The following is a 132,170-nucleotide window of genomic DNA, read 5'->3' as shown; positions in this document are numbered from 1 at the left end:
CCTACTGGCTAGTGGCGGCGTCTGTTGCGGTACTTTTCTGTCACACGGGAATGCAGGTGTATGGTGGTGTGAGGACTCCATAAGGTGGAGTAGTCTCAAAGGATGAGAATATATACAACAGGCGAAAGCAATCACGTGATCTCAGGAAGCTCCTGTGGATGTCCACGTACCCCCCCCCCCCTACCAACATTTTCTTTTGTAGGGCAAGTTTTGCGGGTTTACGGCCGCCTACGCGCTTGGGGGAGGCTTCGACGTTTCCGAGATGTCGTTTTCTTGTAAGACTCTGGAGAGAGATCAGTCAACGAAGGTCGGGAGTTGGTGAGGGGGGAGCGGGGCGGGGACCTACACTTGGGACATGGTAAATGCAGTTCACTTGCGGCTGCTAGAGTTAACACCTAATAGAATGGCAGATAAAGCAATAAATGGATTAGCAAAAAAAAGTAAAGAGCTATGCTATATAATGTAGTTAACGGGTTTTTAACCACTCCCTAGATTATAACCGATTTAAACATTAAAACTTGCTAAATTGCTAATTTAGTAGTAAATAATTAGTAAAAACTATTATAAGTTATTATATTGTTAGTAAAAGTTTTAAAGCTATAAATATATATAATAAAGATTATCTCAATCTTGGACCTTACCAAAGTTTTACCGTAGCGCTAAACCGCTTTAGGCAGGGTATTTAGTAAAATGTCTAGTACACGCTCTAGATTTTTATAGTATCTAGTAGGGTAAATAACCCTATATATACCTTTTTTAAGCTATATTATAGTAATAATTACTATCTTTCTAACTAAATTAGGTTAATGATAATTATATACCCCCTAATTATATATAGTCAACAATAATCGTACACCCCCCAAATGATACGCATACGCCCCCTAACCAATATACATACACCCCCGTCTAAACAGGCTTAGATCCTGCCTGTTCAGGTTAGAACATCACGTGAATTTGACTTGTTTGCATCTGCATTAACGCACAACCGACGCGCCACCGACGCGCGCCTATACCCAAAACGTCACCTTGCATTTGCCCTACCATTCCCCACACTAACCATGGCTCTTAACCCACCCCCGTTAAAGCTGTACGACTCTGCAAAGCTTGCACTTAATAATATTCATGAGTTCGTTAAAGGGCAAGGCTATACGGTGTTAGTTTTCCGTTTAAAAACTGACAAGCAGGTGCTACCAACTGTGCGCAAAATGTGGCTTCAGTGTGCTAAAGGAAATGACTACACTAAGACTACTAGGAAGCGGCTAACTAGCTCTCGCATAACTAGCTGCCCCTTTACCCTTACACTTACTCGTATAGTAATTAGGTGGCGGGTAAAGGTATAAAATCCTACCCATAACCACTAGGAGTTTGCCTATACTAGAGCTCTACCGCATTACTAACAACGTACTAAGGAGATAAAGAAGACGATTGCTGATATATTAGCTAGTAGTATTAACCTAGGCAAAATACTTATAAATCTACTCAAGAAGGATATTATAATTAGCATCTAAGATATTTATAACGAATAGCAAGTAAATAAAAAGGAGCTGCTTAGTAGGCTTTCCTCTATATAAGCATTATTTAAGGCTCTTAACGAACACGGAGGCAACAATCCTAAATTAAAATACTACTTCGCGTATAAGGAAGACGATTGCGATTACGTTAAATACTTATTCTTTACTCACCTAGAGTCTCTTAAGTATTTCTAAAATAATCCTAATGTTCTATTAATTAGCTGCACCTATAAAACAAATAAATTTAAGATGCCTTTTCTATATGCCGTAGGAGTCAGCAATATAGGGCAGAACTTTAAGCTTGCTTATTGCTTCCTATTAGGTAAAACAGAAGCTAATTATAACTTCGCAATTTAATAGATCTATCTTCTCTACTCCTAATATAATGTTACTCTTAAGGTTATAATTACTAATAAGGAATTAGCTCTTAAGAACGCACTGCGTACATACTTCCCTTTAGTGCCTTAACTCCTCTACCTATGGCACGTCGCTAAGAACGTCCTTACGTATATATAGGATAACTGGGTAGTAAGTATTACGGGACACCCCCGTGACACCTTACACACATCTACCTATTTCCACTAACTTAGCAATTAAAGGCTAACCGCGAAATAGCAATCTAACGGCAATCTAATGGCAATCTAACGGCAATCTATAGCATTCTGCTATATTCTGCCAAGTTCTACCAAATTCTGCCAAGTTCTGCCAGGACTATAACCTAAACCCTATTCTGCCTATGCACGTATTAACTAAGCAACTAAGTCAATAATATATGCCCTTTCTTCCCATTCTTCTACCTTCTTTCCTTATATAACGTCTTAACCTCCTTATACAGTTTATATATATAGCTTAATAATATCTACCTTGCTATATATTATCGTCGCTTATACTTACTCCGTAACACTACGTTATATTAACCACCTATACTACTATTAACATACAGAACAAACCTAAAGCCCCTATAACGGCCGCTGGCATTATATCCGCACTCTAAGAACAATTAGTAGGGATACAGAAGTCTTTTATAGACGCCCTTAAATAGAACTAAGCTACTTTAAATTAACAACAAGCCGAATAAGAAGCACGATACTAGTAATTAATTAAGGACCTCTAAGAAGAAGTCCGCGCCCTTAAGATGCCTACGCTAGGACCTTAAGACTAAATACTATCTCTAGAGATAAATACGCGGAATGCGAGCCCTAAACCCGTAGTAACCACTTACCCTAAGCTAACTACTATACTAAAACAATCCAAACGACTACTAGACCCCCTAGTATTTACTAGTAAACAATAAGAGCTCCGATTATTTCTAAGCTAGCTTAAAAATAAGTTAACTAGTAACGCTAACTATTACCTAACTAAAGCTAACTAACTCTATTACGCCCTAAGTTAACTAGGAGGAGATATAGCTAACCTTATTAAACCGCTTTAGCTAAACTTAGTGCAAAGCCTAGTTATACTTCTTAAAGCTATATATAGTAACCTAAACCGCTAAGCTACTACTTAAAGAAAGATAAACTATATGACTTAAGAAACGGAAAGTTTCCTAATATACTTCTCCAAATTTAACTATTACGTAAAGGAAATAGGCTGGAACGACTCCGCACTAATTAACAGCCTTATTAAATTACTAAGCCCTAAACTAAAAACCTCCCTAATAGGCGTAGACCTACCAGGAGCCCTTAATGCCTGCGTAAATATTATTAATAAACGATATAATGATATACTACGCCTAATACTAAAGCCCACTCTATAATACAATACGGTAACCCTATAAACGTCTACTAAGTCATTATCTTAGCCTAAGCACCCCGACACTATGGATATTGACACTAGGACCCTAGGGTACGCCCTACTAGGGTCCTTTAAACGAAAACGACGCATTAAGCTAGGCCTCTGCTTTAAATATAGAAGTAGCTCCTACCTTTCTAACTACTACTCCGTCCCTATACCTAAATATAAATTACGAACGGCTAATACCAGCAGCCGTTTACCGCATTAATCTTCCGGTTACTATCCCCAATCTCTACCTAGTTTTAGCCCTGTATTTAGCAAGCACCATTTACAAAAACGAAGCTATAGCCGACGTCCTATAAGAACCCCACCCTAATCGCCTCTAAAAGGAAGGTCCTAGAGCTAAGTTGCTCTCCAGGATAGCTCTGCTATAGGATCTCATTAAACGTATTTAACGTCACGAACTCTAACTCTTAGGACCGTAGCATAACTATTAACTGCCGTCTTTAGTAGAATAGTTAATAGGCTAACGCTTAAATCCTAATTAATATAGGAGCTAGCGGCATAGGATTTATTAATAAGATCTTTATGTAAAATAATAGTTTTACCTTAACCCCCCTTAACCGGCATATTAACGTATTTGGATTTAATGGCAAACACACCGTCTTAGGCCGTATTACCCACGTAGTATTCCTAAAACTCCAATACCTAAACCACGAAGAATTAATTAAACTTTTCGTTACTACCCTAGGTTACTTAGTGATTCTTAGACAACCTTAGATAAAGCTATATAAAGTAACTATTAATTAAGACAACCTTAAGCTTCTATTTACCGCCTCCCGTTGCAAGCAGAAGTGTCTTATAACTTACTACTTAGACCTAGAACTGAAATCTAAAAAATCCACCATAATCTACTAGTCTAAAATTTCTATAACTGTTTATCCCGTACCCGAGGAATCTACCAGATTCCACCAACCTAGGAATTCTACTAAATTCCACCAACGATCTAAAAACTCCACTAAATTCTATAAGTTATTACTAAGCACTATACCGCCCTAAGCTAAGCAAAAGCTTAAGCTCTATATACAAAAATACTAAAAGGACTAGTATTCCACTATAAAAAGGATTCTTAAAGAACCCAAACCCAAATCTAATACTAATTCCGTACCTAATACCGAACCTAAACCTAAATAAGAAACTATGGATAATCTAAGCAAGCCCAGTACCCTAGATATCCGTATAATTAGAGCTACCCCGCTAGCGCAACTTGCTAAGAAACCCAAGTATACGATCTTCGCTGTTACGATAGCCGATATTAAGAAGGCCTTAGCACTAAAGAAGTATACTAACCCTGCTACAAAGGTACTAATAGTGTATTATTATCGCCTAGATGTATTCTTATAAAGGGAAGCCGATAAGCTACTAGAACACCAATTATACAACCATAAGATTATACTTAAAGAAGGAAAGCAGCCTAGATTTAGACCCTTATACGGAATATCCTAAAATAAACTTTAAGTGCTATAAAAGTATTTAGACAAGAACCTAAGCAAAGGATTTATTAGAGCAAGCTCGTCGCTTATAGCCGTACTAGTGATCTTCGTTAAGAAACCTAGTGGCGGCCTATACTTCTATATAGACTACTAAGCTCTTAACGCCGTTACTGTTAAGAACTAATATCCAATCCCGTTAATATAAGAGACGCTAAACTAACTAAGTAAGGCTCGTTACTACACGAAGCTTAATATTATCTCTACATTTAACCGTCTCCGTATTATAAAAGGGGACAAATAGCTTACTGCATTTTATACCCGATATGGACTATTTAAGTACTTAGTAATACCCTTCGGCCTTATAAACGCTCCGAGCTCGTTTCAATATTATATAAATAATACCCTACGCCCCTACCTAGATATCTTCTATACTGCTTATATTAATAACATTCTAATATATAGTAATAACCTGACTAAATATCGGAAATACGTTAACCTTGTCCTATAAGCCCTACACGGAGCTAGTCTATAATTGGATATAAATAAATGCGAGTTTTATAAAACGGAAGTCCTATACCTTAGACTCCTTATTTCTATAAACGGTATATAAATGGACCTAAAGAAAATTAAAGTAATTGTAAACTGGTAAGAACCTAAGAACGTTAAGGACGTAAGAGCCTTTATAGAATTCGCTAATTTCTACCAACGGTTTATTAATAACTTCTCCGCCCTAGCTTTACCCCTTATAGCTCTAACCTAAAAGGATAAAGTCTTTATCTTTAATAAGGAATATAAAAAGGCCTTTGCCTATCTAAAGGTTATATTTACTACTACGCCTATACTTTAATACTTTAACCCAAACCAAATAAGTGTTATAGAAGCCGACTTATCTAACTACATCACTAGAGGCATCCTGTCTTAATATAATAAGGATGGAGTATTATACCCCGTAGTATACTTCTTAAAACAACTAAGCCTAGCTAAATGCAACTATAAGATCTACGATAAGAAATTATTAGCTATTATTAGATGTTTTAAATAATAGCAACCTAAACTAGAAGGCGCTAGATTTTTAATTAAGGTCCTTAGCGACCATAAGAACCTATAATACTTTATAACTATAAAACAGCTAAGTTATTATTAGGCCCGCTAGTTAGAATATCTATCTTATTTCTAATTCTCAATTATATACCGCCTAGGCGTCTAAGGTTAGAAGCCTAATGCCTTAACCCAACGCTTGTAAGACGCGCTAGCCCTAAAAAAAGCGCGCTTTTACTAAAATCAGACCCTACTTCGCCCTAAACTATTTAACCCTCCTACTAAAGATCTTACGGTATACGTCCTTAAAATAACTAATTAATTAATTAAATAGATTATAGTTAATAAATACCTAAATAACGAGTTTATTTAAGAGACGCTTAAGCTAATATAAGATGGCATTAAACGCTCTAAAAAGATTTCTCTAAGTAAATGCAAAGTTTGCGGAAACCGCTTATATTACCGGAACCGTCTAGTTATCCCTAATTATAATAAGCTTAAGCTTAAACTCCTTAAACATATATACGATCTACCTGTCGCCGGCCACCTAGGCTAAAAAAAGACCCTAAAACTACTCTAACGGGAGTATTATTGGCCGAATATATATAATATAACACAAAGGTACGTCTCTAGCTGCTATACCTGCCGATAAGCTAAGGCCTCGCATAAGACGTATAACGGCCTTTTAAAGCCACTACCTGTTCCAGACCAAAGATAGAAGGATATCTTAATTAACTTTGTTATTAACCTTTCTAAGAGTAGAGGCTATATAAACATTATAGTAGTTATAGACCAACTATCTAAAATAAGATACTTAATCGCCTGCCCCAATATATTAACGCCCGCCGTTACCTAACTATTCTTAGATTACGTATAGAAACTCCACGGACTCCCCGAAACAATTATCTCCAATAAAAACAGCTAGTTTATTTTAGCATTCTAGAAAGAACTAACTACTTAACTCCGTATTAAAGCACTATTATCTACCGCGTATTACCTAGAAACGGATGGCTAAATAGAATATATAAATGCTATAATAGAACAGTATATTCGGATATATATATTGTATTTATAGGATAACTGGATTAACTGGCTCGTATTTACCAAGTTTACTACAAATAATTCCGTCTTAGAAACTACGAAAGTTTCCCTATTCCTAGCCAATTACGGCTAGCACCTATAAATGGGTTTTAAACCCTTTAGTAATATTCCTTGCCCCGCTTATTACGCCTTATAAGTTATAGAAGTAAATAAATTTATAGAGAAGATAGAGGAATTATAATAGTTCCTTACTAATAAGATAATATAGGCTTAATCTATCTATAAAGCCGCAGCAAATAAGAAACAAACCCTAGCACCAGCCTACTAAATTAGTAATTTTGTCTGGCTAAATATAAGAAATCTAAACATAAAATAACCTACTAAGAAACTTAATTGGAAGAACGCTGGCCCTTATAAGGTTAAAAAGGTTATCTCTTCTTATGTCTACCGACTAAAGCTCCCTAATACGGTTAAAATCCACCCTATATTCTATACGTTAGTCCTCCGCCCTACTACCCCTATATTAGACGCCCTACCTAGATAGATATAAGAACCTCCCCCACTAGTTAAAGTAGATGGTGAGAACGAGTACCTTGTTAAAAGAATTAATAATATTAAGTATAATAAACAGAAACGCTAATATATATATCTTATAAAATAGAGAGGCTTTACTAAGTCCTTATAGGAACCTATTGACTCTATAGGACTTATATAAGCCGTAGAAGACTTTTATAAACTCTACCCAGAACTACTACAGCCCTATCTCGCAGAAGCTCAAGTTTAAAGGGGGGGTACTGTTACGGGATACCCCCGTAATACCTTATATACGTCTACCTATTTCCACCAACTTAGTAATTAGAGACTAACCGTAAAATGGCAATTTAACGGCAATCTAATGGTAATCTAACGGCAATTTACGGCATTCTGCTATATTCTACTAAGTTCCACCAAATTCTGTTAAGTTCTACTAGGACCACGACCTGAACCTTATTCTGCCTATATATGTGTTAACTAAGCAACTAAGTCAACAATATATGCCCTTTCTTCCCATTCTCCTACCTTCTTTCCTTACGTAACGTCTTGACCTCCTTATACAGTTTATATATATAGCTTAATAATATCTACCTTGCTATATATTATCGTCGCTTATACTTACTCCGTGATAGTAAGAGCAGATTAATTAGATAAGGAAAACGAGAAGGTATAGGAGCACCGTGATAACTTTATAAAGCGCTAGGTTAATTACTACAGCTAAAAGTCCTTAGAGAAGTTTACTATAGCCTAGCATTAACTTATAGAGGACTACTATAATTAAGAGCGGCTTACTAACTACTTATATAACGAGTAGTGGCCATATAGGAGGGCGTTTGTAACTTGCTATACTGACATTTAGATACACTTCGGAAATTGGTAAGTAAAAAGTTGCACTATATAAAATATCCGCGTAAGTTAATACGCCTTTAAAATACCGTAACGCCTTATAATATCTTTAAGCCCCTTTTAGAGCCTTAAGATCTATGCATTTAAAAGCGCCTCCGCTATTTATATTACTAAAATTTATTATGGTTAAAGCTTACCGTAGTTGCGCTAATGGGCGCAGATAAAGCTACTATTTCTTTATTTTCTTAGCTAACTTCTTCTAGTATTATATCGCAACTTAAGGGCGCCTATACTAGATTAAAAGCCTTCCTTTAGGTATCTACTGGTGACTTATTTAATATAGTTAGGAACATTAAAAACCTTATTAAGAATGAGATAAATAACTATATAATGACCCTAATAAAGCACCAAGACCGCCCACTATATAACGTTTGCAAGCCGGAGTTTAATGATATCCTATACAAAGTAACGCCTCAGTGCCTTCGCTACTTTAAGGCCTAACTAAAGCTTATAAAGTCTTCTAATTACTAGCCAATCTATAGCGGTGCCTAGACTACAGTGTATGGCCTTCTATACTGCTATATACTCTACTAGCAGCTATATAGAAGCGCCACCTCTATATTTAAGATTTAGCTTACCAAAATTAATAAATACTGGTGGTTTAATCGCCCTTAATTAGATCCTCCTCCTGGCCCACCTATTAATCCTTTACTCCGTATTTAAGAGCCTATAATTATTAAGCGCCGCTATAGCCGCCTGGCTAGCTCTATAAATATAAATCGCGTTAATATCTTAACTTGTTATAAGCTATTAGCATTTAAACAAAATACTAGATATATTAGGCGCGGGCGTAGGCGAGGGCGCGGGCGTGCCCGCGGAGGCAGTTCGTAGGCGTTAAGCAGAGGTAGCAGCACCTAAATTAGCTTACGCGGTGCCTTATAGGCCACTACGCAATCTAATTAATTAACTTAGGAGTAGCTGGGTAGTATTATAGGTTGTGAGAATAGTAGTGAGGATAGTGGTAGAAGTTAAGATACTACTATAGATAACTTGTCTTGTGTTGGCGGTAGTATCTAATAGGCTTTTAGGGGTCTTAGGGCTTTAGCCTTTTAGGAGGATTTTACTAAGGGGTCCTTTAGTGCATTCTAAATTTAACTTAAAGTCTACTAGTTATATTATAGTTTAAATTAAGACTTAATTGTGGTGTTGCAGTTATAAAAGTTATATTTTAACACTTTAATTTTCGTGATGTAGATGTAAATAAGTCAAATTTATATAATGTTTTAACCTAAACAGGTAGGATCTAAGCCTGTTTAGATGGGGGTGTATGCATATTAGTTAGGGGGTGTATACGTATCATTTAGGGGGTGTACGATTATTGTTAACCATTTTATATACGTAAGAGTTACCCGTATAAGGGATAGTATTTAATTAAGGATATTAATAGTACGCCGTTTTGCGATTAAACTTTAGGAAATAAATTAAAGAAGTTCTACTAATAATAGATATTTAAAGTCCGCTAGGAAGACTAGCTTAATTAATTAGGCAGAACAATACTATAAGAAATAATAGTAGAGCTAGAGCCTAAGGAGGATATATAAAATCTATATGTATTATAACGCCGCGTAGTTTAAAAAGTGTCTATTTTAGAAAGATCGTTTAATAGAATTAAGTATAAAATATTTAACTAGGAGATAGTTAAGTTCTAAAGTAGGGGAGGGGATATAGATAACAGTCGTGCAATCTATTTATTTGCCGTATTTTCTAAAGCTCCTTCTATTACGCGTTCTTATTTGCTTTTTTTAGTTAGGAATCTAATATATATTAATAGTATAGTAAGGGTAGAAGAATATTTGCTTATAACTATCTAGTATTATTTACTGCAAAGATATTAGCTCCGCTTACCGCCTTTACTAAGTTAATAGCGATTTTCTATACTAGGCATAGAAAATTATAATTAGTCTATTTAATAATTAGAGCTAGTAAAACTCTACACCGCTACCTAGATTTAGTAAACTATTTAGATTAGGAAACCCTATTTAGAACTTTACTTTTTTACCCTTAATAAACCTTAGAGATAGTTATAATTAGCTAAAGCATAAACTAAGTAGAATTAAAAATAATGGTACGCTTATTATGTTTTTATCTAGTAAACCGCTAGTCCTTTATAAAGGAGCTAAGTAATAGATTAGTAATATCCTAGCGGAAGTTAGAGGCTTCGCGGTTAATTAGCGTTAAGTAGTACTTATTTAAATCTATAATAAGATTTTGCTCTTATAAGAAAACTATATAAATGCTACTAGTATAGTAGTTAATTTTATTAACTAAGATAACGGACTATAAGCATCTCTAGAAAAGAACGCATTTATATTAATCTTTAAAGATATCTCTAACGTTAGTAAAATAGCTAAAGATTAGAGAAACTAATGTAATAAAGCTAAAGAAACTATCTAAAAGGCCTAGGGATAAGATATTCTTAACGGACTGCTAAAATACGCAGTCTCCTATAACTTCCTCTCTGCTATTTAAAAGCTCGCAATCTACCTACTTCCTAAAGTTATAGTAAGAGTTAATAAAGCTCTAATTAATAGGCTCGAATATCTAGGACGTGGTATTAAGAATACTACTTAACTATAGCTAATTAATTTTACGCTCGCGTCTAAAATATTAAGAAGGATAATATTAGACTAGGTAGTAAATAAGTATAGTTTAAGAAGATACTTAACTAGCTTCCTTATTCTAAATAAGGACTTACTGCTAAGAAGTAGAAGACTAACTACTATAGGACTAGAGGTCACTAATATTAGAATTAAATAAGCTGGAAAGAGCTTAGCTCTTACACTATAAATATATTTATAGTATACTTCTAACGTAATAAATTCCTTAGCCTTTTAGCCATTAATACCTATTTAAGGAGAGGCGTTAGTATTATACTAAGCCCGTCCCAATAAGGATTACCTATATTAGTTAACTCGCCTTTATTATCTATAAATAAGAGTATTCTTATAGCTAGAACGCCTATTAGCTTGCCCTCACGGCTGCTAGTATTTTTATTAGAAAGGAATCTAAGAAGAGGGCCAATAATTACTTACCTAAAAGTAGGAGGGCTAGAAGTAGAATTAATATTTAATAAAAATATTATTAAGCCGGAAGATAATATAGAGTATATTAAGGAGGCTATAGATACTACAGCGGTGCTCTATATAAAATAAGGATATAACTATAAGGATAATATACCTGCTTATTTTAAGGCGTCCCTAAACTAAACTAACTAAGGTAATAAAGCTCTTGCGTAGTTAGTATAAGACAGCTAGTTTAAATCCGGAGATATATAAGGTCTGCTAGATGCATATATAAGTAATAGAAGAATATATAGGTTTAGCGATAAAGGGCCTAAATTACGCTGCACTATGTTATAGACTCCGCTTAATATACTATACTTATAACTACCTTAGTATTATAAAGACAGACCCTATTACGTACTCCTAGTTTAGAAAGACTTATAGACCTCTAGTTCTATTTAACTCCTTAAGACCGTATAAGTTTATTTATAACTTAGCGTTAAAGTTTTCCTATAATAGAGAGACTTTACTTAATTAGATAATAATACTAAACAACTAAGAAGTATAATAGTAAAAAAAATCCGAGGTTTTAAACGTGTTTGGATAGTAGTAAGACTTTAGTATTTTAGTAATAATTAATAAGGAAATGTATATATACCGTTATTATTAGCGTCTAATTAATAGGCGACTAAATTATGGCTAGTTAAGAATAATGGTTTATAGTCCCTACCAGTAGCTAATAAGGTAGGATCCTTAGTACTACTGTTTCTATTACGCCCTTAGACCTAATAGCGGGTAGCGACTTATCTCCTACCCTTACTATATAAAGTTCGCCATTAAGGGAGACTCTATAGCTTTTTGCTATATTAATATTAATATTCCTTCTCTCCTAGAAAGTGGATATGGTGCTAATATAATCTAAGGAAGCGTTTCTCTAGATAATAAGACTAAGGATAACTATATAATTATTCTACCTAGTATATATTACCACTTAGAATTATAGTAGGAAGATCTTAAGGCGTAAGGATTAACTAAGGGTAATAGATTTGTTTATAAGATCTTAGACCAAAACTAGACCACTAAAGATGTAGAAAAGTATATAACTAACTAGATGGCTTAGCTATATAAGAAAGGGGACGTGCGTATAACTATGCCTTACCTTTCTTATAGGGTAAAGGACCTTTAATTAGGACCTGGCGAATAATACTACTATAGTTTATTAGCATTTAGGACGACTATAATAACCTTAAAGTTATAAAAGGGAGAACCTAGGTAGAACTAGTAGAAGCTTACTAGGACTTAAAAGTACCGCCCTGTACGCCATCTGGATATACCAATCTTTATAGCGCAATTTTATACCGCTTCACTACTGTAGTTAAGCTTATAGCTGCCAGTGCCTTATCTAACGCCCTTTTAGCTAGATAACAGTATAATTCTTTAGCAGTAATTTAAGATTATAACTTTTTTCTTAGTAGTAATGGGAGCGAAGTTAAGAAATAGATGCATTTCTACCGTCTTAGGGCTGTTAAAAACTGTAAGGATGCGTTTTAGCTTATGTATACAACCGAAATAGAGCGCTTTAATAGCCGCTTATACTTCTACTGCGTTAATAATAGAATTAATCCTTTAACTATTGCAGTAGACCTAAGTAGAGTGCCCCCTATTGTTATAGAAGGATAGAGCTATATAGAGCTGCCTAAAGAACTATAGGATAGAACTAAGTAAATGGAAGGACGCGAAAGAGCTACGTTATCTAAGAGCCGCCAGTCTAATCCCTCTTATACTACCCCGCTAGGCGGATATAAATGGTCTTATTTAACTTAAATAGAGTCTCCTTATTACTATCTTGGGTTTATAGTAAGGGTAAAGAACGTATACGGTTACCTACTACACCTTTATTTTAAAGATAGGGAGTTTTAGAGTTTTAGAAGTCGTTAGGGGACAATAACTTAGGTAGGGGAGGTATATAGTGGGGTAAATTGGCCTACTAGATTTAATATTTAGATTAGGTATAGTCTAGGGAGTGTATAGGCCTTCTGTGGATATATAGATTGGTTTATAGCCCTAGAGTCTTTAATAACTTAGATAAGGTTAGGGGACGTATAGTTTCCTACACAATACACTCTTTTCTTCTCTCCTTACTAACTGCTTTCCTACTAATTTCCACTAACTGATTCCGACCGACCGATAGACCTAATAGCACTGTGACTTCCTATCTAAGAGGAACCGCGTACACTACTACAATATAAAAGATACATTTTAATAGTTTAGTGTATAGGCTCTAAGCGCGAAGTTATTGCAGTACCTGCTTAATATGCTTAACGTATTTATCCTTATCAGTTAAGTAAATAAGAATGTTATTTAAGTAAACTATATAAATGGTATCTACTAGGGTCTTTAGAGCTTTTTTAATATAGCTCTAAAAAGTTATAGGAGCGTTAGTAAAACTAAAGGGCATTACTAGGTACTTAAAGTGGCTATAGCGTGTCCTAAATACGGTCTTCTATTTATCTCTCTTTTTAATGCAAATCCTATAGTACGCATTATAAAGATCTAGCTTTATAAATATCTTCGCGTAGCTAAGCCTATTAAAGAGTTTATTAGCCAGTAGAAGGGAGTACTAATTCTTGATTATAATCTTGTTTAGACGTCTATAGTTAATATATAGCCGTATTATACCTTCTGCTTTTGGTATAAAGAGAATAGGCGCTTTAGTAGGCGACTTACTAGGCCTAATCCAGCCCTTTTTAAGAGCACTTTCTAGGTACTCGTGTAAGATCTATAACTCTTTTTATAAGAGGTTATATATGGGCATCTATAGTAGCGTTTTACCTTTTTCTAAGTCGATTATATAGTTATACTTAGAGTTCTATAGTAGTATACTTGCTAGCTTATTAGAGAAAATATTAATCTCCTCTTTGTATATATCTAATAGGCTAGGGTCTATAGAGGTTAAGGCGACTATTATATAGTAGTGTGCTTCAAGGAGCTAGTAAAAAAAAGGGTGCGGCCAATATGCGTTTTGTAAGTATGCTTATACTAAGAGTATATATAGCTTTACTATAGTATACTTAATAGTTTTAGGGTTTTAATTACCTCCCCCCTAAGTTAAGGTAATCTATACTAGCACTAGAGGGTCTCTATAGGTACTTACTGCCAGTAATAATAGGTCCTCTATTATATTTATAACCGGTATCTCTATATTTAGAGGGTCTATATAAGTACTTACTGCTAGTAATAATAGGTTCTCTATTGTGTTTATAACTGGCATAAAGAAGAAATCTTTTTTTTATATCCGTTGTATTATACTACGTACAATACTGCGCATGCAGCCTCTAGGCTATGGCGCTATAGTCCTATATACATAAATCCCTTAGGGCAGCTTAACATGTACTAGTAACTATGTCCTAGTAGTTTATATGCCCCTAAACTAGGGGTTTATAGTTCCTTAGTAAAATACTAAGTTATAAGCAACTACTAGGTAATGAGAAAACGGTAGAAAGCTATAAGAAATAAGAAATCCTAACGCCTATCCCTATCCTTTTGTAAATTAATTCTGTCCTTTTGCTTACTAATATCTCTTTACTAGGAGCCTAGTAGGAGTTACCTCCTTCTATAGATCCTGCTGTTATTAGCCACTTTCTAGTGGCTATCCCTGTCCTACTTAGAAATAGGAAAAGCGCCTCTCTTTCTTTTAGTGTACAAAATAGCTTCTTTAGAGAGAGAGAAGAGCTTAGTTTCTTTTGCATTTCTCTTCTTTCTTCTCTATATAGGTTGCAGTCTAGTAGTAGGTGCCTAGGGGTTTGTAGTGCTCTGCATTCCCTAAAGTATCTACCGTCTTCATCTTCCCCCCCTATTACTTTAGAGAAGGATTTAAAATAGCCTTTTCCTAGCTTTAGCTGGAAGAAAGCTGATTGTAGCCTTTTAGGATATTTATCCTTAGGGGCTTTAAGAGAAAAGGAATAGCTTCCTTTACAGATCCTAGTATAGTGTTTTCCCTTATTCTTATTCTGCTGCCAATTGTTTTTTCACTATTCTAGTATCTTTTCTCTTGCTGCTCTCCCTATATAGGCTAGGGAGGTATAAGAAGATTATAGTTTTCTTCTAGAAAGGCCATTTTTAGCTAGCTTATCTGCTATTTCGTTCCCATAGATTCCTAGATGGCTAGGAACCCAGTAAAAGTTAATAGAGATCCCCTTACTAGCTAAATAGGAACAGTTTTGCGTAATTTTAAAGACTAGTTCTTGCCCCCCTGTAAGAGATTTAAGCTGTAATCTTTTAATTGCTGCTTGGCTATCTATAAAGATATAAACTTGTTTCTCTTCTAGCCTTTGTTGTTTTAGGTGCTCTAGGGCCCTATAGACTGCATAAAGCTCTGCGTCCATAATTTCCATATAGGGTCCTAGATTCCAGTTTGTTGCATATTTAATCCTATTTCTCTCCCCTATTTTGCAAGAAGAAATCTTCTAGCTATAGCGAATAAACTATTTTACTAGCCTTAATATCTGCTAGGAAAGTATTAAGGGTACCTATTTAGAGGCGCCTATAGTCTAAAGTACCCTAGATAAATTATCTAGAATAGAAGCTAATTAATAAATCTACTTCCGCGGGCCAATCCTATGTAAAAACTATATTATAGCTATTAAATAAGCCACCCTAAAAGGTCTGGGGGCCGATAGTATAAGGGGTACCCTAGGAGTTGCTAGTGGTAACCGTTAAATTATAAGCATCCTAGATTATTATCTAGTTACTATTAAGGAAACGTGTAATAGGCTTATATAAACATAGCACGTAGCGTATAGGTAGGTTAAACCTATAGACGACGTCTTAATTAATAAGGTTAATTTAGTACTTATTATTATATAAGTAATATAGGCGGACTTTACCCTAGCGCGTATTTATTGTAATATGTACTATAATACGTTTCTTCTTTCCCTTTATATTAGGCCCTAGTTATAGTTAAAAGAGATACGCTATTAGGGCTTTAGGTTTTCTAAAAACCGGCCTAGTATTACGGACGCTTTAAGTACAATATTACGACTACTAGGAGAGGAGTCGGAAGCAGCTAGTTAGTTAATAGAAGCACGGTCTAAGATGGAGCCGATAGAACTATATAACGAGGAATAGTAACTAAAGGTTATATAATGTACTACGTATTAAACGAGAGGGATAGGAGGGATTTATATACCTTACGTATAACACGTATATTATATATAAGGAGGATTTCTTAGGAGTATAGTTGTGTATTTAAAGGACTATAATCCCTACCTAGATAGTTCTTCTCTTTATAGTAAATCTTAGAATATAATTAAAGTTAATCTATTAAGTAACTACTCTACTAGTTATATTTACGTTGTTAACTATTCTATACCTATATACCCAGCCCATTAGTAAGTCTACTATAGTATTTCCTATAAGGCTTCGTTATATATTTACTACTAAGGTTATAGTAAAATAAGTTAAATAATATACTACTAAAAGTAGTAGCTATAACGCCGTTAACGGTAGCGACTATATTGGGATTAGATAACGACACTAGTATAGTAGATACTAACTCTTAGCTAGTTACCATTAGATAGCTATAGGAAATAGTTAATTAATTAATAGACAACAATAGGATATTTAAAGAAAGAATTAATGGAATTAGAGTAGTTAAGGTTAAGTTACCCTTAAATAAGCGATTCTTAGGGGAGAAGTTAAAGCTTAAGGGATTCCTTACGTAGATACATTTTAAGGTTACGCAAGAAGGAGTAAAGCTAGGAATGTTTATAGACCAAATTACCTACGTAGGGTTATTCTTAACAGGAAGAGCACTTAAGTAGTTTAAACTTTACCATATAGAGGTATAGGAGTATAAAATAACGACTATTAACTAGGAGGTATAATATATATTCTTAGGTTAGAACGGGTTTACGGAATAATTAATATAAATATTTAAAGACCTAGAGGCAACCACTATAGTAGAGAGAAAGCTTTAAAACCTAGTATAGAGAACTTTAGTAATCGAGTATATAATATAGTTTTAAATATTAGCAATATAGGTTAAATAAAATAATAAAGCGCTTATAGTATAGTATAAATAAGGACTTAAAGTAAAAGTCTAGGATATAATTATCCTAATAAAAGATGCGAATACTCTTAGGGAATTAACTAATTAAGTAATTAAGATCGATAATAGGATATACTAAAGAGAGTAGACTAAAAAGGTTTAGGATAGAGTTCTATAGTTATATAAGGCGTAGGGCACGTAATAATAAAGTTAAAATTAGAAACTATAATATAGCATAGAGCTAATATACCTAAGTAGTATTAAAGAAAATAAGAAATAGAATAAAAGACTATAGAAACCTAGAGGATAAGGATTAAGTAATTAAAGGTCTAAGGAGCAGAGGCTAAACTAGGGATTTTAGCAGCAGAAGACGTTTAGGTAGACTCTATAGTAAGAAAAATAGTTTAAAGAGGGAGCTTATATAAATTGCGGAAAATAGGGTTATACGTTAAAGACTATAAAAGTAGGTAGAGTTACTATATAGTAAAAGGAACGAGACTAGTAACGATATATATATATAGAGGGATAATAATATACTATAAGGAATAAAAGAATGTTTAATTAAGAGTTTTGCATTTTGTTATAATAATATATACTAAATTTATAAGGACGCTAAGTATAGCGTAAGCTATTAGCTATAGGAGCTAAAATTAGTAAAGTTTAAAGGAACTAATAAACTATCTCGTAGATTAGATATTAAGGACGATAAATTTAATATAGGCGAAATATTTAGCAATAATAAGATAATAAGGGCAGCTTACTAGAAGCATATAAACCTTAAAGATATTATAAAAGAGGTAGAGGATAATTCCATTATAGAATAGGGAATATTAGTAGGGATTAAGACCCCACTAGATACGATATCTATCACTTTATAAAATATAAGAGAAGTAGGACGACGAACTACTTTGGTACTTAATAAAGGTAAAAGGCCACAGGCTTAAGATTCTTAAGAAGAGATAAGAGACGCTTAAGATTCCTAAGATAGGATAAGATAAGCTTAAGGACCTATAATAGACGATAACCGATAAAGCAGAGTAATAGCTTAGTTTAGTAATATATAAATAAGCTTAAGACGAAGTTTCCTAAAGGTATAAGATTCTTAAGACGAAATAAGTAAAATTTAAGACTTTTAAGATAAGATAAGAACACTAAAGCCTGGTTAGACTAAGGCTAGAGCTAAGCTTAAGATAGAAGCAAGCTTAGGGTTAAGAATTCTATAGGACTAAGACTTTAATATATAAATAAGGACTATTAAGAAATATAATACTAAGATTAAAAAGTAGGAGGACTTTAAGGATTTATTTATAAGGTAAAGAATAAAAGAAACTATAGAGGAATTTAGATAAAGAATCCTTATATAGTAAGAACATAAATTAGACCAGAAAACTAGTATATTAGGTTATACTAGGGACAGAGCACCTATATAAAGAATTACTAATAGGTTTAGGGCAGGTACGCTAAGAGCTAAGTAGCTTACTAAACTAGAAGACGAAGAGGATCTAGGGATCCCTACTAGGTTTAAAGAACGATATATAAAGGGCTATTATAATATAGTAATAAAAAGATACTTCCTTACGAATAAGCCGTATATACTCTAGTAGCTATACTAAAAGTAGTATAGGCAACGATATAATAATAAGTGGGAAGATTTCTATATATAGTTAGATAAGTAAGTTATCTAGGACTACCCTATTATAGAAAAGGCTATAAGTTATATTAAGGGAGCCTTAATTATAATATTAAAGGATCTAGAGGAACAATTAGAGGACTAGAGAAGTAAGAAGTAAATCTTAATACCTATAAATAAAGTTATAACGTTTAGATTAATATAATAAAGGTTTAAACTTAAAGATAAAGATAAGTTAAGAGTTAACCTAAAGTACCTAGTATATTATATGCTATTATAGATTGCATATATAGATAATATATGCAAAATGCATAAGAATCTAAAAAAAAAGAATTAGAAGTACCCTATAAGGATATATTAGGCGCTAGAAGAGCGATAATATAGGAATACTAAATATATGTATAGATAGCATCTAATAGAAGTTTAGGAGTTAGGAGACTTAATACTCTAATTAAAAAGATTCCTTATAGAAGAATACTTAGACGGATAATAGTGGTAGAAGTGCCTAAAGAATATATATCTATAGTATATAGAGGATAAAAAGCGAACTAGATATTAGCTAAAGAGCGAGCTAAGTAAAACAGGATTAAGTAGCTAATAGTTAGGAAAAGTGGAGGCCTATAAAACTAGAGAGAGCTAGTAGTAGAGCCTTAGACCCTTAAAGGAATTTAAGGATAACACCTAAATTTATAAGTTAATTAGTAAGATTAATAGTTTAAAGCACTAGTAGATAATAGAGCAATAAGGAACTATATTTTACTAGCAGTAGTTTAAAAAAAAATAGGCTTACCTTATAGATAGAAGGAGCAACCTTACCTATTAGTTATAATTTTAGGAGATTTAATAACCTATAAAGGAGGGATTATTAATCTTAAAATAGGACCTATTTAGATAACTATTAAAGGAAGATAAATTAAAATGTCTTTTAATATCCTACTATTAGGACAGGATAAGGTAGTATTAGAAATACCTTAGTTATAGAAATATAATCTAAGGATTAATTAGATTATAGGTTAGGTTAATATTAGAAATACTTAATAACGTAAAATATAATAATAGACTAAGTTAGTATAGTACTAAGTTAGAGTAATATATAAGGAGACTAAGCAAGGCTTAAGTTATATACTAAAAAAATACTATAAATGTAGTAAGAAATTAGAGAACCTAGAAAGTAAAAAGCTAGTAGATTATATAGTATAGGACTATAAGATAGAGTTAGAACTAGAAATAAGTCTAAGGTTCTTTCTAACCTATAAGCTTACTTAAAAGGAGTTAAGAGCACTTAAGGAGTTTATCTAAGAAAACTTATAAAAGGGATATATTAGACTATCGCAGTTATTAGTAAGATATCTAATATTATTTATACTAAAGAAAAACGGAAAACTTAGGTTATGCATTAACTATAGGTAGTTAAATAGCATTACTTAGAAGGATAGATACCCTTTACCCTTAATTAGCGAAATTTAGGACCGGATAAGTAATACGTAAATCTTTATAAAGATAGATCTAAGATAAGCGTACTATTAAATTAGGATTAAGGAAGGTAATAAATAAAAGGCAGCCTTTAGGTTAAAGGAAGGACTATATAAACTATTAGTTATATAATTCTAATTAATAAATACACTAGTAATATTTTAGAAACGAATTAATAATATATTAGGAGAACACCTTAATAATATTATTATCTACTTAATAACTAAGGAATAATATAGGGAATACGTTAAATAGGTTTTAAAGAGACTATAAAAAAATAGATGCTAGTAGCAATTAAGAAATACAAGTTCTTTATAAGGAAGACTAATTTTATTAGATTTATTATTAAACTAGGTTATATTAGTATAGACCTAAAGAAAATTAAAGCTATAGTAAGTTAGTAAGAACTAGAGAACATAATATAGTTAAGGTTATTTTTAGGGTTTTATAACTACTATAGAAGGTTTATAGCATAATAGTTAAAGAATATTAAACCGTTTACTAGGCTTATAAAGAAAGAGAAACTATAGGTATAAGGAAATAAGTAAAAGAAGCTGTTTAAAGAACCCAAGGAATTATTTACTTAGGAACTAATCTTTAAAATCTATTAACTAGGACTAGACACGGTTATAGAAATAGATATATTAAACTTTATACTAAGAGTATATTTACTATAGAAGTATAGAAATATATAGTATTTAGTAGTATATTATAGCTAGAAGATAATACTACTAAAGTTAAACTATAATATCTATAACAAGGAGTTATTAGGTATAGTTATAGCACTTAAAGAATAAAGAGCATTCTTATAAGGCGTAGAGAAACTATTTATAATTAAGATAGATTATAAGAACCTAATAGGGTTCCTAATAATAAAAGAACTTAATTATAAATAGGTTAGATAGGCAGAGATACTTGCAGAATACTATTTTAAGATTTAGTATATTAAGGGAACTAAGAATATAAGAGTAGACGCGCTAAGTAGAAAATCTAAACTATAGAATAATAAGAAACTATTAGGAGCAATACTACACAGAGATAATAACGGATTAATTAGGTATAATTACCCTAAACTAGCAGTAACTTAAGAGGATAAAGAACTAGAAAGAGTCTATAAGATACTAAAGAACTTTTAGGCATAAAGAATTCTAAAAGTATAACTAAAAGATCTATAGGTGGATATATATAAAAACTAAGAAGTAAAGTATATCCTAAAGAGTATAGCAGAGTATTTTATAGAAGACTTCTATAAGAGAATAACTTAAGGACATAACGGAGTAATAGGCTTAGTNTTAAGACTNTAAGAAGANTACATTATTAANNGAATCTNGANTATNANNANAAAAGTAATAAANNAGTNTCTANATTACTAAAGGAATAAACTAATAAGGTATAAGCTATATAGAGGGCTATAACCTATTAAAATACTAAAGTTAAAAGATCCTATTACCAGACAAGAATATAACATAATTTTAGTAATAGTAGATAAGTTAACTAAATAGGGCTACTTTATAGTATATATAGAAGAAATCTTAGCTAAAGATATTGCTAGAATCTATATTAAGGAAGTATTTATAAAATATAGAGCATTAAGTAAAATTATATCGGATAGAGATCTAAGATTTATAGCAGCATTTTAGGAGGTATTCTTAGCGGAATAAGGAGTTAGAGTAGTAATTTTTACTATATATTATCCGCAGACGGATAAATAGATAGAAAGATTAAATTAGATACTAAAATAGTATTTAAGATATTATATTAATCACGCATAAAACAATTAGATATTACTATTACTAATTATATAGTTTATATATAATATAACACTATAAGAAGGAATAGGCATATTACTATTTAAGGCAAATTACGGATATAAGCTAAGAATATTATTATTACTATAATAAGTAAAAAAAGAATAAAGATATTAATAAATCTTTATATAGACCTTAAGGAATTAATATAAAAGGTATAAGAGAGAATAAAAAAGTACTATAACGCTAAGAGATCTAGGGAACTAGATCTTAAGGAAGGGGATAAAGTATAGCTACTATATAAAATTTTTAAGAGTTAATAATTAAGTAAGAAGTTAGACTATATTAAACTAGAATATAACGGAACCTTATAGTAAGTACTACAATAGGCTCGTTAATAGGCTAGGTGTGTAGGTAATGTAAATTAAAGTTAACAACGTAATAATAACTGGTGGAGTAGTTGCCTAATAGATTAACTCTAATTATATTCTAAGAATTACTATAAAGAAGAGAACTATCTAGGTAGGGACTATGGTCCTTTAAATACACAACTATACTCTTAAGAAATCCCCTTTATATGTAAGATATGTGTTATATATATTATATATACGTTCCCTTTATATACTGCGTATACTATATATAACGTTATATAACCTTAATTACTATTCCTTATTATATAGCTCTATTAGCTCTATTTTAGACTATATTTAAATTAACTAACTAGCTTCTTCTAACTCCTCTCCTAGTAGTTATAATATTATACTTAAAGCGTCCGTAATACTATCTCCCTCCTTTTTATCTTTATCCTTAAAGATTCTAAATATCTCTAAGTTGTTTACTAAAGGTATAATATCTATCTAATTAATTTGGTTAATATTATTACTTATTATACCTAAAGCTCTTTCTTCTTTATAGGCGCAACGTCGTGCTCGTACTATTACTGCAATATTATCTCTTAGTGAGATTATACTATCTCCGTGTTCTCGCTGTTTAAAAAAGGGGTTAGTTTATATTATATTGGCAAATCCGTTTTCGCGATAACCGTTCTCTTATTTAGAGTGCACTAAAGCGAATATTTATTTGTCTTATAATGTTTGCTTTATCTCTAATACTAAATATATATAACCTATTACTTTTAATAATCGTCTAGTTCCCTAATTAATTTATCTTAGGGTTTTATATTTAATTTACTGCTACGTAGCTAGATAGTAAACTGTCTTAAGCCCTTATTAAATTGGAACGTTCTTATAATATAAAGTAGAAGGCTCTTAAAGCCTATATTGCGGCGTCCGCTTAGTTACTCTATTTTAAAAAGGTTTATAAGAAGATCTGTTTTAAGGAGTAGAAACTTATAAAATAGGGTTTATAGGAACTTAGTAATAAAAGAACGGATTTTCCTTTGGCCGAGAAGGAAATAGATTTAAGTAGTTTAGCAACTGCTCTTCTTAGGTCCCCCTTAGGTGGCTCGTTTTTTAGTAATCCTTTTTTATTAATACTGCCTAACCTAATCTCTTCTAATACTCTTATACCTTTCTTATAGCGTTTTTTAAATTCTCTAGTAGCTTCTAGGTAGTTTTATTATAGCCTATTTACTTAACCTTATACTATATTTTGTTATTAATATCCTTATAGCTAATAATCTTTAAAACTTACTATTTATTCTCTTCCTATCCTTTATATATATCTGCTTTATAAACTAGTGGCTTAATATTCCTATATATTAGCTTTAGCATTATAACGTGCTATATAGGGTAAATTTTTATTTTAGCTGGTAGGTTTAACTTAAACGTAACTGGTAAAATCCTTTATATAATTTCGAAAGGTCCTAATCTAACATAGTTTAACTTCTTGCTTAGTTGTCGACTCTTAAAATTTTTATATAGTAGCTATACTTTATCTCCCTCCTTAAGATCTAGTCCCTTAGATCTCTTAATATTATAGTACTTTTTTATTCTCTTTTATACTTTCTTTACTAATTCTATAAGGTTTATATAAAGATTTATTAACGTCTTTATCCTTTCTTTAGCTATGCTACTTATTTTCTTTACTTACTATAGTAATAATAATGTTCTTAGCTTATATCTATAATTTGCCTTAAATAGTAATATATCTATTCCTTCTTATAGTGTTATATTATATATAAACTATATAACTAGTAATAATAATACCTAATTATTCTGCGCGTAATTAATATAGTACCTTAGATACTGTTTTAGTGTCTAATTTAATCTTTCCATTTAACCGTCCGTCTACGGATAATATACGGCAGAAGTTACTACTCTAATTCCTTATTCCGCTAAGAATACCTCTTAAAATACTGCTATAAATTTTAGGTCTCTATCTAATATAATCTTACTTAGTACTCTATATTTTATAAATACTTCCTTAATATAGATTCTAGTAATATCTTCTGCTAATATTTCTTCTATATATGCTATAAAGTATCCCTACTTTATAAGCTTATCTACTATTACTAAGATTATATTATAATCTTGTCCGGTAATAGGGTCTCTTAACTTTAGTAACTTAATAATAAAGTCCTATAATATAACCTCCTATAGTCTCTCTAGTATTTTAATAGGTTGTAGCCCTCTATATAGCTTATGCCTTATTAGTTTATTCCTTTAGCAATCTAGATATTCTTTTATAACTTTTCTTACTAAGCCCTAAATTCTATTAATAATATACTCCTCCTAGAGTCTTAATACTAAGCCTATGGCTCTATTATGTCCTTAAGTTATTCCCCTATAGAAATCCTCTATAAAGTATTCTGCTATACTTCTTAGGATGTACTTTACTTCTCTATATTTATATAATATTTCTTCTTCTAGATATTCTAACTGTTCTTCTAGTTATACTTTAAAGATTCTTTATACCTAAAAGCTCTCTAGTAACTTATAAACTCTATTTAGTTTGTTATCTTCTTAAGTTACTATAATTTTTGGATAATTGTATTTAATTAATCCGTCTATATCTTTTCGCAATAAAGCCCCTAATGGCTTTTTATTATTCTATAGTTTAGCTTTTTAACTTAAAGTATCTGCTCGCGTATTATCTATACCCTTAGTATACTAAATCTTAAAATAGTATTCTGTAAGTATCTCTGCCCATCTAACCTATCTTTAGTTAAGTTCCTTTATTATTAGGAATCCTATTAGGTTCTTATAATCCGTCTTAACTATAAATGGTTTCTCTATATCTTATAAGAATGCTCTCTATTTCTTTAGTGCTATAACTATACCTAATAACTCCTTATTGTAGATATTATAGTTTAACTCTAGTAGTGTTATCTTTTAACTATAGTATACTACTAGGTGCTATCTATCTTAATATTTCTATATAAAGTACGCCCCTAATATAAAGTCTAATATATTTATCTTTATAACCGTTTCTAGTCCTAGTTAATAGATTTTAAGAACTGGCTCCTAGGTAAACAACCTTTTAACTTCTTTAAATAATTTCTACTATTTCTCTCCCTATGCCTATCCCTTGACCCGTCAGGGCGAGCAGAGAGGAAGGCCCGTGCGCGAACACCAGAATCAGAACAACGCGTAGAATTCAACCATTAAATACACCACCACCATGTCTTCTAATCATGCTAGAATTGATGCAGATCTTGTTCAGAAGACTCAATATAAGATTCCCCCAAATAAGATGGTAAAAAAAACCCCCCCGAAGCCTTGGCCACTCCCCGAATTTTGTATTCCTGAGCACGGCTACTGAATCCTACTAATCTGATTGGTGGGCTCTTATCGATAACCTGCGTGCCCAAGTTGACGGGTTAAGGGATAGTTCTTCTTTCTTTATTAACCGCGTAAATAGTTTAATATCTTTTAACTATTGCGCTATAAACCTTCTATAGTAATTATAAAACCCTAAAAATAATCTTAATTATATAACGTTCTCCGGTTTTTACTAATTTACTATAACCTTAATTTTTTTAGATCTATACTAAGTTGGCCTAGTTTAATAATAAATTTAATAAAATTGGTCTTCCTAGTGAAGAACTCGCATTTCTTAATTACTACTAGCATCTATTTTTCTTATAGTCTCTTTAAAACCCATTTAACGTGTTCTCTATATTCTTCCTTAGTTATTAAGTAGATAATAAATATTATTAAGGTATACTATAACAAATTTATCCAAGTATTCTTCTAATATATTGTTAATACGCTTTTAAAACGTTGCTAGTGCGTTTATAAGCCTAAATTGTATAACTAATAGTTTATATAGTCCTTCCTTTAACCTAAAGGCTGCCTTTTATTTATTGCCTTCCTTAATCCGGATTTAATAGTACGCCTATTTTAGATCTATTTTTATAAAGATTTACGCGTTGCCTATTCTATCTTAAATCTTACTAATTAAGGGTAAAAGATACCTATCCTTTCTGGTAATACTGTTTAACTGTCTATAGTTAATATATAGTCTTAGTTTACTATTCTTCTTTAATACAAATAGTACTAGATAACCCGCTAATAACTATAATAGTCTAATATATCCCTTTTATAGGTTTTCCTAGATAAACTCTTTTAATGCTCTACCTTCCTTTTTAGTAAGCTTGTAGGTTAGAAAAAACCTTAGACTTATTTCTAGTTCTAATTCTATCTTATAGTCCTATACTATATACCTCTAATAGCTTCTTACTTTTTAGTGACTATAGTTTTTTGCTATACTTATGGTATTTCTTTAGTACGTAACTTAGTCCTTTTTCTATTTCTTTATAGGTTGCTCCTACTTAGTACTATACTAACTTAGCCTGTTATTATATCTTACGGCGTTAAGTATTTCTAATATTAACCTAACCTGTAATCTAATTAATTTTTGGATTATATTCCTGTAACTAAGGCATTTCTAATACTGCCTTATTATTCCCTAATAGTAATATATTAAAAGACATCTTAATTTATCTCCCTTTAATAGTTAACTAAATAGGTCCTATTTTAAGATTAATAATACCTCCTTTATAGGCTATCGGATCTCCTAAAATCGTCACTAATAGGTAAAGATGCTCTTTTTTCCTATATGGTAACCCCATTCTTTTAACTACTGCTAGTAAAATATGGTTCCTTATTGCTCCACTATCTATTAATACTTTAAACTGCTAATCTTGCTATTTAACTTGTAAATTTAGGTATTATCCTTAAATTCCTTTAAGGGTCTAAGGCTCTACTACTAGTTCCCTCTAGTTCTATAGGCCTCTACTTTTCCTAACTATTAGCTACTTAATCCTATTTATACTTAGTCCACCTTTAGCTAATACTTAGTTCGCTTTTTGTCTTTAATATGCTATAAATACGTGTTTTCTGGGTATTTCTACTACTATTATCTATCTAAGCATTCTTCTATAAGGAATCTTCCTAGTTAAAGTATTAAGTCCCCTTAGCTTTATACTTCTGCCGGGTGCCAACTATATATATATCTAGCGTTTTAATATTTTGCCTTATCCGGTCCCTAATATATCCCTACTAGGTACTTCTAGTTTTTGTCTTTAGGTACTCTATATATATTATATATATTATCTACGCACGCAATCCATACTAATATGTGATGTACTTAGTGTCTTGGGTTAACTCTTAGCTTATTTTTATTTTTAAGTTTAAACCTCTCTTATATTAATCTAAGCGTTATAACTTCGTTTATAGGTACTAAGATTTACCTCTTACTTCTCTAGTCCTTTAATTACTCCTTTAGATCTTTTAACGTTATAATTAAGGCTCCTTTAATGTGACTTATAGCCTTCTCTATAATTAGGTAGTCTTAGATAACTTTTTTATCTAACTATATATAGAAATCTTCCTACTTATTATTATGCCTTTGTCTATACTACCTTTAGTATAGCTACTAGAGTGTATACGGCTTATCCGTAAGGAAGTATCTTCTTATTACTATATTGTAACAACCTTTTATATGTCGTTCTTTAAACCTAGTTAGAATCCCTAGATCTTCTTCTTGTTCCAGTTTAGTAAGCCACTTAGCTCTTAGTGTGCCTGCTTTAGGCCTATTAGTAATTCTTTATACGGATGCTCTGTCCCTTATATAACCTAATATGCTAGATTTCTTATCTAGTTTCTGATTTTGCCATAAGGTAATTCTTACTCTAAATTCCTCTATAGTTTCTTTCTTTTCACGTCTTGTAAGTGGATTCTTAAAGTCGTCTCACTTCTTAATCTTGTTAATAGTCCTTATTCGTGTCTTAAAGTCTTAGTTTTATAGGATTTTCGGTCCTAAGCTGGCTTCTATTTTAAGCTTTGCTTCTGCCTTAGTTTAACTAAACTTAGGTATTCTTATCTCGTTTTAAGAGTCTTAAATCTCACTTATCTTATTTTAAGAATCTTATATCTATAGGAAACTCTATCCCGAGCTTATTTATATATCTTTAAACTAAGCTATTACCCTACTCTATCGGTTTTTATCCGTTATAGGTTCTTAAGCTTACCTTATCTCGTCTTAAGAATCTTAAGCCTTTGGCCTTTTGCCTTTATTAAGTAATAAATTAACACTAGCAGTTATCTGCTTGTTTAATCTCTGTAAGATACTCTTCCTTTTATCTTATAAAGTAATAGATGCCGTATCTAACGGTGTTATAATGCCCGTTACTAAACCTTACTCTATAGCGGTCTTAGTCTCTACTTCTAATATAACTTCTTTAAGGTTTGCACGTTCCTAGTAAACTGCCTTTATTGCCTTGTCGTCTATAAATATTTTACCCACGTTAAATTCGTCATTTTTAATATCCAATCTACGCGATAGTTTATTAATTCCTCTACACTTTAAGAATTTTAGCTCCTATGGCCAATAGCTTACGCTATACTTAGCGTCTTTATAAATTTGGCATATATTATTATAACAAAACGCGAAACTTCTAATTAAATATTCTTTTGTTCCTTATAGTATACTATTATCCCTCTATATATATATATGTTTTTTACTATTAGTCTAGTTCCCTTTATTATATAGTAACTCTAACTATCTTTATAATCCCTCACAAAATAACCTTATTTCCCGCAATTTATATAAGCTCTGTCCTTAAACCACTGACTTTGCTATAGAGTCCGCCTAAACATCTTCTGCTGCTAAGATCCCTAGTTTAGCCTCTACTCCTTAGTCCTATAATCGCTAAATCCTTAACCTCTAGGTTTCTATAGTTTTTTACTCCATCTCTTATAGGCTTCTTTAGTACCGCTTAGGTCTATTAGTTCTGCACTATACTATAGTTTCTAACTTAGCTTTAGTTATTACGTACTTTACGCCTTATATAACTATAGAACTCTATCTTAGCCTCTCTTAGCCTATTCCCTTTAGTAGATCCAATTATTAATCTTAATTGCTTAATCTATTAATTCCTATATAGTGTTTATATCTTCTATTAGGATAATTACATTTTAGACTTTAGCCTTAAGTCCTTATTTATACTGTGCTATAAGCGCCTTATTATTCCACTTAACTTATATAACTAATATCTGGAACTATATTATATACTTAATTACTAAGGTTTGTTGCGTAATATCTTAGAGTTTTTTTTTCGCCGTGGTTACTGCCTTTAGGTCTCTAAACATTTATATAAGTCGCTTCGTAAACCCTTCCTAGCTTAAGAATATAAATCGCACTTCTTAATTAGTGGTCGTTATTCTATTTGCCTATATTTCCGTAAGGTAAGGCTTAAACCACTTAAGTGCTCTTTCTAATAGGAATAGTCCTATATAGGCTATTCGATCTATAGGTGTTAGTAGCTTTACCCCTTCTTATATAACTTTAAAATGCATTTACGTAAGAAATCCTTTAAGCTTTAATCTCTCTCCTAAATACCTCTCGATTAATAGTAACTTAATCTTTACTGCTCTTATTCTATTAACCCTTTCTTCTAGCGCCGCATTATTAGTTGTTAATTAGTTAACTATCTCTTATAGTTGTCCGACCGTTATAGGTTGCTGCAAGTTAGTATCTGCTATACTAGTGTCGCCTCCTAATCTTAAAGTAGTTGCCGCCGTTAATAGCGTTGTAGTGGCTGCTTTTAGTGGCATATTATTTAACTTTCTATACTTAATACCGTAACTAGGTAGTAATTATATAACAGAACCTTGTAGCAAGTACTATAATAGGCTTATTAATAGGCTAGGTATATAGGTAATGTAAATTAAAGTTAATAACGTAATAATAACTGGTAGAGTGGTTACCTAATAGATTAACTCTAATTATATTCTAAGAATTACTATAAAGGAGAGAACTATCTGGGTAGGGACTGTGGTCCTTTAAATATATAACCATACTCCTAAGAAATCTCCTTTATACGTAAGGTACGTGTTATACGTGTTATATATATATTCCCTTTATACACTACGTATACTGCGTACAACGTTATATAACCTTAGTTACCATTCCTTATTATATAGCTCTATCGGCTCTATTCTAGACCGTGCTTAAATTAACTAACTAGCTCCTTCCAACTCCTCTCCTAGTAGTTATAATATTATACTTAAAGCGTCCGTAATATCGAACCTTTTAAAATTATATAAAGGATTTTACTAGTTATATTTAAGTTAAACCTACCAGCTAAAATAAAGATTTACCCTATATAGTATATTGTAATACTAGAGCTAGTATACAGGAATATTAAGCCACTAATTTATAAGGTAGATATATATAGAGGGTAAGAAAAAGACAAATAGTAAGTTTTAAAGATTATAGGTTATAAGGATATGAATAATAAAATATAGTATAAGGTAAAGTGGATAGGCTATAAAAAGGCTACTTAGGAACTACTAGAGAATTTAAAAAACGCTATAAGAAAGGTATAGGAGTATTAGAAGAAATTAGGTTAAGTAATATTAATAAAAAAAGATTGCTAAAGAATAAGTTACCTAAGGGGGACCTAAGAGGAGTAGTTGCCGAACTACTTCAATTTATTTCCTTCTCGGTTAAAAGAGAATCCGTTCTTTTATTATTAAGTTCCTATAAGCCTTATTTTATAAGTTTCTACTTCTTAAAATGGACCTTCTTATAAACCTTCTTAAGATAATATAACTAAGTAAATGCCGCGATACGGGTATCTAAGGCCCTCTACTCCGTATTATAAGAATATTCTAACTTAGTAAGAGCTTAAAATAGCTTACTATTAAGATAAGTAGCAGTATATTAAATATAAGACCTTAAGACAAATTAACTAAGGAACTAGACGACTATTAAGAGTAATAAAGCGCGTATATTTAGTGTATAATTATAGCACCTGGTATACAAACGCGTATTTACGCGTTCGTGTATTAACTACCTACGTGCTAACTAATTAGGGGGGAGGCGCGTCAGTATATAGACTATGTAGTCTACTATAATAGAATTAACAGTTACCACCATCCCAAAGAGTATATAATACTATACGTATTTCGTGCCCCGGGATATAACTCACTTATGCTATTAAGTTAGTATAAATACTAATTAGTAAGCGCGCACAGATCAGCAATTACTTGATACCCCCCCCTAAGCGATATATACGACAGCAACCACCCGTTTAAACTCCTAGTACGACCTACTAAAAGGTCAGAAGTCGGGGATTACAGACTTATCTCTAACTTTATATACTTATTTAAGTCTTAGTACGGTTTACTAGAAGTTATAGACGCGAATACAAACCTATACGGAACCCCTATCCTCAACCCCCTTAAACCTTAAACCTCTTCGGACCTTTTATAGAAACCCCCTACCCTCCTACAAACTATTACGGACCCGTTAATCAATTTTACGGACCGTTATAAGACCTCCCCCACCCGTTACAAGCTGCTACCACCCGCTACGCACCACACTATACTATATAGTATAGTAGATATTAGCAAGCAAGTCAGCAAAGGTCAAAAAAAGTGGAGATAAGGAGTTAACGTTATGTCTACAAACGATATTAATAACTACATTAGTTTTAAAATCCTTAAATATAAACACTTTAAGCTTATAAATGATAACCTATAGGAGTAATACTAGGAAGACTTTACGGACTTTACGGAAGCTATTTTTAAGGCCTATAACCCTATTACTATCTGTAAACTATAAACCCTTTTATATAACTAAGGTATATAGGTTAAAAGGGACAAACGAGTTACTATTATACAGTCTTTATATAATATAATATATAAGAAAGACTAAATAAAATAGACTAAAGAGGAAATCCTAGACCAGGTTAAAACTACTAAAGAACTCTTTGCTTCTTCTAAACTTAATAGGATTGCCAGCCTTATACCTAACCCACTTAACTAAATTTATCCTATAGACTTAAGCGGCTTTAGAGCTAACCTCGCTGGCTAAAATATACCCTACTTTTAAGTTACGGACCACGCTACGGACTATAATACCCCTATAACCTAAAATACGGACTATAATACCCCTGTAAACCAAAATACGGACNAAATTACCCCTATTATTTAAGTTATANATCCGTAAGCTATATATCCGCAAACTATATATCCGTAAGCTATATATCCGCAAGCTATAGATCCGTAAGTTATAGATCCGTAACCTATCTAAGTAAAGACCTATGGTAAGGAGCTAGCTAACCTAGCTAAGCTTTACACTGACAAATCTAAGTATAGTAGTAAAAACGACAACTTCGACTTTAAACTAACTATCTTTATGGACCTTTACTAGAAGGCTAACATTTCTAAATAAGAGTTTAGCCAAGCCTACTTTACCATACTGCGCGGCCTAGCACTTAACTACTACTACACTAACCTTAAGAGCAACCCTCTTAGTGTTCCCTTTAATAAGCTATATAAAGCCACCCGTAACTACTTTAAAGGACTAGAATATAAGCGTAATATCCTTACCTAATAAAATGCGACTAAGCTACGGACCGTAATTAACAAGAATACTAAAAAATCGACTATAGAGTACCTATAAATTCTTATTAAAGACCTCCGGCACCTATAGCACGGCCTTAACGCTAAGCTTTAAACAGACGACTTCCTATATAATAAACTTATTACAGCCTACTAGGAAGTAGAGCCCTATAAGTACGCCTACTATAAGCCTACAGATACCTTAGCTAGCCTTATTAATAATCTACGCTCCTTTATTATAATATATAAAGTCTTAAACCCACCAGGCAGCACTTAAGCCTTTATTACGGATATTTAATATCCGTAAATAGACTTAGATATCTACTTTATAAACCGCCGCTACTGCTAGCAGCACCTATACCAACCAAGTCCTACCCGTAACCCCCATAGCAACCCCTATATAAAAACATACCCCTATAAATAAACTAGCCAGAAATGCTTTATGTGCGGTAAGAAAGGATATTAGTCTATAAGGTATACCTGGGAAGAACGTAACAAGTCTAAGAAGAGACTTAATAGCCGTATTAACTAATTCATTTTAGAATACGAAAAAAAAAAGTAGAAGAGCCCCCTAATAAATTAATAAAAGCCCTTATAATTAACTTTAACTTAAACACTTAGGAATAAGAGACCTTAAAGACATTCCTAACCACTTTTAGACCTTTTATAGACAGCTAAGCCTTTAATATTATAACCGTATTAGCCGACCGCTCCTTTACACACTTAATTACACCTAAAAACTGGCCCGTAAGTATACCCGTTAGACCCATTATAGACGTTATAGACGTTATAGATTATAAGCAGGACCTATTTGCATATATTACTACAGAACGCTATACCCCTAAAGAATTCTACGGCGTTATAATCAATACAGGTGCCTTTAAGAAGTCTACTATAGGTTACGGACAATACCTTATATATAGGACTACTACAAATAATAATACGGATATTAATATTACGTAAACTGGGGCTATAAACGTCTAATTCGGCATCGGCTTAACCGCATTAATTAGATTAGTTAAAGTTAAGACTCTAATTAGCCTAGTTAACTTTTACGTAGTAAAAGCAAACACCCCCTTCTTACTCTATCTTATAGATATGGATAGGTTATAGGTGTACTATAATAATGTTACGGACACCCTAATTGGCCCTATAACTACCCTAGAAAGTAAGTATATTACCTTACTAATTATATAACGATTTAGACACCTGTTCCTTATATAGGGAGAGACTTTACGGACCTATATTTAAAAATCTTTTAACTATAACCCGTACTACCTTACTAGTATGGAAATCCACCGCCTATACCGCCGTTTTAGCTACCTATTAGCCGAAAAGCTGTATAGAGTCCTTAAACGCTTTAGACATAACAACGTTAATAGAAAGGCAGTTAACCACCTAACTAAATACTACTCCTTTTGCCAGAAATACGGACGTTCCCTAGGCCGATTTAAGTTCACCCTTTATAAAGACTTTAATTTTAACTACTTAGTGTATGTAGACATTATATATATTAACGGCAGCCTAGTATTATATATAATTAACGAGGTAACCCGCTATTAAGCCGCCTGTTAGTTGCAAAATATATCTATAAAATATACTTAGGACATTTTACGGACCTGCTAGATTAATATATACGTTAGACCCCCTAAGTATATCACCCATAACGCCGGTAGAAACTTTATTAGTAAAGAATTCCAACAGTATGCTATGGCTATAGCTATTTCAACAAAAGCCGTTCTAGTTAAGGCGTACTAGTTTATTAGGCTTATTAAGTAAGCTTACCTAGCTCTATAGAGAGCTTATTAGATTATTACGGATAAGTATAAGGATATCTAAAAGGAACTGGCTCTATAAATAGCTATAAAAGCCATTAATAATACCGCTAGCCCTAACGGACTAGTACTTACCCTCTTGGTTTACGGAGCCTACCTAAGGATAAGTAACCTAGGCCCTCCTACCCTATCTATTATAGAACGAGCAGCTGTAATACGGAAGGTAATAGCTAAAATAGTTAAATTACGGGCTAAATTAACTATTAATAACGCTTTACACTACTGTAACGGACCTAATATAACCTTAGTATATAACCTCCCGCTTAATTCTAAGGTCCTTATATGGCGTAAAAGCGGCAATTAGACTAGACCTTACCATTTACTAGCTATAGAAGATAAGATGTATTATATATAACTCCCTAGCGGGCCAACTAGCTTTAGAAGCACGTCCGTAAAACCCTACTTTCGGCCCAAAAATACCTATAACGTTGAGCTAGACAAACTAGAAGCACCCGCCAAATTAGATAAACTAGAAGCACCCGCTAAATTAAATAAACTAGAAGCACCCTTACCTACCCTAAAGGTCCCCTAGAAACCTACTAAACCTACTAAACCTGCTATAAAGTATAGCCAAGGACGCCCCCGTAAGAACCCCGTAATAGAGAATTACCTAACCTCTATAGGCACATCCGTAAAGCAATCTCTACTTATAGATATATTAGTTCTAGTACAGGAAACCCCTTTTATGGACTTATAATGTAAAGAGATTAACGGACTACTTAAAAAGGGTATTTTTACGGTTATAACGGAGAGAGACATTCCGTAAGGCGTCCGTATATTTAACTTACGCTTTATTAACAAAATTAAGCACCCTAGTACTAATAAAGCTTTTAAAAAATTAAGGCTTGTTATATAAGCCTATAATGACTAAGGAAAGGACTTAGTCCTTATATAATCGCCTATAATTTAATAGGTTAGTTAACGGATTATACTTGCACTTATACCTAGACTACAGCAAACTAAATCCATAGCCCTTTACTTACGGGATATCTCGCAAGCCTATATATAGTCTAATACCTACCTAAGTAGGGACATCTTTATACGGCCACCCCTTAAGCTTAACCTATAACTAGGAACAATTTTATAGGTTATAAACCCTCTTTACGGAGTACCAGAAGCTAGAAACTATTAGTTTAAAATATACCACTAGCATTACGTTAGTAAGCTTAAAATAAAACAGTTAACCTATAACCCCTGCCTCCTATACAGCCTATTAAACGGCCTTAGTATTGTTAGACTCTAAATAGATAATACCCTATTCCTAGTAAACTAGACCTTTACGGACGCTAAAGAAACTAAACTATAAAAAGCTAAGTTCTTGGCAAAGCCGCAAGAGCAGTTAACTAAGTAGAATCTAATTAAGTTTAATAGAGGCCTAATTACATAAAAGGGCAACCTAATTAAGCTAACTTAGGAACGCCAAGCTTAAAACCTAAAGCCCGTTATAGCAAAGCCTACGGACCTTATTAGCTCCCGTAGAGAGACCCACAAAACCGTAAATATAAAGGACTAATACGTTATACAGCGTGTAAGAGGCGCCTATATTACCATAGTCTGTCAGCCCAAATCTACCTATAATTTATCCTTTACGGCCCAGGCAGTAGATCTATAAAAAGAAAATATTAAGTAGCTTAATAAGCGCATTTAGTGGCAAATTAATAATACAGCAAGGGGACTTACTTTTGTACCACTAGACCTAAGTTCCCTTAGCTTACTAGTATTTATGGACGCCTCCTTTACTAATAATAGGGACCTATTATCGCAAATTAGCTTTATAATCGTACTTACGGACCATAATTAGGACGTAAATATTCTATACTAATCCTTAATTAAATATAAATAGGTAACCCGTAGTGTACTAGCTTCTAAACTATATACACTAGCTTATAGCTTTAATATAGCAGCCGCAATTAAATTAACGGTCTAGAAAATTCTATAACTAGAGTAGCTACCCCTAGTTTTATATACCAATTTAAAGTCCCTCTATAACTGCCTAGTCAAACTAGGTATAATATAAGAGAAAAGGCTTATAGTTAACCTAATATGCTTACATTAGGCCTATAAACGACGCGAAATTACGAAGGTTAAATAGATCAGCGGCGGAAATAACCTAGCAGACGCCATAACTAAGGCAAAGCCGTGTTAAGCCCTTAAAACCCTAATTAACATAAATAAGCTTAACCTAAAAGTTATAAAATGGGTAGAACGGGACTAACAAAGTACCTACGGTATGCCTACGGCCTGTTAAAAGGCCGTACGGCTTATTACACGGCCTATTCTACGGACTATAAGCTATTAGATAAAAAACGGTAGAAAGCTACGGTAGAACTTAGTAGACTTACATAACCTGCCAAATTCTACTATATTCTGCCACAGTGGTCAAATTAACCAATTACGATTTTCCATGCCGGGCACGGAAAATCGCCATTGGCTCGCTTAGCACTAGCGCCTTAGCGGCCTTTAAGATCTAACTTACGGCTTATCTACTGCCCATTAAAAGGCCATACGGTTTATTTTATGGACTGTAAGCAGAACTTACGGCCAGCTTAGGGCACCGTTTAAAAGGTAGCCTAGACGGCACCTTAGAGGAATTTCCTATATATTTCCTTATATATTTTATAGTTCTATTAAGGCAATTACGGAGGTTATATACAAGTGGTTTCATTTTCCAAGTACCGCCAGTATATAATTACAGCACCTAGTATACAAACGCGTATTTACGCGTTCGTGCACCAACTACTTACATGCTAACTAATTAGGGGGGAGGCGCGTCAGTATATAGACCACGTAGTCTACCACAATAGAATTGACAGTCACTACTATCCTAAAGAGTATACAATACTATACGTATTTCGTGCCCCGGGATACGACTCACTCGTGCTATTAAGTTAGTACAAACATTTAGTATTAAAGGTAGAGCAAACGTTATAGAATAAACAAATATTTACTTTAGTGCACTTTAAGTAAGAGGACGGTTATTGTAAGGATGGGCTTGCCAATATAATATAAACTAACCCCTTTTTCATATAATAAGAACACGGAGATAGCATAATTTTACTAAGTAATAGTATCGCAGTAATAGTGCAGGTACGATATTAGGTATATAAAGAAGAAGGAGCTTTAGGTATAATAAGTAACAATATTAACTAAATTAATTAAGCGGATATTATACCTTTAGTAAATAACTTAGAGATATTAGGGATCTTTAAGGACGAAAATAAAGAGGAGGGAAATGGTATTATGGACGCTTTAAGTATAATATTATAACTACTAAGAGAGGAGTTAGAAGTAGCTAGTTAGTTAATAAAAGTATAGTTTAGGATAGAGCCGATAGAACTATATAACGAGGAATAGTAACTAAAGGTTATATAACGTGCTATATATTAAATAAGAGGGATAAAAGGGATTTATATACTATATATATAATACGTATATTACGTATAAGGAGGATTTCTTAGGAGTATAGTTATATATTTAAAGGACTATAGTCCCTACCTAGATAGTTCTTCTCTTTATAGTAAATCTTAGAATATAATTAGAGTTAATCTATTAGGCAACTACTCTACCAGTTTATGTTTACGTTATTAACTATTCTATACCTATATACCCAGCCTATTAACAAGTTTACTATAGTATTTCCTATAAGGCTTTGCTATACCTAACTTATCTTTACTAGCTTACTTCTAGTGTTCTTTACGGTAGCTACCTATAGGCCTTTTTTAACTTATATACGTAGTACTAGCGTCTTAGGGGTTCTTTAAGCTACCCAGATTTTAACTATTCCCCCTAAGAGTTTACTTAAGAAAGTGTTGCCCTTTTTAAATTCTGTTCCCTAAACCTAAGTCTATAAAGCCTATACTATAACCGCGCTTTAAACGCAAGGATCTGCCGCTACTAACTATATAATCTTCTGTAAGCTTTATAGTGTTAAGCAGTTGCTCTATATAGCGGATTTTATTAAAGAGGTTCTTAGTAGTTTTTACCCGTTTAATAAAGTTTTAGCGGAAGGGCTCTACTTATAGGTAGGCTGGGAGGCGCAAGAACTAAAAGTTTACCTATTACTTAGGATTAATAAAGGGGGTATAGGAGAAGCGGTCCTCTAAGCTATATATATAGGCTAGAAAGACGCTAAACCTCTAGTTCTCTTATAATAGCTATATAGTATATAGTAGCATTATTAAAGCGTCTTACTATAGGGTTCCTAATTTAGTCTTAAACTATAGTCTTAAACTTATCCTATAGTAAAGGACCTTTATCTTTAGTACCTAGCCGTTAATATACTAGTTAGGCGATTATCTTTTCTTTTATAAGACGTTTAATAGCCTATTACGTGCGTCATTCGCAGTTATAGTTAGCGTTATTAACCTTAAATCAGTTCTTAAGTAGTACTACTAATATCTAGTAGTACCTTTTTGACTAGGGCTTTAAGATTTACTTAGCGTATATATTTACTATATAACTTATACTCCTTACTAGAGAGTTAACGGAAGGGCTTTATTAAATTAATAATACTCTATAAATTAGCTGTTTTCTTAGCTAGCTCGTCTAGCTCCTTTATATTAGTAGTATTTAGTAAAATACTAATAACCTTACTAAGCTCCTCTTAAGCCTAGGTATATAAGTTAAACTAGTCTTTAGCATTTATAGATATTTAATCGTTTTAGGATTTAGAGGGTGGCTTAGATTCTGCTAATATGCTTCTAGCGGTTTCGTCTATACTAAATCCTAAGGCGTTCTGCGGTCGTATCGCTAGCGTATTTATTAGGTCTAGGCGTCAGTCTTCTTTTTAGAGGTATTATAGAAAAATTAAACCGGCTATCCTTCTAAGGGGATTGGGAAGGATTTAAATATAAGGTAAGAATGTGGATAGGGAGTCCAATTAATAGAATAATAGGGCATATTATATAGACAGACGAATCCTTAAGGGAAAAGGAGGAGTCTATATGGGAGGTAGGAAGGGTTTTCCCTAGGTATATATAGGGCACATGCCTTATAGGCGAGTTACCCCTAGGTCGCCCCTGGGTCGCCTATACCTTACAGCTATATAACTATCTACTTAGGTTTTACCTAACAAATACTTTTAATTTAGGGTTTAAAGATTCTATTAGGTGGTTAATTAAAGTAGATTTGTTTTATTTAGTCTTTTTAGCATAGCGGTAGAACTTAGTAAAGCATAACAGGAAGTTCTTAAAGCTTTATATTATTCTATTTAGTTTCCTTTATATAGTAGCAGTTTAGTTAGGATTGCTATAAGAAGCTTCTAGTATAGCAACTAGTTTTTTTTTACGGAGAAAGCTAGTATAAAACGAACAGCAATTATAGTCGATATCGCTCTATATATACCTCTACCTTAATATACGACCATACCTAGGGTAATAGAAACTAATGGGCCTTGTCTACCCCTTAGTACTAAAGCTAATTAATAAAGCCACGCCCACGCTAGCATTATGCTAGAATGAGGATATAATTTACTACTTTATTATAAACTAGCATATACGACCACAGGTACCAGAAATCAAGGCGTCCCGTCCGCTCCGCCCTATTTAAGCGTAACCGGCTGATTAGTAGTTAAGTGGGTGACTATTAGTGAATCCTTCTGTTGTATGTATTTTTAATCTGTTTTTAGTAGATGTCCTTTAATCCTTTGCAAGATGCATTAATTTTTTTAGTAGCTTTTAGTGGTTGTGATCTTAATATATCAATCCAGTCCTGACAGGGTTGTCAATGATGAATGAATGAATAAGTAGGCCCAATATCGTATTCAATTCATAAGCCAACCAAAATATTGCGATATGAATGAATAATCACGATATCCTAGATATAGGCGGTATCACCGGTCTTGGCATGGTGGGGGTACTGAATCGATGGGGCCGATGTCTCCTTAGAGGCCTCTACCCCCCCTCTACCCCCCCTTCTAGCAGCTCTCTCCTCCTAGCCTTATACAACTCATCCTTTTTCCTACAACTTTAAGTACTCCGACGGCTTAATATTTACTAGCCCAAGCCTCTATATATATTCATAATTTTATAAATATTCATTTATAAGGGCTGGCAAAATATTCAATCATTATCACTCCTTATGAATGAATATATCGTTATGAAGCAATGAATAAAAATATCATTGACAACCCTGAGTCCTGATACCAATAGCTTTTGCAGAACCTTTATCCTACGTGCAAAGACTAGAAGACTTCTGTATTTACTCTACAAGTTCGCTCTCTCCCTCACGACATCCTCACTTGCGCTGTATTTTGGGCCACTTTGCTTTGGCCAATGTGCCTCCACATCCTCCTCACAATCATAAGTTAATAACCACTTTCCAACCCCTCCCCATCTCCACGCTAGCGGATCCGCCCCGTATTCTAAACCCCTTTCCCCGAAATTGACTTCTCTTCCGTCAACGCCACCAAAAGCGCGCAATAGTTCATCTCGTTTTCTTTGTTCCGGCCCATCATGTAAATGATAAAGACGTTGCTGTAAATTTCCCCTTTGCACAACCCTTTCCGTCCTTGCCCTCCTGCACCGCTCATAAACCTCTAGCGCAAGCTTCTTCTGCTCAGGGGCTTTCGAGGTAAGCCTAGCAAGACACAGACCAAGCACGTGCCCATCTTCGAGAGACATTCCAGCGCCAGATGCAAGGTACGGTAGTGTGGCGTGGACAGCGTCACCAAGCGTAGTGAAAGTGCCAGATGGATGCGACCAGCTGGGTTCAAGGGTAGGTCGGATGCAGAGCCGCCATTTGTAAACAGATTCGCAAAGCGCGAGGAGTTTGGGAATGCTACGAAGCTTTGGTTGCTGCTCGTAAAGATACAGGAGGAATGAGTGGTCTTACCGAGGATCCCAGTCCTTATACAGAGCTCGCATCTCTTCTACATTGCCTTCGAGAGTTGAAGCGCCAGCTGGCATGTCATCAGGGACAAGGAGGACCATGTTGAAAAGTTCGCCGCCGCGGAGGACGTAGTTTACTATGTAAATTAACTTTTGCGCCCTCACTTTATCCGGCGATTGGACATTAATTTACCAGCGTGAGCATCCGGACCAATCCAGTAGTTGACCTGCGGGTCCTCTACAAAGCCCTTTAACTCTGGATCCCTCATCATCTCTTCGGTCTTCAATAAAAGCCTATACGCAAGGTCTCCAGTGAGAATGGGTGGGTCTTCTCTAGCAAGCAGAATCTCCCGACATTTTGAATGTATCCCATCAGCACCGACAACCAAATCCGCCGCCTTCCTCCTCCCATCCTGTAGTACCACGTCCGCTGTCCTCTCATCCTCCGCCACCACTACATCCACAACTTTCGTATTGACCTCTATAATTGCACCTAGCTCTACAGCCCGATCTTGCAGACACTTGTGTAAGTTTGCGCGGTGAAAGTCCCAGAATGGCGTGCCGCACTCGCGTGTGTAAGTGTGAAAGTCCATTGATGAGATCAGGTTGCCTTTCCATCCTAGCATATTGCATTGTTTTGGCCTTGTAGCATAGGTAGAGAGCATGCGTTCCATGCCCCATGATATGAGGACACGCGAGCTGTTCGGGAGGACTTGAATCCCTGCGCCGACTTCTGAAATCTGGGAGGCGCCTTCGAGCACGTGGACAGTGTGACCAGCGAGGAGGAGGGCAATTGCTGCACCCAGACCACCTAGGCCGGCACCGACGATTATAATCTAGGGGTATTAGAACGCGCATGTGTATAGAAGAATAATTCGATATAAATTACCTCTAACTTACTGGTATTGTCACGCCTGATTTTCTCCATTAACTTGGGGCGGGAGGCCATGGTGGGCGCAGTATTGCGACGGCTCTGAGAGGCATGCGCTCACAAGAAAAAGGAGACATAGGCGCATTAAAAGAAGGCGTATATGTAAAGGTGTTTGCGGAGGGTATGGATCTCCGCAGATAGAAGGCTTGTTGCTCCATGTCTATATCGTGCCAGCCCAGCAAAAAGAAGGAAACAAGGAATGTCATCGGCTTATCTCATCGGCTTATCGCTTTGGCCCTAAGAGGAAGACCCGATGACTTGTCAATGCGGAGGAGGATAATGTTGATGTTAGCAGAAGTGGGGAATAAATTGATACGGAGCAGGGATATCTTTAATTGTAATTATTTGGGAATTGTCAAAGCTCGTATGCGACTCCAAAGAAATTAGTCCGAGTCAAAAATCCATCCAAACTCGAACATCCATCTATTAGCAGTCATGCCTTTCCCTCTTGCTGTTTCTTCAGAATCTCGCCTGCTGGCGCAGGCATCAATGCTCCCGGTGGAGGTTTATTCTTACTCTTAAACTCATCACACATTTGCTCCATTGTAACCCATTCAACTCCTTCATGTTTGTTAATGTGCTCTATAATCCTACAGAACATCGGACGATTAGTATAGGCCTCTCAGAGCTATTCCAAGATAGTCTCTTACCTCTCATGCATCAGGATAACGTGTGGCCTTCCAGAAACATCTGGATGTATGGTCATCGGAAAAATGAATTCATCATACTCGCGGTAGAAGTAATCAAAATGATCCCTCCAGATATCCTCCACGTCTCTAGGGTTGACCCAGCCATGGCTGTTTGCTGATTTCTTCATGAACATCATTGGTGGTAGATCGTCGATATACCAAGATCCTGGGATTTCTACTAGGCCTGTCTCTTCGCCTTTGATCAACGGCTTCATCCATTCCTCCGCCTTCTTGCTGTAGTCGATTTTTGTCCATTGGTCACCAGTTCGCAGCCAATAGCATCTGTGATCCTCATGGCTCATGCTGTGGTCGTACTCAATGCCGTAGCTAAGCAGCAACTTTACTCCTTCTGGACTTGCCTCCCACCACGGGGCCACGCTGCCTCTCGGAGGCTTCCCGCAGAAATCTGTAAGGAGTTTGTAGGTCTTGTCAAGGACATCCCGTTGTTGCTCAAATGTCATGTCGACAGGATTCTCATGAGAGTATCCATGCAGTCCGATTTCGTGTCCGGCATCGCGAACTGCTGCACAATCTTCGGGGAATGTCTCAAGTGAGTGTCCTTTCGAAAGTTAATTAGAGCTATCGAAGCTAGTGTCGGTCAAGCTCGCCTGGTATAAACCATGTTGCTTTGATTTTGTACTTGTCGAAGAGCTTGAGAAGTCGTTGTGTACCAACGGTACCAGCCCAGAGACCTGCCACCATTCGGTTAGAGCTAACGAAACTTTCGAAACACGTCTTATCCAGGCTTACCTCTGCTAATGTCACTCGTAGAGTCCTCGCCACCATAGGATCCTAGCCAGCCAGCAACGGCATCGATATCAACTCCGTAGCTAACCAGAACTCTTTTCTTGCCCATCCTAACTCGGTTGGCTTTGGTTATGGAAATTGTCGGACTTCAAGTAGAATGACGACAAGATACCCTCGCAAACAAAGAATTCGGAGCCCCGCCCTAGCATTACAAGGGTGCCCATAGTGACAAGGTCGATTTCAAGAGTGGGGGAATTGACAGCGCCATTGCGGAGCTTTATCATCGGCTAGCAATCGTGGTGTTGCATCAATTCCCGCAGCTTGCATGAGGAGCAGCTTTCCTCTCTAGGAAGGTGGGATAACCCCCGCCTTTCAAAAAACCCGACCTTCAAAAGTACCATCTGTAAGTTCCACAAGCCCAATTAGTGGGTGTTCGATGGATACGTAAAAATGGTGAATACCGAACCCTTGTGTACGGATAGTTGATCACCAAGTTTGCTTAATTGGCCTTTTAATTTTTTCTCTGCCCCTACTTCCCCAGACATGAGCCGAGTAAGTAAATAAACCAATTGAGACATGACTGATTTGTGTGAAGTATTCGAGCTAAAGAATGTGTGTCTGGAGGCCATTAAATAACTGTCTCAAACACATTTTAAATCTGTAAAGATGACTGAACAGCTACGGTACCCCATTCTAGTGCTTTTTTTTAATCCGAGGGAGTTGTTTCAAAGGCCTCCATGACCATTCTTTTGCTCGAGTATTGCAAGATCGAGTAGAGGTGAAATATTCTTACTAACAAAAAGTCTTTCTAGTTTTCTCTTAAAGGGCGTACCGCGTTAGTGACCGGCGGAGCAAGGGGTTGCGGTCTCGCTTTCGCCGAAGGACTTGCGGAAGCCGGTGCAGACGTCGCCATTTTCGATATCATTCCACCTACGGAAGGTTTCTTTGAAATAGAAAAGATACACGGAGTGAAGACTCGACATTATGTGTAAGCTTATATTAGTCAAACCCCTATCTGTCCTGCTCTGACCTAGATGACAGGGTGGATGTGAGCTCTATATCAAGCTTGGAAGAAGGCTTCAGAGCCTTCAAAGAAGATTTTAATGGTGCTCTTGATATATGCGTGCCTTGTGCGGGAGTGAACAAGAACGTAGCCTTCCTTGACACACCGCCGGAAGAATTCGAAAGGCTTGTTGGAGTCAATATCCGTGGAGTATATTACACAGCACAACTTGCAGCCAGAGCTATGGTCGCAAACAAGACTATTCACGGTTCCATTATCCTAGTTGCTAGCATCGCGTCATACATGGCCATCCGATCACAGCTATCTTCAGCATATTGTGGTACCAAGGGCGCGGTGAGAGCAATGTGTCCAGCAATTGCTGCCGAGCTAGTGAAATATGGCATTCGCGTAAACAGCATTTCTCCGGGATACGTTTGTACTGGGATGACCGTGCCATTCCCACATCTCCTAGAAAGCTGGAAGGATGAAATCATGAATGGGAGGGTGGCAATGCCAGAGGATATTCGAGGTGGCTGCGTGTTTTTGGCATCAGATGCGAGCAGTTATATGACAGGACAGGATTTGGTAAGACATCTGTATGATCGTTCGTTGGGCAATTGCTGACAGGGAGGCATAGTGTATTGATGGAGGCGTGACGAAATGGTAAATTCCGATTGAGTCGTTTCGATACGAGATACTTCCAAAATCCATCACTTGCAATCTTCAGTTTTTAGAATATCGCACTCATAAATATCTATGTAGAAAATCTAATTATGGAGTATGAAATATCTTTCAAATCTAAATTCCGTGTGTTTTATACTTCTAAAGTTAGTATGTGCGTGAAGAAAGGCATCCAGTGCATACTTGGTCTCGCTAATGTTAGCCAAACAACATCTTCTACATTTTCTTAGGTATCCACGTATCTCAACGTTTGTGTACAGACAGATACGTATTCAATGCATCAACTTCCTCTATTTATGTCCTGATATGGCTCCTGGAACCCAGCCGATTTCGCATCATTAAATAAGAAAACCCTTGTGCGTTAATATTGGATTGGATCTCGTCTAAGATTTTCTGCGTACCATGATGCTTCAAGGTTTGTTCGTCTTAGCTATCACTACAACACCTAATTGCTTCAATAATTTTACCAAGGCGGCATTTTCGGATGCCGGCTTGAATGTTTATCCAACATAACCAAGGGTGCTGTCGTATCCTTTGACATTGAATTGGTCCTTTAGAGTTACTGGAACTCCGTGTAGTGGCCCTATAACTTTCCCCTGCTCTTTGAAAAAATGATCCAGCTTTTTGGCATGCTTAAGGGCATCTTCTAATATAATTTCAGTAAGGCTCATAGATGTTTAGTGGACGCGAAAACCTTATTCATCCGTACGGAAGCACGTGCCAATTCGTCTGGGCTGGTTAGCGGAGCTGTTGAGTTGCTGAAAGCCGGGGTTCGAGAAAAATTTACATGTTCATGCGCAGCGGCCGTTCTGCCATCGTGTGATAATCACGTTAGAAACTAGATATTCTCCATATAGGAACCTGGAAGCTCCGGGTGCCGGGGTCATGCCTTTTGATGCAGGCGAGCAGAGACCCGCTGCGCTAATTTCTCCGGATGAGATGGTGGTGATAATCTCTTCTATTCGATCGATATCCGTAAGTTCTCGGCGGGAGTTGGCACCAGCATGTGAGTTTTTTTGGTCGCACTTTCATTGCATTGGCACAATTCGTCCTCTGGTTATCGATAAGATCCAGTCCAATAGAAATCGCTATTTTGTCAGTGCATGGATCACTTGATGGTAGGACGCTACCGCTGCGTGGGATACCTTTTGGCCTCAGCTCGAGCTTGCCGTTTCTGCAGCGCTTTGACAAGCCAAGTTGGCTGGGGTGAACACTGCTCATCTTGAAAACGATATCAGTTCGGGTGATGCTCCTTAGGGCTAATTTTTCATTTATTTTTCTTATACGACTCGCTGACGTTGAATTCTCTGAGCCTCGGGTTGCCTTACTGAGTATGGTACAAGCGTACCCCTACGTTCTCGAAAGTGGGGTGCCATAATTCGTGAGCCCGAAGAAAAGTTCCCACTGTTAACACAAAGCATCGTCATAATACCCCTGGCTAGTATCACACCACACAGCCGATCACAAATTTCTTCAGGCGCAATAGAGCTTTTAGTTGAGCTGAAATTCAGCTACCTACCTGCCATGAACGTCTTGAAGGTCGCATTGGACTGGAGGACACGACTCTACCCCCATTTTCCACGTCTGACCGACCTTGCATTAATACAATGGCCGCATCGATTTGGGAACGCATGAAGCGCAACGTGTCTCCAATGCGATCATCCTCATCCACTAAGTCGTCCCCAGGCTTGAGGGCTGAATCAATCAGATCTGACAGTATCGATATCATCCACACCGATACCGCTGCCGTCAATGGCGATGAATTTAGACCTTCGTTCAGTGATGTGGTCGTTGTTGGAGCTGGACCGTCCGGTCTTATGCTTGCGTTTGTATACCCAAGGCGGAATCTGAAGAGATGTGGCTGATTATGCTGAGTCATGTAGAGATAACCTTGTGCGCTTCGGAATAAAAGTCGGCATTTTAGACAACAGGCCAGACAGGACATCTACTGGCCGAGCTGATGGCATACAACCGAAAACGATCGAGACCCTCCGGCAGATGAGGTTGGCGGATCCCGTGTTACGGAAGGGTGTAAGGATATATGATATTGCTTTCTGGGTGAGATTATACTCCAAAAAAAATATTCATTGAAGCTGGGTAGTGGTTAATATCACATACCAATTTGCAGAGGTCCACCTTTAAGGAGACTTTACATCGCACTGGCAGAGAAATCCACTACCCCCCGGTTGTCGACCTCCTCGACCCTTACATTTTGCTCGTACATCAGGGCATGATAGAGTCACTGTTTGTGAATGATTTGAAGGAAAGAGGTGTTAAAGTCGAGAGAAATACGGCATTTGTGGATTATGAAAATGCCCCGGGGAGGTCATGCCCTCTGGAAGTGACTTGTAAAGCCAACGTAGACCAAGCTAGGAGATCTCTGGCAACAAAATACTTGGTGGGGTGCGACGGTGCGCATTCGCAAGTCAGGAAATGCCTACCAGACTCGAGACCAGTTGGGTCATCTTACGATGCTATTTGGGGCGTTTTGGACGGACAATTGGATACTGATTTTCCGGATATTTGGAGTAAGGTGATAGTGTACTCAGAGGAGTCCGGATCGGTTCTTATAATCCCTCGAGAACGTAACTTGACTCGATTATACATCGAGCTTAAACCGGATACGAAGGATGGCCAGGCGCAAGAGGAACACACAAAAGAATTTGTTATGCGGCGAGCACAAGAGATCATGGGACCGTATCGTCTCCGATGGAGGACTGTTGGTGAGTGTAATGTACAATTTTACCAAAATTCATGGATCTGACAGCTTTGAGAATGGTTTGGTCGTTACCAGATCGGGCAGCGTGTGGCAACTCGCTTCAGCGACGAGGCAAATAGAGTGTTTATTGCGGGGGATGTACGTGCTCATATGTAGCCTCGAGATAACTCTACTAATTATTTTTAGGCAAGTCATACTCATTCGCCCAAAGCAGCGCAAGGAATGAATACTGGAATGCATGATTCTTGGAATTTGGCATGGAAACTCAACTTCGCTGTTCGCGGCCTAGCAAAGTCATCCCTTCTCGCCACTTATGAACAGGAAAGAAAGAAGATTGCCGAGGACCTTATCAATTTCGATTACGAACACGCCAATGCCTTCGCTGTTGGAGATTCCGAAGCACTTGCACAGAACTTCAAGACGAACGTAGCTTTCATCTCTGGTGTTGGGGCAACGTATGGTTATAATGTTCTGAATGTGCCGACGAAACAACTTAGTCTTGGAAATATCAAACCAGGCTGTCTTCTTCCTCCTGCCAAAGTCACGCGGTTCATTGATAGCAATCCTGTCGACATTCAAAACGACATTCCAGCCTTGGGGCAATTCCGCATCTACTTTTTCGTGCACGACGTTCATGAAGCTAAGCCGTTCTTGGATTCAATTTGTACCCTCCACCAGTCTAGCTCTTCCTTCGTCGGTCGGGTCACTTCGGCAGGCAACGCCTCGTACACGCTTCAGCCACCTCTGGCAGCGCCTCATGATGAATTCGTACGTCCTGAACGTTATACACCTACTAGCGGCATATTTACCTACTCTCTTGTTACCGACATGCCTCGGAACGATGTTGAAATTGCAGATTTACCACCCGTGCTTCGCGATAGCCGGTGGACCTTTTACCTAGATGACATACCAAAAATGGATACGCGGAAGCAGAAATGCATTGACAAGTGGCTTGGTGGTCTCTCAAGGCAAGAGGTTGCAATTGTAAATGTTAGACCTGATGGTTATGTGGGGGCGGTCCGCCGCTGGCCGCAGGGCAGCAGGGAAAATGGCATGAGCGCCGTGCAGTGGATGGACGATTACTACGAATCCTTTTTACTAGATGCCTAAAAATGAAGAACCATATGCAGCACCATCGCTAGAGATAGAGTGGATTGATTTAATAGCGACATGACTCATTTAAGGGATCTAAAATGAAAACATATTCAATCGACTGGAATTTTCCAGCTTCTAGGAATGATATCCATAGGCTATGTACTCCGAATGGTGAGGTGCTGTTGAGGCTTATGACTGCGACCCAGAATCTTGGTTGGCAAGCCATCGTAGCCTGCAGAGCATGAATGCACTTAGAGGTACTTTTTCGGCTGGCGCTATCATTCCAGCTTTCTTGGAACCTCAACCCTCCATCTATTCCTATGGTCAACACAAAAAATCGGGGCAAGGTATCACAAATGCCATTGGTTCATGGTTAGATATAGAAAAAAGTATGTCGACGGCACAGCTATGGGCCAGAACCGCCCGTCTCAGGGCTATTTCGGTTCGTCGCAAGTGATTGTGCATCTACTTGCCTTCTTCAATCCCCCACTTTCCCTGTCACATTATCAGATTATTACCTGCGATATACATTTCAATCAGCTATACAGAGATCGACGATGAATTTGCCCTCAAACTAGATGATCAGCGCCAAGATGAGGCGAATGCGGTTGATAGCTTACCGGTGACACGGTTAACGTCAAAGGGGAGCACAAAGATCGGCACACAGGACACGTCGTTCCTCGAACCGAGAGAACTTTTCTTGAAACTACAGAAAGGAGCATCCTTAGATGTACTGAGAAGGTTCATATGAAAGAGCTCGGGTTGTACCGGGATGACCATCAATTCGGAGAAGTCTGTTCCCCAAGATGAGAGCGAGCAGGTATCACGTTCACCGACGGATTCAGACCAGGAGAAGGGAGTTCATTCTTCATATGTCGACATGATGGCAGAGAGATCGTATGGTTAGTTTGCAAATTTTCTTGCTTCGGGGCTTTTCGACTGACTTTATGTTGTAAAGTTCGGAAACTGGATCTTTATTTACTCCCTTTCCTGTCTCTGGTATACCATTCCGGAGAGATTACTTTAACCATACGGATAGCTAATAGCGCAATTAAGATGTACTTTTTCAACTCTGTGGATCGTGTAAGACCTAACTCTATACTGTGACTAAAACAGTTCCTAATTGCTGGCTGCAGAGCAACCTCGGAAATGCTAAAACCGATGGCATGGACAAAGATCTTGGCTTTGTCGGCGAACAATACTCACTCTTGATTCTGCTCTTCTATATTCCGAATGGCCTTTGCGACCTGCCTTTGAATATGCTAACCAAGCGCTGGTCAGGCAAAATCGTACTTCCAAGCTGTATGGGTCCTTGCTTTGCCCTCTTAGTATGTACGAAATTGCTGATACGGGTATGGCGCAGTGATGGTTGGCTGGGGTGCTTCTGCTCTCCTTCAGTGCGCAACGATGAATTTTGAGGGTATTTTGGTAATGCGACTGCTACTTGGGTATGGCACTTATAATCCCTTTTGTAATCCTCCGGAAATCCTTTCATAGGCTACAGAGCTGATGAGAATCTTCGCAGTGGCTTTGAAGCTGGGTTTTTTGCGGGGACTGTGTTCTACCTGACTTTGTTCTATACCCGAGGAGAGCTTGGCTTCCGCATTGCCATATTCTTCGGTAGTGCATTGCTTGCCGCCGCTTTTAGTGGACTGATATCGTACGGCGTCTTTCAGATAAATGACCCTCATGTTCAAGGATGGAAATGGTTGTTTATCATCGAAGGTTTCTGCCCAATTTTCACCTTAACCCTCCCACGTGAACACCTCTACCTCTCAAGGGTTTGACTTATTTGCTACGAGATCAATGTACCCACTCTTCTCCTCTACCACTAATTTTTGCGAGCAGGTACTATGACCATCATCGTCTCCACCATGGCTTTCTTCTGGCTACCCGCCGCACCTGATTCCGCCTGGTTTCTCACGACCCAAGAGAAAGCTGCTGCCAAAGCCCGCTCCCTACGCGATTCCTCCGGCGTCGTGGGCACCGAATTCAACCTGCGCGAGTGCTTCCAGATCTGGAAAAACTGGAAGTTCTTCCCTTGGTGCGTCATCAGCTTCACCTACCCAGTGGCATTCATCACTACCTCCAATTTCCTCCCGCAGATTGTGCAGCGGCTGGGTTACTCGGTCGTGAAAACAAACCTATGGACCGTCGCGCCTAATGCCGTGGGCTTCGTCGTGCTGCTCTGCGTCTCCTACTCGTCGGACCGGCTGAGGGAGCGTACATTCCACATCGTGTTTGCGCTATGCATCTCGCTGACCGGTATGATCATCCTTGCGGCGATCGATGTTCTCCGCCATAAAGGCGTTGCGTACTTCGCTTGCTTCATGATGGCCGCAGGCGCCTATATCCCGTCGTGCCTCGTCCATAGCTGGCACAATAATAATAATCTGAACGAGAACTCAAGAGCTGCTACCACCGGTTTGCTTGTTGGATTGGGAAATCTGGGCGGGATTTTGTCGGCGGCGACGTTTAGAACCGAGTATGCGCCGAAATATGTCCCGACGCTGATTGCGACGAGCTGCTGTAATGCAACTTGTATTGTGTTCACGTTGTGGTTGGGTGTCTGGATGAAGTGGGAGAATAAGAGGAGGAATAGGGAAATGGGAGTTAAGTTGAGGGCGGAGGATGTGGATACGAATGAGTTGGACCATGGGGAGAGAAGTGAGAAGTGGAGGTATTTCACATAGGAACTATGTGACTTTAAATCTTAGATTATGAAGTATAAGAATAAGGTGTGTTTAGACTTGCTTGATGAAAGTGGAATATCAGGCTGGCTTCTGCATACTATCACTTATCTGCTTGCTATTGACGGCCAAATTCTCGAACGTAACACCTGTGGTGTTCCTATCTTCATCATGCCCAACGAGAATGGGCGGATTAGCGTGAGTACCATTGTAGCTTAGATTCTTGATAGTCACGTTTGCGATTCCGCGCCCAGGCGGCGTGTTGTACTTGGCATTGAACATCACGCGCATGTTGACCACCTGGCCCAGCCTGAAGTCCTCCTCTCTAACATCCTCAATATAGACATTCGAGATGAAGTTGCTGTCGCCGGGATTGATTGCAATGCAGCCTTTGCGGCTCGTGGTGATCAAGCACAATGTTCCTGATCGTAACGTCGTCCATGGTGTTTCCGTGCGTACCCATAACGATAGGGTGTGCTACATCTGCCCATAAGCTGGAGTTCTGAATGATATTGCTGATGTTGCCATAGTAATCTAAGCGGTGACTGTAAATGGCAATGCTATCATCCAAATGACCATCAACTAGCGCATATTGGCAGCAAAAAAGATCGATGGCATCACCGTTGCCTTTAGAACTGAAAGAGCGAATGTTGCGGATGACCAGCTGTCCGGCCTCTCCCGCTACCACTGCGTAGCCGGCAGGACTGAGCATGATGACGCCGTCAATGGTGATTCCACTCGAGTACTCGACAAGGACTGCTCCACTAGGATTGTTGTAAAGCACACCACAGCCGCGTAAGATAGAGTTCGTTACGTTGACGAAGGAGACGCGCGCAGTGAGTATTGCACCACCCGTGAGGTAAACAGTTTTACTACTGGGGACGGACAACAGGTTCCCCGTTAGGTTGTTGTGCAGACCAGGCCTAAATAAATGACATTCGGGTCACCGGCAGACGGCACATTAAAATCGATGGTGTTGCTTAATAAGTGCAAGCAATCGAAGATATCGTTGTTGGTTTGGATCACCAGGTTGCGGGGTTTGGTGGGAGTGAAAGTTAGCGTATTGTCCCTCACTTTAGGCACTATGCCGTAGGAGTCTGGGCAGATGCGGGCAGAGTGAACTTTGCCCTTTGTGTACGTAACGGAGACTTCTACCGTATCGCAGAAGTCGAAATAGGCCATAGACGAATTCTGAATCATACCCACCCCGGTTGTCGTATTGGTGATATTGAGGGTAGTCAAATAGGCGTCGAGTAGTAAGCCATTTACTGTTTGGTGAACGTACTTTGATTGGAAACACATCTCTAGTCGTCATCCCTGTCGAGATAGTGTAGATCATGGGTTGTTGCCCAGAACATGAAGTCGGAGTAGAAAGAGTGGCATCAGTGGATTTTGAGGCCGCTGGAGTGGTGACATTAGGAGAAGCAGCATTTTGAGTAAAGACAAGGGTATTAAGAACACTAGCGGGAACGATAGACTTGATCGAGACCATCGTATCGTATAGAGCCGTAGAGCTAACCACCTTGTGACTTAAAGCAAAGCAAGAAGTAGTTGAGCCGTATGAAATATCGACGACATACTACAACAACTACCATACGGCTTTCAGTATGAATTATGTTCTTGTCAGCGAAGTAATTGATCTCCCGGCCCCTGTCCCGTCTCCATAGCTTAGTCTTCAATTTTCTTAAGCCGGGAAATGGTTATGATCGATAGCCCCATAGCTGAATCTGCACATATTAAGCAGTCTCCGCATTTGCGGGGAATAGTGAGGGAGTAGCCAGAAGCACATGGTTGCGGAACGCTGCCCTAATGTGCGGAGGATTGAGATGGAAACTCAGAGCATGCATCATATCCACTAAACAAACGGCTAATTTGGGAGTACATCGTGAAAGACAATGCATTCCTTACAGAACTCCAAGCCCAAGAGATTTTGTTTTCTGCTTGAATTCAGGTGTCTGGTCGAATTGATTTGATAGTCAGTAAGCAAGGAAGTATTGGATAAAGTGGATAGCAGAGAGCTTTTCTGGAGATTTCCACGAACATGTTTTTTGAACTAGGCCTTGGGATTTTAGCCCCCCTAGATGGCACATCATCTCTACGATCGAACCGGGAAGAGTTTCTCCGTAGTATCCTGGAAAGACTGGCCAGCCTTGATGGGAAAGGTTTTGGCAAGGGCGTTATAGTGGCTGCTTTTAGTGGCATATTGTTTAACTTCTTAAAACCGTAACTATAGTAGTTGTTACGGCACCCGTAACGGATCTGGTCAGGGGCTCGCTTAGGACTTGGCGCACACATATAGACGTCCTCCCCTCCACCTTCTGCTCCTCAGCTTGATATCCTCGTCGTAGGACAATCCAATTGTACAGGTTGCATGCGTGTTATGCCGTGCTCGTGCCTCGATTGACTGAGTTCGTGACAGTAGTAATTATATAATAGAGCCTTATAGTAGGAACTACGGTAGACTTATTAATGGGCTAGGTATATAGGTATTACTAGAAGTTAATAACGTAATAATAACTAGTGGAGTAGTTGCCTAATAGATTAACTCTAATTATATTCTAAGAATTACTACAAGGAAGGAACTATCTAGGTAGGGATTAAGGGTCCTTAAATACACAACCATACTTCTAAGAAAGTCGTTACTCTGTCTACTCTATCTGCTCTATTTACTCTATTATAGATCTCGCAGATTATACAGATTATATAAATCACATCACGTGACTCTGCTTACCATTCCTCGTTATATGGTTCCACGGGTTCCATCCCAGACCGTGCTTATATTAACCAACTAGCTTCTTCCAACTCCTCTCCAAGTAGTCGTAATATTATACTTAAAGCGTTCGTAACAATTGAGAAATTTCGTTAATATCCGAACTTATATTATCCTTAGAAGGTAATAAAGTCATTATATAAGATAATAGTAGGTAATTTAAAAATTTAAAGAAACCGGATAAACTATTAACCGAGGCCATCAATTAATCATTAATTATTTGATTGGCTTAATTGATATCTGATCTCGTATTTAATTGATTGGACTGACGCTTGGACTGATTGAACTTCCAATCAAATCTGTTGATTGTTGGCAGCACTGAATGTCACCCTTATCGTCCTCCACAAGATGTCACATATAAGTATCGTAGTGTTTAATATAGTGTAGGCCTAGCAAGTCGTCCGTCTAGCCTTTCGTTGAGGTTGCATAGGCATACCCACGAAGACGTTTATCCTGCTCAGTAATTTAATACTAAGTCTCCTAGTGTTGCTGCCCTTTCTAAATTATAAACGGAGGTAGGTAAGAGCCGTTAGCGCTAATTGTCTTAATTATAGAGACTAGCTCTCGTGTTCCTGGTTATTAAACAGTCCGATTCTTTAACCTCTCCTTACTAGTCTTGCCATCTACGATTACTCGGGCTAATGCTGCGAGGCCTAGCATTACCCCTTTTTCGTTAAAGTTGTGCATAAATTTGGAGTGCTTAATTAAGTATTTATCCCATACGCTTTAAAAGAACTTAAACCAGTTGCGAATAATAACTGGATCATTATTCTAGGCTCTCTGGCAATCTAATCAACGACTTATAATACTGTAGAGCCCGTGGCGTTATATAAATCTCTCCCCCTAATATTTACCTATAACCCTGCCTTCTGTTAAGAACGAGTTCGCAATTGTAGGAAGCATATTAACTCTTATTGGAAAGCCCCAGGACTGACATTCGCGTATCCATTTGATAATTTGATCCTCCTGATAAGCATGCAGTAGGGTTTTATGGGCCAGGTGTCGAGGGAGACGCCCAGCAAGACGATGGGCAANGGTAGAGGGTGGTAATGCGCGAACGTCGGAGGCTTTGCGAATCGACGGCTCAACGCCCAATTCAACGTCTTGTATAGCTTTTTGTATGGAGGTTTCGGCTTCGCGAGAACTGAATTTAGGAAGGGACATGGCGATTTGTGCTAGAAATTTTCGATTTGGGTGTAATTTGGCAGGGAAGAAGGGGAGGCATGGGCGCGAATGTCTCGCTAGGGGGGGTGTCTCGCTTCCTGGGGTCCCACGTTAGAATCTATCCCTTCCAACGGTAAAATAGGTCCTACCGTTATCAATAAGGTCCAGCCAATAGAATCAATGGGATCAAGGCTCCCTAACCATACGCGTACTTTTGATTCTGGTGTTCGCACACGGTCCAACTCTCGTAGAACCCTACCGTTGGAAGGAATAGCTTTTCGCCTAGATTATATCACCATAATTGGTCGCGAACGTGCGGGAACACCTTGATCGAATCAAGGAACCGTAGAGTCAAACCTCAATGTTCCAGAGATCCTCTGTGTCGATATATATTATGACGATAAAATCATGAATCCAATTTGGTCCTGTTAATGGTAAAGCTTTCCTGAAAACGATTTGACCCTAACTTTATCCCTACGTAGAAATGGCCGACTTTGAATGACTATTAAGCTAAACTCTCATATTGATTGATTAACCTCCACGGCACCAATCCTCGAAGCACTGTCATACCATCATGCACCACTGCCCAGCGGACCTTACTCAAATGCTTCACCACTACCGCCGTAAGTCCGCTGGTGCGGCGTCCTCTTAGAGCCGCCAGGTTCTCTGGCCTCGTGCTCGTCATGGCACCAATCAGCGTGTTCATCTCTTCTTTGGCGTCCCAAATAATCTCGTCCTCTTCGTCCGCACCACCATGGCCCCGATCCCCGCAGTCAGAGCTAGTGTTGGAGCCGCCGGCGGGAGGTCGCGCATGGTGGAAGGCCCAACAGGTCAGGGTGGCAAGATAAAGACACCAGGGGAAATGGAACAAGCCCATAGCATCGAAACCATCTAAACTTCTCACACCATCTCGGACAATATGCGCTGCATGCCACGCTGCCCGGCTCGCAGACCTCGCGTCTTCCGTAGCCCAGCGCTTAACCACTCGCTGAGAGCGGACATAGTCAGGGCGGGTAACGGGGCGGCCCAGGATATGTCTTGCGCCGGCGTAGATCTGTAGATCGAGAAACTCGGCGTTGAGAATTACATGCGCAGCATGGTATATGGCGTTATTGGCAGTGGTGAAGCACAAGAATTCTTTTCTCAACTCGGGATTCTCTGGGGTGAACAGGCCCATATATTTTGTGCAGTAGGAATCAAAATCTGCCTTCCAGGCATCGTAAGACTTCGCCATGCGCGCTTTCCAATCTCCGATGGGTGTACCATTTCCCATTAAACCTGCGAGAGGTTAGCTGGTAGTGAAAGAAGCTAAATCCTAACGCTTACCCAGTGATGTTTGGTCTCTGCGTTTCATATCCCAAGAAATCGACATGAGTCCGTGTAGAAGAAGAACTCGTGAAAGCGCATTGATATTCTTTGCGGAGGGAGGCCCTGAAGGACTAAGATACGTCTTGAGGCATGCCAAAAACAGTGGTTGAGGTTTCTGGCGTTTACGCAGCTGATGCCAGTTTTCGGCAGAATCAGCTTCCCAAAGTGCTTGGTTGCATGGTAGGGTCGATCGAAGTTCAAATGCGGACATGCACAGTGACTGACAGAACAGCACTGCGTGTTGTGTGTCCCACATGAAGCATAAAAAGGCTAGTCTTGCTCAAGTAAGCAGTATATCCCTTTGGTAAGGCTATGGCAAAATACCTTTTCTTCTGCTCTGCTTCCGCCCACGTTTTCCAATCATCCTCGAGATCGTCAGTGCCATCTTCGACAGATGGTGTGCGTATGAACTGACAGTCGCTTCTGCGGATGAGGTTGATAAGAAGACCGTGGAAGAGATGAGACATGTCGTGTTGCTTTCGACCTGCTCGGCTTTTGCCAAAACATTCCACAAGCAGGATAGTCTGAAGAACCCAGAGTTCGGGTTTAGCTGTGAAAGCGGAGTTCGCAAATATCTGCGGACGCAGAATATCGTGTATGCAGACCTGTCAGGATTAGCTAAAATGTTATTTTTGTTATCACATTATCTATTTACCGCCAGTTGATGGGGGTCCTTTTCACAATAAGTGGCGCCCACAAGGAGGACTGAAATGAGGAGAAGTGTATCCACATGTGATGCATCGAATGTGGCTTGATGAAGTAAAGGGTATGCAGTGTTGAAGCGGGTGAAATACAGATCGCAGTAGGTCTGCAGGTGTGAGAGAGATAGTAGAGGATGATCTCGGGTAATACAAGAGCCATCTGGCGTCTCAGGCCGAGCAGAATCTATTAGATTCAATATCTGGTTTCGAGCAAACTCATCAATAACGGGGAGGTTATTCGAACGATGAAGCATCGACATTGGGCGTTCCATATCCGCAGGGAGTACGGTGACAAACTTTTGGGATGGAGTTATTTCAGTGTTGGTAAGACCTCGGGATTTTCGAGTATCGCTTGCAGATCTTGATTCAGTAGAATTGTGGGAATTATTCATCGAATGATCCTGGAAACCCATACCACCATTAATCTGAGAGCTTAACTCTATGAATGGCGGAGAAACAATAGGTTCGTTTAGATTACTAGGATGGGAAGGCTCGGAGTAGTTTGTCGACATGGAATTCCTCCCTCGTACCGTTGAAAACTCACTACCAGTTGGGGTAGGGTCTGGTGGAATGCCACTAGAGTATTCTGGGAGAGAATGTTGATTCGGAATGTCGATAGGCATTTGGCATTGCGAAAAGGTTTCAGTGGCAAGGTTCGCCGGAGTAACATCGCCCTGAACAGATGATAGATCAACATTAAACAGCCATTCATAGTTGCTCATGGTGGTATATGGCATGTTGAAAGAGCTGGCTTTGACAACGTCAGCATTGCTCAGAGATCTGAATCGACAGCTAGCATAGCCTAGAAAAGAGAAACTCAATAGAGCGCTTATTCCAAACAGCTTTCGCCTCGTGCATTCTGCATCGAGCTCTAAGGTCGCTTCAAGCAGTTATAGCATTTCAAGTAGGAGGGGTAGTATGGTCTAGACCTAGGTTCGCTTCAAGTATCAACCTACATCAAGGCATACCGCTCATACCCCATGTATCAATCATAAGCTTTTTAGCCTCAAGCCAACCATCACAAAAGTTCGGAGACGGAGTTTTACAATTACAAGGGTAAGCTGCTCTATATACAGTAACAGAAAATGAGGCCTTACCTGTATCTGGGTTGAATGGGTATGGTGGATCTTCGGTCTGCCCCTGGATTATGGGTGGAGTGGGGTTGGATGACCAAAAATGTTCTTCAGTCTGAGGGCGATATATATCCGAAGGTGGTAATGGATGTAAATTATTCAAGGGATTGAAAGTCCATAAATCTCCTCCAGGAAATGCAACATCTTGATCATCTGTCCGTGGTCGCCCGAAGGAGTTGCTCGTAGAGATTGGCGGTGATATTGGAGCACCGTTATGGGCGTTGTTGGAATGACTGAAATTGGAGCTTTCCTCAGTCTGTGCGCGTTGCTGTTGTTGCGTTGTCAAGTTTGGACGTTTGGGAACGATATTTCCATCGGCATCCTTCCACATTCGCTTCCTGGTGTTGAGTATTCCAGAACCTTCTGCTCCTGCCTCGGCATCCTTCTGGCGGTGACGGGCAATATGCCTCTCTATAACCCATTAGTGATCGGTCTTCCAAGGATGGGGATTGATGGGGGGTCAAGGGTTGATTCAAGCAATCTTGCCCTGCATAGCCACACATCCACATAGTGGTGGCTTGGTATACCCCAGTGCCCAAAGTCTTTCACTTCGCATATCAAGAAATGATGGACCGAGAGCCTCAGGATCAAAGTATGTAGATCAATATGATCCATGATGCCTGCAGGTGTGTTTCAGGCGTACATCGCGGATGCAGCCCTCGGCAAAGACAGCTTGAATCAAACTAGGGACAGATCAACCGAAAGAGGCGGTAGTGAGGAGCAGTAGAGGCTTGGGAATGACGAATACCACCATTCATGATTTCAAGAATTCGCCCACTCTCGAAAACGGAAAAAGAAATAGGTCGTACCCCGGACTCACCAAGCAGATCCCGCCGTTTGAAATGTGCTCTACACCTCTCGCATGTATTCTCGCCAGCCGTGTGGTTGAGGAGGTGTCTTTGCAAATGCTCCGACCTCGTGAAACTCCGCCCACAACCCTCAAATCCGCATAAAAACTTCCTAATCGGAACGCCATTGGCGTCTGCGTTTCTCTTTCGAGTATTTCGTTGCATAGCATCCGCCATCATTGCAAAGTAGGAGCTCGAGGTCACCCGACTGATCGTGCAAAGGACGGAGTAGAGGAAGGTTAAACGCACGCTGAAAGCCCATGGTGGACAAGGCAATTCCCAAGTTTCTAGAGTGTCTTATCACGGGCCTAGATACAGCCATTCGGTCCGGTATATGCAGCTGCAAGGTACTGTCCTACGTAGCACTTTTAAGAAAGGGCTAGGATTGGTGTGTCGAATGGAATTGTTGGGAGAAGAGCCGATTTACCCTCCGAAATGCGAGACGCGCACTGGCCAAGCCTTAAAAGTGGGGGTGCATGCCGTGGGGGATTTTTTGGGCATGCCGTAGTATGCCGTAGCGCGGTCGGCTATTACTACCCGCAACCACCATTAGACAGATCGCAATTACATACCAAAAGCGTCAAATCAAGCCTATGCTCCGGATCAAATATCAATTTTTGGGACAATCTGCTTATGCTACACTAACAAAGAAGTTCGACTCTCCCTCCTTGCGAACAACTTCAGCCTTCCTCACTAAATCATCGACAACCGCTAATCTCAGTCTCTCTGCGGTTGCGGGACTATCCAAAACCAACGGCTCTTTTACTCCATTCATTTCCCTTGCAGCCCTCACTGCCTCCCTCAGTGCAAAGAATACCGTAGCCCCAAGGAACAGTGGTGGCTCGCCAATGCCTTTGCTGCTCTGGATAGTGCGAAGGTGTTTCCATGTCAAGGGCTTGCCTTGGCCGTCATGTCGCAGCATGCTGGCATTGAAGACTTGCGGAATATCAGAGAAACTAGGGATTTTATAAGTGCCGGGGCCACGAGTCGCAAGCTCGCCAGAGAGAGTCCAGAGAGATTCTTCCATTGTGAAGAGACCCTGACCTTGAACGAAAGCGCCTTCGATTTGTCCATAGTCGATCGCTGGATTGATAGATTGGCCGACATCCTGTTGAAATCATTAGCTTGATAGGTTGACAGACTTGCGCCGCTTACCATCATGATATCCGTACGAAGCACAGTATGATCCCCAGTAAGAAGATCCAGCTCGACTTCGGTAACTCCAACACCCTGTGTGAAGTAGTAATACATTGGCTTGACCGTATCGACATTTGTATTTCCCCACTGGTACCCAATCTTCGGCATCTTCCAGAACCCATTAGCAGCAAGGTTTACGCGGTCAAAATATGCGGCATGCGCAATGGTTTTCATAGGCGCATCAAGCCCGTATTTTTCCCTGTACGGTTTGAGACGTTCGTTGAGAATCTCGCAAGCATTCTTTACAGCCATACCGTTCAAATCACTTCCGGATGATGCTGCTGTTGGAGATGCGTTGGCGATCTGATATGTTTGACTGTCATGGGTGTAAATGGAATCCATTGGAACACCAAGCTCCTGGGCTGCAACCTGGCACATTTTAGTATAGAGTCCCTGCCCCATCTCAGTACCGCCATGATGAAGTAATACGCTCCCATCAGCGTATATGTTGACAGTTGCTCCAGCCTGATTGAGATGAAGAGCAGTCGCAAAGCTCAGCCCGAATTTCGTGGGAATAAGGCATATACCACGCTTCTTCCATTTGTTCGACTCGTTAAACTTGGCGACTTTAGCCTTGCGAGAATCATAATTGGAGGAGGCACGGATTTGGTCAAGAAGTGTGGGTATGTGCCAATCCTCATCGATTTGTTGAAAGAACGGCGTTCTATCTCCAGGCTTATACAAATTCTTCAAACGAAGCTCATCGATATCTATGCCGCTCAGTCCTTCAGCGACAGTTGACAATATAGTCTCCGTAACGAACATAGCCTGCGGAGCACCGAAACCCCTAAATGCCGTATTACTGTGAGTATTTGTTTTACAGACGTGGCCACGGAGGTAGACGTTCGGGATCTCATAGCAGTTGTCCAGATGAGTAATGCAACGATCCATGACAGCACCGCTCATGTCTTGAGAGAACCCAGCATTATCATACGAATCTGCGTCTAATGCTAGAATCTTGCCGTCATTGGAGACACCGACTTTCCACCTGACCTGGATAGGATGTCTCTGACCACTAAGCATCATATCCTCGTCTCGATTCAGCATGAGTCGCATTGGTCGGCGCTCTTTCTTAGCAGAAATGGCAAGAAGGCAAGCAAATGGAACGCTGCGTGACTCTTTGCCTCCGAATGCACCACCCATACGTTTCACGCGAGCATTGATTCGGTTATTTGGGACGCCAGTAACCTGGCTGACGAATTCTTGGGTCTCCATGCTAACTCATTATTAGATGGCTAGCCAGTGGCAGACGATGGAAGATTTTATGAAAAGATAAGTCCACTTGAGTTAACAATGCAGGAGATTTTTCACTCACCAATTCTGAGTGGACGACCAGACTTCCATGGAGCCATCTTCATTATGTGGAATGACTAAGGAAGCATTAGTCTCAAGGTAAAAGTGTTCTTGACCACCAATTCTCGTCGTCCCCTCAAATATTTTATCGCACACATCAAAAGCGTCTTCCATCTTTCCACGGATAGCTGCACCTTTTTTGAGATCCTTTTCATACTTAAAAAAGCTCTGGGCCTTGATTGCTTCATCGATAGTGAGAATGGCCGGGAGTTCTTCGTAGGAAACTCTTACAGCACGGGCTGCTGCCTGGGCTTCTAATACTGTTTCCGCGTAAACCATGCCGATAACCTGCCCATAATGCTGGACTTCACCATCGGCAAAAAATGGCTCGTCCTTTGATATAGAACCCCATATATTCGCCTCCTTTGGAATGCTATTCTTGTCAATATATCCAACCACCCCATTCATTTCAAGTGCAGGAGCCCAGTCGACCTCAAGCAGCCTTGCATGGGCTTTTGAGGATAACACTAGTCCTCCGAATAGCTCTCGCTCCTGGCGTGGCATGTCGTCAACGTACTCCGCTTCTCCAGTGCACTGCTTGAGGGCAGATAAGTGAGGAACCTGTTTTCCAATGACTCGTTGCTCGTTCGGATTGTAATCATCTCTCAAGCCTTGCGAAAGACCTCGTTGGATTTCCTCGATGATTTGATCGTCAATTCTTCTTAAATTAAAATTTGCCACTGACTCGTGCCAAAAGCGGAAAAAAAGAGATAAAGCCAGTGTTCTCCGGTAATGGGCCATGCCTCCAGGAACGCTGAAGCTCAAATCAAAGTCCTTTACCAGTGCACCAAGACCTAATTCCAGGGTCTCCGGAATTGCCCATTTCTTTCCAACAAGGGCATCTCCAGATCTTCTGGCTGCTAAAGTAGTTGGGGCCATGCCACCATACGCGAGGGTGATTTCTTCAACAATTCCTTGATCGTTTAATCTAACGCGAAAGCCTGCAGTAACAATGGCAATGTCATCGTCTTTCCTCTTGGCTTGTTTATAAGCTTTGATAACTTCTCGAGTATCCGAGCTAGCAAGTGGAATACGAATATGGGTGATCACCGCGTCAGCTGGTAGGCTCGTCGTTCGATATGCAATGAAGAGCTGCTCGACCGGAACTTGAAATGTGCCCTTCGACTGGGTTCGAGCAACAACAGAAGCACCTGCAGATAGAAGGACCGGGTTAGCGTCAGATATCGGCGACGCAGTTGCAACATTTCCAGCTAAGGAAGCAACATTCCGAATTTGCCGACCGCCAAAATATCGAAGTTGCTTTCGAAGAGCCCCCAGAACCATAGCTCTTTGTCCTAGCTTTTCGTATACATCCTCACAGATTCGTTCTAATTCCGTCAAAGAAGTATTTGCAGATAGGTAAATTTCATCCATGGACTCCAGTTCCAGCTTTGACTTCGGCAATTTCGTTTCCTTTAGTTCCTCGATATCTGAAACATATACTAATACAGAAAAGTCCGAATTTTTGAACCGTACTTCGATCTGTACTTCACTCGCGCCTCCGACAAGTTTTGCTGAGGGATAAACACCCTTCAATTCTACAAGTTGATCCAATGTAACGGGCCGAAACCATATCTTCCTTTCATTTCCGTAACACACGGGTTTCTGCTCGTACTTCCACAGCGCAGGTGGGAATATGAGTTCCGTGCCAGGGGAATATTCAGCGAATTGTAGCTTGGGCACGCCTTTCTGCGATTTTAAGAGTGGAGCGTCGAGAGCTGTTCCCACTTTAGTGTTTTCGGAACGATTTTCGGCATCATTTCCGATTGGAGTTTGCAGGCATTTGACGGGCCTGGAGTACGTGGTTCCATTGATAAAGGAGTCTTGATCTAGTCCCTTCCTTATCTCAACATTTGCAAGAATCCGCTCTTCGTCAGATATCGAGGACGGTTCGGTAGAGGGACTGCCCGTCGCAGACTTCCTGTCCGGTGTACTGCTGCTGTTTGATGGTGTATCCCGGCAGCATCCGCCGGGCCTACTGCAAGAACCTGTTGGTGGACTCCCACAGCTGCCCTGGACGACATCCAAGAGCTTGGCTTGAAGATCAGAAGTGCCGCAATCCTTATAATCTTCCGTCAAATGCCCTTGGAGATCTTCTGTAATGAAAGTCTTCGCCGCTTGGAGAATTGGTTTGTACCCTGTACATCGGCAAAGATTTCCATCCAGATGGCCCCTTAGTTCGATATCGCTAGCTGAGAGGTGGAATGCCTTAGTATCGACATCATAAGAATTTCTGATTAGGGCATACAGTGACATGACAATGCCCGGTGTACAAAAGCCACATTGCGACCCGTGGAGTTTGGCTATTCGCTCCTGGAGAGGGTGCGGATTCGAAACGTTCCCAATGCCTTCGATGGTAATAACATGTTTTCCATCTGCGCCAACTAGGGGAAAGAGGCAGGCGTTGACGGCTAGATGCGAAACCTTCCGTTTCTCCCGTACATCCTTTGTCTGCAGCACCACGGTGCATGCTCCGCAACCACCTTCTCCGCAACCAAGTTTTGTTCCTTTAAGGCCATGCTGAGCGCGAATATAATCTAATAAGGTCCAGTGCGGATTCGGGTTGGATAAAATAACTTTCCTGCCATTGAGATAGAAGTTGAGGTCGGGCGACTGGTAGGTTGCCTGAATGAGGGGGCTTAGCGAGTCGGCAGCCGAAAGCGGTGGCGGTGGATCTGCCAGGGGCTTTTTGGGAGGCGATGGAAGAGCCATGTTGAAGTTCCTGTCTAGCAGCTCTAGACCAGTATTCATTTTTCCAAGGTCGGATTATCTGGTATGCAGTAATCGCCACCAAAACGAGGACCCCTCAACTGCTGACGCTACCATTCACACCGCTGATGCCCCGTCCGCATGGATCCGCAGCTTGCAGCTACTTTGCTCGGCTAGGTTTCGGGTATCCCACCTTTCTCCCACTCTGCCAGCCCCATCTTTACGACGTCAAAGTGAACCCGAGGCTTGGTTATCGACGTGATGGCTTTGGAAGCTCTACAAGGCTGGCATGGGCTATATAGAAATCATATTTTCCTTAAAATTTCCTATTATATTTAAGTTTCCCATCCCAGAATTAAAATCACTTTGATTAACTCCCGCTACATCACCATGGCAGGAGCACCATCAGTCCCAGGCCCTGCACCTCTAAAGGACTCGGCGCTTTTTAAACCATTGAAACTAGGAAGGTTGGAATTAGACCACAGAGTCTGCCAGGCCCCATTGACGCGTATGCGAGCAAGGAAAGAGAGTGATGGCATCTTCGTACCGTGTGACTTAAATGTCGAGTACTATAAGCAGCGAGCGAATAGAGGCGGGTTTCAGCTAACCGAAGCTACTGACATTTGTCATTATGTGAGTTCTTGGGCCAAAGGCTGTAGATTCATTCACTAACGAAGATGCCCAGGCGGGCGGTTATCCAGGCGTACCAGGCATATTCTCTCCCTCTCAAATTTCCGGCTGGAAAAAGGTCACAGACGCGGTACACTCCAAAGGAGGTTTTATCTTTTGCCAAATTTGGCATACTGGGAGAGCATCACCTACATCATTCAGGAATGGACAGCAGCCCACAAGCTCAAGCAATATACCAATAACCGGCAAAGCACTCGATGGAACCGAATACTCCAATAATCCACCACGACCGATGACAATTGATGAAATCCATTCAACAACTAAAGAGTTTGCTGCAGCAGCAAAACGCGCACTAGAGGCCGGATTCGATGGAGTCGAAATACACGGTGCTAACGGCTACTTGATCGACCAATTCCTTCATGACAACGTGAACAGACGGACAGATTCCTACGGAGGCTTTGTAGAAAATCGATGCCGGTTTCCTTTGGAGGTTATAAAGGCAACGTGTGAAGCCATCGGGAGTGATCGTGTGGGTATTCGGCTATCTCCCTACAATTATTTCCAGGATACCAAAGACAGCAATCCGAACAAGCACTGGGCTTATCTTTGTGCGCAAATTGCAAGCCTTCCGGAGACTCAAAGACCCGCATACGTTCACATGTAAGATATCTCTTCTGTATTCGAATAGCATATCCACTATCTAAACCTTCCCAGGGTTGAGCCACGCTTTGATGAAGTACTTGATGAGCAAGCCAAAATGGATGCTCTAGCCGCCTACACCTCTCCAGAAAGTGGCGTAGAAGCTGAGGCCACGGTCAAAAACCCGAACTCTCTTGTCCCCTTCCGGCGGATCCTTGCCAGAGGCGGGGTCAAGTTTCTTGCTGCAGGTGGATTCAATAGAGATAACGCGGCACTGAAAGTTGAAACTGATGATGCTGATGCAATCATATTTGGTCGATGGTACCTAGCTAACCCAGATTTGCCAAAGAGGCTGCGCGAGGGATTGCCACTTAATCAATATGATCGGTCAACATTTTATGGAGCGAATCCACCGGAGAAGGGATATACAGATTACCCTTTCTTTGAGCCGCAGCCCATTGTGAATGGGGCATAAGATTAGCAGAGCTGAGCGCTACATTCTTTCTGTGAAGAGCAAATTTCGGCATATGGTGAAGGAATTTTTTTCTTTAGCATTTCAAATTAGGGTCTGTGGAACGGCTGTGCAGGCTACGAAGATGGTACGCAGTGGTATAGAGGGCCGCAGAGTCCTTCGGCATTGTAACGACCAGTCTTCTTAAATGTCAATCACAGTATAAGGACTTCATCCTCTGATTGTAGAAGTAGCCCCGCCGAACCTGTGAGCTTGAACTGAGCCATTCAGCTCGCTCTCCTAACATCTCCCTGATGACCTCATCTTCAACAGTTACTCCCATTCCTATCTTTTCCAGACTCCCAGCCCCAATCTCACCACAATATAGCACCTTATCCAGCCGAGTGGGCCCATATCGTTTCCTCGCCATCTCTTGACTCTGGAAATCCCAAGTGCATCCCTCTTCAGCATCTTCCTTAACCCCAAGTTCAAGACACGCATCCCTGAACCCATTCTCTTGAGGTAGTGTTCGATCCAAGGGTTTATTGGCATCCATATCTCTTGCAAAAACTCCCGCATACGCATCGTCATGAAACTATTTTTCTACACCTTTTATCTGCAATAGACGCAATGGCAGGTTGGAGGCCATAGAATCAAGATGGATATCACAAAACCCGAAGATACTCTTCTGCAAAGTTGGCTCCGCGGCCTCCTCCAAAGCGTTTTCGTAGACATAATAAATAGCCATATCCACTAATAGACCATTACGAAGGCATTCCGAGAGGTACCTTAATCTGGAAACCTGCTTCACGCTCAAACGGTGATCGAGCAGAGTGACGGTGTCATAAGAGCTAGAGCCCCAATTTAATGAAGTGCAATCTGTTAAGGCGAAGAGGCTACGGACCCAAGGCGTATTTCCAATTTGCTTGAGAACCGAGCCTACCATTTCTTGAAGGAAAATACTGCGGCTTAAGATTTTGGAATATCCGAAATAACGCTCTCAAGATAATTAAGAGCGGATGCCATTCAGGCTTCAGCAAATGGGGCCATGAAGTCGATATTCCGCGTTATGAGACGGAGACCTGTTATGGTTTCGAATGAGATATTCTGCTGTTTCACGCCTGTAATTATAGCCTACCATTCTCCGTCTATGAAATAGTAATAGGGTTGAGGCTCTGGCACGCGTTGAAGTTGTTTCTCTGTGGGTTTCTCCACGAGGGATGGCGCCTTTCCAATAGCGGATGAGCTCATCTTGCTATGCAATCGCGTTATATATTGGAGCTTTCGTGGATAGCCACGAATAAGGCGAAAATCTGGTCCAAGTCATTTCATTGTGATTTTGGCTGAACAATGAGAGAGCTGAAATAATGCATGACTTTATACCGATCGCGCAAGGCTTTGGAACCAATCCCGAAAGGGCTGTATCCAAGCATCCGAGCTTCATGCATCTTCATCAGCTTACACAGGCTATGCCCTAGATTTAGAAAATTGAGAGCCAGGAGTTAAACTCCGCAGCGTATGCTGCCAGGACCCTCCATGATGGGGAAATAACCGTTAACAGTAGTAACTACTTTAAGGTTAAGTGGAGATATAAATATACAAGATACTAACTTATAACTAGTTACGGTTAGGCAGTTATAGGAAATTGTTAATAGGTTAAATAAGAACAACTAAATACTTAAAAAAAGACTTAATAGGATTGGAGCAGTAAAGGTTAAGTTACCTTTAATTAAACAATTCTTAGGGGAGAGATTAAAGCTTAAAGGATTCCTAACGTAAATGTATTTTAAAGTTATATAAGAAGGGGCTAAGTTAGCCATAATAATAAATTAGATAGCCTACGTAGGACTATTCCTAATAGGTTAGGCACTTAAATAGTTTAAACCCTACTTAACGGAAATATAGACTAATAGAATAACTACTACTAATTAAGAGGTATAATTTATGTTTTCTAGCTAGGTAAAATTCGCGGAATAATTAATATAGATATTTAGAGACCTAGAAGCAATAACTATAGCGGAAAAAAAGCTTTAGGACCTAATATAGCGAACTTTAGCAATTAAGTATATAATATAGTTTTAAATACTTACTATATAGGTTAAATGGAATAATAAAGCGCTTATAGTATAGTATAAATAGGGACTTAAGGCTAAAGTTTAGGATGTAATTATTCTAATGGAAGATATGGATACCTTAAGGGAATTAATAGATTAAGTGATTAAGATTAATAATAGGATCTTCTAAAGAGAATAGGCTAAGAAGGGCTAAGATAGAGTTCTATAGTTATATAAGACATAGAGTACGTAATAACTAAAGCTAAGTTAGAAACTATAGTATGGCGTAGAGCTAATAGACTTAAGCGGTACTAAAGAAACCTATAAGAGATAGGGAAAGTAACTATAAAAACCTAAAAGTTAAGGATTAAGTAATTATAGGACTAAGGAGTATAGGCTAAACTAAGAATTTTAATAGTGAAAGACGTTTAAGCGGACTCTATAATAAAAGTAATAGTTTAAAGACGGAGCTTATATAAATTGCGAAAAATAGGGTTATTTTGCTAGAGACTATAGAGGTGGTTAGAGTTATTACGTAGTAAAGGGAACTAGACTAATAGTATATAACACACACGTATAGAGGGATAATAGTGTACTATAAAGAACAAAAGAGTATTTAATTAGAAGTTTTGCGTTTTATTATAATAACGCATGCTAAATTTATAAAGACGCTAAGTATAGTGTAAGCTATTAGCTATAAGAGCCAGAGTTAAGAGGACTTAAAGGAACTAAAGAGTTAGATAAAGAATAAGATTAACTCTATAAGCTAGATTAAGATATTATAGTAACATACGGATAACGATTAGTAATAATAATAATGGAGTTAGAGTACTTATTAATTAATAGCGATAAGGATAGTAAAGGAACTAACTAGGGGTATCTAAACCTTAATAATGTAATAGAAGTAGAGACTAAGACCGCTATAAAGTAAGGTTTAGTAACAGGTATTATAATACCGTTAGATACGGCATCTATTACTTTATAAGACGGAAGGAGTAATATCTAGAGATAATTAAGTAAGCAGATAACTGCTAGTACTAGCTTATTACTTAATAAAGGCAAAAGGCTAAAGGCTTAAGATTCTTAAGATAGGATAAAAGATAACTAAGATTCTTAAGACGAGATAAGGTATGCTTAAGGACCTATAATAGACGTAAACTAATAAAGTAGGGTAGTAGCTTAGTTTAAGAATATATGAATAAGCTTAGGATAAGTATTCCTAACAGTATAAGATTCTTAAGACGAGATAAGTGAGATTTAAGACTCTTAAGACGAGATAAGAATACTAGTAAAGCCTAGTTAGACTAAGGCTGGAGCGCGGCTTAAGAAAGAGGCAAGCTTAGGATTAAAGAATCTAAGGGGTTAAGAATTTGGAGTATAAATAAGGATACCTATAAGCAAGAAGTAAGCGGCTTTGCTATAGATTAGAGAATCTATAATATAAATAGTAGTTAGACTAGGAGATAGATATATAGACCTAGAGGACTTACTAGTTAAATAAGATATTTAGACTAAAGATTAAGAGTTTAATACTAAGATTAAGAAGTAAGAAGACTTTAAAGATCTACTTATAAGACGCGAAAAGAAAGAAACTATAGAGGAATTTAGAGCAAGAATTACCTTATAGTAAGAAAAGAAACTAGATATAAGATTTAGTATACTAGGTTGTATAAAGGACAAAGTACCCGTATAAAGAATTACTAATAGACCTAAGATAGGCACACTAAGAGCTAAGTGGCTTACCGAACTGGAATAAGAAGAGGATCTAGGGATTTCTATTAGGTTTAAGAAACGACATATAAAAGGCTATTATAACGTAGTAATAAGAAGATACTTCCTTACGGACAGATCGTATATACTCTAGTAGCTGTACTAAAAGTGGTATAGGCAACGATATAATGATAAGTAGGAAGATTTCTATATATAGTTGGATAAAAAAGTTATCTAAAACCACTTAATTATAGAAAAAGTAATAAATTATATTAAGGGAGCCTTAATTATAATATTAAAGGATCTAAAGGAATAATTAGAGGACTAGAAAAGTAAAAGATATATTTTAGTACCTGTAAATAAAGTCGCAACGTTTAGATTAGTATGATAGAGGTTTAAACTTAAGGATAAAAACGAGCTAAGAGTTAACCTAAAGCACGCGGCATACTATACGCTATCATAGATTGCATGCGTGGATAATATATACAAAATGCATAAAAATTCAAAAGAAAAGAACTAGAAATACCTTATAAGGATATACTAGATAACAGATAAATAATAGTATAGAAATGCTAAGTATATACACAGCTAGCATCTAGCAGAAGTCTAAGAGGAAGGAAGTTTAGCACTTTAACTAAAAAGATTCCTTATGGAAGAATACTTAGATAGATGATAATGGTGGGAATATCTAAAGAATACCTATCTATAGCATATTAAAGATAAAAAGTAAACTAGGTATTGGCTAAAGAGTAAGCTAAGTGTAATAGGATTAAGTAGCTAATAGTTAGGAAAAGTAGAGGCCCATAGGACTAAAAGGAGCTAGTAGTAGAGCCTTAAACCCTTAAAGGAATTTAAGGACAATACCTAAACCTAAAAATTAAATGGTAAGATTAGCAGTTTAAAGTATTAGTAGATAGTGGAGTAATAAGGAACTATATCTTACTAGCAGCAGTTAAAAGGATAGGGCTACCACATAGGCAAAAAGAGCACCCTTATTTATTAGTAATAATTTTAGGAGATCTAATAGCCTATAGAGGAGGTATTATTAATCTTAAAACAGGACTAATTTAGATAACTATTAAAGGGAGATAAGTTAAGATATCTTTTAATATATTACCATTAGGGAATAATAAGGCAATATTAGGAATGCCTTAGTTATAGGAATATAATCTAAAGATTAATTGGGTTATAGGTTAGGTTAATATTAGAGATATATAATAATATAAGATATAATAGCAAACTAAGTTAGTATGGTATTAAGTTAGAGCAATATATAAGGAAACTAATTAAGAATTAAGTTATATACTAAAGAGATACCATAAGTATAGTAAGAAGCTATAGTTACTAGAAAGTAAAAAGCTGTTAGAGTATATAGCGTAGAACTATAAAATAGAGTTAAAACTAAGAATAAGTCTAAGGTTCTACCCAACTTATAAGTTAATAGAAAAAGAGTTATAGGCACTTAAGGAGTTTATCTAGGAAAATCTTTAAAAAGGATACATTAGACCATCGCAGTTATTAGCGAGATATCCAGTACTATTCGTACTAAAGAAGAATAGAAAACTTAGGCTATATATTAACTATAGACAGTTAAATAGCATTACTAGGAAGGATAGGTATCCTTTACCCTTAATTAGCAAGATCTAGGATAGGATAGGTAACGTGTAAATCTTTATAAAGATAGATCTAAGATAGGCGTACTATTAGATTAGAATTAAGGAAGATAATAAATAGAAGGCAGCCTTTAGGTTAAAGGAAGGACTATATAAACTACTAGTTATATAATTTAGGCTTATAAACGTACTAGCAATGTTTTAGAAGCGTATTAACAATATATTAAGAGAACACTTAGATAAATTTATTATGGTATACCTTAATAATATTATCATCTACTTAATAAGTAAGGAAGAATATAGAGAACACGTTAAATAGGTCTTAAAGAGACTATAGGAAGAATAGATGCTAGTAGTAATTAAGAAATACAAATTCTTTACTAAAAAGATAGATTTCGTTAGATTTATTATTAAACTAGGCTAACTTAGTATAGATCTAAAGAAGATTAAGGCTATAGTAAATTGGCAAGAACTAGAAAATATAATATAGTTAAGGTTATTTCTGGGGTTCTATAATTACTATAGAAGGTTTATAGCTTATTAGTTAAAGAATATTAAGCTACTTATAAGATTAATAAAAAAGGAAGAACTATAGGTATAGGGAGAGGAATAAAAGGAACTGTTTAAAAAGATTAAGTAGTTATTTACCTAGGAGCTAGTCCTTAAAATCTATTAACTATAGTTAGAGACAGTAGTTAAAACAGATACATTAGACTATATACTAGGAGCGTGCTTTCTATAGAAATATAAAGATAGATAGCACCTAGTGGTATACTATAGTTAAAAGATAACACTACCGGAACTAAACTATAACATCTATAATAAGGAGTTATTAGGTATAGTTATAGCACTAAAAAAATAGAGATTATTCTTATAAGGTATAGAAAAACCATTTATAGTTAAAATGGATTATAAGAACCTAATAGGGTTTCTAATAATAAAAGAACTTAATTATAGACAGGTTAGATAGGCGGAGATGCTTATAGAATACCATTTTAAGATTTAGTATACTAAGGGTATAAAGAATATATAAGCAGACGCTCTAAGTAGAAAGGCTAAACTATAAAACGATAAAAAGCTATTAGGGGTTTTATTGCGAAGGGATATAGATAAATTAATTAGATATAATTATCCGAAAATTATAGTAATATAAGAAGAACAGATCTATAATTTACTAGAGAGTAATTAGATATAAAAGATCCTAGACGTATAAACAGAGGATCTAGACTTAGAGCAGTATAAAAATTAAGAAGCGACGTACGTACCAAGGTCTATTATAAAGGAATTTATTAAGTTATTTTATAAAGGACTAACTTAAGGATATAACGGAGCTATAGGCTTAGTGTTAAGACTTTAAGAGGAGTATATTATTAATAGAATCTAGGGACTAGCTAGGCAAGTTATAAAAGAATATCTAAATTGCTAAAGAAATAAACTAATAAGGCATAAGCCGTATGGAGAGCTATAACCTATTAAAATACTAGAGAGACTATAGGAGGTTATATTATAGGACTTTATTATTAAGTTACTAAAGTTAAGAGATCCTATNACNNGATNAGATTATAANNNNATNTTAGTAATANTAGACAAGCTTATAAAGTAGGGATACTTTATAGCATATTTAGAAGAAATATTAGCGGAAGATATCGCTAGAATCTATATTAAAGAAGTATTTATAAGATATAGAGTACTAAGTAAAATTATATTAGATAGAGATTTAAGATTTATAGCAGTATTCTAGGAAGTATTCTTAGTAGAGTAAAGAGTTTAAGCAGTAACTTTTACCGTATATTATTTATAGACAGACGGTTAAACGGAAAGATTAAATTAGATACTAGAATAGTATTTAAGGCATTATATTAACCATATATAGAATAATTAAGTATTACTATTACTAGTTATATAGTTTATATATAATACAACACTATAAGAAGGAATAGGCACGTTACTATTTAAGGCGAATTACGGATATAAGCTAAGGACCTTATTATCGCTACGTTAAGTAAAGAAGATAAGTAGTATAGCTAAGTAAAGAATAAAGAGTTTAATAAATCTTTATATAAACCTTACGGAAATAGCTAAGGTAGTACAGTAAAGGATAAAAAAGTACTATAATGCTAAGAGATCTAAAGGACTAAATCTTAAGGAGGGAGATAAAGTATGGCTACTATATAAAAATTTTAAGAGTTAACAACTAAGCAAGAAGTTAAACTACGTTAGACTAGGACCTTTTAAAATTATATAAAGAATTTTATTAGTTATATTTAAATTAAACCTACTAGCTAGAATAAAAATCTACCCTATATAGTATATTGCAATGCTAGAGCTAGCACATGGAAATATTAAGCCACCGGTTTATAAAGTAGACACATATAAAGGATAAGAGGAAGATAAATAGTAAGTTTTAAAGATCGTTAGTTATAAGGATATAGACGATAAAATATAGTATAAGGTAAAGTAAATAGGCTATAATAAGACTACCTAGAAGCTACTAAAGAACCTAAAAAACGCTATAGGAAAGGTATAGGAGTATTAAAAGAGAAAAGGTTAGGTAATATTAATAAAGAAGAATCGCTAAAGAATAAGTCACCTAAAGGGGACCTAGGAAGAACTACTGCTAAACTACTTAGAGTTGTTTCCTTCTCTATTAGAAGAGAATCCGTTCTTTTATTACTAAGTTTCTATAAACCTTATTTTATAAGTTTCTACTCCTTAGAATAAACCTTCTTGCGAACTTTCTTAAGACAAACTAACTAAGTAGAAGCAGTAAGATAAGAGTTAAAAGCCCGTTATTAAGCATCAGCAGCCTCTTTTTTAGCGTTATATAAACGATAAAGTTCTATTAAGGCGATAAATAGCTTATTATTAAGCTTTATAGCAGCAAATTAAATATAAAACCCTATAATAAATTACTTAGGGAACTTAGCGTTAGAAATTAAGCGAATATTATAAGACGATTAAATATTTGCTTTAGTGCACTCTAAATAAGAGAACGGTTATTAAGATAAAGGACTCGCTAACGTAATATAGACTAACCCCTCTTTCGCGCAACAAGAACACGGAGATAGTATTACTTCACTAAGTAATAGTATAGAGGAGACTATATATGTATAATAAAGAGTTAAAGAAGAAGAAGGTGCTTTAGGTATTATAAGTAATAATATTAAACAAATTAATTAGATAGATATTATACCTCTAATAAACAACTTAGAGATGCTAGGTATCTTTAAGGACAAAGATAAAGAGGAGGGAGATAGTGTTACGAACGCTTTAAGTACAATATTATGACTATTTGGAGAGAAGTTGGAAGAAGCTAGTTGGTTAATATAAGTACGGTCTAAGATAGAACCCGTGGAACTATGTAATAAGGAATAGTAAGTAGAGTTACGTAATATAATCTATATAATCTATATAATTTATAAAATCTGTAATAGAGCGAATAGAGCAGATAGAGCAGACAGAGTAACGACTTTCTTAGGAGTATGGTTGTGTATTTAAGGACCCTTAGTCCCTACCTAGATAGTTCCTTCCTTATAGTGATTCTTAGAATATAATTAGAGTTAATCTATTAGGCAACTACTCCACTAGTTATTATTACGTTGTTGACTTCTGGCAATACCTATATACCTAGCCTATTAACGAGTCCACCGTAGTTCCTACTATAAGGCTCCGTTATATTAATTATCTAATTCTGATTTACTTAAGACTACCTTAGAAGTATCTTAGCCCACTTAGACCTCGCACGCCTACGCTTTTAACATTTAATTTAATACTCTTAAATACCGCGGCTAGCTTCTTTAGGATATATAGTATCGCTTACATAATAAACAGGTACTAAATACAAAGGTAAAGGTTTCCTAGGTTTATTAGTATAGAGCTAATCTATAAGTAAAGGACTATAAGAAGCTCTAGCTCTATAAGCGCTGCTATTAAAAAAAGGCTTATGGTACCTAGCTCTTTAATGCAATCTCTACCTTATTAATTATATCTCATTTAAAAAAGACCTATAGAATAACTGGAGCCGGCGGGGATTCTAACTTTATCTTATTATAAGGACAAAGTTCTACTTACGCAGGCTTTATATAATGTAGTCTTCTTCTACTGCTATTTAACGATCTTAAATATAAAAAGGACCTTATTAACATAATTATTGCCTATGATTTTAGCTTTGCGACTATTTAAAATATATAATTTTAATAGCTTCTTATTTTTAGCCAACCTAAGATTAAAGCAATCCTTCTATCCTCGCATACTATAATTAGGGGCTAGGTAATGGATATATTTTAGTTAAGGAAGACACAGATTAAGGACAAGATTTTATATGTAAAAAGTAAAATCAACCTCTTACTTAATAGCTGGCGCTCTCTAAATTATAATAAGTATATGGCGATATATGCTTACTTTATTAGTGAGGAGTATAAGCTTAAGTACTGTCTTCTAGGTTTCCGGAAAGTAAATGGAGTAAAATCTGGCTAATTAATTGCAGAAATTATAGCTAATATTATTAATAACTACGAGATTAGCTAGAATCTTGGGGTGTTTATAATAGATAATGCTACGGATAATAATACTATGCTAAAGGAGCTAGCAACTTAGTTTAATATTAATGTTGGCTATTTACGCCTGTGATATCTTGGTTATATTATTAACCTAGTTATTAAGGCCTTACTATTTAGTAAGGGTATTACTAAGCTTAAGTAGAAGCTAGCCGGTGCTTTATACGATAAAGTATTTAAAATTTAGAATAGTATAGGCCTAATTGGCAAGCTCTATAATATTTATATCTATATTAACTATAATTTAATAAAGATAATAATATTTAGAGAGTGCTAGGAGGAAGACTTCCAATATTACCAGCTTTTTGTAGATAGAGGAATTTAGTGGAATTTAACTAAGGCTATAATTTCTTATAATATATCCTGTTTCTTTTATTTATATAACGGTACTAAAGTATATTACCTACTACATTGCCGCTATATCGCCATAATATGCCGTATATTGCCATTATGCCGTATATTACCATTATGGGTTACTATAGGGGTATTATACTACGCGCTATTTCTAGGCTCTTTGCGGCCGTAATATGCGGTATAAGTTACTAGCTGGCAACTTATACCGCATATTCCTATAGTAGCGCTTATAGTAACCTATATAACTTAAGCATACTATATAATAAGCCTTGGCGGTTAGCTGTATATATTTATTTATATTAGTTTTAGCAACCCCTTCTTCTTCTTAATTTAGTATTATAAAGATAGTAATTATTTAAGGCTCGGTTTAAAGCCATTCGTCTAGGTTATTACAATTTATATTAGCTATTATACTAATAAATGCTAGCAATTAAACTACATGCTACTATTACCCTTTACTAAACCCGCTGGAAACTTCTAAACTAGTAGGGTGCCTATAACCTTTAATAAGACTTTCTATAAGAGGCCAATTAGGAGGACCTAATTAGGTAGTAAAAAATACTAGTTCCCTTTTAGGAGCTTTATAAATAAAAGGAAGGTTAAGCATAGACAGTTAATTAAAAAGGACAATATAACGCACTATAGAGAGTTCTCTATAGTATAAACTTTATATATAATGTTCTTAAGAAGGCGTAAAAGGAGATTAATAAGTCTAATACCAATTTTAAACGAACTAAGCACTATAATACTAGTATTAACACGGCCTGGCTAAAGCTTAAGAAGTACTTTAAGCTAACAGATTTCTCACCTCTTTACGTTATAGCTATTGTCCTTTACCCTATATAGCGATTTAAGTACTTTAAGGATAAGTGGGTAGAGTATCTAAGTTGGGTTAAGACCGTAAGGAAGATATTTAAAGACCTTTTTTTAAGTTATTATAAAAAGGTTCCTAATGTTAATTCCGCCTTTAACTTTAAGAATTAGCTAAATAATGTAAAATCTTTCTACCTTATATATAACATATTCTTAGTTAATTACCTATTACGGAAGTATTATAAGCAGAAAAAGAAGGATATAGATAGTCTAGAGCTTAATACCTATCTAAGGTCTTTTAATTGCTAGCTTCTATTAATTAAGGACCCGCTTATATAGTAGAAGGAACATTAAACTAATTTTCCTATTCTTATACGTATAGCATTTAATATATTTTTAATACTAGCAATAAGTAGTAAGGTAGAACGCGTGTTCTTAGCGGCCAAAAGGCTTATTATAGATAAGCGAAATTACTTAGGAGTAGAGGTTATAGAGGCTAGTAAGTGTTAGAGGCACTAGCTAAAGGCAAATCTTATAAATTAAAGTAAATTCTAGTGAATTCTTGTAATTAATGAGCTTAATATCTTACCTTTTATTCTTTCTGCTACTGCATCGCGGTATGTTGCTAGGACAACCCCCTAGCCAAATAATTAATTGGAAGTTCAATCAAATCAGCCGTTAATTAGGCTAGCTTCAATTAAATACGGCCCGTGCGTCAATCAATCAAATATCCCGCCAATCAATCAGGATATTTGATTGTTGGCAGCACTGGTGACATTCGAAGCTATCGCATGCTTATAATAGATAATCACTTAAGCCACGTTACCTGGCAGTTTATTGAGTATACGCTGTTGCATAAGATCGTTCTAGTTGCGCTCCCACCTCATTTAACGCACAAGCTTCAGCCACTAGATGTAAGCTGTTTTGGACCTCTTCAGTACTACTACGGCGTAGAGGTAGATAACTTCTATCATTATAGCCATGCAGGAATTAACAAAGAGTATTTTATAAAGCTCTACCCTATGGCGCGCGCCAAGGCGTTCACTTATAAGACGATTTGTAGCGCCTAGAAAGCTACAGGTCTTCTACTATACAATCCTACCGCTATCTTAAAGACTCTACCACGTATAGAGGCCTCCGCAAGCCCTAAAATGAGCTAGTTAATTGCGATTATAGACCGTCGAACCCTAAAGACCCCTAGGACTGTAGAGGACCTTAAGTCTCTACGAAATTAAATCACCAAATCAACTACCGAGCGACCAGACGGTATGCTTGAAACCCCTATTCAGCGACGCGTTAAAAAGCTGTTTAAAGCTGCTGTTGGCTTTGCTACTAATGCATAAATACAGAGAGAAGAGAATAAGCGATTTCAGAAGTATAAGATAGATAATGTTACGGCACTGGCAGAACTTGGCAGAACTTCGCGGTCACGTGACTAGAGGACCGCATAAAAGAACCCTACTTTAACCGGCGCTGCTCTTCTTCTCCTTTCCTTTCTCTAGCTTTAGATCCTCGTTTATAGACTACCAATCGTACAGGCTTGCGCGTCCCTCTTGCTGTACTCATGCCTTAATTAACTGAGTCGCTAACATTATCTAAAGCTTAACTACCCTTTTTTCCTAAGAAGGAACTTAAATATATTTATAAACTATAAACTAGAACAGAATATAGAATTAGACCTAAAGAATATTACTAGAACTAAAAGAATAGAAAAGAATAATAAGACCTATAGAATACGCATAAACTAAAACCTCTATAGAATCCTACTAGAGGTTACCCTAATAACTATACTATAATGCCAAGAAATATAGCAGCCGGTAAAGCAGCTATAGGACCCTTAAATACCTCTAATGGTGAAATAGCAACTAACTTAAACTCCTAAGTGGAGCTTATAGCAGCCAATGCCGAAATTAAACGACTTTAAGAGCTGCTTAAAGCCAGAGAACCCCCTACGCCTAGTAAGAAATTATTAGACACCTAGAGACTTACTATAGTCCTTAAGGCTCTAGCCTAATATATAGCATTAGCATTATTGCGGTCTATAAAGGTTACGGACCCCCTATTACTTATAAACGGAACTAACCCTATATTTAATAATTAGAAGCTTTAATTATAGAATAAGCTTAAAGTTAATGCGGACTACTTCCCTACTACTTAGGCTAAAATGGCCTATATCTTTGGCCGTACCGGCGGGGATATATAGACGCACTTACGTCCGTAGTACGTATAGGACTTAGCAGAGCCCTTCCTCTTTAAAAAAGAGATAATTGTTTACCTATCTTTTATTTATAAGGACCCCTTTAAAGTATAGAACGCCCGACTTAATTATAAAAGCCTAAATATAAAAACAACAGAGACCTTCTCGGCCTTTTAGACCCGCTTTCTATACCTAGCCGGCTAAGCTTAAATTCCTTAGGAAGATCTAATGCTAGACCTATTTAATAAGCTTACCCTAGACCTGCAGCGAGCCGTACTACTAGTTTTTACTACTATATAGACGCTAAAGGAACTTATAGACTAGTGCTTAGCTATTAACTAAGGCCTCTACTAAATTAAGATACGCGCCGAACGGTATAAAGCCAGAAACCCCTTAAATCAGACTATAAGCAATATAAGAACGGCCCGTAATACCCTAGCACGATCGGCAACCCCTATAGCACTACCTGTATAGCCCACCGCCAATTTAGCAGCTAGCTATACGGCTAGCCCTACTATAGGTCTAGCGAATGCTCGGCCTATATATAGCAACCCCCGTATATAGGCCCTTAGTAATTAAGGAGCTTGCTTCTCTTATAGATAGAAAGGTTACTATATAAAGGATTACTTAATAAACGCGAAAGCGGACAAGGTTCTATTAATCTAGAAGGATAGCGCGGAGTCGGAAAAAGAGGAACCCTAGAGGAAGACTTCTCTCTAGGGTTAAAAGGGATTAATATATTAGATGTTAATCTAGGTTAGTTAGTTAGTAAAAAAAGCTGCAGTATCCCTTATACTTTATTCTATAATAAATACTAAGTTTTAACCTCTACTTTAGCTAACTCTAGAGCAAATGCCTTTGCCTTAATAGATACCTAGTATGCTATAAAGCTGGCTAACTTTCTAAATGCACCTATTAAAGAACTGCCTAAACTAATTCCTATCTATAGGTACAATGGGCGGATAGGACCACCCATTACGACTATCTTGCGGATTTACCTCTATGTTAATAGACAAAGGCAGTATAACACCCCCTTCCTTATTACGGACCTAGGTAGCCACAATATAATCTTAAGACGAAAATAGCTAGCCTATTTAGGCTTACAGCTTAATGTACGGAGTAGATGGCTTACCTAGCCTAAAACCCTACCCCTAACCCCTTCCCTTATAAAAGAAATTAGCATTATAATAGAAAACCTTATACGGCCCTAGATTAATACTATTTACTAGGCTAATGCTATACGTAGGGACTAGGCCTTTAAGAAAGATATACAGCTTAATTTATAACGGATCCGTATACTATATCGCCCCCAGACTACCTATATCACGCCACCCGTATCAAAAACCTAGGAAGTTAGTAGTAACCTAAAAAAGCCCCCTATAGAGAGCTTAGGCCCTATATAGCTACGAAGAATAGTAAGGGATGTTAGACGTTATACTAAACTAATAGATTAAAGGGATAACCTACGGAAGATAGAATAGGAGCTAAGAAAGATTATAAACCCTAAACCGTAAAATATGGTCCGGAAAACGGCTGTAAGGAAACTAGCGGACCTCCTACTAGTTAATGTCTGCTGTATTAGTGCTGTAGGATTCTACTAGAACTTAGTTTAGCCTAATACTGTCGCCTTTACGATAAGCTTATATAAAATTAATTAAATAATTAAGGAAAAGGGAAATAAGCTTAGTAGATAAGAAAGTAAGCTTATAGATAAGGAACTAGTAGAACAAAAGCTACCCTATTAACACTAGAAATTTAAGGACGTATTCTCTAAAGTAGCGTCTAATATACTTCCACCTTACTAACCATATAACTATAAGATTAAGATTAAGCAGGGTAAAGAAAATACCCTTAGCTTTAGCCCCCTCTATAAGCAGTTTATTACCGAATTATAGGCTATAAAGTAGTATCTTATTAATAACCTAAATAAGGGCTTTATTGGGCCTAGCTAAGCCCCTTTTACCTTACCTATTTTCTTTATTAAAAAGCTAAATAAAGGACTCCGCTTCTATATTAACTACTATAAGCTAAATAATATAACCCGCAAGGATCGCTATCCGCTGCCCCTATTTAATAAGACTCTAGCCCAAATAAGTAGAGCTAAGGTCTTTATAAAGCTTAATATCCGCCAGGCCTTTTACTAAATTAGGATGGACCCCAGGTCTAAAAATCTTACTATATTTTAGACCCGTTACGGAACGTATAAATATAAAGTGCTCCCTTTTAAACTAACTAACGGACTAGCTACGTACTAGCGGTATATAAACAATATACTCTTTAACTACCTTAACAATTTCTATACAGCCTATTTAGATAATATTATAATCTACTCTAAGAATAAGCTAAAATATAAGGAGCACGTCTATAAAGTCCTATAACGGCTCCGCGAGGCTAGCCTCTAGGTCGATATTAAGAAGTCAGAATTTAGTGTTAAGCGTATAAAGTACCTAGGTTTTATTATTAGTATAAACGGAATTAAAACCGACCTAAAGAAAACGGCCGCAATTAACCAGTGGGCACCCCTACGGACCGTAAAGGGGGTATAATCCTTTTTAGGGTTTTATAACTTCTACTAACGCTTTATTAAGAACTACAGCAGAATCGCCCGGCCTCTTAACCATCTTACTAAAAAAGACTAGCCCTTCTACTTTAACGCTATATATAGGCAGGCCTTTAATAAGCTTAAGAAACGGCTGGTATCGGCTCCCCTACTTGCCTATTTTGACCTAAAACGGCCCTTAATGCTAGAAACTAATACTTTAGACAGCGCGATAGCTGGTGTTTTTTCCTAGAAGCAACCGGACGGAAAGTAGCACCCTATTATATACTATTTAAAGACTATAATAGATGCTAAGCTGAATTACCACATCCATAATAAAGAAATGCTGGCTATTATCTCTAGCTTTTAGCACTAGCGTGTATAGCTAGAGGGGACCCCTAAGCTAATTAAGGTAGTTTTANATNATAAGGCCCTAGAATACTTTATAATAACTAAGGCCCTTANGGCCNNGTAGGCACGCTAGGCGGATACCCTATCTTAGTTTAACTTCTTAATTATTGTTAAACAGACGATCAGGAATAAGAACTCTGTTTTATTAAAGAGGGCTCTAGAAGCTCTCTTATATACATTAGGTAGGTCCCAAATACAATAACGACGACGTCGTCATGTAGTAGGTCATAGTTAAGAGAAACAGGTAATGAGACGTTCGATAAGATATACGAGCTCAAGATACGAGACAACTAAGACATAGTTCGTATAGACGATCTAGGTCGTCAAACAGTATTACGATGGTAGTAAGGAACTTCGATTTAGGTTAATATACCCCCCTAGCTGCACAGAGCTTTCTAGGCTGCTGTAGAAATACTAAAAAGTCACGATAGTAATTTGGTGTTAAGTTAAAGGAAATCCTCTATATATTTACCTTGCCTAAATATTATTTAAATTAAATTAAATTAGATCCTTAATATTAATGAGGTTTAATTACTAAACAAACGTCTTATGCTTTTAACGAGGTAGAGCCTTTATTAGGCCGTCTACTATTATATCCGCAGTAGGCACCCATTTAATATTAATGCTTCCTTTACAAACTTCCTGGCGGAGCTAGTAGTAATAGATATTGACGTATTAAAGCTTAGTATTAAGCTCCGCGTTGCTTTTAGTAAGTAGTTAAATTATCTACAGGTTATTGTAATATATTATTTGCTTCTTATTAGGGTTAAATCTAATTTCTTTAAAGAATTGCTACTACTAAATTAACTTAGTAGCTATATGCGACAGGGCTAGAAGCTCTGCTTCCGTACTTAATTTTATTACTAACTTCTGCTTTATAGATCGCCAGTTAATTAGCCCTCTAAATAAGGTAAATAAATAACCTTCTGTGCTCTTTCTACTCACTAGGTTGTTACTAAATAATATATCACTAGCCCTTACAAAGATCTAGTTTATTATATTCTTCTTTAAGTACTTAATTACAAGAGTCTTGGTTTAATTAAGGTAGGTAATTACCCTTATAGCAGCTGCGTTATAAATTAGTAATGGATTTTATAAGAATTCTGACAGCTTACTTGCTATTTTTGCTATATCTAGATAAGTAATATTGGCTGTATAGAGCATAGATCCGACTTTCCTCTAATAGGCATAGGTATCCTACTTAGAGGCTTGCTCTGGATTAGGCTTAAGTTCCTTAATACCCATTAGTGTATATATCTTGCGATAATCTTTAACTTTAAAGCTTATTATAATTTTATTAATATAGGAATCCTAGCTAAGCCAGAGCTTCCTATTCTTTTTATTGCGGATAATTTAAATTCCTAAAAACTAGGTAAGGTCACCTAGGTCCTTTATCTCGTACTTTCTTATAAGGTGCTCCTTAAAGGTTTAAAGCTTAAGTAGATCTTTCTTCCTAAATATAGCTATAATATTATTAATGTAGAAGAAGACTATTAGCTAATCGTTATAATATAGGCAAGGTTCCTCCGCCACTAGCTTTAAGCCTTCCTTTTTTAGCGTTATTATTAAGTTACCGTGTTATAGTAGAGGTAATCGCCTTAATCCATAAAGCGCTCTTTAGAGAAGTAGGCACTTACCCTTAACTAGAAATCCATCTAAACACTTAATATATATAACCTCGTTAATTATACTGTTTGTAAATATATTAACAGTATTACCTTACTAGCAGTCTAGGTTAAATATTGCAACAATAGCCATTAAGGCTCTAAACAATCTTGCTACTAAAGTTATAGTATAGGTGTTCTTATAAACTAACTCTTATAGATTACCTCATGCGTAAAGACGAGCTTTAAACCTCATTAGATATCCATTAATATTAGTCTTATATATAAATACCCAGATAATAGGCACTGTTTTGGTATAAATTGTCTCGTTAACGACTTAAAACGTTCCTTAATTTTAAAGGTCCGTATATTCCTTTTGGGCAGTAGCCGCGAACTCTTCCTTATATTAATGTCTTTAAAGCTCCTTTTAATTCCTAGGCGGCGGTAGGAGCTAATCGCGGTATAGCTTTTTATAAAATATAAGCCCTATATTAAAGGCTAATCTTTAAGCTAGAAGGCTCTAGTCGGTAACGTTAGTAAGAAAGCCTACGTAGATCTTTAATCGTCCTTTAAGTCTCTTTCCTTTAACCACGTTTTGCTCTCCTATATTGCCATTAATCTTCTTCTTTAGCTTAGCTTTATTAGTTAGAACTAGAATATAGTACGGCTTCTTTACTAAGGTGTTTAAGGACGGTAGTAAAGGCTCCGGTAAGTTAGGTTCTAGTGTCTTATTTAGGGTAGAAAGCCCTAAAGCTAAGTCGTCTTTAGAGCTTAAATCTTATTACTTACTACTTTTAATATTAGGCTCTTCCTTATTTCCACCAGATTCTACCTATTATCTCCCTTTAGTATTAACTTAAATCTCATCTTAAGTCTTATTGCTTTTATTAGACGACAATTCCAATTTGTCTTAGAGATCCTATATTTAATAGATATTAATAATTTCTAATATTTAGTTAGTTCTAACTCAGAGTATATTTACTAGATCTAGCTGTAAGTTATTATAAAGCAACCGCTTATTAAACTTTACGTCTCTAGTTTTTATAACCTTTTTTTGACTAGAAATATAGATTTAGAATATATTTGTCGAATTATATCCTACTAGATATCCTATATAGGCCCTTAGCGCGAGCTTATTTAGGCGTAAAATATTATACTTAAGAGGGTAGGCCCTATAGCCGTAAACTTATAGGTGGCCTATATTTAGTTTTAGTAGTAATATACCTATAGCTAACTAGATTCTTTTAAAAGGCGTCTACCACCCAAGTCTTCTACTAGGCGTTTAATTAAGTAGATAGGCAGCTGCTTTGTAAACTTTAGGATATAGCTCCTCTAGTAGATAAGCCTTAATTCTTATACACCGAGCCTTCTATATAATTACCCCCCCCAGATTATTCCGCTGGACCGTTTTATAATTAAGTATTAGGTGCTAATCTTTTGATACTAATTCCTTATTTAGCTGCCTATTCCTTAAATTCGCCTATAAGAGACGTCTCTCTATCTATATAGATAATGGCTACCTTAAAGCTATATTGTCGTTCAATGATATTGCAATATTTAATAACAATTTGGGTAAGGGACGACTTCTTAGCCATTATCTCTACCTTATTTATTCGCGTTGCGTCATTAAGGAAGTATACCGCGTACTTATTATTATTAAATGCGACTATTCCGGGTATTAAATTAAGGTGGATTCTATAAAAAGGAACTAGTAACTAAGTTAAAGGTCTTCTAGATACTACCTTATAAGCTTTACTTACTCCACACAATTCATATTCTACCGTCGTTGGGCCTTTTATAATCGCGCCCGTTACTAACTAAGGTAGTTACTTAATCGCGTCTTTTTCTACATGGCCTATTTACTAGTGCTATATATAGCCTTCTGCCTAATTTAGCAGAGGCTTTAATAAATGCTTTATTGGCTTTAATTAAGTCGTAAATGAAGCCTTAGGTAAGTCACTTTTTGGCTTATTATATTTAATAGTGTTTTAACCACAGTGGCGGCCACAGTAGGCGTATATCTCGTCGTCGCTATAGAAGAGAGTGTTCTCTTTATTATTCTAGTAGACTCCCTTATTATTAAGCTTATTAAGACATACTAAGTTAGTATAAAAGCCTAGTATAAAGGCTGCTCCTAAGAGCTATATCTATCTCTTCCCTTTTAGGTTATTAATTGTAACTATAGCTATACCATAGCCTACGATTTCTTCTATATGCGAGCCCGTGTAGACGCGTTTTATTATAGGCTTAATATCGCTAATAAACCTAGCTCTATTATTAAAGACGTGTAGGCTAGTTCCTAAGTTAAGAATTACACTATCGCAAAGCTTGTAATTGGAAGTTGTGTTATTAGATCCTATATAATAAACTATAAAGTTTCCAGTAGGCCCTTATAAGCTCTAATTACTGCCTTTTTTTGGCTTTTTGTTGGCTTAATCGTCCTTTTTATTGGCTTAATTGTCCTTTTTAATTTGCTTAATACGAGCTTTAATTTTAGGCGTTGTATTAGCAATCTTCTTATCTACCTTCTTCTGAATTTTATTACTTGGTTTAAACTATAATAGGTAAGGAATCAACTCTATAATATACTAGCATTTATTAAAGTAGTAACGCTTTCCATATAGGCACTCTGGCGGCAGTTGCCTTTTCTTCTTCTACTTATCTGCTAACGATTAAGGCTTTAATTTAGGCTTTAAATTTAGTGACTTATCTTTAAAGGTAACTCCGAAGGATTCTCCTTATAGGGTTTTGCCCTTTTAGGCGAGGTCCGTATAATAGTGGTTTTGGTATATTTTAACCAGTTTAAAGAAGGTAAAAAGCGTCTTCTTCTCCTACTTACGCTTATTAAGCTCGTTCTTCCAATATTCTGACCAGCTTAGTATAATTAATTTAACTATATATGCGAAGTCTTTCACCAAACGATTACTATCTACCTTAGGTAGAGCTTGCTCCTTGCACTCTATATATACCTTCTCCCACTCTTATAACCAGATCTTAAAGTTCTGGTTCTAAGGCGCCTTCTTAAGCTTTGCATATTAAGTGGCTATTTAAAGCTTTTGGGCGTGGTTAGTTAGAGCAATTCTCTTCTTAAGAGATACCAAGACGTTATAGGTGGTGGTGCATTTAAACGTGTAGATAAGATAGGTATATAAGATAGAGCTTAGGATATAACTGCATAACGTATTAAGAGCTAACAGCTATTTTCTATATAGCTTTATATTGTCCCTATAGTCGGCTTTAAGCGTACAGAGCTCCTCCTTCTCCTCTTTATCTAAGTCCGCGAGCTTCGTCTTCCCCCGGCTATTGGCATCCTTAAGTAAGGCTCAAATAGGTTCTTTAAGCTATGGCAGATCGGTCTTAGGTGTTAATAGGTCAACATACTTCCAGAGACAATTGTTATTCGCTTTTAACTTAATAACCTTAATCCATTTATCCTAATTGTTTAGGCTTGCAAGAATAACGGATAATATAATAACGGGAGGGGTTTCTTATTAAGAAGTCATTATAGGTAGTTATCTATAATTAAGATAATAATTAAAATTAATGGGAATAAAGGCTTTGGAATCAAAGATGATACAGTAAACGGCCCGGGCTTATAACTGTTAAACGAACGATTAGGAATAAGAACTCTGTTTTATTAAAGAGGGCTCTAGAAGCTCTCTTATATACATTAGGTAGGTCCCAAATACAATGACAACAACGTCGTTATGTAGTAGGTTATAGTTAAAAGAAATAGGTAATAAGACGTTTGATGAGATATATAAGCTCAAGATACGAGACAACTAAGACATAGTTTGTATAGACGATCTAGGTCATTAGACAGTATTACGATGGTAGTAAGGAACTTTGATTTAGGTCGACAATTATATATAGACTAGGCGCTATAAACCGTGCGGACGCTTTTATAAGGCGCGAGCAAGACTTAGATAACTAGACGGCTGTAAAGATCTTATTACGGACCTAGACGCTACTATAACCAGAATACCTTAACCCCTAAATATGGGCAGAACTAAGCACGGACTCCTTAGGCGCCAAGATATATCCTATTAACTCCTCTAAACTTAACCTTATTAATAAACTACTATAGGCCAACTAAACGACCCCCTCTCTATAGGAATACCGTAAAAAGGTAAAGAATGTTGCTAGCCTATAGTCCCTTAAAAACGGACTACTTAAGTACTAGAAACGGCTAGTAGTAGCTAAGGAACAGAACTTATAGACCCAGCTTATTGCCAAAGCTTATACCTAGGTCTTTATGGCCTACCCTAGAAAAAATAAAACCTATAAGATTATTAGTAACCGCTGCTACTGGCCCGAAATAGTTATAAATATTAACCATTATATACAGAACTGCGACAGCTGCTATAGATCTACAATTCCATAAAATAAGACCCTAGGACTATTAAAACCTCTCCTAATACCTAACCGCCCCTAGTAGCATATCTCTATAGACTTTTATAAGCTACTAATAGACCACGACGGATATAATATGGTTATAATTCTAGTTAACCGCTTTAGCAAGCGCCCGTTCTTAATTCCCTATTATAAGAATATTAATGCTAAGGAGGCGGCCTAACTGTATATCTACTACGTCTACCGCATTTATAAACTACTAGATACTATTATATCTAATCGCGGCCCGTAATTTATATTAGCCTTTTAAAACGAGTTTACCCGGATCCTAGGTATTAGGCTAAAGCTCTTTATAGTATACTACCCCTAGACAGATAGCTAAACGGAGATTATAAATTAATATTTAGATTAGAGACTCCGGCCTTTTATTAACTACTTTTAAAACAACTAGGGCGAACTACTACCCCTAATAGACTACGCCTAGGCGACCCTACTCTATAACTTTATAGGATTTGCACCTATCTAACTAGAAATAGGGTCTTTACCCTAAATAAGCTTTGACTGGGATAGATTAGAAGAACCATGGACTATACGCGAGAAACTGTTTTATAAGGAAGCCTAGCAGTACGCTAAGCGCTTAGANGGAGCCTAGATAGTAGCCTATACAAATCTAAAAAAGGCCTAAAAATTAATAGAATAGTAGGTAAATAAGTATAGGCGCAAACCTAACTTTACCGTAGGTAATATAGTCTAGGTTATAATAAAGAACTAAAAGACGGAACGGCCTAGCCGTAAGCTAGACTATTAGATAGCGGGACCATATAAGGTCCTTAAGAAGATAGGTAACTTGTATAAAGTAAAGCTCCCAGATTCGATTAAGGTTTACCCTATTTTCTCGCCAGATAAGCTATAAAAAGCTGCAAATGACCTATTGCCTGGATAAAAGAACAAACCTCCCCTACTAATTTAAGTTAATAGCGACAATAAATGGGAAATTAAAGAAGTACTAGCCTATAAACTAGTAAGAAAAACGCTAAAGTACCGCGTTAGTTAGAAAGGCTATAACCTAGATCCTACCTAGTACCCTATATAGAACTTTATTAGCAGTCCCTATAAGCTTTAAAAATTCTATAACCGCTACCCTAATAAACTAGGACCCCTAAAGTACCTAGACAAGTAGATAGAATACTAGTATAGTAAAGATAATAAGCTACCGGAAGAACATAAAGATAAGAACGCCCTATAAGCATAATACGGACTACAAAACCTAAGGGCAGGCTTTTATGGAGGGGGGGGTAATGTTACAGCACTGGCAGAACTTGGTAGAACTTCACGGTCACGTGACTAGAGGACCGTATAAAAGAACCCTACTTCGACCGGCGCTGCTCTTCTTCTCCTTTCCTTTCTCTAGCTTTAGATCCTCGTTTATAGACTACCAATCGTACAGGCTTGCGCGTCCCTCTTGCCATGCTCGTGCCTCGATTGACTGAGTCGCTAACAGATAAGAAAAGTAGTAGGAGACTCCTAAGTAAGGGCAGAGTCCTTACCCAGGAGGACGTCGATTAATTAAAGTCGGAGGATCTATAAAAACAGGAGCTTGCTGCCTAAAAGTTAGCTCAAAAGGAGTATAAGGAAGGGATCTCTCTACCAGAGCTTAACGTTGCTTTATATACTAGAGCTATATTAAACCCTAGTAAATATAGTCAAGACTGGGCAACCTTTGCATACGTCTTTCGGTGTAATCCTCAGCCTGCAAAGGAATTTGGTAGTGAGTTGATCTAGAAGGGAGGCTTGGAAGAGTGTGGTGGTAAGCCATCTAATTGGTTAACGTCAGGGGCAAACTTACGCCCACAACGTACTCGGAAACTTCCAAGCCGTTTTCTTTTATAATAAGAAGCATAATCGCTTTAATTTGGGCTATTTAGATTTAATATAAAGGCGTTGTTGATTTTATTATTAATACAAATGCATCTGGGGTAAAGTGACTCGCTTGGGGGGGTGTCTCGCTTCCTGGGGTCCCACGTTATGGTATAGAGTTTGGTTGAAATTTTGGTGTTTGCGCACGGGCCACATTCGCTACTGGACCTTTCACAGCGCATGCGCAGGCAACAAGTGGTAGGCAAACAGGGTAGCAGGCAACAGGGTGGCAGGCAACAGTTTGACAATTTTAAAAGAGATAGGACGAACTTCTTGTCAACCAAGATCGAATTTGCCTACCCTGTTTCAGTTGCCTACCACCCTCTCACCACCCTGCTGCCTACTACCCTATGTCCTACCACCCTCCTTTGCTGCCTGCACCTACCTTATGTATATAAAGGGCTTCTAGAGCCAGCTTGAATCGACAGAGTTCTCAGTCTGAATTGTCCGGTCAACGCTTCTACCACCAATCCCATCCATGAATGCCTCTCAAAAATCTCAACTCCGCGACGAAGGGTCAGCACGCTCCCTAGGGCGACGCTCGAAATCATTTGAATCTGATGGAACGACTCCATGCTGCGAACCCGGGTGTGGCAAGAGCTTTCAGCGTCCTTGTGATCTTACCAAGCACAAGAAAACTCATTCTAGACCATGGAAGTGCCCGGAGCTCACTTGCGAATATCATACACTTGGCTGGCCTTCTGAAGCAGGGATGAGTCGTCATTTTCGTGACAGGCACTCAGCAGCTCCTCCAATGTACCAGTGTCTTTATTCTCCTTGTACGTACAGATCAAAGAGAGAGTCAAACTGCAAAAAGCACATGGAGAAGACTCATGGTTGGTATTACAAGCGCACAAAGAAGATTGGAGAGAGTAACCAGTTGCGTCAATCGAGTCCAATAGTATTGCGGACAAATTCATATACTGTACCCCCTACAATACCTGTTTCAAACCCGCCTAGTCTTCCCAAACCAGATTCGGAGGATATATCGTCGGCTCTGTCACCGAATTCGATGTACGTTTCGGTTCCAGAAGGAAACATAGCACCACCAATGGAGATTCCTACAAGCCATGGGAATCAAACGTTCCATGCAAGCCTTGTACAATCGCAGCAGCGCCTACCGTTGCAGTTGCATCCGCATACAACTGAACTCGAGGTGCTTAGAATCTCCATTAAACCTAGAGGGAGGGGATTGGCCATCTCTAGACATATCTCGACACTTGAGAAACAACTCCAGGTGAGAGGGAGAGATGAGCAAGAGCAAATGAGAGAAGATATCGAGCAGGAGATGAACCAGGATGCAGCTAAGCGTCTTTGCGCAGATGGAAGGAGGGCCCGATCTAGTGCGAATGACTGGCAACGTGCTTCGACGGTCGGGTTAACAACGGCAGACTCAGATGACTGTGACAGTACCGTTAGCTCTAGTCAAATGGGCAAGTCGCTTCCGGAGATTATAGTCGACCCCAACGATGTCATCGCGGCGAAGTGTGCTCGGAATACCATGGCAGCTCGCAAGTCTAGACAGAGAAAACAGCGCCGATTCGAGGACCTGGAGAAGGAGATACAGGAGCTGAGGCAAAGCCGAGATTATTGGAAAGGGATAGCGATGTCGCCGGCAGCGACTAGAGGTTCTGAAGCATGAGTTTGGTTAGTTGACAAGGCCGCACGAGTGAGCTCTTCCGCAAGGGCCTCATTATAAAATCACATGACAGGGAGAGAAGCTCTGATTACTCGTGATTACTTTAACCCCATCACTGTCTCCAAACGATCTAAACTTAACGAAGAAGGATCGGCGATCTTCCCTAAAGAATTGTTAGCCAGAATCAGATCCTGGCAAATTAGCTAATCAACGTTCAAGGTTTGATTATTTTTGCTGACAAGGCGAAATGTCGACCTGAGTTGGGTGTCATGCCGCCGACTCAGTTACCTACTCCTTGACTCGGTCACCGACTCAGTCACCGACTCCCTATTACGTACCCCCCCCCCCCTGTACCTACATCTACCTTATGTATATATAGCCTCTTTTTCTTCATAGATCAATCGACACACGAGTTCTTCTTTTCTCACAATCGGTGCACGGACTTCCGATTGACACGAAAACTTCGTATACCCAATGTACACGACACCACGTTTGCATCACCAGCTTCACTACTCGAACTTACTAATACTAGATATCAGTGCAATCAAAAACATGCCGTTGTTAAAATTGAATAACAGAGTGAACTGGTGAGCAATCTAGTTTCCCCGTAGAGCCAAGTTTGCATTCTTTCGCCAAATGATTTTTTCATATTGCCCCGAGAGCTACTAGAATCAACATCTTATCACAAGATGTTAAATATGCAAGTTATGCCTGTGGCTCTATATAAACACCCAAATCCTCATTGATTTATAAAATAATAAACGGCAGTCCAAGCATTGCATCTGCGCTTGCACGCTCCAGCGTACGATACCCCACTCTTTAGTAGACTCAACCGTCGTAACCTTAGAATACCACTTTCGTTGCTCCTTCAACACCATGACCGAGCAAGTCAATCCTGACGAGAAGACCCTGGATAGCCAGTTTGTGAAGGGCATGCATCGAAAAGTGTATCCCGCTATTGACCCTACCAATCCCAACAATAGTGCAGCTGGCAAGAAAGTCCTCATCACTGGCGCAAGCCGCGGTATCGGAAAGGTTCACCAGCCAAATCCGTTTCGCACTTCCAAACCTTTCTAACGTATCTCAGGCAATTGCATTGTCATGGGCCCAAGCTGGCGCCGCCGGGATCATTATCACGGGCCGTGCGGTCAAGGATCTAGAAGTCGTGGCGGCAGAACTCAGGGAAACTTCCCCAAAAACTGATGTTGTGGCTCTGACAGCCGACGTCACCTCTGAGGATGCTATTGTCGAGCTATATGCGAAATCGAAGGCTCGGTTCGGCATTATTGACGTGTTGATCTGCAATGCGGGCGTGTTCAATGAAGGCAAGACGGACTTTCCTATCATAGGGACAATGGATCCAAAAAGATGGTGGTTTGATCTGGTACGTCATTCTGCGGTTTCCACAGCGCAGTGACGATGTTGTTCACACTAGAAAAGAGTGCTGATGTGCAATTTGGACGCTTAGGAAGTCAACGTCAGAGGTTCATACCTCATGATCCACCACTTCATCAAGCAATTTAACGGTGCTGAACCCACTGGCACGGTGATTGTGCTCACCTCCATCGCAGCTGGATTCCTCGTGCCCGGTGTTTCTGCGTATTCCATCAGTAAGCTAGTTGATGTTCGTCTTGTCGAGTATCTTGATGTTGGTAAGTTGGAAGTTGACCATGAGAAAAATTTCAGAACATATGCTGTGGAGGACTAACACAGGGGTAGAGCAACCGGGCATCCGTGCCTTTGCTGTCAATCCTGGCTTCGTGCCTACGCAAATGGAGCTCGACGTTTTTGCCGCGTATACTATTGATTCGCGTAAGCTGTTGTCTCTTCATTCCCATACCACTATCCTTCATCACCCGTCTCTTTTTATCCTAGAAAGCAATGAGCTTCGTTCTTATATCTTCACTGATCTTTACTTTGTAGCCGAACTTACAGGTGGTCTCTCGCTTTATCTCTCCACTCCTCGCGCGGATCATCTTCGCGGACGATATATCAGTGTCAATTGGGATGTTGATGACATGGAAAAGCACAAAGAAGAGATCACTGAGAAGGGTTTATTGAAGACAGCGTTTCTCAATGCAAAATTGGGACCAGAGGGTCACCCTTTTGAGAAGTAAAGCGAACGCAGAGTGAGATTGGTGCGTTGACTTTTAAGCTTCAGCATCAGCAGCTGCAAGACAAACTTCGGTTATTGAAGAAAAGAGGTTGTAACTCGATATTTTCTTAAGTGGAATAAATGATGTGAGTTAATCGTAGAAGTATCCTAACACTCCGAAGGAACTACCATAATGGAATACTGGTGATCTTGGGCAAATGAGCATGTCAACTACTCCAACGTGCCGTATATGCCGCCCAGCAGTGTGTCCAAGAGTCAGCGACGCTGTCAGCTTCGCTGCCAAGAGGCTGCTAATGTAAGCAGTCAGCTATAAGACTGCAGCCAGCTGACAGCTCGCTGTCTTGGCGGTAAGATTTAGTAGTAAGTTAAAGCTTTTGGTAGAAGTTGAGGATATTCAAATGATCTGGTTGGTTAATTATACGCCAAGCAATGGGAAACCCATGGGAATTTCTTGCTTAGCCATAGTAAATAAAGCATTTTTCCTAATATCTCCATTACGCGCCAAAACCCGTGCTAAAGCTTACCATTTTATTACCTATATAAAATGCAACGTATATTGCATTTTATGCGTTAGCTAGGCAATAGAGCTTCTTTATCTACTTCCTCCTCTACTTTTTCCTTATTTAATTTACAATCTACGCATTATTTAACTCTAGCACCGCGTAGGGTTTGTAGATTAACTTCTTCCTCCCCCCTTTTAATTAACAATAATACTAAATCGGGCGATTAAGATTCTATATTATAAGAGCCTCCTCTAGCAAATCGGAACTATGGCTATATCTTTCCTATTAATTAGGACAATCTCTACCTAATAATATATAATAAGCTTACTAGTAAATATAGATACCAGGTTATTAATAAGCGGTTACTATTAAGTAAAGCTCCTATATTACTAATATAGAAGTATAGAGTAGACCTTTTTTAGGACGGTTCTTTAGGTAAAAAAAGGCTTTAACTATATAAGCTTTACCATCTAGCTTAAAAACCAGGTACTTTACTTATAATTAACGGCAATAATTATATTAACGGCCATTTAAAGTTAAAGCATAACCTTATTATTAACCCTAAAAGTTATAGTAATAGAATATAACTACTAAGCATAGAAGCTTTTACTTCCGCTAGCAGTTATAAATGCTAGCTATTTTAGGCAGCTGGCTATATTTAAGCCTATATTAATGTCATGCGATGCGCTACCCATATCTGCCGGTATGGGCTGGAGAGCTTATAAGGCATTCCAACCGGCAGTCCGTCCAGTCGTGAGACACTGCTGCTACCTTTTTGGTGGTTTGTATGGTTAAGTGGGTTGGGCTTAAGCATAACAATTAATTAGATAATTCTATAAGATATTACCTTCTATTAAGCTATAAGTCCTTATATACGCGCTCTACTAACCTTTAACCGTCCTTAGATTTAGGGCTATCTTATAAAGGCGCCTATATTACTAAGTAATTAGATTAAAACCGCATTTAAATAGCAACACATTAATATTAAAAACCTCCTCCTTACCGTACTTAGTAAAATTAATCTTACCTATAATATCTAGACATCTATAAACGGAATGTTACTACTTAGTATAGTGGCCCATTTCATTAACAAAGGTAAAAAGCTTTAATTAGTACTTTTAGGCCTTCCACAACTGCGAGGATTACGCCTTACTAAAAATATAGCAACGGCCCTAGCGTTAGTAATTTAAAAGTATTAATTTAATTATAAGCTTGGCTCCTTAATAGCTAATAACGCTAGCAATAATAATAAGCTCTACGACTACCTCTTATAAAGCCTATTAGTGGCTAAAAAGGAACGGCTTTAGTACGTTAGCCATATTATTAACCTTATTATTAAGGCTTTAATATACGGTAAAGGTATAAGCAAGCTTAAACGCTTAATAATCGGCGCGAGCGAGTACGTTAAATTTAATCTTATACGGTAGAGAGGCTCCGTAGGTAAGGTTTATAATATTATTAAATATATTATATAATTAATAAGACGCTATAAGAACTTTACTAAGAACTAGGCTAAGGCCTACGTTAAAAACGAGCTCTTTAATTAAGTAGAGCTTCTACTTATTAAGGACGGAGGCGTTTAGTGGAATTTAACCTACTTTATGCTCCGCCGTGCCTACCTTCTTTATAAAGCAATTAATAAATATCTATTAGCTTAAAGGAAGCCCGCTAATAATAGCTATAATCTATTATAGGACGCGCTTACTAATAAAGATTGGTAGTAAGTAAAGCAGCTTATTAAGATCCTAAAGCCTTTTATATTAGCCACTAAGCGTATAAAAGGTAACGCTGATAGTCCTAGTGTTAAAGGCTTATATAGCGCTCTATAGGAGTTAATTACTAATATAGAGCTACTCTATTAAATCCTCTAGCGAACTTAGTAGAGCCTTAAAAATAAATACAACTCCTTTCTTAAATTGGGCATTAATATAGCTATCTAAAAGATTAATAAATATTTTGATAAAATAAAGGCCGAGAGCCCTTACTATTTTACCACAGTAATTCTTTATCTGTCTTTTAAACGCGCCTACTTTTGTAATAAGTAGAAACGATAGCCCTTATAATAGAAGCACGCTAAGCAGTACATAGAGACTTTATTTAATAACTATATTAATAAGCAAGTAGATAAGGAAGATGTATAATTACAGCACCTAGTATACCAAACGCGTGTCTACGCGTTTAGTGCACTAACTACTTACTTATAACTAATTAGGGGGGAGGGCGCGTCAGTATATAGACTATGTAGTCTACCTTAATAGAATTAACAGTCACTACTATCTAAAAGAGTATACGATACTATACGTATTTTGTGCCCCTGGATATAACTCACTTGTATTATTAAATTGATATAAATACTAATTAGTAAGCGCGCACAGATTAGCAATCACTTAACACCTCCCCCTAAGCAATATATAATAGCGACCACCCGTTTAAATCCTAGTACGACCTACTAGAAGGTTGGAAGTTGGGGATTACGGACTATATCACTATCTCTATATACTTATTTAAGTCTTAGTATGGTTTACTAGAAGTTTATAAACGCGAATATAGACCTTTACAGAACCTCCTACCCTCCTATAAACTATTACGGACCTATTAATTGCTTTTACGGACCGTTACAAGACCTCCTCTACCCGCTATAAGCTACTACTACCTATTACAGCTTATATAGATATACTACGCTATATAATATAGCAGATATAAGCAAGCAAATTAACGAAGGTTAAAAGAAGTAGAGTTAAGGAGTCGACCTTACGTCTGTAAATACCGTTAACGACTATATTAATTTTAAAATCCTTAAATACGGATACTTTAAGCTTCTAAATAATAATCTATAGGAATAATATAAGGAAGACTTTGCGGACTTTACGGAAGCTATCTTTAAGGCTTATAACCTTATAGCTACCCACAACCTATAAACCCTCTTACGTCACTAAGGTATATAGGTTAAAAAGGATAGACGAGTTACTATTACACGGTCTCTATATAATACACTATATAAGGAGGACTAAACGGAATGGACTAAAGAGTAGATCTTAGATCACATTAAAACTAGCGGACTCTTTACCTTTTTTAAACTTAATAGGATCTCCGGTCTTATAGACGACCTATTTAATTAAATTTGTCCCACAGACTAAAGAGATCTTAGAATTAATCTTATGGGCTAAAGTATACCTAGTACTTAAGTTACAGACTATAGTGCCCCCGTAAACCAAATACGGACTAAAACCCCCCTATTACTTAAGTTGTAGATCTACAAACTACCTAAGTAAAAACCTATAGCAAGGAGCTAGCTAACCTAGCTAAGCTCTATACCAACGAATCTAAGTATAGCGGTAAAAACGACAACTTTAACTTTAAACTAACTATCTTTACGGACCTCTATTAGAAGGCTAATATTCCTAAATAGGAGTTTAGCTAAGCCTACTCTACCATACTACGCGGCCTAGCCCTTAACCACTATTATACCAACCTTAAGAGTAACCCCCTTAGTATTCCCTTTAATAAGCTATATAAAGCTATATGTAACTACTTTAAAGGGCTAGAATATAAGCGTAATATCCTAACCTAATAGAATACAATTAAGTTACGAACTGTAATTAATAAGAATACCAAAAAATCGACTATAGAGTGCCTATAAATTCTTATTAAAGACCTTCGGCACCTATAGCACGGCCTTAATATTAAGCTTTAAACAGACGACTTCTTATATAATAAACTCATTATAGCTTGCTAGGAAGTAGAGCCCTATAAATATACCTATTATAAGCCTATAGACACCTTAACTGGCCTTATTAATAATTTACGGTCCTCTATTATAACGTACGAAGTCTTAAACCCGCTAGGCAGTACTTAAGCCTTTATTACGGACCTATAAAACCTATAAACTAACTTAAATGCCTACTTTACGGACCGCCGCTACCGCGAGCAGTACCTATACCGACCAAGTCCTACCCATAACCCCTATAGCAACTTCCGTATAAAAGCATACCCCCATAAACAAACTAGCTAAAAGTACTTTATATACGGTAAGGAAGGATATTAGCCTATAAGGCATACCTAGGAAGAATATAATAAGTCTAAGAAGAGATTTAACAGCCGGATTAACTAGTTTATCTTAAACTATAAAGAAAAGGAAGTAGAGAAGTCTCTTAACAAGTTAATAGAAGCCCTTATAATTAACTTTAACTTAAATACTTAGGAATAAAAGACCTTAGAGATATTCCTAACTACTTTTAGATCTTTTACGGACGGCTAAGCCTTTAATATTATAACCGCATTAGCCGACCGCTCCTTTATACACTTAATCGTACCTAAAAACTAACCCGTAAGTATACCCGTTAGACCTATTACGGATATTACGGACTATAAATAGGACCTATTTGCATATATTACCACAGAATACTATACCCCTAAAAAATTCTATAGCGTTATAATTAATACAGGTGCCTTTAAGAAGTCTACTATAGGTTACGGATAATACCTTATATATAAAACTACTACAAATAATAATACGGACATTAATACTATATAAACTAGGGCTATAAATATCTAATTTAGTATTAGCTTAACCGCATTAATTAAATTAGTTATAGTTAAGACCCTAATTAGCCTAGTTAACTTCTACATAGTAAAAGCGGATACCCCTTTCCTACTCTATCTTGCGGACATAGATAGGTTATAGGTTTACTATAACAATATTATAGACACCTTAATTAGCCCTATAACTGCCCTAGAAAGCAAGTATATTACCCTACTAATTATATAACAATTTAGACACCCGTTCCTTATATAGGGAGAGACTTTATAGACCTATATTTAGGAATCTTTTAACTATAACCCGTGCTACCTTACTAGTACTAAAATCTACCGCCTATACCGCTGTTTCGGCTACCTATTAGCCGAAAAGCTATATAGAGTCCTTAAACGCTCTAGATATAATAACTTTAATAGGAAAGCAATTAACCACCTAACTAAATACTGCTCCTTCTGCTAGAAATATAGATATTCCCTAGGCCGATTTAAGTTTACTCTTTATAAAGACCTTAATTTTAACTACTTAGTATACGTAGACATCATATATATTAACGGCAGCCTAGTATTATATATAATTAATAAGGCAACCCACTATTAAGCCGCCCGTTAGTTATAAAATATATTTATAAAATATATTTAGAATATTTACGGACCTGCTAGATTAACATATACGTTAGACCCCCTAAGTATATTACCTATAACACCGATAAGAACTTTATTAGCAAGGAATTTTAACAGTACGCTACGGCTATAGCTATTTTAACTAAAGCCGTTCTAGTTAAGGCGCACTAGTCCGTTAAACTTATTAAGTAAGCTTACCTAGCTTTATAGAGAGCTTACTAGATTATTACGGACGAGTATAAGGACATCTAAAAGAAACTAGCTTTACAAATAGCTATAAAAGCCGTTAATAATACCGCTAGCCCTAACGGATTAGTACCTACCCTTTTAGTTTACGAAGTCTACCTAAGAATAAGCAACCTAGGCCCTCCTGCCCTATCTATTATGGAATAAGCAGCTGCAATACGGAAGGCAATAGCTAAAATAGTTAAATTACGGGCCAAATAAGCTGTTAATAGCGCCCTATATTACCGCAACGGACCTAATATAACCTTAGTTTATAACCTCCTACTTAATTCTAAAGTCCTTATATAGCGTAAAAGCGGTAACTAGACTAAGCCTTATTATCTACTAGCTATAGAAGACAAAACGTACTATATATAACTTCCTAGCGGACTAACTAACTTTAGAAGCACGTCTATAAAACCCTACTTTTGGTCTAAAAATACCTATGCCGTTAAACTAGATAAACTAGAAGCACCCACTAAACCAAATAAACTGGAAGCACCCCTGCCTACTTTAGAAGTCCCCTAGAAACCTATTAAATCTACTATAAAGCGCGGTTAAGGACGCCCCTAAAAGTACCCTATAACTAAGAACCCCGTAATAAAGAATTACCTAACCTCCGTAGGTATATCTATAAGGCAACTTCCACCTACAGATATATTAGTTTTAGTATAGGAAACACTTTTTATAGACTTATAACGCAAAAAGATTAATAAATTACTTAAAAAGGGTGTTTTTACGGCTATAACGGAGGGAGATGTTCCGTAAGGCGTCCGTATATTTAACTTACGCTTTATTAATAAAATTAAGCACCCTAGTACTAATAAAGCCTTTAAAAAATTAAGGCTTATTATATAAGCTTATAACGACTAAGGAAAGGACTTAGTCCTTATATAATCGCCTATAATTTAACGGGTTAGTTAACGGATTGTTACGGCTCGTATAAATGCCTCTAAACCGAAGCTTGTAGAATGCTATATTACGAAGATACTAAGCTAAAGAGAAGGAAAAGGGGTCGCTAGGACCGATGTAAATAAATATATAGGGTGAGCCGCCAAGGCGCTAGCTTTAGGCAGGCCAATCGCGGGTCGGTAGAATATGGCAGAATTTGGCAGGTAACGTACGATAGCGCCGTTACATCACCCCCCTCTTTAAAGAAAGCCTGCCCTTAGGCTTAGTTAGAAATAGGGTAGCACTAGGCTTATAAACGTAGGATTATAAAATATAAGATAAGGAGATAAAGGGGATATAAGTACGTCCAGACTAAGTACAAAGGGCAATTGTAGGCTAAGTAGAAGCACTAGGCTAGAAAGAGTAGCCGCTAAAAGTCTTAGCACGGATCTAACCAATTAGATAACTTTAACCGGCGGTTAAAGTTCCTAGATATCTGATATTTTATAGTACTAGCAGAAAACGGCAGAATATAGTAGAATTTGGCAGACAGCTATATTAGGGCTTTAGGGCGTTTTTATCCCTATATTCTTCCAGTAACTTATTATCTTTATTATACCAGTATTCCATCTATTTGTTTAAGTACTTTAGGGGTCTAGGTATATTAGGGTATTAGTTATAGAATTCTTTAAGCTTTTAGGGGCAGCCTATAAAGTTCTACGCAGGGTACTAAGTTGGGTCAGAATCGTAGCCCTTCTATTAAATACGGTATTTTAGCGTTTCTCGTACTATCTTATAGGCCAGTATTTTATTAACCTCCTATTCGCTATCACCGTTTACTTAAACTAGTAGGGGAGGCTCGTTCTTTTATTTAGGCAATAGGTTATTTATAGCTTTCTATAACTTATCCAGCAAGAAGATAGGGTAAACCCTAATTAAATCTGGAAGCTTTATCTTGTATAAGTTGCCTATCTTCTTAAGAACCTTATACGGTCCTATTATCTAATAGTCTAGCTTATAGCTAGGCCGTTTAGTCTTCTAATTCCTTATTATAACCCAGACTATATCGCCAGGGGCAAAATCGGGCTCTTAACGGTGTTTGTTCGCCTACTATTCTATTAACCTCTAAGCTTTTTCTAGGTTCTCGCGGGCTACCGTCTAAGCCTCCTCCAATTATTTAGCGTACTATTGGGCCTTGGCATAGAATAGCTTCTCTTATACAGTCTGGGGTTCTTCTAGCCTTTTTTAGTTAAAGCTTATGCGGGGTAAGTATCCCATTTCTAGCTAAATTGGGGCAAACCCTATAGAGTTATAGGGTAAGGTTGCTTGCGTATAATCCATTAAGGGTAGTAGTTTAAACCAGTTATCCTAGAAATAGTTAGTAAAGGGCCTAAGCCTCTAGTCTAGGTACTAATTTATAATCTCTATCTAACTGTTTATCTAGGGGTAATAAGCTATAGAAAGCTTTAGCTTAATACCTAGGATCTAGGTAAACTTATTCTAAAAAGCTAATATAAACTATAGCCTATAATTAGATATAATAGTATTTAGTAGTCCGTAGATTTAGTAGATATAATAGACATATAGCCAAGCTGCCTTTTTAGCATCAATGTTCTTATAACAGGGAATTAAGAATGGGCGTTTACTAAAGCGGTTAACTATAACTATAACTATATCGTATCCGTTACAGTCCCTAGGTAGTTTATAAAAGTCTATAAAAATATACTACTAAGGGCGCTCTAGTATTAGGAGTGGCTTAAGTAGTCCTAGGGTCTTATCCCATGGGATTATAGCTCTCTAGCAGTCTTCGCAGTTCTATATATATTAATTAATATCCGCAACCATTCTCGGCCAGTAGTAGCGGCAGTTAATAATTTTACGGGTTTTATTTTTGCTAGGGTATACCACAGAGACTTAGTAATAAGCTTCGCGGATTAGTTCAGTCCATAGATTGTCAATATTAGGGACTATAAGCCGCTCCTAGTATAGAAGCAATCCTTCCTCTATCTTAAAATCGGGGTCTCCTTTTATAACTTATTTACGGAGGGCCCTTAAGGCATTAGCTATATGGTTTACAGTTAAGAGGCGGTTAATTAGCCCTATTAGCTTATCTAAGGACTCCTCTATTAGTGCTAGCTCATTTTACTAGAAGTCTAGCTCCTTAAAAATCCGTAGGTTAAGCTATTCTAGATAGAGGAGGGCGCGTATCTAATATTAGGTCTTTAGCTTATCCTAGGGTCCTACATCTTATTCTCTTTAGGTTAGGGCATTAGCCTTAGAGTTTTACTTACTAGAATAATATATAATTATAAAGAAGAATTAGGAGAGTATTTTAGCCTATTAGGCTTATTATTTAGTAAGCTACTTTATAGTTATAAAGTACTCTAGGGCCTTATAATCTATATATATCTTAATCCAGGAGTTTATACCTTTAAGCTCTACACACTATTAAAAGAGTAATTAAATAATAGCTAACATTTCTTTATCGTATACTTCGTAGTTACACTTAGCTGGGTCTATTATCTTTAAGAAAAAAGCTATAGGGTACTATTCGCTGTCTAGATATAACTATAATAGGATTCCCGCTACGACCTTATTAGAGGCATCCGTTTTTAGCATTAATTTAAGGTCCGGGTTATAGTAACAAAGGATTAGGAAAGAGATAAGCCGATCCTTTATCTCTTTAAAGGCTTTTATATAGCTATTATTAAAGACAAAAGGCGTATCCTTCCTAGTTAGTTATATAAAAGGTTTTACTATAATTCCGTAGTTATAGATAAACCAGCAGTAGAAGTTACAGAAGCTAAGGAAGGACTAGATTCCTTTTACTATATAAAGAGGCTTTTAGTTACAAATTACCTCTACCTTCTTAGGGTTAACCTTAATTCCTTCTATAGTTATAATAAACCCAAGGTATTTTATACATTTTACCCTAAACTCGCATTTCTTAATATTAACTTATAAGCCCGCGTTCTATAGTCTCTCTAGGACCTTCTTAATATAAACTTAATACTTAAGTTTGTCGTCTAAGTATATAAGAATATTATCTAGGTATACCGTGTAGAATTCGTTAAGGTAATTAAAAAGAACGTTATTTATATACCTTTAGTACGTAGCCGGTCCGTTTATTAGTCTAAAAGGAAGAACTTTATATTTATAGGAACTATAACGGGTACGGAACGTTATTAAATCTTTAGATATAGGGTTTATCCTAATTTAGTAGAAAGCTTAGCGGATATTAAGTTTAGTAAAGATCTTTACCTAGCTTAGACATATAAGGGTCTCATTAATTAAAGAAATAGGATACCGGTCCTTTTAAGTAATAGCGTTTAGCTTTTAATAGTTAATACAAAAACAAAGGCCTCTATTAGGCTTTTTTATAAATAGGATAGGGGAAGTAAAAGGGGCTTAACTTAGCTTAATAAACCCTTTATCCAGGTTGTTAATTAAGTACTACTTTATTACTTTTAGCTTATCCATTAATTAATAGTAGAGGGGGCTATAGCCTAGCGAGTTATTAGCTTTTAATTAAATCTTATAATTATATATCTAATAGGGGGGTAACTTATCTAAGGCCGCCTTTAAGAATACATCCTTATAGTTTATATAAATAGTAGGAAGGAGGCGTTTAACTAGTTCCTCGTTAGTTTCCTTAGCTAGCCTTTCCTCTCTATTATTAATAATTTAGTTAATCTTATATAGGCTTATTATAAAGACCTTATTGTCCTTCTAGTATATATTAAAGTGGAACGCTATAGCGCTAATTACGGTAATGTTTATAGTAGGGGGGTTGCCTAATAATAGGGGCGTACGTAACTTTAGGGACTTTTAGGGTACTGGCGTTATTATTACCCCTTTTAGCTCCTATTATATCTTTTAGAGGTTATCCCTTATATCCTATTAATACATTCTTTTCTATACTAGTTAAATCTATGCGATTTAGACGTTGTCTATATTACTATTTATCCCGCTTCTATATATAGAGTCCTCTTTAAATATAGCGCTTTAAGAGAGTATCTTTATTAGTATAGAGTTCTTTCTAGCTTCGCGGCGGGCGTCTTTTTAGGCAAAGGCTAGGTTACGGGCCCGGATATCCTACTAGTAGGTAGGGTTAGCCCTTACGGCTAGTGTCTTACGGTCAGTTTAAATTTCCCTAATAAAGGAGGGCAACCTTAGTCTATCCTCCGGCTAGATAAACTATCTTTATCGCATATTTAACTAGATATTAAAATAGAATATCTATTTTTGTCTAAGGATTATATTATAAGACCCTAGGTCTAGGATGCAAAAGGGGATACTATATTAGCGTTGTCCGTTAAAAGCGATATATAACTTTAAGACGTAGGTAACGGGCCAACCGGCTTAGCCGTTATAGCCTTTTACCTAAATAGGCTTCTCTAGTTAGATAGCTTCTACATTTAGAAACTTGGCAACATTATTTATATAGGCAGTATTTATAAAGGCGAAGCTATTTACTCTAGTGTTAATAAGGGCGGTTATATTAACTCTATATCTATTTTAAGATACTATATATAGAAACGTAAAATACTTTCCACCTATTAATTAACTAAAATTAATCTCTTTAAGATTAATAGGGTACCCTAGGGGGGAGTCTTTCCCTAGGGTTCTTCTTTTTCTAACTTATTAGACGTTTCTTCTTCCTCTATTTCCTTAATATCGCCTATATCCTTTAGCTCTAGGCAGGACAAGGTAAAGTGACCCTACTTATTACAGTTAAAGCACGTAGCCGAGGTAGGGTTAATTAGAGTATTGCGGCGAATACTAGTTAATAGTATAGTACATAACTAGTTGGGCGAGGCTCGCTAGTATATAGTTATAACCGCCTTTAATAAAAAAATAGTTATAACTTGTCTTCCTGCTCTAGCTCCTATAGGTATAGCTAGCGAGTTTTAATTATTACGGAGTTGCTTCTACTAATTAGGGTAGGCGTTAATCTGCTTTAGTTCTAAGTTTAATAATAAGTAATAAGCTGCAAGTTTTTTATGGGTTAGTAGGTTATCTAAGGTTATAGCAATCTTTTCTTATAGCTAGATTATTAGCTTATTATATAGGTCTAATCGGTAGTTCTTAAGGGGAACCTGGCCTTCTCCTATAAGGTATAGGAATTAAGTCTAGAATTTAGTAAAAGGTTAGTTTGGTTTTATTATTAGGCGATTATAGTTATAACAGGCATCCTATACTTTGTTTAGGTTAATATAAATAGCCGCTAGATACCGTATTATCTTGTTAATAGATATAAATTAGATAGGGGAGTCGTCCTTAAACTTGGCTTAAAGGTGCCGTTAGGCGTCCCTAGTGGTTTAACTAAAGAGGTAAAGCATTTTGGCTTCTTTAGAAAGGAAATAGTTATAGTTAACGCGGAGCTTTCCTCGTACTTAAATCCTCTAATTCTTAAAGGTAGGGTCTATCCTATTAGATAGTAGTAGGGGGTTAGGGAGCTTAACGGACTTTAATTGATTTATTATTATATCCGTACTCCCTAGTATATTATATTTAGTAGAGTAAACAGGTCGGCTAAGGCTTTAAAAAGGGGAAGCTGGGCTATTTTATAGGGCTGTAAGGCTTTTTAGGATCTCTTATAGGGTCTCTTATATATTTCTTACTTTAAGACAATTGGCTTCCTAGCTAGCTACGAGGGCGCAAATCTGCTCGCGTACGTCTACGACGTTATTATTATCTTTAATCTTCAATCCTAATTAGATCTTAGGTTCCTCTTAGGTAAAGGTAGCTCTCTTAAATAAGCTTACTTTAGGTGCCATCGTTAGCTTCCTAAGGTTTATTAGTATTATATGCTTTAATTTTAATTCCGGGGGTATAGGTCTAGTCCTATTTAGCTTATAAGGTAGGATATTATCTAGGCCTTCCTAGGTAATGTAGAGTTGTTTTAGTGTCTAAGTATAGCGCGTTAATGCGTCGTTGCAGACGAAGTTTCTTTGGGGTGGGATATTATTAAGGCCTTCCCAGGCAAGGTAGGGAGAACTTAGTATAATATTACGGCTTGTACAAATGCCTCTAAACCGAAGCTTGTAGAATACTATATTACGAAGATACTAAGCTAAAGAGAAGGAAAAGGGGTCGCTAGGACCGATGTAAACAAATATATAGGGTAAGCCGCTAAGGCGCTAGCTTTAGGCGGGCTAATCGCGGGTTAGTAGAATATAGCAGAATTTGGCAGGTAATATGCGATAGCGCCGTTACGCGGATTATACTTATACTTACGCCTAGACTATAGTAAACTAAACCTATAGCCCTCTACTTACGGGACATCTCGCAAGCCTATATGCAGTCTAATACCTACCTAAGTAAAGATATCTTTATACGACTACCCCTTAAGCTTAATTTATAACTAGGAATAATTTTATAGGTTATAAAACCCCTTTACGGAGTGCCGGAAGCTAGAAACCACTAGTTTAAAATATATTACCAGTATTATATTAGTAAACTTAAAATAGAATAGTTAACCTATAACCCCTACCTCCTATACACCCTATTAAACGGCCTTAGTATTATTGAACTCTAAACAGATAATACCCTCTTTTTAGTAAACTAGACTTTTGCGGACGCTAAAGAGAGTAAACTATAAGAGGTAAAGTTTTTAGTAAAGCCGTAAGAGTAGTTAACTAAGTAGACCCTAATTAAGTTTAATAGAGGCTTAATTACACAAAAGGGTAATCTAATCTAGCTAACTTAGGAACGCTAAGCTTAAAACCTAAGGCTTATTATAGCAAAGCCTATAGACCTTACCAGTTCCCATAAAGAGACCTATAAGACTATAAATATAAAGGACTAATACATTATATAGCGTGTAAGAGGCGTATATATTGCCATAGTCTATTAACCTAAATCTACCTACGATTTATCCTTTATAGCCTAGGTAACAAATTTATAAGAGGAAAATATTAAGCAGCTAAATAAGCGTATTTAGTAGCAAATTAACAATGCAATAAGAGGACTTACTTTTATACCACTAGACCTAAATTCCCTTAGCGTACTAGTATTTACGGACGCCTTCTTTACTAATAATAGGGACCTATTATTACAAATCGGCTTTATAATTATACTTATAGACTATAATTAAGACGCAAATATACCGTATTAGTCTTTAATTAAATATAAATAAGTAACCCGTAGTATACTAGCTTCTAAACTATACGCACTAGCCTATAGCTTTAATATAGGAGCCGTAATTAAGTTAACAATCTAGAAGATCCTATAATTGGAGCAATTACCCCTAGTTCTATACACTAATTTAAAGTCCCTTTACAACTGCATAGTTAGGCTAGGTACGACATAAGAGAAGAGGCTTATAGTTAACCTAATATACTTATATTAGGCCTATAAACGACATAAAATTATAAAGGTTAAATAGATTAGCAGCGGAGATAACCTAGTAGACACTATAACTAAGGTAAAGCCGTATTAAGTGTAACGGGTCGTATAAATGCCTCTAAACTAAAGCTTATAAATTGCTATCTAGTAAAGATACTAAGCTAAGGAGAAGAAGAAGGAGAATCGTTTAGGGGTAGTAGGTAAATATATCGCGAGGGCCGCTAAGGCGCTAGTGGTAAGCAAGCCAATAGCGATTTTCTATACCGGGCATGGAAAATCCTAATTAGTTAAATGTGGTAGGTTACGCGCACTAGCACCGTCACATCACCCCCCCCCCCCTTTTAAAAAAGCCTACCCTTAGGCGTTATCTAAGTTCCTTATTATTGTTTAGATTATTATAATTATCTAACCCTTCTTTTTAATATTTAATCTAGCTATTGTAACGGAACCTTATAGTAAGAACTACGATAGGCTTATTAATAGGCTAGGTGTATAGGTAATGTAAGTTAAAGTTAATAAGTAATAATAACTAGTAGAGTAGTTGCCTAATAGATTAACTTTAATTATATTCTAAGAATTACTATAAGGAAGGAACTATCTAGGTAGGGATTAAGGGTCCTTAAATATATAACCGTACTCCTATAAAATCCTTCTTATATATAATAAACATATACTCTATCTACTCTATTATAGATTATATAAATTATATAGATTATATAGATTATATTATATAACCTTAGTTACTATTCCTTATTATATAGTTCTATCGACTCTATTTTAAACCGTATTTATATTAACCAACTAGCTTCTTCTAACTCTTCTCTAAGTAGTTGTAATATTATACTTAGAGCGTCTGTAATACTATCTTCCTCCTCTTTATCTTTATCCTTAAAGATTCTAAATATCTCTAAATCGTTTACTAAAGGTATAATATCCATTTAATTAATTTGGTTAATATTATTACTTATTATACCTAAAGTAATTTCTTTATCTTTAACTGTCCGTTATACTTGCACTATTACTGCAATATTATTCCTTAGTAAGATTATACCGTCTCCGTATTCTTATTGTTTAAAAAAGGGGTTAGTTTATATTGCGTTAGTAAGTCCATCCTCTTAACAACCGTCCTCTTATTTAAAGTATACTAAAGCAAATATTTGTTTATCTTATAACGTTCGCTTTATCTCTAATATTAAATATACGTAACTTATTACTCTTAATAGTTATCTAGTTCCCTAGTTAATTTGTCTTAGGGTTTTATATTTAATCTGCTACTATATAGCTAAATAATAAACTATTTATTGCTCTGGCGTAGTTATACTATTCTTATAATATAGAATAGGAGGCTGCCAATGCTTAGCAACGGGCCCTTAAGTCTTATCTTGCGGCGTCCGCTTAGCTAATCCGTCTTAAAAAAGTTTATAAAAAGGTTTATTCTAAGAAGTAGAAACTTATAAAATAGGGTTTATAGGAACTTAGTAATAAAAGAATAGATTCTTTTTTAGCCAAGAAGGAAATAAATCTAAGTAGCTCGGTAACTACTCTTCTTAGGTCCCCCTTAGGTAACTTATTTTTTAGCAATTTTTCTTTATTAATACTACCTAACCTAATCTCTTCTAATACTCCTATACCTTTCCTATAGCATTCTTTAAATTCTTTAGTAGCTTTTAGATAGTCTTATTATAGCCTATTTACTTTACTTTATACTATATTTTGTCGTCAATGTCCTTATAACTAATAACCCTTAAAACTTACTATTTATCTTCTTCCTATCCTCTATACGTGTTTGCTTTATAGGCTAGTAGCTTAATATTTCTATATACTAGCTCTAGTATTGCAATATACTATATAGGGTAGATCTTTATTTTAGCTAGTAGGTTTAACTTAAACGTAACCAGTAAAATTTTCTACGTAATTTTAAAAGGTCCTAGTCTAACATAGTCTAACTTCTTACTTAGTCGTTAACTCTTAAAATTTTTGTGTAGTAGCCATACTTTATCTCCCTCCTTAAGATCTAGTCCCTTAGATCTCTTAGTATTATAATACCTTTTTATTCTCTTTTATACTTTCTTTACTAATTCTATAAGGTTTATATAAAGATTTATTAACGTCTTTATTCTTTCTTTCGCTATACTACTTATTTTTTTTTTACTTACCGTAGTAATAACGACATTCTTGGCTTATATCTATAATTTGCCTTAAATAGTAATATGCCTATTCCTTCTTATAGTCTTATATTATATATAAACTATATAACTAGTAATAATAATACCTAATTATTCTATGCGTGATTAATATAGTGTCTTAGATACTGCTCTAGTATTTAGTTTAATCTTTTTATTTAACTATTTGTCTACGGATAATATATAGTAAAAGTTACTACTCTAACTCCTTATTCCGCTAAGAATACCTCCTAAAATACTGCTATAAATCTTAGGTCTCTATCTAATATAATCTTACTTAGTGCTCTATATTTTATAAACACTTCCTTAATATAGATTTTAGCGACATCTTCTGCTAATATCTCTTCTGTATATGCTATAAAGTATCCCCACTTTATAAGCTTATCTACTATTGTGGTGGTGGACGCGGTCCCTCTCAGATAGGAAGTCACAATGCTGTCTGTCTGTCTGTCTGTCTGTCTGTCTATCTGTCTGTCTGTCTGTCTGTCGGTCGGTCGGTCGGTCGGTCGGTCGGTCGGTCGGTCGTCAGTCGTAATCAATTAGTAGGAAAGCAGTCAGTAAGAAGAAAGGAAAGAATGTATTCCGGTAGGTCGCGATGTCGAGAAGGAGAGGAGCCGAAGGCTCAATATATACAGGAAAATGCCAAGGCACTAGGCGTAAGTCATTTTACCCTACCACACTATTACTAAGATTGCGTTATAGTCTTATCCGGTAATAGGATCTTTTAACTTTAGTAACTTAATAATAAAGTCCTATAATATAACCTCCTATAGTCTCTCTAGTATTTTAATAGGTTATAGCCCTCCGTATAGCTTATACCTTATTAGTTTATTTCTTTAGTAATCTAGATATTCCTTTATAATTTTTCGTGCTAAGCCCTAGATTCTATTAATAATGTACTTCTCCTAGAGTCTTAATACTAAGCCTATAGCCCCATTATAATAATAATTCATTGCTTAACGTCCAATTCGGATCCCTATTGGGCCCACGCGGACTACTCCTTATTTACATATGGGGAGAAAACTCAACTTAAGAAAGACTTAACTTGAGAAAACCCCGTAATTCATCTCCCCGCCTCTTAGGACTCGCCTATAAGGCGCCTGCAAGGCGCCTACAAGTCACCTATAGTGCTCCTACTACCTTACTTTTTAACCTCCTTAGGAACCACTACTGCCGTAACTAGCCTACGGACGCGCTAGTATCGCATACTTTACTCTACTACTATAGAGTCATTAGGGGGCGCCCGTTGCTTACCCCCCCGCCCTCTATTATTATTTCCTTTGCAACCCAGAACTGGTTTAGTACATTTTAGCTAATAAGCCACTAGGTAACCGCCTTAAGGCCTTTTTATATCGAGAGTAGTGTCTTATAGTTCTCTATGCTAGCTACTAAGAGTATTACTTCTCGGTTAGTGCGTAAGAGGCATAATAGTATTACGTGTTTTAGTGTCTATCTTGGCCAGCTATATTTGTATCTCAGGCTACCTACTAGGACACCTACCCAGTAGAGCCAATCTTTTAGTCCTATTATTCCTATTCTTAAAAGCGTTACCATTATATTTTCTGCCTTTATTAGGCCTTCTTAGAGCCCTAGGGTGTTTACCCCCCATGGCGTTAACCATGCTACGGCTTAGGTTCCTCTTGCCTCAGTCAGCCTCTGTACCTTTAACTCCCATACGCCTCTCTAGCGTTGGTCCAGCTAGTATTGCATTATAGTAGATGGTTTCCTAGCGTTCTTTTATGCTCTACTTTGGCTCCTTTCTCTCTCTTATTATTATCCTTGCTGGCCTCTTACGCGTCTCCCTTCCTTCTCTATATGGGCCTGGGCCCTAAAGCAGCACTATTCTTCTTCTGCTTTCTTTACCTGTTTCTCCAATATATCTTCCCTACTTTAGGGTTATTAGTTTGTTCTCCTATAAGGCGCCCTAAGGTCCCTCCATAGTTTATTTAGGCGTGTCTTGATATACTTTATAACATTAGAGTTGCGTTTCTTTTACGCCCTTTATATTGCAGCGGCTTCAATATATAGTTGTAGGGGGGGAATATTAGCTTCCTTCTCAAGCAGAGCTGTGGCCGTTCGCTTATATCCGCCTATTATACTCTAAAGGCAGGCTGTTTGGATAGCCCCATTATATCCTTAAGTTAATCCCTTATAGAAATATTCTATAAATTACTCTGCTATACTTTTTAGGATGTACTTCACTTCCTAATTTTCGTATATATCCGTTTACAGATCTTCTAGCTATACTTTTAGAATTCTTTATACCTAAAAGCTTTCTAGTAACTCGTAAACTCTGTTTAGTTCTTCTTAAGTTGCTATAATTTTTAGATAATTATACCTAATTAACCCGTTTATATCCTTTTATAGTAAAGCCCCTAATAGCTTTTTATTGTTTTGTAGTTTAGCTTTCTAACTTAAAGCATCTGCTCGCGTATTATCTATACCCTTAGTATACTAAATCTTAAAATAGTATTCTGTAAGCATCTCTGCCTATCTAACCTATCTTTAGTTAAGTTCCTTTATTATTAGGAATCCTATTAGGTTCTTATAATTTATCTTAACTATAAATAGTTTCTCTATGCCTTATAAGAATGCNCTCTATTTCTTTAGTACTATAACTATACCTAACAACTCCTTATTATAGATATTATAGTTTAACTCTAATAGTATTATCTTCCGACTATAGTATACCACTAAGTTCTATCTATTTTAATATTTCTATATAAAGTATGCCCTTAGTATAAAGTCTAATATATCTATCTCTATAACCGTCTTTAGTCCTAGTTAATAGATTTTAAAAACTAGCTCCTAGGTAAACAACCTCTTTACTTTTTTTAAATAACTTCTACTGTTCCTCTCCCTATACCTATAGTTCTTCTTTCTTTATTAATCGCGTAAATGGTTTAATATTCTTTAACTATTACGCTATAAACCTTCTATAGTAATTGTAAAACCCTAAAAATAATCTTAACTACGTAACATTCTCTAGTTCTTACTAATTCACTATAGCCTTAATCTTCTTTAAATCTATACTAAGTTGGCCTAGTTTAATAATAAATCTAACGAAATTGGTCTTCCTAGTAAAAAACTCGCATTTTTTAATTGCTACTAGCATCTATTCTTCTTATAGTCTCTTTAAAACCTATTTAACGTATTCCCCGTACTCTTTCTTAGTTATTAAGTAGATAATAATATCGTTAAGATATACTATAATAAATTTATCTAAGTATTCCCTTAATATATTATTAATACGCTTCTAAAACGTTGCTGGTGCGTTTATAAGCCCAAATTATATAACTAATAGTTTATATAGTCCTTCCTTTAATTTAAAGGCTGCTTTCTATTTATTGCCTTCCTTAATTCTAATCTAATAGTACGCCCATCTTAGATCTATCTTTATAAAGATTTACACGTTGCCTATCCTATCTTAGATTTCGCTAATTAAGGGTAAAGGATACCTATCCTTCCTAATAATGCTGTTTAANTATCTATAGTTAATACACAGCCTTAGTTTGCTATTTTTCTTTAGTATAAATAGTACTAGATAACCTGCTAATAACTATAATAGTCTAATATATCCCTTTTATAGATTTTCCTAGATAAACTCTTTTAATGCTTTTCCTTCTTCTTTGGTAAGCTTATAGATTAAAAAGAACCTTAGACTTATTCCTAGTTCTAATTCTATTTTATAGTCCTATACTATATACTCTAACAGCTTCTTACTTTTTAGTAACTATAGTTTCTTGCCGTATTTATAGTATCTTTTTAGTATATAACTTAGTCCTTTTTCCGTTTCTTTATAGGTTGCCCCTACTTAGTACTATACTAACTTGGCTTATTATTACATCTTATGGCGTTAAGTATCCCTAATATTAACTTAACCCGTAATCCAATTAATCCTTAAATTATATTCCTATAACTAAGGCATTTCTAGTACTACCTTATTATTCCCTAATAGTAATATGTTAAAAGATATCTGTTTATATCAACTTAATGATATAGGTGAGTCATATCCAGGGGCACGAAATACGTATAGTATCGTATGCTCTTTTAGATGGTGGTGACTATCTTCTGTATTGAAGCAGACTACGAGGTCTATATACTGATGCGCCTCCCCCTGATTAGTCAGTGCTTCGTAAACAAGTAGTTGGTACACTGACGCGTAAACAGTGGTTGGTGCACCAACGCGTAAACACGTACTTGGTGTACCGAACGCGTAGGCACGCGGTTGGTACAATAGGTGCTGTAATTATACAATATCTTAATTATCTCCCTTTAATAGTTAACTAAATAGGTCCTGTTTTAAGGTTAATAATGCCTCCTCCGTAGGCTATTAGATCTCCTAAAATTGTAACTAATAGGTAAGGGTGCTCCTTTTCCCTATATAGTAACCCTATTCTTTTAATTGCTACTAGTAAGATATAGTTCCTTATTACTCCACTATCTATTAATACTTTAAACTGTTAGTCTTGCCACTTAATTTATAAATTTAGGTGTTGTCCTTAAATTCCTTTAAGGGTCTAAGGCTTTACTACTAGTTCCCTTTAGTCCTATAGGCCTCTACTTTTCCTAACTATTAGCTGCTTAATTTTGTTTATACTTAGTCCAACTTTAGCCAATACTTAGTTTGCTTTTTGTCTTTAATATACTATAGATATATATTTTTTAGGCATTCCCACCACTATTATCTATTTAGGTATTCTTCCGTAAGGAATCTTCCTGGCTAAAGTATTAAGTCCCCTTAGCTTTGCATTTCTACTAGGTGCTAACTATATATATACTTAGCGTTTCTATATTTTACCTCGTCTAATAACCAATATATCCTTACTAGGTATTTTCGGTTCTTATCTTTTAGTGCCTTATATATATTGCATATATTATTCATATATGCGATCTATGCCAATGTATAGTATACTTAGTGTTTTAGGTTAACTCTTGGCTCGTCTTTGTCCTTAAGTTTAAATCTCTCTTATATTAATCTAAGCGTTGCAACTTCGTTTATAGGTATTATAATTTATCTCTTACTTCTCTAGTCCTCTAATTACTCATTTAGATCTTTTAACGTTATAATTAAGGCTCCTTTAATATAACTTATAGCCTTTTTTATAATCAGGTGGTCTTAGATAACTTTCTTATCTAACTATATATAGAAATCTTCCTACTTATTATTATGTTGTTATCTATACCACTTTTAGTATAGGCCCTTAAGTGTATACGGTTCGTCTGTAAGGAAGTATCTTCTTATTACTATATTATAATAGCCCTTTATATATCGTTCCTTAAACCTAGTAGGAATCTATAGATCCTCTTCTTATTCTAGTTTAGTAAGCTGCTTAGCTCTTAGTATGCCTATTCTAGGCCTATTGGTAATTCTTTATATAGGTGCTTTGTCCCTTATATAACCTAGTATACTAGATCTTTTATCTAGTTTCTAATCTTGCTATAAGGTAATCCTTACTCTAAATTCCTCTATAGTTTCTTTCCTTTTACGTCTTATAAGTGGATCCTTAAAGTCGTCTTACTTCTTAATCTTAGTATTAACATTTTAATCTTTAGGCTAAACACTGCGTTCTCCTAGTAAGTCTTCTAGGTCTATATATCTATCTCCTAGCCTAACTACTATTTATATTACAGATTTACTAATCTATAAAGAAGCCTCTTGCCTCTTACTTACGGGTACCCTTATTTATACTTTAAATTTTTAGTTCCTTAGATTCTTTAATCCTAAGCTTACTTCTAACTTAAGCTTTGCTCCTACCTTAGTCTAACTAGGCTTAGGTGTTCTTATCTTATCTTAAGAGTCTTAAATTTTACTTATCTCGTCTTAAGAGTCTTATACCTATAGGAAACTCTATCCCAAGCTTATTCGTATGTCTTTAAACTAAGCTATTGCTCTACTTTATCGGTTATCGTCTATTATAGGTCCTTAAGCTTGCCTTATCTTATCTTAAGAATCTTAGTTATCTTTTATCTCGTCTTAAGAATCTTAAGCCTTTGGCCTTTTACCTTTATTAAGTGCCGAAATAGTTCTCTACCCTACTTCTCTTGCGTCTCGCAAAGCAATAGACATTATATTTAGTGGGGTCTTAATTCCTACTAATATTCCCTATTCTATAGTGGAATTATCCTCTACCTCTTATATAATATCTCCGAGGTCTATATACTTCTAGTAAGCTACCCTTATTACCTTATTATTATAAAATGTTTCGCCTACGTCGAATTTATTGTCCTTAATATCCGATCTACGAACTGGTTTATTAGTTCCCCTATACTCTAAGGATTTTAGCTCCTATGGCTAATAGCTTACGCTATACTTAGCGTCTTTATAAATTTGGCATGTATTATTATAATAAAATGCAAAACTTCTAATTAAACACTCTTTTATTCCTTATAGTATACTATTATCCCTCTATACGTATATATCTTCTACTATTAGTCTAGCTCCCTTTATTATATAGTATCTCTAACTATCTTTATAATCCTTCGCGAAGTAACCTTATTTTCTACAATTTATATAAGCTCTATCTTTAAACCATTAACTTTGCTATAAAGTCTACCTAAACGTCTTCTACTACTAAGATCCCTAGTTTAGTCTCTGCTCCTTAGTCCTATAATTACTAGATCCCTAACCTCTAGGTTTCTATAGTTTCTTACTCTATCTCTTATAGGTTTCTCTAGTACTACTTAGGTCTATTAGCTCTACGCCATACTATAATTTCTAATTTAGCTTTAGTTGTTACGTACTTTACGTCTTATATAACTATAAAACTCTATCCTAGCCTCTTTTAGCCTATTCCCTTTAGTAGATCTAATTGTTAATCTTAATCGCTTAATCTATTAGTTCTCTTAGGGTGTCCATATCTTCTATTAGGATAATTACGTCCTAGACTTTAGCCTTAAGTCTTTACTTATACTATACTATAAGCGCCTTATTATTTTACTTAACTTATATTACTAGCGTCTGGAACTACGTTATATACTTAATCGCTAAGGTTTATTACGTAATGTCTTAGAGTTTTCTTTCCGCTATAGTTACTGCCTCTAGGTCTCCAAATATTTATATAAGTCGCTCTATAAACCCCTCCTAGCTTAAGAATATAAACTATACCTTTTAATTAGTGGTTGTTATTTTGTTTACCTATATTTCTATAAGGTAAGGCTTAAACTATTTAAGTGCTCTTCCTAATAGGAATAGTCCTATATAGGCTATTCGATCTATAGGTATTAGTAGCTTTACCCTTTCCTATATAACCTTAAAGTGCATTTACATAAGGAATCCTTTAAGTTTTAATCTTTCTCCTAAATACCTTTTAATTAATAATAACTTAATCTTTACTGCTCTAATCCTATTAACCCTTTCTTCTAACGCTATATTATTAGTTATTAACTAGTTAACTATCTCTTATAGTTATCCGACCGTTATAGGTTGCTATAAGTTAGTATCTGCCATACTGGTGTTACCTAACCTTAAAGTAGTTACCGCCGTTAATGGCGTTATGGTGGCTGCTTTTAGTGGCATATTATTTAACTTTCTGCACTTAATACTATAACTAGGTAGTAATTATATAACGGAACCTTGTAGCAAGAACTACAATAGGCTCGTTAATAGGCTAGGTATGTAGGTGATGTAAGTTAAAGTTAATAAGTAATAACAACTGGTGGAGTGGTTGCCTAATAGATTAACTCTAATTGTATTCTAAGAATTACTATAAGGAAGGAACTATCTAGGTAGGGACTAAGGGTCCTTAAATACATAACCGTACTCCTATAAAATCCTTTTTGTACGTAATAAACGTGTGCTCTATTTGCTTTATTATGGATTATATAGATTATACAGATTATATAGATTATATTACGTGACCTCGGTTACTATTCCTCGTCACATGGTTCTATCGGCTCTATCTTAAACCGTGCTTGCATTAATCAACTAGCTTCTTCTAACTCTTCTCCAAGTAGTCGTAATATCGTATTTAGAGCGTCCGTAACAGCTATCTAACTTGCTTAGTAGTCCGGGGAGGTCTAGGTAGGCTAGGTAGAAGTCTTATAGTTTATAGGGGGAGTACTTAAAATTAGATATAGGATATTATTCTAGGTCCTTATTATGGCTAACCTAGCTTATATAGTATTTTAAAACACTACGGACCTTCTTAACTACTAGAATCTCTTTAACTTCCTATTCCTTATCCTCTGCAATCTAAATTAGTGGTAGAGGGTTGTTATACTATCTAGGTAGTAGGTCGTTTATAACCTTTTATAATTAGTTTAGGGAGAAAATAGGGTAGATCTTTATTAAATCCGGTAGTTTAACCCTAAAGGAGTATCCTACCTTCTCCAAAATCTTATATAAACTAGCTATTTAGTGGTCTAACTTATAGCTTAGCCTCTAGGTTTTCTGGTTCTTTATTAACACCCATACCTTATCTCCTACTTAAAAGTTTACTTTGCGATAATACTAATTTACGTTAGCCTCTTTCTTCTCTTGCGCCTTTTTTATAATTATTTAAGCAGTCTCCTAGGCCCCATATATTCTCTTAGCAAATGCCTAGGCCTCTTTATAGCTAAGGTGTTCGCGAGCTATAGTAGGTTTAGTAGGCCTATCCTAATTAAAGGACGTTTATAGTGCGTACCCATTAAGTAGTTTAAATAGCGATATCCCTATGCTATTATAGGGGAGCGTAAGATACGCGTAGTCTATTATAGGTAGTAATTCTAACTAGTTATCCTAATAGTAGTTTATAAAGGGACGTAGTTGCTAGTTAAGGTACTAGTTTATAATTTCGGTTTAGCCGTTAGCCTAAGGGTAAAATACGGTAGAGAGCTTAATCTTAATCCTAAGGATACGGCAGAATTTATTCTAGAAGTCTAATATAAACTAGGAACTATAGTTAGAGATAATTAATTTAGGAGCGCCGTAGAATTAATAGATATTATTAACGTAAAGGCGAGCTATATCCTTCGCAGTTATAGTCTTAAAGTAAGGGAGGGAGACGGATTGCTTATATAGTTGGTTAATTACTATAAAGGCCGCGTTATAGCCGTGGGCGTCCTTTAGAAATAACTTAAAGTCTATTGTAATATATTGCTAAGGGCGTTTTAGAACTGGTAATGGATATAACTACCTAGGAGTTTAATTTCTAAGGGCATCCGCGCGTTTATAGGCGTGGTAGTTTTTAATAAATCGTTTTATATTAAATAGAAGTCCTTACTAATAGTAATAGGGCGCTAGTAGTTAGTAGGTCTTATCCCAACTAGGGTATACTATTAAGACTTAACAGTAGGCCTTACGGATTAGCTCTATTTATAGGTGTCGGGAATGAGGCAATTTGCCGTCACGTACGGCAAACTGCCGTCACGTAATGGCAAGTTGCCATTACGTGTCGCCGCGGCACTAGCGTGGCGAGGAGCCTTAGGCTCCTCGCCCTTCCTTATTCCAATTAAAAAAGCTTTATTAACTAACATCACTGTAACCCTACTCGAGTAGTCGTTATTGGTGAGTCACCCTATATAACTAATACTGATTAGTGGTTGAATATATAGTCAACCACAGAGCAGCTAGGTTTTTAAATAGAAGAGATAGTCTCGTATAGGGGTGCTATATGCGCTTATATAGAATGGATCCTAGCGATACTATACTACCTTAAACTTGCGAAAAACTAGTAATAGAAGTGTTACTAAGTACTAGGAGATACTAAGTTGCGTCTATTATATAGAATAACCGTATTTACGAAGATTTGGTTAAGTACTTTAGGTTAAAAGTGTTACTAAACCTAAGGTCCTAAGTTAATGTCTAAAACGCGTTAAATAATATCTTAAATTACCTACCTCTTAACAGCAAACCTACGAGATCCTATAAAACCAAAAATCCTACCTACCTTTAACGTATGACACCCCGTTAATTCTATACCTACTATAGCGTTAACCTACCTAAAGAAGTATAAGGAAGATATTAACCCAAAGATATGGAATAAAGCTATAATTGACCTTGTAAACGCTAATAAATAAGACTTAAATGGATTTTTATTACACTATATAGCATATTATAAGGATAGTAAATATAATAATACCGCGCTATAGGAATGTATAAAGGAGGACTTTATTAGATGGATAAAGGAAATATGGGCCCCTATAAATAAGGATATTGTATAGGACTTCCGTAACTTCCTTTAGGAGAATAGAGTATTTGTCCCTAAGGACGGGGGTACTATTAAAGATAACATTTAGGAGCAGGTTCTTAACGTAAAAGAAGAGTATAAATGGACTGCATAAGAGATTGAGTACTAACTACGTACTATGAGGAAGCTTAACTTATAATGGAATTTAAGTAATATACTATAAGAGACGCGTTCTAATTCTATTGCTTTAGGTATAAGTTCTTCCGTTCTATATCTATCGCCTCTACCTCTATCTTTAGTTCCCTAGAATCCACTAATTTAACCCGTAACTTTAACTACTGTCTCTTAATACGAGCAAGTATAAGATCCCCTTGCTTCGCAATCTACTAACCTTTAGACTCCACCGACCAGACCTATATCCCTACTGTAGCCTATAATATAACTCCTACCTCCTCTATCTTAATCTTAAATTGGAGGTAGTTTAAAATTGCTTATAGAGCTTGCGAAGCTCTATTCGGATTAGGAGAAGAAGTTTAGTAGGGAATTATATAATATTCTTAATTCGAAACTATGTATCTTTTATAACTATTACTAGAAGGTAGGAATAGAGTCTAATTAATACCACAACGCCTATTCTGTTATGCTTAAGGGCCGAGCTAATACCTTCTATTATAATCGTTTGGTAGGAAAAGGATATAATTTTAACCGCATAATATATAAGTTAAGATACCACTTTAAAATAGAAGAGAATAAGTAGCAGTATATATTAGAATGGAGAGAGACTACCTTTTTAAGGATTATTGCTATAAACCTAGGTGTCCCTCGGCTTGATTATCTTTAAAAGCTCTTTAATTAACTTTAGATAATTTAGCGTAGTTTATCCAAATTATATTAAGAGGACTTTAGCCTATATAATTAAGTTATTAGCGTATATTAAGGTGTTAAAGAATATAACCTTACTCTCTTTAATCCTGTAAATACTTATAAAGGAGTATATGCTTAATTAAGATCTTTTATTGGCACCGCTCTACGCTCTTAAGAAGTATAGTAATTTAACGCCTAACTCTAACCTACTTTAATTAACCTACCTGACTAATATGATTATAACTAGACTAATTAAATATATAGTGGCCGGGGTAGGTAATATAGTAGAGGGTATAATTAACGACTATAAGGTAAAGATAGAGGTCCTTATAGAGGTTTATTTTAAAGTAATTGCTAGAAAAAGTACTATATTTGTAAGAAACCGAATTACTAATTAACTAGGTATTTTTTTAATAAATGAAAGGAGGTATATAACAAGTTCCGCCAGAGTATAAGAAATATTAGAAATTATAAGGTTACTGCGGCCTACTTCTAAAGCTTTCTGGTTTAATATAAAGGCGTAAAAGATCTTAAGGGTGAGGTTAATAAGGCTAAATAGCTCCTTATGGATATAGAAATTAAGGAGTACTTACCCGACCAATACTTTACTAAGTATAGTAAGGTAGATAGTATATAAACTGTTACTATTCTTAATAACTAATCTACGCTCTATTTTACCACGAAGTTAGATATCTTTAATAAGCTAAGGGAGAGTTCCGCGTTTTCCTTTAATGATAGATACTTAGCGAACGTCTTCTATAGTATTATGCCAGATACTAGAGCCGCAGGAGTATCTATAGTAGGAGAACCTTAAGTTTAAGCCCTTTAGTAGCTTAATAGCTCTGTTTAGATTAATTATTTAACGGCAGGCTAATACATAATTTGTTTTAGTAAGGGTACTATAATCTTTATTGGCATAATTAGGGTCTAAACCCCCTTAGGGTATATTACCTTTTATGTTGTTCCTATAAACACCCTATTTCTATTTTGCATTAGAGATATAGATAAATTAGGCGTTAAGCTTAATAACCTTAAGAATGTACTTATTTAGGGAGATAATTAGGTGCCTGTTATACGCAAGTGGGGTTACCCCTAGTTACTCCTTTATTAACTAGAAAAGAGTGTTGCTTAAAGCCATTTAACTAAGTTAGAGTTATGTTAACTATACCGTTGTTTTAGCCACTTATCCGTTTACTAATTACTTAGGGTTCTTTAGTGGGTAAGCCATGAAGTTAAGGTTAAGGTAATTAAGCATCTTATAAAGTACTGCTATTAATGCTAAATAAACTAGAAGTCCCTTAGCCGATTTAAGTTTACTTTTAAAGATAACTATAACTTTAACTTCTATATTATCGTTAACGTTATATATCTTAGCGGTAAGCTAGTACTCTAAGTTGTTAACTTCTTAACCTCCTTTTAAGCCGCACAATTCTTAAAGGATATATTAGCTAGGAACGCATAGGATACCCTTTAATTATGCTAGATTAATATCTACTTAGGACCCCCTAATTAAATCGTCTATAATATAGGAAAGAACTTCTTATTTATAGAGTTTTAATAATAGATAAAGGTAATGGCAATTAAGGTTAAGGAAGTCCCTGTTAAGGCATATAATAGTATTAGAAAAGTAGAACGATATTATACGCTATTACGCCGCGTATATAAGATTATCTCTTTAGAACTAGAGGATGCTAGCGAAGAACTTACCTTATAAATGGCTGTTAAAGCTATTAATAATTCCGCTGGCCTGGATGGACTTATACCTATGTTACTAGTCTTTAGCGCCTACCCTTAAATGACTAATAATTCTCCACTATCTCCCTCCATTATATAATGAGCTGAGGCTATTCACAAGGTAATAAAGGAGGTATAACGTCTCTACCCCATACGCCAGGTTAACGACGCACTAAAAATAAGAAATGGCCTAAATACCTTAACTACGCTCGATCTGCCACTTTAGTCTAAGGTACGCGTATAGCGTAAAAAGGGAGGATAGTTAGGCCTACATTAACTTATTATAATTAATAGTTAAACTTACACTATTTAGATGCCTTACAGACCTACTTAATTCCATTTAACTGTTATTAAGCCTTACTATAAAGATAACAGTTCTAAGCCTTTATAGGATATTATAGAAGATGTCTTAAAGGAGAGCCACGATTAACGTGCTCTAGAAGGCGACTATAATTCTAATATAATTATAGTAGATATACCGCAACTATAACGCGGTAGAGGTCGCCTAAAGGGATTATAAAATTGCTAATATCTTATTAATTTTGAAGAGCAATTTGTTACCACTATTAAGAATAGAGTTAAGCTATTAATGGCCTTTATAATAGCTAAGGAGAAGGCTAACTTTAAACTCGTAAAATAGCTCTAAAAGGAAGGTCGTATTATAACTCCAGGAGCTCCTTTTTAAGTATCTAATAAGTAGGAGATCGATAGTCTTATTATAAAAGGGGTCTTTAAATTTAAGAAGTATGACCCTATTAAGTTTAATAAAGTTTATATCTTTAAGTTAAGAATGGTTAACGAGATTAAAGGTAAAGCTATTAACGCCCTATTTAAGAAATTAAGGCTTATTATCTAAGGCTACAATAATAATAGTAAGGAGGTAATTCTTATACAATCTCCTATAATTTAACGAGCCAGTTAGCGAGTTATTATTACACTAGCTCCCTCCCTAATAAAGAATAGAATGGCAGTCTATCTATAAGATATTACTTAGGCCTATACCTAATTAGAGACGCACCTTTAGCGCTTAATATTAGCATACCTTCTAGAGTAAATTCGCCACTAATACTCCGAAGATACGATTATAGTTATGCTTAAGCTATTATATAGAATTGTAGAGGTAGGAACTTATTAGTGGGCTACCTATAGTAAGTACTATAAAGAGAAGCTTTTAATAACTACTTTTATATTTAATCTATGCTTCCTTATTACAACTATAGGAACTCTATTTGGAATTATTGGCATATAAACCGATGATATAATTATCTTAGGAAATGACCGATTCTTAGCTCTTAAAGAAGACGAGCTAGTAAAGGTAAATCTTATAGCAAAGCTAAAGGAAAAGCTTAATTTGATAACACTATTACTCTTTAATGGATATATCCTCTCCCTAAATGAGAATTCCATTGCTTTATACCAGAAGGGTTAAGGTAAGAAGATTAACGTTATTAACGTTAATTCTTTAAAATAAGGATATATAGAGTAACGCGCTTATGGAGCTTATATCGCTTCTATCTGTTAACCTAAGGCTTTATTTAATCTCTCTATTGTCGCTTAACACCAGGAACTAACTAAGGATAATATCCTTGCCCTAAATAAGCGTCTCTTTTAGTAAATAAACTATCTTAACTAGGGACTACTCTACGTGCCTGTTAATCTTCCTACCGCTAAGCTCTTTGTATTTGTTAATAGATCGTTTATAAATAATAAAGATTTTAGCTCCTAGCTAGGATATAAGATTATTATTACGAATAAATCTACTGGAGAGAATGACTTTATAATCTACGGTAATCTTATCTATTAGAGCTTAACTAAGAGTAAGCGCGTTACTTAAAGCGTTTTAGCGTTAGAGATATATAGAATGGTTAGCGGAGTTAATATGATAATTACAATTGGAACTACCCTAAAGATAATTATAGATCGACTCGAACTTTCTATTATCCCTATAATTATATATACCGACTTATACTCCCTCTATAAGTGCTTAGTTAAGCTTAGTACTATAAAGGAGAAGCGCCTTATAATTAATATTATGGCACTTTATTAATCCTATAAACGGTAAGAACTCTTTAAGATTTAATGGATTAATGGTTAAGATAACTTAGTAGATATAATGATAAAGGCAAACCTAAATAAGGCTTTAGAAACGTTTGTTAATATAAATACTTTATATATATAAGTTAAAGGTTGGGTTAAAAGGGAGTAAGAGTATGACGCTCTATAGACCCTAATTTTAACTAGCTAATTAGGATTTTCTATACCCGGTATAGAAAATTGCTATTAGCTCGCTTATATCTAGCGCCTTGGCGGCCCTAACGGCCCTAACATGATGTCTACCCACGACTTCTTAGCAAGAAAGCACCACGTACTAAGAGGCAAATTTTAGGACAGCGAGACTTATATTATAATAGCAATAGTAAGTAAGGAGGATCTATATTTGTTATGATAGTTAAGCAGTATTTATATATAGAGGGCAACTATAAAAGAAGAGTTGCTAGTGTTGGGAATAAGGCAATTTGCCGTCACGTACGGTAAACTGCCATCACGTGATGGTAAGTTGCCATTACGTGTCGCCGCGGCACTAGCGTGGCGAGGAGCCTTAGGCTCCTCGCCCTTCCTTATTCTAATTAAAAAAGCTTTATTAACTAACATCACTATAACCCTACTCGAGTAGTCGTTATTGGTGAGTCACCCTATGTAACTAATAATAGGTTATTAATATCTGGAACTATAAGCCGTTCTTAGTATAAGAGCAGTCCTTCTTTTATTTCTAAATTAGGGTTACCTTTTAAGGCCTAGTTGCGGGGGGCCTTTAGGGATTTAACTATGCGGTTTATAGTTAAGATACGGTTAATTAATCCTATTAGCTTGTCTAAGAACTCTCCTTCTATAGGTACTAGCTTATTCTCTTTAGAGCTTAGTTCCTTAAGGATATATAGGTCGAGCTATTTAGGACAGAGGAGGGCGTATGTCCGATATTGCGCCTTTAGCTTATCCTAGGGGCCTACGTCCTATTCTCTCTAGGTTAAAGTATTAGCCTTAGAGTTTTGTATACCTAGGCAGTATATAATTATAAAGAAGAATTAAGAGAGTATTTTAGCCTATTAAGCCTATTGGCTAGTAAGCTGCTTTATTATTATAAAATACTTTAAGGCTTTATAATTAGTATAGACCTTAATCTAAGAGTTCGTGCCTTTAAGCTCCGCGCGCTATTAAGACAATAATTAAATAATAGCTAGTATTTCTTTATCGTATACTTTATAGTTATACTTAACCGGGTTTATTATCTTTAAAAAAAAAGTAATAGGGTACTATTTGCTGTCCGGATATAACTATAATAGGACTCCCGCTACGACTCTATTAAAAGTATCTATTTTTAGTATTAATTTAAGACCCGGGTTATAATAATATAGGATTAAAGAAGAAATAAGCCGATCCTTTAACTCTCTAAAGGCCTCTATATAGTTATTATTAAATATAAAAGGCGTATTTTTCCGGGTAAGTTATATAAGAGGCTTTGCTATAACTTTATAGTTATAGATAAACCGGTAATAAAAATTACAAAGGCTAAGGAAGGACTGGATCCCCTTTATAGTATAAGGGGGCTTCTAGCTACGGATTACTTTAACCTTCTTAGGGTTAACTTTAATTCTATCTGTACTTATAATAAACCTAAGGTACTTTATACGTTTTACCCTAAATTTATATTTCTTAATATTAACTTATAAGCCTGTGTTTTGTAATCTCTTTAGGACCTTCTTAATATAAACTTTATACTTAAGTTTATTGTCTAAGTATATAAGGATATTATCCAGGTATACTATATAGAACTTATTAAGGTAGTTAAAAAGGACATTATTTATATACCTTTGGTATATAGCCGGCCCATTTATTAACTTAAAAGGAAGGACTTTATATTTATAGGACCTATAATAGGTACGGAATATTATTAAATCTTTAGATATAGGGTCTATTCTAATTTAGTAGAAAGCTTAGCGGATATTAAGTTTAGTAAAGATTTTTGCCTAGCTTAAATGTATAAGGGTCTCGTTAATTAAAGGAATAGGATACTAATCCTTTTAAGTAATAGCGTTTAGCTTCTAATAGTTAATATAAAAATAAAGGCCTCTATTAGGCTTTTTTATAAATAGGATAGGGGAAGTAAAAGGGGCTTAGCTAGGCTTAATAAACCCTTTATTAAGGTTATTAATTAAGTACTGCTTTATTACCTTTAGCTTATCCATTAATTATTAGTAGAGGGGGCTATATCCTAGCAAGTTATTTACTTTTAATTAAATCTTATAATTATATATTTAGTAGGGGGGTAGTATATCTAATGTAACGAAGCCTTGTAGTAAAAACTACGGTCGACTTGTTAATAGGCTAGGTATATAGGTATTGCAAGTAAGTTAACAACGTAATAATAACTAGTGGAGTGGTTGCCTAATAGATTAACTCCAATTGTATTCTAAGAATTACTATAAGAAAAGAACTATTTAGGTAGGGACTAAGGGTCCTTAAATACACAACCATACTCCTATAAAAGTCGTTGCTCTATCTACTCTATTTGCTCTATTTACTCTATTATAGATCTCGCAGATTATATAGATTACATAGATTACATTACGTAACTCTACTTACTATTCCTCGTTATATGGTTCTACGGGTTCCATCCTGGACTATACTTATATTAACTAACTAGCTTCTTTTAACTCCTCTCTAAGTAGTTATAATATTATACTTAAAGCGTCTATAATACTATCTCCCTCCTTTTTATCTTCGTCCTTAAAGATACCTAATATCTCTAAGTTATTTACTAGAGGTATAATATCCGTCTAATTAATTTAGTTAATATTATTACTTATAATGCCTAAAGTCTCTTCTTCTTCTTTAACTCTTTGTTATACGCGTATAGTTTCTTCCATACTATCGCTTAGTGAAGTAATACTATCTCCGTATTCTTATTATGCGAAAAAGGGGTTAGTTTATATTGCGTTAGTAAGTCCTTTGTCTTAATAACCCTCTTTTTACTTAAAGTATACTAAAGCAAACGTTTAATTGTCTTGCGATATTCGCTTAATTTCTAATGCTAAGTATGCGCGTTCTATAACTCTTAATAGCCCCCAAGCTCCCTAAGCAACCTGCTATAGGGTCTTATATTTAATTTGCTGCTGCAAAGCTTAATAATAAGTTATCCGTTACTTTAGCGGAACTTTATTATTCGCGCGACGCTAAGAAAGAGGCTGCTGATGCTTAATAACGGGCTCTTAATTCTCGTCTTACTGCGTTTACTTAGCTAATTCGTTTTAAGAAAGTTTATAAGAAGGTTTATTTTAAGGAGTGGAAGCTTATAGAATAAGGTCTGCAGGAACTTAGTAATAAAAGAATAGATTCTCTTCTAATAGAAAAGGAAATAACTCTAAGTAGTTTAGTAGTCGCTCTTTCTAGGTCCCCCTTAGGTAACTTATTCTTTAGTAATTTTTCTTTATTAATATTACCTGACCTTTTTTCTTCTAATACTCCTATACCTTTCTTATAGCGTTCTTTAGGTTCTCTAGTAGCTTCTAGGTAGTCTTATTATAGCCTATCCACTTTACTTTATACTATATTTTATTGTCTATATCCTTGTAACTAATAATCTTTAAAACTTGCCATTTGTCTTCTTCTTGTCCTCTATACGTGTCTACCTTATAAATTAGCGGCTTAACATTCCCGTATGCTGGCTCTAGCATTACGATATACTATATAGGGTAGATCTTTATCCTAGCTGGTAGGTTTAACTTAAATATAACCGGTGAAATTTTTTATATAATTTTAAAAGGTCCTAATTTAATGTGGTCTAACTTCTTACTTAGTTGTTACCTCTTGAAATTTTTATATAGTAGCTATACTTTATCTCCCTCCTTAAGATCTGGTCCCTTAGATCTCTTAGCATTATAGTACTTTTTTATCCTTTGCTATACCACCTTAGCTGTTTCCATAAGGTCTGCATAAAGATTTATTAAACTCTTTATTCTTTACTTAGTTATGCTACTTATCTTCTTTACTTAGCGTGGCGATAATAAGGTCCTTAGCTTATATCTATAATTCGCCTTAAATAGTAATATACCTATTCCTTCTTGTGGTGTTGCATTGTATATAAATTGTATAATTAGTAATAGCGATACCTAATTATTCTGTGCGTAATTAATATAGTGCCTTAGATACTGTTCTAGTGTCTAATTTAATCTTTCCGTTTAACCGTCTGTCTGTAGATAATATGCGGTAGAAGTTACTGCTTAAACTCCTTACTCTGCTAAGAATACTTCCTAGAATGCTGCTATAAATCTTAAATCTTTATCCGATATAATTTTGCTTAGTGCTCTATATCTTATAAACACTTCTTTAATATAGATTCTAGTAATATCTTCCGCTGATATTTCTTCTGTATATGCTATAAAGTATCCCCACTTTATAAGCTTGTCTATTATCACTAAGATCGCGTTATAATCTTATCCGGTAATAGGGTCTTTTAACTTTAGTAACTTAATAATAAAGTCCTATAATATAACCTCCTATAGTCTCTCTAGTATTTTAATAGGTTGTAGCTCTCTATATAGCTTATGCCTTATTGGTTTATTCCTTTAGTAATCTAAATATTCTTTTATAACTTGCCTTACTAGTCCCTAGATTCTATTAATAATATACTCCTTTTAAAGTCTTAACACTAAGCCTATAGCTTCGTTGTATCCTTAAGTTAGTCCTTTATAAAATGACTTAATAAACTTCTTTATAATAGATCTTAGTACGTACATTACTTCTTAATTTTTATACTGCTCTAAGTCCGGATTCTCTATTTATATGTTTAGGATTTTTGCGTCTAATTACTTTTTGGTAATTTATAGGTTTTCTCTTCTTATATTGCTATAATCTTTAGATAATTATACCTAATTAATCTATCTATATCCCTTCGCAACAAAGCCCCTAATAGCTTTTTATTATTTTATAGTTTAGCCTTTCTACTTAGAGCGTCTGCTCGTGTATTCTCTGTACCCTTAGTATACTAAATCTTAAAATAGTATTCTGTAAGTATCTCCGCCTATCTAACCTATCTGTAATTAAGTTCTTTTATTATTAGGAACCCCATTAGGTTCTTATAATCCATTTTAACTATAAATGGTTTTTCTATACCTTATAAGAATAATCTCTATTCCTTTAATACTATAACTATACCTAGCAACTCCTTGTTATAGATATTATAGTTTAGTTCTAGTAGTGTTATCTTTTAACTATAATATGCTACTAGGTGCCATCTATCCTAATATTTCTATAGGAAGTATGCTCCTAGTGTATAGTCTAATACATCCGTTTCAACCACTATCTCTAGCTATAGTTAATAGATTTTAAGAACTGGCTCCTAGGTAAATAACTGTTTAATCCTTTTAAATAGTTCCTTTTATTTCCCTCCCTATATCTATAGTTCTTCCTTCTTTATTAATCTCGTAAGTGGCTTAATATCCTTTAACTATTAAGCTATAAACCTTTTACAGTAATTATAGAACCCTAGAAATAATCTTAACTGTGTTATATTTTCTAGTTCTTGCTAATTCACTATAGCCTTAATCTTTTTTGGATCTATGCTAAGTTGGCCTAGTTTAATAATAAATCTAATGAAATTGGTTTTCTTAGTAAAGAACTTGTATTTCTTAATTGCTACTAGCATCTATTCTTCTTATAGTCTCTTTAAGACCTATTTAATGTGTTCTCTATATTCTTCCTTACTTATTAAGTAGATGATAATATTATTAAGATATACTATAACAAATTCATCTAAATATTCTCTTAATATATTGTTAATGCGCTTCTAAAATATTGCTAGTGCGTTTATAAGCCTAAATTATATAACTAGTGGTTTATATAGTCCTTCCTTTAACCTAAAGGCTGCCTTCTATTTATTGCCTTTCTTAATTCTAATTTAATGGTACACCTATCTTAGATCTATCTTTGTAAAGATTTATACGTTGCTGATCTTATCTTAGATCTTACTAATTAAGGGTAAAGGATACCTATCCTTCCTAGTGATGCTGTTTAACTATCTATAGTTAATATATAGCCTAAGTTTTCTATTTTTCTTTAGTAT

The 132,170-nt window shown here is 36.4% G+C and overlaps 14 protein-coding genes across 14 annotated transcripts; 7 read left to right on the top strand and 7 right to left on the bottom strand.

The window, feature by feature from the left end:
* Positions 1–40,935: 40,935 nt before the first annotated feature.
* K441DRAFT_656194 (FAD/NAD(P)-binding domain-containing protein) lies at positions 40,936–42,820 on the bottom strand. The gene is made up of 4 exons (XM_067647975.1): positions 42,528–42,820; positions 41,832–42,474; positions 41,643–41,775; positions 40,936–41,588 (listed from the first exon to the last, which is right to left on the bottom strand). The coding sequence occupies exons 1-4, from the start codon at positions 42,585–42,587 to the stop codon at positions 41,015–41,017; spliced, it is 1,410 nt and encodes a 469-aa protein (XP_067506403.1). The 5' UTR covers positions 42,588–42,820; the 3' UTR covers positions 40,936–41,014.
* A 182-nt stretch (positions 42,821–43,002) lies between these two features.
* K441DRAFT_685616 (polysaccharide deacetylase family protein) lies at positions 43,003–44,114 on the bottom strand (the record flags this gene model as incomplete). Its single annotated transcript, XM_067651905.1, has 4 exons — positions 43,003–43,159; positions 43,220–43,817; positions 43,867–43,950; positions 44,009–44,114. 4 exons carry the CDS (start codon positions 44,112–44,114, stop codon positions 43,003–43,005), a joined length of 945 nt encoding a protein of 314 aa, XP_067506402.1.
* A 393-nt stretch (positions 44,115–44,507) lies between these two features.
* K441DRAFT_656193 (3-oxoacyl-reductase) lies at positions 44,508–45,792 on the top strand. The gene is made up of 4 exons (XM_067647974.1): positions 44,508–44,557; positions 44,818–44,993; positions 45,047–45,593; positions 45,646–45,792. The coding sequence occupies exons 1-4, from the start codon at positions 44,549–44,551 to the stop codon at positions 45,673–45,675; spliced, it is 762 nt and encodes a 253-aa protein (XP_067506401.1). The 5' UTR covers positions 44,508–44,548; the 3' UTR covers positions 45,676–45,792.
* Positions 45,793–45,872: 80 nt separating this feature from the next.
* K441DRAFT_656192 (uncharacterized protein) lies at positions 45,873–46,471 on the bottom strand. Its single transcript, XM_067647973.1, has one exon. The coding sequence runs from the start codon at positions 46,358–46,360 to the stop codon at positions 46,190–46,192; it is 171 nt and encodes a 56-aa protein (XP_067506400.1). The 5' UTR covers positions 46,361–46,471; the 3' UTR covers positions 45,873–46,189.
* An 870-nt stretch (positions 46,472–47,341) lies between these two features.
* On the top strand, positions 47,342–49,518 carry K441DRAFT_549564 (FAD monooxygenase-like protein; the record flags this gene model as incomplete). The annotated part of the gene is made up of 5 exons (XM_067643010.1): positions 47,342–47,514; positions 47,573–47,747; positions 47,818–48,412; positions 48,464–48,546; positions 48,595–49,518. 5 exons carry the CDS (start codon positions 47,342–47,344, stop codon positions 49,516–49,518), a joined length of 1,950 nt encoding a protein of 649 aa, XP_067506399.1.
* Positions 49,519–50,275: 757 nt separating this feature from the next.
* Positions 50,276–52,196, top strand: K441DRAFT_685613 (MFS general substrate transporter; the record flags this gene model as incomplete). Its single annotated transcript, XM_067651904.1, has 6 exons — positions 50,276–50,405; positions 50,543–50,586; positions 50,640–50,805; positions 50,867–50,951; positions 51,008–51,228; positions 51,352–52,196. 6 exons carry the CDS (start codon positions 50,276–50,278, stop codon positions 52,194–52,196), a joined length of 1,491 nt encoding a protein of 496 aa, XP_067506398.1.
* Positions 52,197–52,274: 78 nt separating this feature from the next.
* Positions 52,275–53,495, bottom strand: K441DRAFT_685612 (glycoside hydrolase family 28 protein; the record flags this gene model as incomplete). The annotated part of the gene is made up of 3 exons (XM_067651903.1): positions 52,275–52,582; positions 52,653–53,116; positions 53,149–53,495. The coding sequence occupies 3 exons, from the start codon at positions 53,493–53,495 to the stop codon at positions 52,275–52,277; spliced, it is 1,119 nt and encodes a 372-aa protein (XP_067506397.1).
* A 388-nt stretch (positions 53,496–53,883) lies between these two features.
* On the bottom strand, positions 53,884–54,125 carry K441DRAFT_24766 (uncharacterized protein). The gene has a single exon (XM_067640751.1). The coding sequence runs from the start codon at positions 54,092–54,094 to the stop codon at positions 53,930–53,932; it is 165 nt and encodes a 54-aa protein (XP_067506396.1). The 5' UTR covers positions 54,095–54,125; the 3' UTR covers positions 53,884–53,929.
* A 2,168-nt stretch (positions 54,126–56,293) lies between these two features.
* K441DRAFT_656187 (uncharacterized protein) lies at positions 56,294–60,437 on the bottom strand. The gene is made up of 6 exons (XM_067647972.1): positions 60,150–60,437; positions 59,294–59,740; positions 58,151–58,947; positions 57,820–58,100; positions 57,454–57,770; positions 56,294–57,405 (listed from the first exon to the last, which is right to left on the bottom strand). Exons 1-6 carry the CDS (start codon positions 60,352–60,354, stop codon positions 56,633–56,635), a joined length of 2,820 nt encoding a protein of 939 aa, XP_067506395.1. The 5' UTR covers positions 60,355–60,437; the 3' UTR covers positions 56,294–56,632.
* Positions 60,438–60,773: 336 nt separating this feature from the next.
* Positions 60,774–65,491, bottom strand: K441DRAFT_606426 (uncharacterized protein). The gene is made up of 3 exons (XM_067645403.1): positions 62,690–65,491; positions 61,333–62,590; positions 60,774–61,285 (listed from the first exon to the last, which is right to left on the bottom strand). Exons 1-3 carry the CDS (start codon positions 65,476–65,478, stop codon positions 60,809–60,811), a joined length of 4,524 nt encoding a protein of 1,507 aa, XP_067506394.1. The 5' UTR covers positions 65,479–65,491; the 3' UTR covers positions 60,774–60,808.
* A 6-nt stretch (positions 65,492–65,497) lies between these two features.
* K441DRAFT_631606 (12-oxophytodienoate reductase 1) lies at positions 65,498–67,404 on the top strand. The gene is made up of 3 exons (XM_067646320.1): positions 65,498–66,069; positions 66,122–66,726; positions 66,781–67,404. The coding sequence occupies exons 1-3, from the start codon at positions 65,827–65,829 to the stop codon at positions 67,178–67,180; spliced, it is 1,248 nt and encodes a 415-aa protein (XP_067506393.1). The 5' UTR covers positions 65,498–65,826; the 3' UTR covers positions 67,181–67,404.
* An 11,631-nt stretch (positions 67,405–79,035) lies between these two features.
* Positions 79,036–79,333, top strand: K441DRAFT_712111 (CENP-B protein). The gene has a single exon (XM_067653914.1). It carries the CDS (start codon positions 79,048–79,050, stop codon positions 79,324–79,326), a length of 279 nt encoding a protein of 92 aa, XP_067506392.1. The 5' UTR covers positions 79,036–79,047; the 3' UTR covers positions 79,327–79,333.
* A 12,161-nt stretch (positions 79,334–91,494) lies between these two features.
* Positions 91,495–93,264, top strand: K441DRAFT_656183 (uncharacterized protein). Its single transcript, XM_067647971.1, has one exon. It carries the CDS (start codon positions 91,756–91,758, stop codon positions 92,917–92,919), a length of 1,164 nt encoding a protein of 387 aa, XP_067506391.1. The 5' UTR covers positions 91,495–91,755; the 3' UTR covers positions 92,920–93,264.
* A 107-nt stretch (positions 93,265–93,371) lies between these two features.
* Positions 93,372–95,184, top strand: K441DRAFT_656182 (NAD(P)-binding protein). Its single transcript, XM_067647970.1, has 7 exons — positions 93,372–93,392; positions 93,456–93,503; positions 93,685–93,951; positions 94,004–94,300; positions 94,385–94,568; positions 94,636–94,728; positions 94,840–95,184. Exons 3-7 carry the CDS (start codon positions 93,793–93,795, stop codon positions 95,031–95,033), a joined length of 927 nt encoding a protein of 308 aa, XP_067506390.1. The 5' UTR covers positions 93,372–93,392; positions 93,456–93,503; positions 93,685–93,792; the 3' UTR covers positions 95,034–95,184.
* Positions 95,185–132,170: the final 36,986 nt, after the last annotated feature.

Source organism: Cenococcum geophilum (assembly GCF_001692895.1).
Source record: "Cenococcum geophilum 1.58 unplaced genomic scaffold K441scaffold_11, whole genome shotgun sequence".
Classification (NCBI taxonomy): Eukaryota; Fungi; Ascomycota; class Dothideomycetes; order Gloniales; family Gloniaceae; genus Cenococcum; species Cenococcum geophilum.
Note: the sequence above shows the minus strand (reverse complement) of the source record. Positions and strands in the feature narration are given on the sequence as shown.

What these genes read in the sequence shown, in the direction of transcription:
- K441DRAFT_656194 (XM_067647975.1), bottom strand. Translation starts at nt 42,587, where the DNA reads ATGGCCTCCCGCCCCAAGTTAATGGAGAAAATCAGGCGTGACAATACC. An exon ending in ACAATACCAGTAAGTTAGAG is followed by an intron (nt 42,475 to 42,527) that starts GTAATTTATATC and finishes TAATACCCCTAG; the next exon opens with ATTATAATCGTCGGTGCCGG. An exon ending in TGGTCCGGATGCTCACGCTG is followed by an intron (nt 41,776 to 41,831) that starts GTAAATTAATGT and finishes TAATTTACATAG; the next exon opens with TAAACTACGTCCTCCGCGGC.
- K441DRAFT_656193 (XM_067647974.1), top strand. An exon ending in GTGAAGACTCGACATTATGT is followed by an intron (nt 44,994 to 45,046) that starts GTAAGCTTATAT and finishes CCTAGATGACAG; the next exon opens with GGTGGATGTGAGCTCTATAT. An exon ending in ATATGACAGGACAGGATTTG is followed by an intron (nt 45,594 to 45,645) that starts GTAAGACATCTG and finishes AGGGAGGCATAG; the next exon opens with TGTATTGATGGAGGCGTGAC.
- K441DRAFT_656192 (XM_067647973.1), bottom strand. Translation starts at nt 46,360, where the DNA reads ATGAGCCTTACTGAAATTATATTAGAAGATGCCCTTAAGCATGCCAAA.
- K441DRAFT_24766 (XM_067640751.1), bottom strand. Translation starts at nt 54,094, where the DNA reads ATGCATTGTCTTTCACGATGTACTCCCAAATTAGCCGTTTGTTTAGTG.
- K441DRAFT_656187 (XM_067647972.1), bottom strand. Translation starts at nt 60,354, where the DNA reads ATGGCGGATGCTATGCAACGAAATACTCGAAAGAGAAACGCAGACGCC. An exon ending in AGGACCCCCATCAACTGGCG is followed by an intron (nt 58,101 to 58,150) that starts GTAAATAGATAA and finishes TAATCCTGACAG; the next exon opens with GTCTGCATACACGATATTCT. An exon ending in GAAGCAGAGCAGAAGAAAAG is followed by an intron (nt 57,771 to 57,819) that starts GTATTTTGCCAT and finishes TACTTGAGCAAG; the next exon opens with ACTAGCCTTTTTATGCTTCA.
- K441DRAFT_606426 (XM_067645403.1), bottom strand. Translation starts at nt 65,478, where the DNA reads ATGAATACTGGTCTAGAGCTGCTAGACAGGAACTTCAACATGGCTCTT. An exon ending in TGGTCGTCCACTCAGAATTG is followed by an intron (nt 62,591 to 62,689) that starts GTGAGTGAAAAA and finishes ATAATGAGTTAG; the next exon opens with CATGGAGACCCAAGAATTCG. An exon ending in TTCGTACGGATATCATGATG is followed by an intron (nt 61,286 to 61,332) that starts GTAAGCGGCGCA and finishes TGATTTCAACAG; the next exon opens with GATGTCGGCCAATCTATCAA.
- K441DRAFT_631606 (XM_067646320.1), top strand. Translation starts at nt 65,827, where the DNA reads ATGGCAGGAGCACCATCAGTCCCAGGCCCTGCACCTCTAAAGGACTCG. An exon ending in CTACTGACATTTGTCATTAT is followed by an intron (nt 66,070 to 66,121) that starts GTGAGTTCTTGG and finishes GAAGATGCCCAG; the next exon opens with GCGGGCGGTTATCCAGGCGT. An exon ending in AGACCCGCATACGTTCACAT is followed by an intron (nt 66,727 to 66,780) that starts GTAAGATATCTC and finishes AAACCTTCCCAG; the next exon opens with GGTTGAGCCACGCTTTGATG.
- K441DRAFT_712111 (XM_067653914.1), top strand. Translation starts at nt 79,048, where the DNA reads ATGCTTATAATAGATAATCACTTAAGCCACGTTACCTGGCAGTTTATT.
- K441DRAFT_656183 (XM_067647971.1), top strand. Translation starts at nt 91,756, where the DNA reads ATGAATGCCTCTCAAAAATCTCAACTCCGCGACGAAGGGTCAGCACGC.
- K441DRAFT_656182 (XM_067647970.1), top strand. Translation starts at nt 93,793, where the DNA reads ATGACCGAGCAAGTCAATCCTGACGAGAAGACCCTGGATAGCCAGTTT. An exon ending in AAAGATGGTGGTTTGATCTG is followed by an intron (nt 94,301 to 94,384) that starts GTACGTCATTCT and finishes TTGGACGCTTAG; the next exon opens with GAAGTCAACGTCAGAGGTTC. An exon ending in TGTCGAGTATCTTGATGTTG is followed by an intron (nt 94,569 to 94,635) that starts GTAAGTTGGAAG and finishes ACACAGGGGTAG; the next exon opens with AGCAACCGGGCATCCGTGCC.